This window comes from Myotis yumanensis, unplaced genomic scaffold (genome assembly GCF_028538775.1).
Source record: "Myotis yumanensis isolate MYYU_CA2020_CCGP unplaced genomic scaffold, mMyoYum1.0.hap1 SCAF_7, whole genome shotgun sequence".
NCBI classification, from domain to species: Eukaryota; Metazoa; Chordata; class Mammalia; order Chiroptera; family Vespertilionidae; genus Myotis; species Myotis yumanensis.
This window is the reverse complement of record NW_027223758.1, coordinates 54,020,915-54,163,418: the sequence shown is the minus strand read 5'-3', so window position 1 is coordinate 54,163,418 and position 142,504 is coordinate 54,020,915. Positions and strand designations below refer to the sequence as shown.

Below are 142,504 nucleotides of genomic sequence, written 5' to 3'. Positions count from 1 at the left end.
GTTTTATTCAGCTTTGCTTTTCTTGTACTTTCCCAAGAAGAAACATGGATTTTTTTTTTCAAGTTCCAATGCAAAGGAAGGAACCCACTCAGGTTTTAATCACCGTCTGCAGCTGTGAGTATGCAGCACCCTGTGCCCAGTAACCAAAACGTGACTGCAAGTCACTCGTCGGCAGGGCCTGCCTGTGAGTCAGTGGACAGCAGCGTCCCGGGGGCCTCGTGTCCCAGCACCTGGAGGGTTCCCACCAGAATGCAGAAGGGCAGACTTCCGAGTTTTCTGCGAAAGAGGAAGCTTGGATGGATCATGAGTATCGTCAGTGAGCTGGCTGTTTCTGCTTTCCCCAGAAATAGCTCTGTTGGCGAGACACGGCAGCGCTGCAGGCTGGACACTCACTCGGAAAGCCCCGTCCATCCCGGCCGTCCGCTAGTTCTACATTTGCACCTAAAACTCCTTCACGGGGTCGTTGGCCTCTCCAATTGGAGTTGGAGCCACTGTGTGCTCTCAAAAGCATAGTTTGTTATTATTTTAAACATTCTCTTTTATGGGGAGAGTTAGGCTTTAGAAAGAACTGACTTTCCTGTGCAGGAATTGGGTTCCCCCCAAAATGTATACACACTCTGAGTAATTATAAAGGCGGTGTTTATGAAAATACATTTCATTTCCAAAATTGAGCTATCAATTAAGGTGTTATACATTTTAAAGTGTTAAAGTGTGTATACATTTCTGTGAGCACTGGGGCCGCGAGAGTGAGGGTCTCCCCGGGGGCCCGGTCAGGAGAGGCACTCTGAATGGGCCAGCTTCGCCCTCACCCAGGACCCTGACAGCACTCCTGGGCTCGGGGGCGGGTCAGGCTTCCCCTACCCCCCATCCCAACACTGCTCTGTGTTGCCCATCCCCCCTCCTTCCCTAACACAGTTCGGCTAGGTTTCATCTGCAAAAGTCAGCTTAATATCATTTCCCAGGGTTATGGAAAAATGTTTGACATATCACCAGATGATTCGGGCTCCGGACAAGTCTTGTCAGCTGAGATGTCATCATAAAACCTTGCTGGCAGCCCGAGTGGAGAATGCTGGGTCCCTGTCCTGTTCCCTACTGATCTGAATGAAGATTTTCCACATTACACAGACCCAAAGTGGAGTGCCTTCGAGGCCACTGTGATGTCTCCATTACAAAGGTAACGGGCACGGAGCTAATCGCCGTGCCCTCTGTGCCCTGCTCGGTGACACGGAGCCTTCGTAACCACCATCCCAAGCCAGGCCACCCTTTGAAAGAAGGGCTGCACCCTATTGATGCTCTGGTTTCCCTGTGGCCTTGGTCCCTGTGCTGTGTCATCTTGGTGTCCCTGCGGAAACTTTGCCCCCAGAAGGAGGGGGATGCGCTTGGTGAGCAAGACCTGCTTCTGTTGACAGAGGGAGAAACAGTAAATTGTTTATTTTGACCCATTTGGGAAATTATTCTCCCTCAGACCAAGCAGCCTCCCATGGCGTCTCTTCCACCATCAAAATTTAATGCAAGCCCATCGCTTACTAATCCATCCCTAAACTGTCATTCCAGCCTTGTCTTCGTTACTCTGCAAATGTACCGCCCTTGGGTCAAATCATTCATTCGTGCATTTAGAAACATCGACTTGGTGCTGTGATGGTGGCGTGCTGGGGGCCCCGCGGGCACAAGGAGCTATTCCCCGCTCCTCTGGGGTCTGTTTGCCACCACTGGGTGCTGGTGCCACCTGAGTCGAGGTGTTGTGGGGGACCAGCGGGAAGACGCAGACAAGGAACCTGCTCACCACCCATCAGGCCCAACGCAGGCGTGGGCACATCTTCCTCCTCTTGTCGCTCCGTCTGTCTGGGTCTCATTGAGAAGATTGGTGTGTGTTGTAAAGACTGTTGGCAGGTACAAGGAAGAAGCGGGCGCACAGCTGCGCTTTCCTGTTGTCAGCGCTCATTTCCCAGTGAAGGGCCTGCTGTACCTTCCCTCTGAGAGCACTCGGCACGAGGGGGCATCTGTCAGGCTGCCACTGGCCTCACCTCGGCTCCTGGGCGCTGGGATCTGCCTCCAGATTCGAGGTTGCTCAGCTCTTGGCCAGATGCTACTCCTCAGGTTCTTCACGGCACGCCGCTCGGTGCACGAGGACAACGCGGATGGGCTTGCTTCCCTCTTCCTGTGGCTTCCCATCCTTTCCACCGTGAGAGCACGCAGACAGGCGTAGGGGCACCCTCCTCCCCCGCCCACCGTGGTCGTGTGGGGTTGCCCTGCAGCTGGGTCCCAGATGTTCTTCTTCCCTGGGTGATGATGCAGCAGCCACATCAGCTCCAGGCTCTGAACTGGATTACCGCTTTTGTTCTTTAAAATGTGTTTTGACCTAAATATTAATGGCAAGACATTTCCATTGCCAACAATTTTGGAAATGCAGAAAAAGTATTCTAACTTTCGATGCTTAAAAAGAAGTAAATTCTGAGTGGATATTATGTCAGTTTTAAGCCTTTAACATGAGAAAATAGAGCAGCCCCAAATCATCACAATCCCAGAAAAATCACAAGGTACGCCTGGTGCCACCCGCAGAAGGCACTGCGTGAACCTGAGCGGCCAGCGTGCTCCCAGGTGGGGCGGGACAAGGCACCGCTCAGACTGTAAGCACGTGTTCTTTCTGTCTACACAGTGCCACGTTCTTCACATTGTGTCCCAAACCCAAGGAGGCTGCGAGGTGCCTCCCAGAGAAAACATCTTGGGCAGGTGAGCTGGGTGCAGGTGGGAGTCAGAGCTGCTGGCGGTAAGTTCCGTGTTAACAAATCCAGATACGCATCAGATCGGGCATCTTTAAACATAAACACACGTGCATCAAGGTTGATGAAATCATGAACATGTGAGCAGAGGCTCCCGGCACCTCACCTGTGTTTCCTCTGGAGCCTGAGTTCAGTGTTTGTAACTCGGGGTTCATGGTGACCTCGTAGAGCAGGACCTCCCTGAGTACCGAAGATCGACTGGAGACCTGCCCTGGAAGAAAGCGAACTCACACACGGTGCAATTACTTCCTAATGTATGTGCATAATATATGTCGTTCTAGGTAAGTTATACAGTGGTATAAATACACGTGAATAAAATGTGTTTTCTCTATGAAGATGACTGTAGCTATGGGCGTACATTCACGTAGGCATATTTTAGAGCAGTTCTTTGTTGTTTTTTCATATAACAGATACGTTTTTCTGCTGGCTTGCAGGCAAGAGGCTGGCAAGACTTGTAACGAGATCTAGGGCCCGAATCTCTGCCCTAACCACCCCTGGGAGACCCGTGTGGGCGAGGGAGGTGAGTGTCTGGAGAGCTAGCCGAGGCCAGGTCTGAGTTCTTGAGTGGCCGTGACTTCATTCAGCCCCGACCCTGTTCTAGCCAGTCCGGCAAGCTGAGAGCTCGGGCGCTGGGGCCTTGTAGTCAGCAATATGTTAGCCCAGAAATAAAAGGCCTTTCAAAGTGAGAGGCAACAAGCGTTTCTTTGGGATCAATAGGAACAACTGTTCAGGAAGCACTGATTCAGGCAGAAGCACAGGTGATATTCCAATGAGGAGACACAGGTGATGGGCGTCATGAGAAAGGAGAGGGGACAGTGACATCCATGGCAGGAAGGCATCGCTATTGGTGCAGACAACAGTGACGCTGATTCCAAACAATATTGTAATTTTCAGTCATGTGGTCGTCAGACCAATAGCCACGATATCTGCATTCTTGCCATCTTTACAAACAGCTCTTTGGGGCACAATGTTGCTGTGGGCCCTGGGCCAAGGCTGCTCTGTCCTGTTTTGACATCCAGAGGTTTGAGGACCAGTCGTGCAGGGCAGGCCCTCTGCGACGGCAGCTCCGGCTCCATGTGGAAGGGACTCCAGTCATTAATTATTCATTGTTTTGACACTTGAGCAAATGTTGTGAACTGACCTGGGAGAAGAAACTTCATGTCGTTCTGGAGTCGACACAGGTGCACGGGAACCACAGCCCACACCTCCCAGGGCCCCGTCTCCCACCCCCACGGTATCCCCAGTGGGCCAGGAACATCCTCCAAGCTTAACAACTGTTGGCTCCCTTTGAAAAAAATCAAGCCAACCTGCAAATGCGTCCTCAGAGCTCACTGTGAGTTCATTAATTCGGCTCTTGCTGTCTTATTATTCTCAGATTCAAAGCTAATTTGGAAAGCTCCACGTTCCTTTAAAGTTGCTGGTTAAAGGGTCTGGTAGCCGAGTAAATGAAGGGAGAGCGGCTTCGCGTGCGATCCTGTAGTCAGAGGCAGATATTAGATTATAGTTCCGGCCCTCCACCCACAGCTGCTCCTGGACACCGAGGGGATGTGCATTGACCCCTCGTGAACTTCTCGAGGCTGCCCCGGGCCCCAGGTCCTGACGGATGTCCACCAGGCACCACCTATGGGAGGGCACTGAAGGAGCCCTTGGTCCCAGGAGTCTGGTAATCAAGGTGAAGGTCTGTAGTGATGAGCCGTGATGACAGATTGCTCTGGGTCATCCACACGAGGAGAGTCTGAGGAGCTGCCACAGCCCAGAGGAGCCTGAGGGCACGTGCCACCAAGTGCCACCTGGAGTCCTGGCCCAGGCCCTGGGGCCGAGGAGAACATCAGGGGAGGAAACTGCAGAGCTTAGTTAACGATAAGGACAGCGTCAGCGGTTCTAACACGGCAGTAACGTGAGGAGTTGGCGAGGGGCCGCTACCTGTGGGTGTGAGAACTCTGCATCTCACACTGCTCCGCTAGAAAAGCTCATCAAAGTTCACAAGTGAATCAAAATAATAGCATAAGAGAGAATAAAGTCTCTTCCTTCGGGCAGATTTAAAGAGAAAAATATTCCCCTCCGTGGGCTCCTGGGCGCCGGCCCTGATGGTCCCAATGAGAGGTCTGTGTCCAGTAAAGGGGATGCTTGATGGACTTGTGGGCTTTCCCGCCTCAGGGCCCGCAAAAGGAGTGACTCTCTGGTGGCTGGAGCGGCTGAGGGGCGGCCTGGGGGGCTCCCTGCTGACCCCCTTGGACCATTAGCCCTGCAGAACGGGCCTCATTTGGAAACAGAGTCTTTGTGGATGTGGCAAGAGGAGGTCACCCTGGATGGGGTGGGCCCCAGACCCCTGGCTTTGTCCTCGCAAGGAGAGGGGGGTTGATGTGAAGAAACAGAGGAGCCACGGGACCAAAGCAGAGGTTGGGGTACCACAGCCACAAGCCGGGCTGCCGGCACCCCAAGAGGCTGGAAGCAGCAGGAGGACCCTCCCTAGATTCTCCAGAAGCCCGGCCCTGGGTCCCCTGATCCCAGACTCTGCTCCAGATGGTGGAGAGTGAACGGGAATCGGGCTGAGGGAGGGTGGGCCAGGACCTTGCCTGGGAGGTTGTGGGGCTGGGGCTCCAGTCTGCCTCCCGGAGAGTTAGGGACCGCTCCCCACTCAGGCCCCGGGAGGTGAGATGGCAGCTCCAAAGCTGGGCCTCGGGACCCGACCGAGGATGCTGGGCAAACAGTGGACGGGTGTGCCCAGGACTGGAGCTTTCCAGGCCGTGGACCCTTCGTGCCCAAACCAGCCAAGTCCCGGGGAAACCAGGTGCTTGGTGGCCCTCTGGGGGCTCCAGCGAGGAGGCAGCCTGTGGGACGGGGCCAGCCCCCATTCCTCACTGGTCTCAGGAGGATCTTGGGTTGCTGCCTTCGGTGAAACCTGTGCTGAAACATGGTGGGGCGGGTGTTGGGGGCGGGTGTTGGGGCGGAGGCCCTGCTCACACGCCCAGACCAGGACACCTGGAGGATGCCACCACCTGGTGGGCCTGCGGGGGAGGGGTGGGAAGGGGTTGGGTGGAGCCGGGCCAGGCACTCAGGGTGGCCGCCCGGTGACATGCTGAGACGTCAGGTCTGTGCTTGGAGGCCTCCACCCCTCTCACTGCAGGAGGACATGGCCTGGGCCTTTCGTGACTTTGTGTCTCAGCCCCAAAGCTCCCAAGGGGCCTCTCTGTCCCCCGTGGGGGTGGAGCTGGAGGGGCTGAGGGGCCTGGGGTTTGGGTTAGGGTTGGAGCCTCCTCTATAGGCCCTGGTCGGGCTGCTGGGGGCAGGACAGGAGCATGTGATGCTGGTCAGGGATGGGGTGGGGAGGCCACGGTGCCCCTGATGAGCGTTCCTCCTGCAAGGCCCGTGGGCCCCCACACGGCCGAGAGCAGGGGCTCAGCCACTGGGGTCGGAGATGCGAGAGGAGCCTGGAGTCTCCAGTGCTGTGTGCACGTGCTCCAGCTGTGCAGGTGCCGCATCCTGTTCACCTGGCATCACTATGTCAGGACTGATGTGTGGCTGTGAAAGGACACAGTACCATCGCATGGCTGTGTTTTTATTTTTATTTATTTATTATTTGAATACATTTTTATTGATTTTAGAGAGGAATGGAGAGGGAGAGATAGAAACATCAATGATGAGAGAGAACCATCAATGGACTGCCTTCTGCATGCCCCCTACTGGGGACCGAGCTCACAACCCGGGCATGTGCCCTTGACCAGAATTGAACCCGGGACCCTTCAGTCCGCAGGCCAACACTCTATCCACTGAGCCATACCGGCCAGGGCTCGTGGCTGTGTTTTTAGAGAACTATCTGTGCATCTGTGTCTCAGTGTGTGTGGCTCCGTCACCGTCATCCCACGTGTTGACTCCACACGTTTGCAATCACTTCCCTGAGGAGGACCCGTGGGCACAGAGGTCAGCAGGTCTGCGTGTGGTGGGCACAGGTGCCGTGTGTGTGCGGGGAGAGGCGTCTTCTTGGAGGCTCCAGGGTTCCCTCCCTCCAAATGCGCAGCTATCGCCCATCTGTTTCCAAAAGGAACCTGAGGTTGTTTACAAGAAGGAAGACACAGTCAACGGGAGGGTGACACATGGCAGAGAGAAATGTTACGTTGTTCAGAGAGCGGGTAATTATGCCGTGGACTCTGAGAGTCCCAGCAGACAAGGCAAAAAGGGCCCTCAGCCGTGAAAGGAGACAGATTCCTGGGGGCCAGCTGCTCTCAGCACAGGTGCGTGTTCAGGAGGCTCTTTCTGACGTCAGATAGAGAACGTCCTTCCAGATTGCCTCTAGCTGGGTGCTCCGCGCCTCCCCCCCACCCCCCCACCCCAGCAGGGTCCCTTGCACAGAGGAGGCTCCTCAGGGCAGCGGCTGCTCCATAGGCACCTACTGGCTCTGAGTCCACCCCACCCCAGCCTCGCTCTACCCCTCAGCCCCAGCTTTCAATCTCAAGCCCATTTTAAAACCTTTTTGTATTAAAAAAAAATCTATAAATTCATATATCTTAGAATAATTGTATTGGGGCCAAAGTGTCCCTAACAGTACAAAGTATCAGGTTCCAGTAACACCCGTCGATTGAAACACACCCACACGCAGCAGAAGCCATTCCAGTATTTGTTTCTCTTTTCTTTCTGGAAGTTTGTACTATCTGACTGCCGTCACCATCACCAGCCCACCTGCCGCTGCAGCCTCCAGTCTGCCCTGTGTCTGTGAGTTCGGTTATGTTTTTGTGTTTTTAGATTCCACACATAAATGAGCTCACACAGTATGTACTTCTGTTGAAGAAGATAAAGGGCAGAATAGACGGGATTTAGCCACATTAGATTTGAATTATTCAGTTTTACCTGCATTTGGAAAAGATCTGTTCATACAAAGGGCCTGGGAAGTTTTCCGGAACGTGCTCCACCTGTTCTCCGAGGGGTCCTGGGCTGGCCGTGTGCAGCTGCAGGGTCAGGGTGAGCCCAGGGCTGAGGCCTCTGTGAAGGCAGGCCTGGACAGACCATCCCTGAATACAGAGCATCCTGGACAGACAGAGTGTCCTGGACAGAGTGTCCTGGACAGACAGGTGGACCTGGGCAGGCCCGTGGGCTGGGCCCTGCAGGGCCAGCCTTGCAGGAGCTGTCACTATTGTGACATTGCCCTGGAGGTTGATGAAGATGTAACCCCACAGAGCTGTTGGCTTGGAGCCCGAAGTCACACGCTGACATGCTGCCTCCTGCAGGTGTTTGTTTACTTGAAGCCATTTCACAGCACAGACCTTGAGGTGAGGAATGCGTGCATGTTGCTGGGTGTTTAGGAGAAGATTAATAGATTATTTGTAACTCCTTAATGAAAACATTACGCACGCCTCGCAGCCGGCTCTGTCCTGCTCATTTCCAGGCTGCTAATTGCCGGGGCATATACGCTCTATTGAGAAATGCAGGGCCATCCATACTCTCAGCCACATTCATTAAAATATAATTGCTCTAATGAAATTCTTATGGAATAAGGCATAGTTCAAACAAAGCATTGCCTTCCTAAGGGTTGATTTTCCTGGCCAATTACGGAAATGACTGTGGAATATCTAGCGTTACTTCAATGGGTTTCTCCTGGTAAATCCATCAGAGGGAACATTCCAGAATCTCTCGGGGCTCACTCGGGCTGTTGGGACCTCCCAGTTTCACCTTAGACACTCTCCAATGGTTAAAAACTCCACAAAATAGCCCTGGCAGGCGTGTCTAAGTGGTTAGTGCATTGGTGTACAGACTGAAGGGTCTCAGGTTTGATTCCTTGTCAAGGGTATGTACCTGGGTTGCGGCTCATTCCCTGCTTGTATGGGAGGCAACCAGTCAATGTGTCTCTCTCACATTGATGTTTCTCTCTCTCTCTCTCTCCCCCCTTCCTTCCTCCCTTCTAATAGCTCTCTTAAAAAAATAAAAAAACTGGAAAAAAATATCCTCAGTTGAGGATTAACAAAAATAAACCTCCAAAAAACTCCACAAAATAATGCAAACCCCAGTGGCTCTCTGGCTCCCCCTGGAGGTGAGAGCTGGGGCGGCTCTGCTTGCTGTGAGGGTGTGTCCAGGACAGAGATGGGTACCCTGGAAGGAGTCCCCAGACCTCTGACCAGACTCCCTGGCTTAAGGAGGCCAGAAGCTGGGTCGCCTCAGGTGAGCTGGTTTGCGATGCAGCCAGGAGGCCAGAGAGCAGCTGCCTGCTCTCACCAGTGGACCTATTTAAAAAAAAAATGTTTAAAAAATTGATTTCAGAGGAAGGGAGAAGGAGAGAGAGACAGAAACATCAATGATGAGAAAGAACCATCCATTGGCTGACTCCTGCATGACCCCCCACTGGGGAATTGAGCCAGCAACCCAGGCACCTGCCCTGACCGGGAATCGAACCTTGACCTCCTGGTTCATGGGTTGACGCCCAACCACTAAGCCACACTGACTGGGCTCCCCAGTGGTCTTTTTAAAGCAAATTAATGAGAAAGGAGCTGGACAACTGCATGGTGTTAAAATTAACCTTTCACACCAGGATGGAGCCCTCTTCTCGCCTCAGCAAGGCCCTTAGCTCCTCTCGGACTGTTGCTAGCCTATAAAGAGGGGGACAGCACACACTGTGAACGGGGTCAGCCTCAGGTGCCCCTTCCTTGCTGGGACAGATTTGATCATATTTGCTACGGGATTCCCATTTTTGAAAAAATCTGATTGAAACGATTTGGCAAGTGGGCAGGTCATTCTTTGTCCCTGTTCCTGCTGTACCCCGTGCCCCATGGCCCCAGGCTGTCCCCACAGAGCTAAAGCACAGACCAGCCACCCCAACCGTCCACCCCCGGGGCGCCCTGTGAGCCCACTGGGCAGGTCCCGCTCCCGTGGTGACAGGCGCACCGTCTTCAGCTCTGTCTACGCCAGCGGGGTGACAAGTTAGACTGTGACCATCTCCCGCTGGTCTGAATCTTGTCTGAGGCCAGGCAGCCGGCAAGTGGCAGGAAGAGGGTTGGCCATGCCGTCTGCAGGTGAGGCTGGTGGTCCTGGCTGTGGTCTTGCTGGCTGGGACCCCTGAGGGCAGGCCTCTGGCTTGCTCCTTACGGTGCCCTGTACTCAGCCAACTGATGGTCTGAGGCCAGGACGTGAGAGGTCCCCTGCAAGGGCACCTCTTTACCCAGCTGCCTCGCCCTAGAAGGCTCCCTTGTTGGTCCCCGTGGTCCCCGTGGTCCCCGTGTGCAGCCTGGGCTCCAGGAACTGCAGCGTGGCGGCCTCCTTGGAGGACAAGCTCAGAGACTGTCTGCCTGTGAGCTCACGGCTCGGGCTCCGAGATGACCATGGGTTTAAGCACACAGCACTGGGACGTGCTCCCAACCTGTGAGCCCAGGTTTTGCCTGGGAGGTGCCAGCGGCCGTCCCCACGCCCCATGCCTGCACCCTTTGGAGTCCGACAGCCACACTGAGCACACACGGGGGCCAGGCCCTCAGGTATGGAGGCCTGGCCGCTGTCTCCTGGCAGAATCTGGACGGAGAGCCCAGTACCTGTAGAAGCCCGGATGTGACGGCCCGAGGGGTATCTGTGGCATCTGACCCTGCAGTGGGGCTGGGTGCTCCCACAGGCTCCCGAGGGCTTTCCCCCACAGAAGGCTCCTGGGGCACCTGGACATGAGCTTCTCGGGGGAGTCCTCTCTGAGGAGGGAGGGAGGGTAGGAGGGAGCTGACAGGAGTAGCAGGTGGTCCTAGTCAGGTGACAGGTTGATGGTTTCCTCTGCCCCCCTGACAGGGGCTGGGCTGGTGCCCGCCCGGAGGCCTGCAGCCAGGCTCTGGTCAGTGGGTGGATGGAAGACGGGTGACCCGCAGCCTGTGCCCAGCTCTGCCCGCCAGGGAAGGCTCCCGACCTGCACTCCGCCCCTGGTGACAGCTACGTGCTACGTGCATGGGCTACACCGTCCCACAGAGATTCGAACAAGACTTGGGCAGCAAGATCTACAAAAGTCTGCCCCTCTCCAGCCTGTGGCACTATGTCCTGGGGCAAAGAAGGGGTGTTGAGGGCAGTTCTGGGCTGGAATCCCCACCTCTAGGCTCATGTCGGGGGGCGGGGGGCCATTGATCGGGGGAGCGTCACAACCAGGCTCCCCAGGCCGATTGTGGAATGCGGGGATCCAGCTCCGGTGCAGCTCTGGGGTCCAGTGGGGTGTCAGCAGCCTCCCCAGCCCCCGGGCCAGTGGCTGGTCTGGGGCCACAGTGCACACAGGCTGAGGTCTGTCTGGAGTTTGCTGAGCAAACACGTCACTGTTCTCAGGTTTCTGTTTCTCTGGGTGGTGATGCCCTGCCCTGGGGCCAGCCCCCAGCCCGCCCCACGCCTTGGCTTCTCCCTCCGCCAGTCATCACCTCCCCCGCCCTCCTTTTATGGAAGGAAACTGAGGCCCAGGGACATTGCCAAGGTCACTGCTAATTAGTGGCAGAGCTGCTGTGGTTCCATTACGACACCGCCTCCCACAGCAGAGGCAGGGCTGGGATGCAAGCCGAGGGCCTGTGCCGACGTCTCAGCAGATCCCACACTCCTCACACGTCTGTCTCCCACCTCAGGACCCCCCAGCCAGGCGTGGGTCCCCGGGCCGGCCTGTGCAGGGAGCCCTGCCCACCCCCTGCCCCCTCAGGGGGAAAGGGTTCCCGTGTCCTGGCAGAAGAGCCTGTGGGCTGTGGGGCAGGCGTCAATGCGGGAAGCCCGAGGGTCTTAGGGCTCCCTGGGGAAGGGGTGCATGCCTGCTTGGGGGGTTGTCACACAGGGAACTGAATGGAGGCGAGGGGCCGTGCCTGGCAGCGGTCTCAGCCTCAGCGATGTGCGGCAGGCCCTTCCTGGGGGACCAGAGCTCTGGGGTCTTGGTGGGGGTGAGGCGCTTCAAGGGCACCCGAGGGGCGGGGTGGCTGCTGGGCCGAGTGGGCCAGACCCCTGCAGGGCCAGCGGCCCCCAGAGCGGCCTTCGTGCTGGGTGGGTGGGCAGGAGCCCTGCAGGGCGTGTGCACCCGGTGGGCAGGCCCCAGGTGCTCTGTGTTTCTTGGCTGCATCCACCCCACCCATCTCTTCCCACCCCGTTTCTTCAGGAAATGGTTTGAAGTGAAAACCTGCGTCTTTTCACCAGAGCTGGGAGGGCAGGCTTAGGTGGGACTCCCCACCCTCACCGGCGAGGGGGTCGGGAACCATGGGAAGGAGGTGGCCTCACAGGAGGCAGGGGCTGCCGATTTGAGGCAGTCCATCCCTCTGTCCCTCGGGCAGCCTTCCTGCAGCCGGGCTGCGAGCCTCCCCCTTCTCCTGACTCGGGGGATGTGAGCTAATCCAGGCTGTGAGTGCCCGACGGACACACCGGCAGGGGGCTCACCAGGAGTGGGCTGGGGGCAGGCGGCTCAGCCTCACAGGAGGATCTGTATGTATAGGGACCCGGTCTCTGCCCCTCAAAGGTGGGCGAATTTCGGAGCCAGGTGCTGGGCCTTGACCTCCTGCAGCCACGGAAGAGCAGGAGGTTCCCAGGGCCCTGCTCCGTCAGGCGCTGCCACCGCCTTTGTTATTTATGCCCCACCTTGTTCCGAACAGGGATGGCATGCTCTCAGCAATGCAGGCCAAAGTCAGCCTGACAAGGTGGCTGAGCCCGTTTCCGCTCCTCCCTGCTCAGCTAGGCTCTGGACCCTGGGCCAGAGCGGGAGGCACCAGAGGAATGCGGGAGGGACAAGAGGTCTGTGCCCAGGACTCCGAACACGAGGATGAAATACCAGCTGGGCCCTCATAGCCCACTGGCCACGGGCAGAGCGACCAGCCCTGCCTTCTCCAGCCCAGGTGGGCTCCTCGGCCCTGACTGACCTGCCTGGGGAGAGATGCCTGGAGCCAGGCCAGGAGAGGGACGGGCCGTGGGGCCCCGGCACAGGCTGGGCGAGGGACCCATCACAGGCGGTTACCAATAGGTTCTGATTGGGTGCAGACAGGATGGGGCATGGGGAGCTGAATATGGGGTGCCTTGGAGACACCCCAGAGGAGGAGCCAGGTGAGCAATGGGACGCACGATGGGGGTTAGCTGCATCTAGATGGTGGGCGAGCCCTGGACATGAGTGAGACCTGCTGGGGACCAGACCGGCAGAGGGGTGGAAAGGACAGGCCTGGGCCTGGACGAAGCCAGTGTCGGGACCAGGGGGACGGCCACAGGTGCGGGGCTGGACCCCTCCGCCCGGGCCTGCAGTTCAGCTGCCCCTGCGAAGAGGGAGAGGCCAACCGAGTCAGGACACAGGGAACATCCCTCCGCAGCTGGGAGGCCTGCCTCCTGGTGCTTTCCCCCAAATTAAGGAGAAAACAAAAAAATTTCAAAACCGGCGTTTTTTCTTTGCCATTTTTTCTCCATTTCATTTTCCTTTTTCTTCAAAATCTTCACCCAAGGATATTTTCCATGGATTTTTTTTTTTTTTTTTTTTTTTTTTTGAGAAAGAGAGAGAAACATCGATGCGATAGAGCAGAGGTTCTCAACCTGTGGATCGCGATCCCTTCACAGGGGTCACCTAAGACCATTGGAAAACACATATATAATTATATATTGTTTTCGTGATTAATCACTATGCTTTAATTATGTTCAATTTGTAACAATGAAAATACATCCTGCCTATCAGATATTTACATTACGATTCATAACAGTAGCAAAATTACAGTTATGAAGTAGCAACGAAAATAATTTTATGGTTGGGGGTCACCACAACATGAGGAACTGTATTAAAGGGTCGCGGCATTAGGAAGGTTGAGAACCACTGCAATAGAGAAACATTGATCAGTTGTCTCCCACACGTGCCCCAGCCAGGGCCAGGGATTGAACCTGAAACCTAGGTACCTGCCCTGACTGGGCATTGAACCCATGACCTTTCGGTGTATGGGACAGCACTCCAAGCTGCTGAGCCACACTGGCCAGGGCCTTGTAGTATCTTCACGTGGACCCTTTTAGATTATCGATCATCATTGAACATGGTGAGTTCTCTTTAGACCTTCCATTTGCCAGGAGTTCACGCGGGTGATGGCCAAGGAGTGTTCCAGAACCGAGGGAGGGTTCCTGGGTCAGCAAAGCCTCTCCCATGCACCTCTGAGCACCTGGTGGGACTGCTCACCTGGACTTCTCCCCAGCCACAGAGGTCAGCCGTGCAGGAGTCACAGGGGAGCCCTCCCCGGCCCACCTCACAGGCAGGCCACTGTGGGGGTTTCCGTGTCCCCCAGAGCCCATGTCCCCGACCCTTGCCCGACCCTCCCGCAGCAGCCCTCTCTGGGCAGGGCCCCATCCTGGCGCAGGCTGTGACCTGTGGGCTCTCTTCCTGTGTCTCCAACGATGTTGGTATTTTCACTCCTCTGAGCCTTGTTGTTCCCAGGTGGTTTCAGTGAGGACAAAGGACAGAGGCAGCTGCTCACTATTTTAAGGTCCAAGTCTACATACGATGTTTTTCAACGTTTATCAAATTATATCTAAGTCACCCGTGGCCCGAGATATGTGGTTGTCAAGGGGACGTGTCTGGTCTTTACTGCGCTAGTGAGAGAGGACCTGTTGGTCGTGGCAGCAGACTCAGGGACCCCGACATCACCAGCTCCGGGACCAGGTGAGTCCCAGACCCTCCCGCGAGAGCCCGACACCACCTGAGCTCAGTGCTGCCCCCTAGCGGCTGTGTGGGCGAAGCTCTGCCCCACGTTGGTCACCTACTTGAGAAGCTGTGTTTTGTGAGGTCGTTTCCCACACGGACCTTGATTCAAGGTTCCTTCTGTGGGGTCCAGACTCAGCCAGGCATGTTGTGGTCTCATTCCCGATGTGCGCGGGTCCCTGGTCCAGGCTCGCAGAGAGAGCAGCCCTGGCCTCCTCCTTCCTAGAGAGTGGGGCCCAGCTCAGCCGCCTCCGCTGTCCCAGCGCTGCTGACGCTGTGAGCTCGTTCTCCCGGCTCCATGGCCCAGGTCTGAGCTGACTGCTGGCTCACCCACCCAGGCCGCGCCCCACGGAGGGTCACGGTGCTCCTAAGGTCCGGCACCTTCTTGGTTCCCAATGAGAAGGACTTCATTCTGTATCCCGGCCTGGACATGTCCCGAGAGAGCCCGAGGTGGGCTGCAGCCAGGTGCTTCTGCAGAACGGCTCCGCCGCGCACCAGGCCCAGGTGTGCAGGGAGCCCTGGGTGTGAGGAGAGACAGTAACCAGTAACGGACAGGGCCCAGGTCCCTGAGCCCCCGCCAGCTCCGAGCACGGGGAGTGCAGACGGAGCTCTGCCCCTGTGGTCGGTGCTCCCAGGGGTGGCGCGCAGATCTCTTTCCTAAATGACCCGCACACGTGTCCACAGGGCCCGCTTGCGCGCGGGGGCGGTGGGGCAGGCGACGCCTTCGGAGTTGGCAGGTGGCGAGCCCGGCAGACCTCCTCAGGCGGCCGCAGGAAGGCGTCCCAGCAGGCCGGTTTGGACGGCGTCCGAGTGGGGTGAGGAGAGAAGGGAGTCTGGTAGCAGTAAAAACAATAATAATGAAAATGTCAGAAACGCAGCCAGCCCTTCAGGACCGTTTCACTCGTCAGGTTGTTTTTCTCTTTTATTACTTGGCCTGATTCTCTAGCGCAGGTCGCACCCTGACTCGCCGACATTCGGGCCGGACGGCTCGGCAGTGGGCGTCCCCTGTCCCGGGCCCTGTGGGTGCTGAGCAGCACCCTGACCCCTGCCCACCCGAAGCCAGCAGTTTCCAGACGTGCAGAGCCAGCGGGAAGGCATCTTTAGATTCCGGTAACCCCGGCCCTGTTCCCGGCCCCCACTCCTCTCCACCCTCCCGAGCCCTGCAGTTCCCGACACCTCAGTCACACGTGTGATATCCCCTCCTCAGTTCTCAGAAGGTCTGCTTCGAACCCAGGAGAAATGACTAAGGGACGGGCCATAAACCAGCCTTCCCATTAGGCCCGGAGGAAAAATAAGCCACTTGTCCTTCTGGGCACGCTTCCCGAGGACCTTGGACGAGCTTCGCGAAGGCCTGTCCTCCTCCCACTCCAGCGTCCTTCCCAGGGCTGGGCGTCGCCAGAGCGGCCGCGGGGCCGGCCTCCCGAGGGGTCTCCCGCCACCTCCAGATGGGGCCTCAGCGGCAGGCACCGAGGGTGAACAGGGTCAGTGGGCAGAGCAGCTCCAGAGAACGGCGCTTTTCACACTATTGCTAAAATATGGGTGTTTGTGAGGGTTGCTACAGAAACACCAAGTGTAGAATCCAAAATAGGGCGTCTAGACAAACTCCTACTGTCTGACCTTTGCTGTGTTTCCTCATCCACCCAACCTGGCCCAGCGAGCGGGTGACTAAGCAGTGAGTCACTCGACACCCTGTCACAGGCCCGACGAGGCCCAGGTCACTGCTGTAAATTTCAGCCTGTCTGCGCCGGCGACGCGCAGCTCCCCACCGCCAGCACCGTCTCGTGTGGCTTCCGAGCCGCGATGTCTGGATCGTCAGGAACTAATGTCAAGCCTGTTAAGTCCAGAAGCCGAGGGGCTGCCGCAGAGCAGAGCTCGCGTTTGGCGGGAGCCGTGAGAGGGAAGGCGGCGACAGGCCGCTGGACCTGGACGGAGAGAGGCGCGACCTGCAGGCCTGTACTGCGGGGCCTGGGGCGCTGGTGCTGGCCTGCGGGCGGATCCTCTCGGCCCTGCACCGAGCACCTCCCCACAGCTGGCAGCTGTATCTCACAGTGGCCTGTGGGGCGGCCCTGACGCCAGGAGACACATCTGTGATCTGAATAAACTCAACATGCAAACACTTGACTTTGTAGAACTGGGGACTGGTTTATTTTTCCCAAACCCGGTGCCCTGAGTGTCAGGAACACTGGGCCCACGCAGCCCGGGGCATGGGTGGCTCTGCTGGGTGTGATCACAGCCACGGTGTGCCTGTGGGAAGGCAAGAGCCCTGGCAGAGGCACTGACAGTCCGGGGACCGCCAGTCCGGGGACCGCAGGGAAACACAGCTTTGCCGTGCACGTGGCTGAAGGACCCATGAACATTGGGATTGGGGCTGTGCCGTTGGGACGTACCTGTGGTTTTAAAAACAGAAACAAGTAAGATAGGAGTTGTTTTATTGGACAGGAGGCCCCTTTGCCAGGACAGTGTTGGTGCCATGGAGCAAGGGGACCCTGAGCCTACGAACAGGCACCAATTGGCCAGATGCTGAGAACTGTCCCAAAAGAAGAAGACAGCTCTCACCAGGCAGCATCGCTCTTGGGCCCGAAGGTGTCCCAGAGCCACTCTGCAGCTGTGGTGGGGGCCTGCGGGAGCCATGCGTGGCACTGAATGGTGGGCAAGACCCAGTGGCCACACCTGTTCTGGGACGAGTGGTCTTGACCCCTGACCTCTCTGGCCTTCAGCTCCCAGAAAGAAAGGCTCAAAAATGTACTCACCACCCAATGTTTCTTTTCAAGGTTTTCATTTGCTCCCCTCCCTCCCCCCCGGATTCTGTTGCTCCAGGCTCCTTGAGGGATGTAAAGGGTCGGCCACAAATAGCAGGTGAGACGCGTCGATGAGGTGTCACAGCATTAAGTGCTCCGACCGCGTGTGGCCGGCCGGGGAGCTGGGCAGGCGGGCGATGACTGGCCGCAGGCGCAGAGCGTGGTATGGGCGCCTGCACCACGGCAGCACGGAGGATTTACTCAGTTACTGCTTAGTGCTCTCAACTAACTTTCTTTTAATAAAGAACATTCGCTGAAGAAAAGGATGGAGGCTAAAAACAAACCTGCATCCACGATCGAATCGAAATGACACAGGTCAGTGCTTCCTCAGCTCCCAGGGCTCCACCAAGATGAAGGCTGGAACGAGGGTCCGGAAGGAAGGGCATGGATTAGCGTGGGGCCAGGAGGGCGGGCGGAGCCTGCACCAGCAGTGGACAGTGTGCATGTGCATGCGTGTGCTCACATGTGGGTGTGCTTTGTCAGAGCCTGTGTGTGCACCCACTGCTCGCATTGTGCCTTGGAGAGACGTTCCATGAATTCAGTCCTCCACTACAGATTCTTCGACAGCCATGTCTTGCAGAAGCTATTTTTATTTAATGTTTGGATTTTGAGGGATGCTTTCCAAAAACGAACAGGAAGTTCTCCAACTACAAGCTACTTGTTTCCAAAAAAAAAAAAAGCCACCTTATTTGCTACTCAGAACTCTGGTCTACCTCAGAGAGCATGCTGCACCGGTGGGCTTCCTCTGGTCACCTAGCCGGGTGTGTCCTCTTCAGAGCCCCGTTAGAGCTCAGACCTGCATTTCAGCTGCCATAGTAAAGGCTGGAATAGAAGAAGCAGGGGGCTTATTTATACAGTGGGGCCTTGACTTACGAGTGTCCCGACTAACAAGTTTTTTGAGATATCAGCTGTCTCTCGGCAGATTTTTTGCATTGAGTTGATAGAGTAATTTGAGTTAACGAGCTCCTTAATGAGCTCAGTCTCGGAACGAATTAAACTCGTAAGTCAAGGCCCCACTGTATTAATGTGTGAATGACTGGTGGCTTTTTTTTTTAAATCCTCACCCAAGGATATTTTTCCATTGATTTTTAGAGAGTGGAAGAGAGAGGGAAAGACAGAGAGAAATATCGATATGAGAGAAACATATCAATTGGTTGCCTCCTGCAAAAGCCCCGACCAGGGCCCAAGCTGAGGAGGAGCCTAAGACCAAGGTGTGTGCCCTTGACTGGAATTGAACCTGGGACCCTTTGGTCTGCAGGCCAACACTCTATCCACTGAGCCAAACCGGCCAGGGCTGACTGATGGCTTTTTAATAGTGCATGTACATTTGCAATTTTAGACTAGGATTCTATTTAAACCAAATCTCTAATTGGTTATATTTTCCGGGATTTAAGTGAAAATTCAGGGAGAGATTCTGGGGAGAACGGAGTCAGCCTCCATCAGCCCTTGAGATACTCCCTCCTTCCGAACCCACCACAGGCTGCACACTCGGAGCCACGGTGGCAGGACCCACAGGTGGGCTCCTGAAGGCTGTCGAAGACGTGGGCATGACGAAGCTCAGGGAATGTGTCGGGGAAGATGGTGCCTCAGAGCTGGGCCTCCTTGCCCCTCCTTCCAAATCCCTGCCTGGAACTCCCCCCACAGGGCGGGGGCCTGTCTTATCCCCTCTGCTGCCTCCGGCAGACCCTGCATAGCTGGGGCTCCCAGGACTCCATGCCCAGCCTGGGCTGGCTGCTTCCTTCACAGCACGTCCTCCACCATGCCTGCCTCAGGCCAGAAATGCCACCGGAGGCTCTGGTCAGCCGTGGGGACGCCGTGGAGGGAGTCAGGTGAGATGGGGCCTCGGGGCTGCGCAGTGTTGGGCACCCAGTTCTTTCAGGGTCTGCCCGTGGACAGCAGGAGAGGTGACGGCTCCGGGGCAGGGAGGAGCCGCCTTCTCTCCACATTGTGACCCAGCAGGGCCAGGAGGCCCCCGACCTGGACGGAAACGGTGGGGCCACCTCCTTCTGCCCCTGTGCCCTTTGGGGCACCCCAGCTCATGCTGCTATGATGCATGTGGTCCATACCCCCGTGTGGTCTCCCTCACGCAGCGCAGGTCATGGTGAGATGTATGTGCTGAAGGAATAAATTCATCTCAAAGGAATTAGTGCAGCACCAGCAGTGGGCTCTGCCCTCCGCCATCTCGTCCCCAGCCCCATGGCCCCTGTCACCCCCTCCCTGAGCCAGTGTCTGTGCCCCGTTCTCCCAGGTCCCGTGATGGGGCACCTGGTGCTCTCCCCGCCCGGTGTTGAGGGACAGTGCGGGTTGGTGGATGTGGGGAGCGCGTGGCCGGCTTGTTGGTCTCTGACCAGGACAAAGACGGAGGAAGACGTGCTTTGTTGATCAGCAAGCCCCTCTGGGCCCCTGTGACATCGGGGGTGTAGGCTGTCCCCACAAGAGGAGCTTGGCCATGCGATCCTCTCTGGTCCACAGAAGGGGAGGAGGGAGGGAACAGAGACCTTAACCGCAGTAAACAGGGCGGGCCTGTGCCTGGAGGTGAGAAGCCACCAGGTGGGAGGTCTGTTAGGGGTCAGCCCACCAGCCGACTCCCTGTGCCTGAGGCTGGAAACCAGGGGTCTTCACTGTGTCACCTCCTGGCCTCTCCCTCCATGGCTGACCTCTCTCTGTGCCCCTGGCTGATTTTCGTCACTTCTTCCTCTGACAACTCACTAGCCAGGCCCCGCACACCCTCAGTCTGTGCTCCACTCCGCTGTGTCCCACGTGTGTGCGTACACACACACACACACACACACACACGTCCCGTGGGCCTCTGTTGCCACTCAGAAGGCTGTTGGGCACTCAGCCCTGAATCTGGGTAGAAAAATAATTCTAGGCCATGAGCAACCGCAAAGTCCTTCTCTACTAAATTATTTTTTAATAGGAAAACAAAAGGAAAATAAGAAAACAAAAATCAAACCCATTTCCCCCAAATCCTAATTGTGACAACTATGGGGAGTTCCCTTGGCCACGTGTTCACGTGTGGATTATACATGATTCTAATAAAATCGGCAGGAGGTGGAAAATTTTATAGTGATTTCTAGACATGCACTGTCGGATAGAAATCTAATGGGAAGCACATGTGAGATGTTAGGTCTTCTGATGGCCACATTAAAAGAGTAAAAATATATACTTCCTTATAGTTTTCATATTATACTTAACACCATCCATCAAAATATTATCATTTCAACCTGTAATCAGTGTAAGAAATTAGTAGATGCATCACATTCTCCTTTTCTCATAAACTCTTCAAAACCCAGCGCCCAAGTCAGACTCATCTCCGCTCGTGCAGATGCCCGGAGTGCTGTCTGCAGGGAGGCAGGGCGAGGGGGCCGCTGGGCACCGTGTGGGTCCCCACGGGAGGAGGAGGAGTCGGACAGGCATGTGACACTCCATGTTTCTCCAGGTTTCAGGTAGGAACCCTGTTCACAGCGTCGGCCAAGGGTCGTTCTCGCGAGAAACCTGTTGAGTGGTCTGAATGCTTCTCGGCCGGGCCAGGGAGTGGGTCGGCCTCACTGCGCCTGCCGGAGCCACAGCGGCCCCAGGAGGGGGCTTACCTGGCTGCTGGGCTGGGCCTTTGCCGTCAGGGGCCCTTGGCAGCTCTGTGCCCTCTGGTGGGCGGGGCGGTGAGAAGGAATCATGGCAGTGACAGGGGCCCCCAGGAGGAGGCCAGGAGGCAGGTGCAGAGGCGGGAACCTCAGTCCTACAGCTGGGCCCTCGGAATGGGGACCTTCCCGGAGCCTCCGGCAGGAATGTGGCTCTGCGGAGACCTTGGCTTCAGGCGTATGAGGCCCTGAACAGAGGGTGCAGCCATGTCAGCACGGATGCCTGGCCCTCGGAGAGCGAGGGAACAAACCCCTCATCTCAGGGCTTATTTGTTACACAGCCAGCACAGCTGCAGGCCAGAGCTGTTGAGCTGTGCCGCCTTGGACAAGGTGCTACATCTCTCTGCGCCTTGGTCCCCTGGCCCAGAAAACAGAATGCAATCCTTGGGGTGGCTGGGGACCGAGTGGGACAGTGAGGGCCCAACAGGAGGTGTGCTGTGAGCTCGGGGGCCCTCACGACTCCAGGGCCTTCTTGTGTTTCTATGGAGGATCGGGTGCTGTCCTGGGGGCAGCCTGGAGGCTCACAGCCCCAGCGCCATCGGCCTCTTCGGATTAGTGGCTGCTTGGCCAGCGCCATCCCCAAGCCGGACTGGGAGTGTCCCGCCTCCCCCACGTCCACGGCTTTCTCTCAGTCTCCCCGTTCCAGGCCACCCTGTCCTGGTCCATCCTCAGGCTGCCCCAGAGTAGACACTGTCCCTTTGTCCCCTCCGCCCCTTCCCCAGCAGAGCCACATCAGCAAATGTGCACTGAGCACCTCTTATGTGTCCAGCAGCGCCCTCCACACATATGAGTGACTGGCCCCAGCTTCTCGTCTGGTCCCTTCCCCCACAGAAGAGCCTGGTGCCTGGGACTACGTCTCAAGCAAAATCACTTTAACAATTTTCAGCAGAAAGTGAAAACAGGGAAGTTAGTGCCAACAGAATTCCTGGGAAATCTCCCCGTTGGCTGTGGCTGCCCTGGGAGTTCTGGGTTGTCACTTCACCTGGACATCTTGGCCACCGGAGCTCCCTCCCCTCTCCCAATTCCTGCCTGGCTGCCCCTCCTGTGGGAAGAACCTGCCCTCAGCAGTCATGTGGTGGGGATGCTGTAGCCCCTGTGGGAGTGCCCTGGTGTCGGCCTTGGGGCTGGGCCCTGGCCGCCTGGGTCCGTGGTGCACAGTCAAGCTGGTGCTGGGGGCTGGGCTCCCGTGACCAAGCCCTCTCCCGGCCACACTTCCCTCAGGGGCAGCTGTCCAGCCTCTGGCTGAGCTCGCCCACTAGGACGTAAATCTGGGGACATGGCTGCCAGGAGCGCCTGCCAGCTGGAGGTGTCGCTGGCGCCCTCGTCCTCCTCCCCCGCCGGCCTCCAGCTCACAAAATACCTGGGGCTTACAGTAATCTCTCCCTTCTCCTCTGTCAGCCAGCCAGGCCCAGGGAGGTGCTGTGTTTGGGCGGCTGTGTGAGCACAGCTGGGTCTCCCCCCTTGTCTGTGCTCGGTTTATACACCCAACGCCTTGCAGCTGCTTGGGGGGGGAGGACCCCACCCCCATCGTGGGCACAGCTGGAGCAGATTAACCCACCTAGTCTGCCTGGCGGCTGGAGTGGAGGGTCCCTGCCGTGCACCCAGACGCACACAGAGAGACAGAGACCGCCTTTTCATGGCCCGGCCGCAGGCAAGCAGCCGAATCAGAAGCTGTCCAGTGTTGGCTGGATCCCTGCGAATCTAACCCATAGACAGTGCGTCCCACACAGCACGTCTCCCTTGAGAACAAGGAGCCACATCCGAACCTAGAGCCCCTCCACCCCCCTTCTCATCGCCCGAGGGCACCCTCCAATCTGTCATTTTCTTATGCTTTTCACTCGAGCTCAAGGGGAACATTCCACCCATTGTTCCCTGTGCAGCCGCTTTCCTGCAGGAGCCCCAGGCAGCCTGTGGGGAGAACCCCGAGTGCAGGCAGCTTGGCACAGTCACCTCCAGGGAAGCGGCACGGAGATGCCCGTTCAGCTCAGTGATGAGGGGCCTTGGGGTGATCGGCTGTGAACCACGATGTGTTCTCCTGGATCCAAAAAGGACTTTCCTTTTTTTTTTTTTAACTTTTGCATTTATCATTATCTCTCTACCCTCACAGAGGTAGCCTGGAATGTATAAGAAAGTCTTTTTCCAAACTGAAAATCTGAAATAGAAACACCAATAAAAACAGATCCCAGATTTATGGCCATGTGTTTTCATCTCTCTCTCCCTGTCTCAGATTTTTTTTTTTCTCCTCCCAGCTGGGACTCCTGAAAAAAGCGAGGGAGTGCCCTGCGTGATGTCCCTTTGTCCCCTCCGCCCCTCCCCCAGCAGAGCTGGCCACTGCAGCTTCTCGGTGGGCGGGCGGGGGGGGGGGGGGGGGGGTGCGGGTGGGGGGGGGAGGCCAGGAGAGGGCTCAGGCCCCTAGAGTCCCACCCTCCCTGCTGTGTGAACAGCTGTTTTGGCAACTCTGAGCAAAGATCAATGTGAGCGTGAACTCAGGACCTGGAAACTGGTGGGAGCGGATCGCTGCGTCCTTCACTGTTTTTCTCTTCTAGCTCCTTCCAGGGCGGCCCACGCGGCTGCTCGAGCCCGTGGCCTTGGGTTCTTCCAGAGGCTTTTCCTCCTTGACTGCTGGGCCCAGCAGCCGCTTTCCAGAAGCTCTGCAGCTGGAGTCCTGGTGTCCGCTCTGTGCTCACTGCCCCCAAAGGCACAAAACACCCGCCCGGCTGCCCAGAGGCCTGTGCAGAGAGTGCCTGTGCTGGTGGCGACGGCCCCAGGCTCTGAGCAGGGCCCCGCTGTCGGCACCTGGAACAGGGCCCAGGGACTGGAGGCCCCTCTGAGTCACCATTTCCATCTCTCACACCCCGGGCCTCCAGGCCCCACGGCCCAGTCAGGGCCAGAGCCCTTCAGGGACTCTGACTCCACAGCCCAAGTGGCATTTGACCACTTCGACAAAAGTGCGGGCACCCCCCACTCTTCTCTCCGTCGGCGGGGTTGTCTGCTTTTGGAGCTGAAGGCAGAAATAGGGGTGAACAATTCCCCAAAGTAGGTATTTGCTCCATTTAAAAATGCGCCTTAACTTCCCAGGCACCAAGGACTTCATTTCACAGTATTTTTGCACAAGCGATCTGCAGGGTAGAGCCCTCCCTTGTGAAAAATCAGAACAGAACTGTGTTGCTAAAGGTACTGTTTCTCCAAGTTAAACACAAGATCACATTTGCTTTAATATTATTTTAAGTGAAAGCAATTAGGTCTGCAATTCAGTTTAATCATTTGCCAGATCCCATTTTACAATCGTCAGCATTTAGGGGTTAAAGCTTTCAGCCTCCTTTCCACTCCAGTATCGAATGTCCAGGAGCCCGGTGCTGAGGGGTCCAGGAACGGCTGCCCAGCAGAGCAGCCCCGGCGGCTCCAGAAACCAGGTAGGAGGGGCCGGGCACCGGGCGGGGGGCGGGGGTGGGGCGGGGGGCGGGAGGCCTGGCGGTGCCCGGCGCTCACGTGTCCCGGGTTTCTGTTCAGTTCTCTGCCGTGTGCATATATTAGGACACCCTTACTTTAGCAAGACGTTTTTCCCCCCTATCTCTTTTTTGTTTCCTTAGTTTTTATTTTGATTAAAACAACACTTTTCATAAACTTAGACATATTTTTATACTCAAAACAACGAACACCAAAACAAGACAGCATTCTTTTTTTTTTTTTTTTTGTTAATCCTCACCTGAGGATATTTTCCCCCCCATTAATTTTCAGAGAGAGTGTAAGGAAGAGAGAAAGAGGGAGAGAAACATCGATGTGAGAGACACGTATTGAGTGATTGCCTCCCACACATGCCCCAACCAGGGCCGGGGACTCGAACTCGCCACCAGGTGCATGCCCTTGACTGGGAATCGAATCCGAGACCATTCAGTGTGGGGGTTGGCGCTCTAACCACTGAGCAACAGCCCAGGCACAAAATACCAGAGGCATCTGTCCTCCTCCAGATGGGAGAACAGAATTTTTGACTTTTTAACTTAGTTTTTAACTGCACAGGTAACACATGGTATTTCACCCACAAATACTTCAGCTTGCACCTCTTACGATGAGGGCTCCTTTCTCAACATCACACAATATCATTACCATGCCCTCACCATCCTCTCATCCCCCTTCCTCCAGCTTTTGTAACAGTGGAAGTGCTGGGCACGGGGTTAAATTTCCCAGGCTCCTTTGCACCAGGACCCATGCATGCAAGTGGGCATGAAGCGTGCAACCTCCTGGTGGGACCCGAGAGGGGAGGGCGGGCTTGCTGGCAGGTGTTGAAGCAGCTGTCCTGGGCCTCGAGGTGAGCAGCACATGCTAGGATGGCCGAGCTCCACCCTCTCACCCGCCTCATCGAGGAGTAGAAACCAGGCGTCCGCTGGCTTCCTGTTTGGGGGACAGCCATCTGCAGCCCTCAGCTCTCACATGGGAGTATGGCTGCTGCAAAGCTGTCGCCCAGGACGTCCTTCATCGTGGCTCCCAGGCCACTAGCCTCTGTCCTGTGTTGGGCTCCAGGTCCTTCTGAGGAGCCGGCTGTCGCCCGACACACCTGACTGAGCCCAGCGTTCCCTCACCACCTGCTTCCATCCTATTGACGGCCACTTCCTCCCCTGATTTCTTCATCGTGGCCATTTTAGTGGCGTTTCAGAAGGAAGTAGTAAAGAACATGCACGCCCCACAACAGTTCTTCCAGGCTTGGCCCTCGGAGTTGTTCCTGTTGCTCTGTTGGTGCAGAGACTCCGGCTGAGGAGTCGGAATGAAATCACATCCGTCCGTTTCTGCGGGACTTTCCTCAAGTCTCAGAGCCTTTTCCTGATGCGGCTCCTGGGACTGGGAGCTCAGGGCCAGCTTCCTCCCTCTGTGGGCTCCCTCCTTCTCCACATTTCCCTCCTCTTCTCCTTGGAGGCGACTTTCTCCTTCAGCTCAGATGGGTTGAGATTCACACTGTTCCCGGCTCCCCGATGTCCCTGCACAGGACAGGGCAGGAGCCGGATGGAAGGAAAGGCTGAGTCAACGGTGAATATGCGAGGTGCCAGGGACAGCGCTCTCCGAGGGCCCACACGGGTACCCCGCTGTGCGAGAAGTGCTCCCTCCCGTCAGCGCCTTGAGGTCAGAGGCCCCGGTCCTTGTCAGACCACTGAGGCTGGCGGAAAGGAAACGAGGAAGTCAGTGAGACTGAGATGGCAGACGCAGTGATAAGAGAGCCGAGGACGGGAGGTGGGCAGGCATCCCCAGGGAGTGAGGGGCTGAATCACTCCGAGGGTCCGGGGAGGACTCAGGCAAAGAAAGTCCGTTCGCATGACATTGCATGTTCGTTTTTGCTCAAAGCATTCTAATTCCAACTATGGGAACAAGTCAGAGCCATCAAGGATGGGGCTGGCGGCCAAGTGGTGTTTTTGAAATAAAGTCATTTCTCAAGTGCCACCTTTCCCAGGACTGCCTCCCCCCGGCACCCCCCCCGTCCCCCCCGGCCAAGAGCACATTCAGACGGACGCTGTCACTCCCAGGCCCCCGCCCCTGGAGGACGGGTGCTCTGGTCCTTGTGTTGTCTCCGCATGCCATTCTGCCCTGGACCCTGGACGAGGGGCGGGAGGTCTTCGAGGCCCACCTCTGGGAAGTCATGATGTTCAGCTGGGGCCCCTGGAAGCTGGCTTCCAACAAGGGGAGGAGTCCCCATTCCCTGCCCCCTGGCATCTGGGAAGGAGACAGCACCCAGGCTGATGGAAGTGAGAACCCCTGCTTCCCGAGTGTTCACTATGTGACCCTTTCACGGCTGCTCCACACAAGTAACAACATGCAGACGTTAGGAGGACCCACTGTGGAAGCTGCTGTGGAGCGTGAGTGCGAGCACCCTTTCCAACCACGGCACCTTCGAAGGAGAGCTGAGGACATGTGTGGTCGAGACCTGGGGGCCGTTGTCATCGCCGCCACACGTGCCCAGGTCACTCCTGAGGATCCCGGTCTGACCTTCTGGTCTGGCCGAGTCATGCTTGCTTCGTCTCCATGGTGCCCAGCATCCAGAGTGCTTTGGACGAGAAGCAGAGAGTGGCGGGCAGCTCCTTGGGAGCCGGGAGGATAAAAGCTCCGTGTTGTATGTCGCGTCACACTGTCAAGGAGCCTGACCTGTTAGCGGCGGAGCACAGCTGTGGGCAGTGCCAAGCTGGCAGTAATGTTTATGCACCATCGGCGGCAGCAGCTAAGGCTCCACTTCCCGGGACCTGGTTTTGGATTCATGAAGAAAGCCATGGCTGCATGACGGGGAAGACAGAGCAACTGGGCGGGGATGGTGCCAGACCCTGGCAAATGAGTCTGACCGCCTGGGAGAATGAGTAACCAGTGACTGAAGCCGTGAGCAGTGAGCTGGTCAGGACTCTGAGCCCTTGATAATATATTCTAATCCTCACCTGAGGATATGTTTTTTCATTGATTTTAGAGACAGTGGGAGGGAGAGAAAGAGAGAGAAACATTGATCAGTTGCCTCTTGCAGTGTCCTAGCCAGGGATTGAACCTGAAACCTTTTTGGTGAACGGGACGACGTCCAGCCAACAGAGACACCTGGCCAGGGCCACCGAGCCCTTGATTAGTAGTAACTGACTGAATCTCCACAACAGCATCTGAGATGGGAGCTGCTGTCATCCCACTTCCCCGGGAGAGAAGACCAAAGCACAGAGAGGTCAAGCAGCTCGAATAATGTCACACAGGAACTCAGCAATGGCCGAGCTCACTTCAAACCCAAGTTTGCCTGGCTCCGGGGCTTAAATTGGCACAATGAATGTACCACCAGGTGCACAGACAATGAGTGTGTAGCTTGGAGGATGTTTGCACAAGTGTCTACACCTGCCAGTGACCCCAACCCCCAAAACCCGCTGAGACATCCGTGCCTCTGACCCCCTGGGGCCCAGCCCAAGTTCTCACTGTGCCTGGGAGCCTTGGAACAACCCTGAGGGCACCCCACTCTCACCAGGAGGCTTCCCTCCTGTGGGATGGGGCTGCCCAGCACCAGCCATGCCCTTCGGAGGCCAGGGCAGCAACGGGTTCGACATGGAGGAGGGAGGACGAGGAAGACAGAGGAGTCCTGGCACCATGGTTTGGGAAGAAGGATTGATTACCTAGGAGAATTCTAGGTTCAAAACTGGGCTTTCAGGTGGTTATGAGGCATATTCAGGTGGTAGGAGGAAAGATACTTCATACAATTTGTTTGCTGATTAAACACTTAAATATTTAAGCACAGGGTATACGGGCCCCTCCAATGTTGGGGCATCTTCCTCACCCAGCATCCTGACTGCCCCACAAATGCCCATCGGCACAGCACATCTCCCTGGCCCTGTGCGAACATCTGAGAACAGTAGCCTGGGTCACAGGGACCGTCTTCCTGGGCAGTCACGTGTCCCAGGATTGGCTGTGCTGCTTCGGGCGTGGCTGAGGCGAATGCCACATGAAGGGAATGAAGGCACGAAAAGGCAGATGGAGGCAGAGCAGGACTGAGCGTCCGGGTGAGGCTCTTGCAAAGGGGCAGGGGCGGGGCCGAGGTGACAGGGAGGGATGCCCTGGGAAGAACCAGTTGTCTGTTAGGGTGTGAGGCCAGGAAATGTGGAAAACACGGGAGGACCTGTGCACAGTGGAACAGAGTTCCAGTCACAGGCAGAGTTAGTGACAAGGTGGGCGGGAGCCGGGCAGCAGAGGTTCAGCCAGAGCTGGATGGGGAAGGAAACAGGAGGTGATATAGGCTTACACGGCCGGTCCACAGATGAGAACTGGCATCCTTGCCACGAAGGAGGCGGGGGAAGAAAAGTTGTTGGGAGGAACCGGTTGACCAGAGGGTGTGTGGTGTGCAGAGGTGATGGCCGTGCAGATACAGAAGAAGAGGAGCTCCGGGGAGCCGTGGGTGCCCGCACACCCGCACTGCAGCACCTGCTGAGGACCAGGCTGGGCATGGGGCCTGCAGGGCCCTGGGCTGGACCAGCAGCACTGAGTTTAGGGCGAGGACCCTGAGAGTCCCCAGTGTGGACCAACTCCAGTCCTGATTGCACCTGGGGCTCAGCCCTCTTGCCTGCTGCCTGCCTGGGCCTCTCTGAAACCACAGGAGGGTGTGCCTGGGACACACAGGCCTCTGTACCGTCCTGACCAGCGGCTGGGAGCGATGGGCACATGTCCCTCCTGTATTTGCCGAGTGAGCAGCTCTGACACATGCTGCAGGCGGCTCCTCACCTTGCAGGTGGCCAGCATGTTAACCAGAGCAGCAGCTCTGAGATGGCCCCAGTGGTCCCACCTTCTAATGAATACAACAGAGGGAAAGGGTCAGGATGTCACCTCAGAGCTTAGGTGACAAAAGGTGGCCCACTCTCTCCCTCTTGCTCCACCTCTGCTCTTGCCAGCTGCACCCCCGTGATCTGCCTTCTGGAAAGACCCAGATGGCAAGAAACCGAGGCCTCTGTCCACCGGCCGCAGGGATGGGAGGCCTGCCATGTCATCAGAGCAGCCTGGACACGGTTCTGCCCTGTCGAGCCTGGAGAGGTCGGAAGCAGCCCGTCCACACCTTGCTCACAGCCCATGAGGAACCCACTGAGCCATGTGTATTCCTCTTCTACAGAAACAGTGCAATAAAACAGATTTGCTGTTTGGAGCTGTTGAGTTTTGGGTTGATTTGTTACACAGCCATTGTTACCTAACTGATGCATTAAGGCCTCGTTCAGTGTTTGCAGCCCCAGAACATCCCACCTGCTCTTGGTTCACAGTCCTAACAAACTCCCTTTATCCCAGGCTCTGCTCTGGGGAATCCAGGCTAAGATATCTAGCAATCTAGAAGTAAGCATTTCTGTTCATTTGCTTTCATCTACTTACTAAGAAGGACAAGATATATATAATTTTAGTAAAAATTTAAAACAAGATTGAAAAGAAACAGGGGTTTCTAGTCAATTATGAAGTTAATCAGAAACTTCGATTGGACCAAACACCTGACCCACTCCTTTGAATCAAGGTTATGCTCTATTTCTAATTGCACTTTGATTCTCTAAATAATTTTAGTTAACTTTTTAGGGAGCTCCAAGATGTTTACAGTTTTTCTCATGTGAGATGAAGTCTCTAAGTTTTAAAAAGGCCCTGAGTGATGATATGCCGGAGAGGCCCTGCCCATCGCTGAGTTCAGAAGGAGCTGGGCAATGGCATAGTCTGACCGCTGATTGTACATGTGAGGACAGCCAAGGCCAAGAGAATGGAGTGCCAAGGTCAGTCAAGGTCGAGCCACATCAACCCTATAAGAATGGCAGCAGGGAAGAGCTGTGGCCTCAAGTGCCATCTGTGCCATCTGGCAGAGAAAAGGCATCTAGAAGTCACTTGCCACAGCACCCGGCGGTCACATTAGCCCGCCTCTCGCTTGTACAGTATTGGGAGGAACAGACCCAAGGAACCCACTAACCTCCTCTCCAGTCACAGCTGCCCCTGCTTCTAGGACCAGTGACGTCCTTTTTGTGGTTAGCAGCTTGTCACCACCCATGAGTCCTTAGGTCCCCAAGACTTGTCCTCTGTAGCAGGAAGGCTGCTGTCAGTCGTCTGGCCAACCCGCATCTGTGGCCTCCTGGCCCACATCTCTCTGGACCTGTTTCCACTGGGATGATGTGAAGGGTGTGGGCCGTCCTCCCAGGAGCTGGCCCAGAAGGGCAGGCCTCTGAGCAGCTCCCGGAGGGTCTCTTGGGCCAGGTGCAGAGCCGTCACAGTGGGTGGGGTCACGCCCAGGCTCTGTGAAGCAGCCCTAGCCTGGCAGACCCGAGCCAGGCTCTGCTGGTCTGCATCCTGCACAACCACATCACTATGACCTCCTGAAACCACGCCCCAAACCAGGCGGTGAGACTCACCCTGCAGACCACACTCTGACGACTGGGCTGGGTGACCTCCCTCCACCTCGGACCAAGTGGAAATAATATAGCTGTTTTTTTTTTTTTTTTTTTCAAAAAAGGAGGAGGCGAGGGAGGGACAGGAAGGCACTTGACTCAAGGCTGATGGCCAAGTGCTGGGTGGCAGGGCTTGTGTGGAAGCCCCCATCCTTAGTGTAACCCCATCTCATGGCGACTTCAAAGGGACTGTTGATTCAAACGCTGGGAACAGGTCAGGAAATGTGGCCGAGTCTATATGAGAACCAGGGGCCTGAATTGTGCTTTCCATCTACTACTTAGCATTCGGGAAGATAAACAAGGTGTGGTTTAAATAGCAATTTTTAATACCCCTGGGGATCTTGGAGAACTTCAGAGGGCTGAGTTAGATACCACTGGGCAGGAACTTTTCAGGGAGAGGAGGTCTTGGCAAAGCTCTGTCAGACATCAGGTCTTTACAGGGAGAACTTGGCCAGCCTTCCCAGGCTACCCCAGTCGCCTTTTGAAAGTGCTATAAAGACTTTACCGAATGCCTGGACGGCCATCTGGGCTCAGAATGTAAATATGGCTTCGCTCTGGGACTCACTGGGTGTTTGAAGCCAAACTGTACAGAGTGAAACGGCCTAAGAACCTCTGGAGACGAAATGGCCTCGTGTTCTCTGTTGCCCTCTGACAACAAACGAGCAGCATCTCTCACTCAGCGAGGAGGCCGATGCCGCGCATAGGAATAAGAAGACAGGTTATAATCTGGAGAGCCATGGCCCGAGTCCATGGATTGGAGAGCTGTGGTTTCTTCGGGCTCAGCGGGCAAGTACACTGTGATTCTAATTGATCAGTGATGTCTGCTGTGGGTGCAGGTGTGGGAGCGGGTGGCGTGATTCTGCATGTCTGCAGGCTGTGGAAATCCAATTATTCTCCCTGGTAGTGACACTTGAGGAGCTATGAGTCACATGCACCTTAGTGTGGCCCAGAGGTCTTGGTCGTCCAGAGGGAACAGAATAAGAGCTCACAGGCACCTGAAGGAACAGGGATGAGAAGTGGCCTGGGCATATGGGCCCTGACTCAGGTTTAGGACCAGATCTGATGCAGAGTCAGGATGTCAATTCTTATAATGATGAGATACTGGAATGAAACGTGACTGCCAGGGAACACGGAGACCACGGTCACATGGTCCGCGCCAAGGGCTTAGCAGGGCTGACCTAGCCCCTCAGATGTGAGCTGAGGCCAGGGCTGCTGTTTCCCGTCCTTTCTCAGGCCAGACCCTAATAAGGCTCGTGGTACAGATTCATTCACCTGTTGGTTTATGCATCTATTCATTCATTCACTCGGCGATCAGTAACACCTGATGGCTTGTTTAATTAGACATTGAGTCCTCACCATAGGAGGCAAAACCCACCATGGCCAACTTCTGTGGGCTCTTTGTGTCTCCGTGGGACACTGGTCAGGCTGGATTGGCTTAGGAGAGTGGTTTCCCAGGCTGGGCAGGTGTGGACGCAGATGCAGTGACTCAGTAGGTGGTGCCCTCCATGAGTCACCGCGACAACGCCCAGGTGTGCTGGGCTCCACTGCTGGTGTCTCCCAGGTGTGTGGCCCACAGAAACGAGGCCCCAGCAAACAGGAGGCAGCTTTAGGGCTTCATTCTTCTAACTTCCCGTTTAGTGAATGTACCATGAATGTCCACGTCTTGCTCCCATTTCCCAGGTGCTGCTAAAGCTGTGAAAGCATCTCCTCCACAAGCCCTCGAGGACCAGGTCCCAAGGCCCTGGGCTCACCTGGGGCCCGCCTGCTGTTCTCAACCCCTCGGCGAGGCTCCAGGTCCCTCCTCCCCGCTCACCACCCTCTGCTCAGAGCCAGAGGACAGCAGTAGGGCCTGCCCGGCCACAGCGCACACACGCAGGACGGCTCCCAGACTCGATGCCAGCTTTGCTCTCGGGAGCAAACGCCAAACAACACATTCCTACCCACTGAGTCACGGGCACTGCTCTTCAGGACTCGTGACCTGGGGTGGGCGCTGAGGGGCTCTGTGGGCAGACAGGCAGGGTCATTGGGCCTGTGATCCAGGCATGGTGACACTGCGGGCAATGCCGAGACCTACACGAATAGTTACTGGCCAGCATCGCAGGTGAATCCAGTCTGAGGTGTTGAGGTCTTGGCTGCGGGACTCCGGCAGCCGGGGCAGAAGCTGTATTCTCAGGCTATCGCCTCTACCCGGCCCTGAGCCCCCAGGGGAGCTGAGGGCGGCAGGTCTGTCCAGGGTTGTGGACACATTGGACAGCGCTTTCCAGGGGAAGCACAGGAGAGGGCTTAAAACCACGGAGCAGGGCCTGTGCTTCCGCTGTGCCGCGGGCTATCGAGGAAGGACTGGCTGCCAGGAACAGAGCCGGAGACTCGAGCTGCAGGGTCTCAGCACAGAGCGGCCAGTGCTGGACACGGACAGCCAGTCCCCAAACAGGCTCTGCCTCCACACCCTCTGATCCCATGAGTGGCAGGGGGTACAGGCCCAGCTCAGGTGGCATCCAGGGACCAACAGCAGGCCAGCTTTTGTTTTTGTAATTTCCTACAGTGGTTTCAATCTATCATGTTAACTAAGTCTCGATTGTCACCAAGAAAAGTGTGAATAGATCTGGTCTGGATGATTCAGAGAGAAAGGAAGGAAGGTGAATGGGAGAGGAGGCCGCAGGGAAGCTGGGACTGCCCTGCACAGAGGTCAGCGAGCTCTTAGTGGGAGTTCCCGGCCAGGAGGGGCAGCAGGGCAGCCACGGCCAAATCTCCGGGAGGGGCAGGGGCCAGCCTGGGATCTTGCGTGTGACTGACTGGCATCGGCAAGGGGATCAGGCTCAGCAAGCCAATCGCAGACCACTGTCCAGGGTTGAATTGTGTTCCCTAAAAGCAAACCTTGAAGTCCTCCTACCCCAGGGTCTCAGAGTGCAGGCGGGTTGCTGCAGGTGTGATTCGGGGTCCGGGACCCTCCTCCAATGCAGCGCTGTCCTTACGAAAGGGGGAGGTTTGCAGACAGGCACACAGGGGGCCACTTGGAGGTAGAGGCAGAGCTCAGGGAACCCCGAGATCTGAGGCAGCCACCGGAGTGGGGAGGCCTGGCCCAGAGCCATGAGAGGACCCATTTCTGTTGCTCAAGCCGCCAGGGTGGGGGTCTTCCCTCCGGCACTCCCAGGAACTTGGAGAATGAATCCCTCCATCTTCGCCTCTTTTCTCTGCCACTTTCCTTCTTTTTTTTTCTACTGCCCTTCACAGCCCTACAAGGCACCTGGCTGTGAGGTAAGCCAGGGAAGTGGGGGCCTCGTGTGCCTACAGGGGTTACAATCGTGCTAATTGGAACCAACGTGCCAAAGTTCCTGGGCAGGTCCCAACAGGAGGTGCTGAGGAATAGCAGGAAATTCGGCGACCAACAAAAGGCAGAGCAGAGCCAACACTCAGTGAAATAAACCATGCCGCCTCCTCCAGGTGGGCGTCGGGACTCCGGGCCAGAGGTGGGGAGGACCCAGGGTCAAGGAGGACACCATGACTCGGGAGCCCAGAGCCCAGACCGGGGCTTGGGGTGTGAGGACGAGGTGGGCAGAACTCGAGGTCAGTGCCACGACCCTCGGTGCCGCCGAGGTCTGCTCCTCTCCCCAGCCCCCCAGGAGCCCATCTGACCCTTAGCTGGGTTGTGAGTAAACTGCCCTCCTGAGGGGACCACATCAGGGTGTGCAGCAGGAGGGTGATGATGAGGTCCTGGGCCCCGGGCTGGGTCTCAGGCTGTCTTGTGAGGCCGAGGAGCAGAGCTGGCTGGGCAGGGGTGGGGGGGGCGCACAGTGCTCCCACTGCTCTGTCCTCACACACTGCTCCCACCATGCGGCCCCAAGCGCCCTGACCCCAGCGTCCCCCCTCTCTCCACTGTGGCTTCAGGAAAGTCTGGCTCCCACTCCTGACCACCCCAGGCGGCCACCTCCACAGGCCCAGCGCCTGAGAAATGCTCCCCCGTCTCCATTGGCGGTCCCTCCCCAGCCCCTGCACGGGACAGCCGGTAACACGCCACATCACGGCACAGCTGTCGGTTTGGGACCCACCCACCGACATGGCTTCTGGGCATTGTAGTGTCGCACCTGACAACAAAGAAAACTTAGAAGTAGTTAAAGGGCCACAGCTGGAACTCGGGCTAAAACCCCGGATGTGGGAAAACAGGAGTTTGATTTTCTCAGTTTCCTTCCCTGTCACCCGGACCCCTGCCGTCTCCTCAGCCTGGCACCCGAATCCCCTGCACAAACAGAGCACGTGTCCGTGTCCTGCGTGTGCAGCGTGATGGAGTCGCCCAGAGTGCCACACCCGCGAGCCCCTCCCGCAGGCCCCGGCATCTGGCCGGCTCCTGCCGCACAGAAGTTCCAGGCAGGGGCACCGAGGTCAGAGGGACCCAGAGGTGTTGCCTCCATCATCCGCTTTGCTCTGACTCCAAGAATAATCAGGAAACCCATGCCAAGGGGAATACCGGGCCCTCTGTCATCAACATCCAGGATGGGAGGGATGGCCCGGTGAGGGGCCTGACGAAAGGGACACAGAGACAGAAACGGGTCCAACTGTGGGGTCAGCTGCCCCAGGATGGGATTCTCTTCTGCCAGGAAACGACAACCAACAGATGCAAAGGAGCTTGAATCCAGGCCCCACAGGAGGGGCCCTGACTCCCAGCAACGAGGGTCATGGAGCCTGGGAGGGAGGGAGTGAGGAGGGGTGCAGAGCAAACTCTGGGGGCCCTGCAGCCAGGGCAGCCTGCAGGGACAGGGAGAGGGACGAGGGCTTCCCGAGACAGCCAAATCCTGACTCTCCATCCCGGGCTGTCCGGGCCCCTCCCCTCCGAGGCTCAGGTCCCACCTTCAGCGCTGCCTCCGTTGACTGTGCCTCAGGCAGGATGTGGATAAGTCAGATTAATGGAGCTGTCAGGACAGATTGAGCACTGGGCAGAACTGCTCCCCGGGTCGCCTGCCCAAACCCTGTGCTCCAAGGTCTTGCTGGGCCACACACTACACTGTAAATGTCAATGGCATCGCAGTGTCAGCTGTGTGCTGAGATGCAAGGGACAGAATGTGCGCAAAACATGTCAGCTCACGGGATGGACGGACGGGTGGATGGGTGGGTGGATGTCAGGTTCTCTCTCCTCAAAGCAGTAGCACCATGAGGAAGCCCTGTAACCATACAAGCTAACTCTGAGGCACCTCTCCCCCCAGAGTCTCAGTAGCTTCACCTGTAGATTGGGGGTTTGAGTTGCCTCGTCTCCCTCACAGGTTGCTTGGAGGTAGAGCACCTTTGAAAAATGCTTTGAAAACTGTAGCTGAACTCTGCATTGAGCTCTGTACTGTTATTATTTAAATTGAGTCTCAATTTGTGAAGAGTTTGGATTAGAGGGTATACTTTTTTAAAAATTTGCTTTATTCCTTTCGAGTACATGTAGTTACAGGAACTAATTGCTAATAGTATACTTCCATGTTGAAGTCCCACCGGGCCTACTTCAATGGATATGAAAAATCCCGTAATTAGCAGCCTTATTTGCATGCAAGCCATGAATGTCCCCGCGCCCTCACTGCTGTTTCTGTCAGAGCGGGCCTGCATTCTTGCTTTCCGCTCGGCAGACCCCTTTCTCACTAGAAAGCCTAAAAGTGAACTTGAATCGGGTACCTATCATCAATGTCCAATCATTTCAAATTCCAAGGTAAGGGAGTCTTGGTGAATAGGTGTTCCAGGTACAGTACATGAAAACACAGTAGGCAGACACACCCATGAAACGCAGCCATCTTCACTTTCTGGGTACAAACTAAATGTGTGGCAGTCCACGGTTAGTCTTGGTCCACGTCACCTGCATGCGGTGGCAGCGCCGTCCCTGTGAGGCGGCTTCACCTTTGAGGGGCCGCAGCCTGGAGCCCGGCGCCTCTGAGCCGGGTCCCGATGACAGCAGCTGGGTCGGTGGCGGGGCAGAAGCCAGCGGCCAGCACAGCGAGGAGCTCCGCACAGACTTCCTGTCACAGGGTCCACAGGACCCCAGGGCCCCATTGCTTTCTGAGGCTTTTTTAAAAGCCATGAACACCCGTGTCTCTTCCCCCAGGATTCTTTTGTTCTTCCTCCAGGTAAAAGAGCATATTTGGCAGCGAAAGCTGTTTTTCAGCCTCTGTTTGATGCTTTCCCTTCCGATTAAAATTATATGGGGCCCCAAGGCATATCTGGTGATCACGAGCGCTCTCTTGGCCAGACATGCCGCTTTCCTGTGAATAGCATTATTGTTGTGTGATATGAAATGCAGGGAAAATGGAAGATTGACTGCCTCTCTGACTAAAATTTGGCCTACCAGAGAACCTTTGAAAAATCAAGCATCAGAACGTCTGCTTCCAGCCAAAATGAACTAACAGGGACCAGATTTACCCTCCCACCAAAACAAGTAAAAAATGGAAAAAGTATAAGAAACATGTGTTAGACATTAGACATCAGGCAACAAAGAACAGTGATCGCTGAGAGGGGAAACAAACAAGGTGAGCACTGTGGCTGCCCCAGCTTAGGGCCTGGAGAGGGTTTCCAGCCCCTGCAGAGGGGCGGGTGCCGGGCAGATCCTGGTGCTGGCCCGCAGCCTTGAAGAGGAGCTGGGAGCACAGGGCGGCTGAGGCAGCAGGAAGCGTCAGGGTCATTACTGGATAGAGGGCTGCTCTGAGGAGAGCTCGGAGCTCTGCAGAGGGTTCCTCCCAAGTGATCAGCTGAGTACCAGTAGCAAGTGCACAGTGGAGTCCCTTCAAGGCAGGCAAAGAACCACTGGGAAGGGTTCAAGGGAGCAATACTTGGACCTCACGAGAGGCCCACCCAGAGTGGCATCACGTGGTGTGCTCAAAGGGTTTCCCCTAATAGTGGGAAAAGTTAGTCCAAGACTAAATGCTGTGCTGTTTCCACCTAACAAAGCTTAAAACCAAGAAGACCCAAAGGATCCAACACTTTCCAAGAACAACACCCAAGCACGTATAAGAATACAAAACAAATCCAGCACTGAGTGAGGTAAAATTCACGATGTCCGACATCTGATCAAAATTTAACAGGCATACAAAGGAGCAGGAGAAAACAACCCACCATGAGATGGACAATCTCAATCAAAAAAATAAAGTTAAATGGAAGCTAGAATAGCAAACACGAATATTATTAAAACAGTTATTAACTTGTCTCCCACACATTCAGGAAGTCAGAGGAAAGACTGGGCACAAGATATTTTCAAGCAATACCGAAACCAAGCCTCTAGAGTGGAAACTATGGTGTTGGAGTCAACTAGATTAACACTAGATTAACAGCAGATTTCATGCTGCAGAAAAGAAAAATTACTAAACTTGAATACATAGCACTAGAAGCTATGTAAAATAAAACACAGAGAGAAACAGTCTGAAATAACAGAGCGTTAGTGAGCGGTGGGCCAACTTCACACAGCCTAATATACAGTATGTCTGATTGGAGCCACTGGAGAAGGGCAGAAACAGTGGAAGAGATATTGGCTGAAATTTTCCACATTTGATGAAAACTATAAACCCACTCATCTGTGAGGCTCAACAAACCCCAAGAGACATGAAGGAAATTACACTGAATTCCATAATCAAATTGCTTACAACAAGTGATAAAGAGAAAGCTCGTAAAAGCAGTCGGAAAAAGCACACATTATCTATGCTAAGAACGTGGTAAGGATGATGGCAGGATTCTTATCAAAGGCAATGCGAACTGGAAGATGGTGGAACATCTTCAAAGTACCCGAAGGGGGGGAAAATGAACTGAGAATTCTACAGCCATAAAAATATCTTTCAGAAATGAAAGTGAACATAAACCAGCATATCAATGGGCTGAAGAAGAAAAATCACATCATATCAACTCACGGGAAAAACATGGACAAAATCTCTCACCTGTATATGGTAAAACCTCTCAGCAAAGTAGGAACAGGGGACAGGACTTCCTCAGCGTGGTGAAGAACAGCCACAGAATCCAGTATCACACGGAATGGGGGAAGACTGAGTGCTTTCGCCCTAAGACTGGAACAAGATAAGGACGCCCACTCTCACCGCTCCTATTCAACATAGCGATGAAGTTCTCACCAGTGCAATAAAGCAAGAAAAATAAGTGAAAGGCATATGTAGTGGAAAGGAAGAAATAAAAACATCCCTATTTGCAGATGCCATCATTGTCTACATAGAAAAATCCCAAAGAACCTACCAAAAAACTCTTAGAACTAATAAGTGAAATCAGCAAGGTCATGGCATAAAGGGTCACATTGCAATATACCAACACTGAACACATGGGAAAGCAGATTAAAACATAATATCATTCATAATTGATGCAGAGAGAATTAAGTACAAAGGTGTAAACCTAGTAAAGCTGAAAATAAAAAAAATGCAGATGGAAGAAATAGAAAAGCTTGTAATAAGGATAGAAAAGAATTTAAAAATACCTGAAAGATATACCATATTTGTGGGTTGGAAGATTCAACATAAAAAACATGTTGAAACTCCCCAAATTGATCTATAGGCTCAACAGAATTCCTATCAACAGCCCAGCAAGGCTTCCTATAGACATAGACAAGTTTATTCTAAAATTTACATGGAAAGACAAGGCCCAGAACAGCCACACAATTTTGGAGATGCACACACCGAGAAGAACCAGTAGAGACGATTTCAGGACTTCAGAGCCAGCCATGTGGCAGCGAGGGCTGGCAGAGGGCCTGACACAAAGACCGGCGATTAGAACAGAGACCCAGACGGAGACCCCACCAATATGTTAGAAGCAGAGGCGTGGAGAGGAGCCCTTGGACACACGAGGGGGAAGAGAAGCCAGACCCGAGCTTCACACCTTAGACAATCAATTTGTTCAAAATGGATTGTGGCTTAAACGTAAGACACAAACCTAAAAAATATTTAGGAACACACGTAGCAGGAACTGTTCAGGACGAGGGCTGGGTGAAAAAGGTCTTAGGCCTGACCCCCAGGGCACACCCTACGAAAGGGAAAACTGACAAATGTGGCTTCTTCAAAACTAAAGCTTTCCTTTCCTAAAGATCCTCGTAAGAGGCCGAAAGCGACAGACCGGGAGGAGATGTTTGCAAACCACCCACCTGACAGAGGACTTCAAGAATATACACAGAACTCTTGAAACATGACAGAAAAAAAGACAAAACAATCCATTGGAAATGAGCAAAAACCAGCAAGAGACCTTCACCAAAGAGGATCCCCGAACGCACAAGCACGTGAGAATGCCCAGCACCGTTACCTGTCGGGGCCTTCATTCTGGAAAAATGGAAACTTATGTCCACCAAAACCTAAGATGAAAAGTTATGTGCACAGTGTTCACGGCAGCTTTATTCATAGCAGGCAAGAGACTGGGGGACCCAGTTGCCCTTCCGTGGGTGAAGAGTTAGAGAAACGGAGGTCCGTGCTCACTATGGCGCATGGCTGAGCAATGACCAGGAATAGCCATGGTGCTCTCTACAACCTGGTGACTCTCAGGGGAAGCACGCTGTGTAGATAAAGCCCGTCTGGCCACAGGCTGCGCTGTTCCATTCATGAGATAACAGGATGTAGCTGTGGCGGCCACGTGTGGGGGCGGAGGGGTGCGGTGTGTCCAGAGCGGCGCGATGGAGCATTTCTGTCTCGATTCTGGTGGTGGTGACAGGCATCTACACGTGAGGAAACTGAATAGAACCACACACACATGTGCACACATACATGTGCATGTAAAACTCGTGAAACCTGAGTAACGCCTGTAAATTGTACCCATGTCCATTTTTTGTTTTGGGGGAAATATGAAGGTTAAGTGGAACCTCCATGTGCATATTTTGGTAACTTCTTGTGAATCTGTAATTATTTTTAAATAAAAAGTAAAAAACCCCACAGACAAAACAAAGGCTTTTTCAAACATACAAAAACTGCAATAACTCCCCACCACCAGACCGGCACTGTGCAAGACGTCGAAGGAAGTCCCGACCCGCGCAGGGCTGGCTGGTGCTGGGGAGCAGGACCCAGGGAAATGTGGAATATTTATAATGTGCATCATTTAAACCTCTCACAAGACGATTCACTCCTTAAAGCAGGAACAGGCAGGGGAGGCAGGTGTTTGACAGGAACGGATGGCGGCGGGAGCAGAGGACAGAAGTGTGTGAGCAGCAGGCCCTCAGGACCAAATCTGGAGACAAGTGTGGACAGTGGTGGACACCGGAGGGAAGAGCAGCAGGGGAACAAGCCCTGGGGATAGTCCCCCACCCAGGACAGGCCAGGACGCAGCAGAAACCTCAACGTGACGGAGGACGTGGCTCAGATCGCCCAGTCCCCTCTTCCCAGATGTGACTTACACTTTCACCCCAAATAGAGTCTCATTAGTACTTTTTCTCCTCCTTTTTGGAAAGAAGAGGAGTGGCTACAGGGGCCAGCAGTGCTCAGACGGTTCCACTCTATACAGGAAGCTGCAGCCGCGTTCGGGCTGTGTGGAAGCTGCAACATTTGGTCATAGATACAACGGTCAAGTGGGAAACGACCACTGTCTGAAGATCACATGGCGCGGCTTTTCGGCTTTCTGTGCAGAAATGTCGGGGCCGAGCTGCACCCTGAGCGGAGGCGGTGCGAGCCCTGCCGTGGCTTCGTCACCTAACGTCTCGCTGCGCCCACTTCTCACAGCACGGACGGTCTTTGCCGAGGCTCTTTGCTCCGCTATTTTAATTTGTCTGTGCAAATAAAATAAAACTATGTAACTTAGGCTCCGTTGGCACCAGCTGAATGAGTCAGACGCTGCGAGCCGAGGCCCCACGTCCTGGCAGAGCCCAGGGCAGGCGGGGCCCAGCAGGAGCAGAGCAGGCGTGAGCGAGGGCTGCTTTCTGCTTGGGTGCAAAGGAGCATTTAGTCATTTGATAGCTAAGTTAATTATTTTGGCATAAAGAATTATAAATATGATGTGCTTCACATATGTGATTCCAAATTAGGTTAGCGATCCAGTGTCTGTCTTAGGGATGCATAATTCAGGCACCGAGCAAGGAAAAACAGTTCTTCAAAAAGTAACACACACAATTACCGTATTCCCCAGCAACCCCCGCCCCGGGATGTACCCAAAGAATTGGACACAGGGACTCGAATAAAGATTTGTAACGAATGCTCGCAGCAGCACTGCTCACACCAGCCAAACAGGGGACACCCCCCAATGTCCCTGGACGATGAATAGACAAACTGTGGGTTAACATACAGTGGAAGGGCATTCGGCCACAAGAAGGCATGAAGCTCTGATACATGCTATGATGGGGATGAACCTTGAAACCACGAGGATCAGTGAAAGGAGCCGGTCGCAAAGGCTGCACATTGTACGATTCCACGGATACAAAGCACCTCGAATGTGCAAATCCACAGAAACACAGTTAACAGTGGTTCCCAGGGGCCTGGGGAGTGAGAGGTACAGGGGTTCCTTCTGGGGGATGGAAATATTTTGGAACTAGGTAGAGTTGGTGGTTATACAACATTGTGAATGCACTAAATTCCACTTTTAAATGGTTAATTTCATCTTATGTGAATTTTTACCTTAATCTTTGTTGTTGTTAATCCTCACCTGAGGATATTTTTCCCATTGATTTTCAGAGAGTGGGAGGGGGTGGGGGAGAGACAGAGAGGAACATCAACGTGAGAGAGACACATCAATTGGTTGCCTCCAAGATGTGCCCTGACTGGTGCTGGGGATGGAACCTGCCACCTGGGTCAGCGCCCTTGACTGGAAATCGAACCATGACCCTTTGGTGCACAGGCTGACGCTCTAGCCACTGAGAACACCAGCCAGGGCTTTACCTTAATTAAAACAACAACAACCACTGAGCAAGGACCCCTCCCACACAGAGGCCCCCCATCTCAGCTTCAGCCTCTCCTGTCTTTCTTCCTGCTATGTCTTCTCTCCAAACACACCAACCAAACGGAACACGTTTCCAAAGGAATATTTAATTAGAGTTGCACAGACACTCTCCTTGTGACTTCGCTGGTTGGGACACAGAAGGCAATGTCACAGGATTAGCAGAAGCAGCTGGTTTTGAGAGGGTCCCTCCCTAAAGTAGGGGTGGGCACTGTGGAAAGTTGTCCAACCAGCTGGGGACTTCGACTGCTCAGATGAGGAGACACCCTTGAGGCGGAGAGGGTGCTCAAACTCCCAGATGTTTGCTTAGGCTGCACTTGGTGACAAGAGAAATTTGATGTTGGTCAGGATGTTTTTCATGCCCCATAGTCTCAGACTCGGGAAGAGCTGGAGTTTCGGGGCCGAGGGGTGTGAGGGTGAAGCGGGGTGAGCATCACCAGCGTCCTGGGCACATGGCTCCAGGCTCTGGGGGAGGTGCCTGTGTTCAGGTTCCCGCATGGTCTCCATCACCGAGGACCATGAGAGGCAAGTGACCCAATGCTCCAGAGGGTGGGCCAGCTTCCCAGAAAAACACAGTCTTCGTTTGGTCTGCAAGCATGAGGGCAAAACCTATCAGCTTGCTGCTGGAAATGAGCGCCTAGATGTATCTCCGTATTACTCAAAACCAACCTAGGAGAAACCACCATCATTTCATAGATTTATATTTTTATTTCTGGAATATGAAATTGTTTTGTTGGCAATAAGGGGGAAACCAGTTTATAAAAACTCACTTTGGAACTAAGAGATTCCAGTGTCTTCTTCAGGGACAAGCCTCATTCTCCGACCCAGACAGCCTGCTCTCAGGAGGCGTGTGGGGGCCCCAATTCCCTCTGTAACAGGGGCTCTTGGATACCCTATGGGCCCAGCATTCCAAGTCTGTGCCAGGCCCCGACTTGTGACACTTCTAGGTCTCAAGGGCACTTCCTATTCCAGAAGAGCCGGGTCCTCTTTCTCCCCCTGTGGCCACCAGACCCTCCTCTGGGTCCCCTTCACCCCCATGAGCTCCCTGTGGGTTGTGTGGCTTCCTTCAAGCACAGCGCGGAAACCTGGTGGGATGGGCGCTGTGTTTGGGGATGAGGGTCCCCCAGGGCTGGTCTCCATCTGTAACCCTCTTAGCAAAGGAGACAGGCATACTTGCATTAGACATGTCCTAGAAGCAAATATTGTTTCTGACCATTTAAAATAATAACTACCAGAAGCTCTAGGTTTCACACTTGACTTATGAACGACAGAGGCTGGCTTCCCACCAGAGCTGATGGGGAGATCTGGGTGGGGAGAGGGGTAGCTTCAGGAGCGAGTGGAAGGGGCCGAGTTTACGCACACACCACACACACCGTCTTGCTGGAACAATGGCCAAATGGCACGCGGGTATGTGTGTGGCCACGGCCTCACCCAGGCTTTTTCTCTGAGCACAGATATTTGGCAGGAGCGAACGCTCCCTCCCCCACACGGCCTGGATGCCGTGCTCGCAGCAGCTGGCTCCACGTCCGCCCACGTCCACAGGGCTCCCTTGAAACACAGAAGGAAGAGAGAGGAGCTCTGTTGGCAAGACGCACCTCCAGGCGCAACGATCGTATCGGCGCATCTCCACGACACAAAGCCCTTCTCACAGGTACAAGTCCCTGCAGCAGCGAACATGCTTCCCGACGAGGCAGACTTTCCACTCGGGAATGACTCACCCTCAGCCCGGAGTGTCCAGCGAGAAAGTGTTGCTTTATTGGGTCTATTTCCTAACTACAGAGATAGCGGACGCAAACATCAAACATTCCCTTTCCACATGACATCCATCAGAAGTGTTTCATGCAAGTCTACGATGCCACACACGAGGCGGGTTCGAGGTCACAGGCAGGAGGGGCGCCTGCGGGGACAGGACCGTGTGTATGTACACGTAGCCACACATCTTCGGTTCTTCACCGAGATGTGCAAATGTGACCAATGTGGCTTTCCGATGTTCGTTGAGTTAAAAAAGTAAGACATACTCATACAGAAGAACATTTTAAAAATAACTTTTTCGGTGGGAGAGTCTCCACCGTCACGTTAGGTTCAATGACGACCTACAGCCTGCACTCGCGGCTGCAGTTCAGGCAGGTTCCAGGAGGGGGCATAACTTCCTAAGGCACAAGTATCAGGTTAAACATGTTTTAATTAAACCATGCTTTTTTTTTTTTTTTTTTTTTGGTTATGTGAAACAATAAATTGTGGCTAGGAGTAATGTGTAAGAAGCTGTTAACGGTACAAAATGCAGTAGTAAAGCTTACACTACCCTATCTGTTAACAGTAACTAGTCTGAAACCTACTACAATCGCTGCATATCAAAACGTTTTTGGTAATCGTGTTCTTACATGAAGCAGAGTTATAAGGCTTCTGTGAAATAATAAGCTTATAGCCGAACAAATATATTACACTCCCTTCATAATGTTATTTACAGTAACTTTCCAATTTTGCCATGTGGTAACACAGGGTGTTCTGAGCGCACCTCCCCCGGCTCCTAAAGTGCTCGGTTATCTGCACGAGACGAGAAAAACGCAGGCCTGTCGGGGGTGACGGGCCCAGTGGGAGTAGCTGAAGAGCCAGGTTTGATACTGGTTATTGCTGGCGCAGAAGCCCTTGCTGGGCGAAGACCGAAGACCACCTATTATTTATTATTTATACATAAATATGTGCCTATATATGTACATACATGCAAATGCAAGACCTGTCCTGTGACAGATTTCTTTTCTTGTCCAGTAACCTATCTTCTGCTATTCAACCTACTTGTGCTAATGTCGAAGCCAGATTAAAAACGAAATCCTAGCATGCTACAATGAACCAGCCTATGGTTTTAGTAACACAGGGGAGGGAAGGGTATTATGAAAGAGCTGAGATGAAACTCTGGAAGATCCCTAAAATGCACTGAGTAAGGCAACAAAATCACATAGCACAGCCGCCCAGGAGAAGCTGAAATAAAGTAGGGAACGCACGTTCAGTTTTCCTCACAAATGCCTAGCTTGCCAGTGTTCTCCTGCTTTTTGCAAAGTTTGATAAAGCCTCTTGATGAAATGTTTTTATAGCTTTGCTCCAATAAATACTCTCCTGGTAGCAAGTTTAATGCTTACGTCTAAGATGCCCTGATGCTGTGGTTGGATTAAATAAGGCACTTCCAGTACTGAAATCCAGGGGTGCCCGAGGGTGCACTGGGGTCAGGTGCCACAGGGGTCACTCCCATGGGGGTGCCGTCACACAGTCTGTCTCCTACACTCACCCCACCCCTTTATTTTCTTCTTGAGATGACTTTTCCTTCAGCAGATGGAGTGACCCTTCCTTCCCTCCTTCCCTCCTTCCTTCCTTCCTTCCTTCCTTCCTTCCTTCCTTCCTTCCTTCCTTCCTTCCTTCCTTCCATCCCTCCTTCCTTCCTTCCTTCCTTCCTTCCTTCCTTCCTTCCTTCCTTCCTTCCTTCCTTCCTGTTAAAGAGCTACTTCTTTGTACGTATAACACATCTTCAGTAAGTCGGAAGTTCTGAGTGGTACCAGGTGTGCTCAGTTTATTTAGTCAGAAGTCTGGATGCTGAACCTCCACTGTCACCCATCGGCACCATGTGGCTCCTGAGTGAGTCCCGATGTTGCCAACTACGAATGGGTGCTGGTGCTGGAGAGGTCGTTCCGTATTATTTCATTTACTGCAAGAAAACAGAAATAAGAGAACGCATTAGGAGACCACCACTCTGCATGGAACCGTATGTAAATAACCAGCAATTCCATCAGCCACGCTTTCAGGATGTTAAGTGCAGCCTGTGAGAAAGGAACTGGCTCCCCTCCTGACTCTTGCCACGTCCGCAAGGTGTGCTGAGCCAGCAGTGCGGCTGCCCAGGACCTGGCTGCCGTGACTCAGGCGCCGGTGGCGGTGCAGTTACTGCTCGTGGTGCACCAGGGGCTCCCCAGGTCCCGAGTGCACCTTCTCCCGGCAGGAAAGCACCACCGAGGTGTCCGTGGGTTTGCAAAACCAACCATTGGCACCCACGTGGAAGCACCTCTGGAAGTCCACGCTCGCTGACCACCCCTCGGCCTCATCGCCAAGTCGGAGAGGGGCCGGCACCGGCAGCAGGAGCCCCCTCTCTGGGGTCTCGTCTCTGGTTCCTTGTCCACGGCCGCTATCAGCCTGTGATTTTTGGCAGCCAGAGAGGAAATGAGCAAAGGCCATCGAGAGTGAGCTGCACAACACCCCTCCCTCCACCACCGATGGGCACCCAGATAGGGGAAATGTCACCAGGGAGGTGTCACCACGGTCACTTTCCTGACAGAACTGGGCGGTGGGGAGCTCGCGCTCACGTCATGGAACTGCCAGGTTTCCCTCTGTTGCCCAGATAAACTCCATGTGTTTCTGCAAAGGCCCCGGCCTATCCGAGGGTGGCTTCCTGAGCAATTAGTTGGTGCACATTTCATCTCCCCCACTCCCTTCCCTAAATTCCCTTTCAACATCCACCGCCCCCCCCCCCCCCAACTATTTTAAAGAATAACAATAATAAAACACAGTTGGGGGAACCAGGAATTGTGTCATGGGACCTGATAACAGAACTCACTGGCAGGAACCCGAGCCGCAAACTTCAAACCCTGGCTCTTCCCACAGGTGTGGCCTGGCTGGGACCCAGGGCCATGGTGTCCACCCTCTGCCCGAGCCCACCTGTGGCCTGGATGAGGGGCTCCAGCCGGCTGCCCGCAGAGGACACAGCGGGGCCCAGCCTGAGACAGGGACGTGACATGCCGCAACTCCTCTGAAGATGGCGAACCAGTGACGGGGACACACTGGGAGGGACTCACCCTCTCCTAGGGCTCGTCACAGCTGCCGCTGGGGCAACATGGACCCCAGGGCTCAGAGCAGATATCAGGACAACACTTGCCGAGAGCGTGCACGAGGCGGCTCCTTAGCTGCAGGTGGCTTTTCCGCCACAGTCCTGGGCACAGTGGAGAAGGGAGGGCAGCTCTGCCATGTCCGTCAGGCTCAGGCAGCTTTCTCCTCATCCTCCCAGGCATCTGCCCCCAGTGACCTCTGGGCCGAGATGCTTGCTGAAGCACAGACAGGGGCCCGGGACGTGCAGGCGATGTCCCATTCTTTCCCATTTCACTTGTTACGCTCTTTCTTCTTTAGGACACACGTCCATTTGTTATTTGGTAGGACATTGCCACATCAAAGGACATTTTGACAAAGAAAAATCACCAATGTTGAGTTTCTACAGGGTGTGTCTGGGTAAGTAGAAGGCTTACTGCAGGGAGGCTGTCTCACACCAAGAGAGTGTGTGGAACATACCTAGAAAGACATTGGTCTTGTGGGCAGAAAGCTAGTCCCTGGTGAGGTGAGAGACAAGTTACTACAACACGACACTGCGGCACCATGCCTATTTCTGCAGCACCGGACCGTCCACAAGTTGCTTTCAGTGTCATCATCTCATTTATTCCTAAAACAGACCTGAGGCCACAGGGGCAGCAACAGGTTTGGGGCCAACATGGCAAGGTCTGGGCTCCTAGGTCAGCAGTCTTCCCGCTGGGCAGCAGGAGCACAGGGAAGGTGGAAATGGATGGCAGAGGGTGACTTAATCCAGGGTGCTGACCAGCCATGACCTACCAGGCAGAGAAAAGGATCCCAAGTGAAGAAGTGATGGCCCCTTCAGTTACCCTACAGCAAGAGAAGGGTTTTATTTCCCACCCCATTACCAGGGATAACAAAAGTCCCAGACCACAAATGTGATCTAGTAAGATCGGTGATTCTGTGGTTGAAAAGGTCTGAGGGGAAATAATGATGGAGGAGGAGGGAGGTCCAGGGGAAATAATGATGGAGAAGAGGAGGGAGGTCTGAGGGCAATAATGATGGAGAAGAGGAGGGAGGTCCAGAGGAAATAATGATGGAGAAGAGGAGGGAGGTCTGAGGGACATAATGATGGAGAAGAGGAGGGAGGTCTGAGGGCAATAATGATGGAGAAGAGGAGGGAGGTCCAGAGGAAATAATGATGGAGAAGAGGAGGGAGGTCTAGAGGAAATAATGATGGAGAAGAGGAGGGAGGTCCAGGGGAAATAATGATGGAGAAGAGGAGGGAGGTCTGAGGGCAATAATGATGGAGAAGAGGAGGGAGGTCTGAGGGACATAATGATGGAGAAGAGGAGGGAGGTCTGAGGGCAATAATGATGGAGAAAAGGAGGGAGGTCTGAGGGACATAATGATGGAGAAGAGGAGGGAGGTCTGAGGGAAATAATGATGGAGAAGAAGAGGGAGGTCCAGAGGAAATAATGATGGAGAAGAGGAGGGAGGTCTAGAGGAAATAATGATGGATAAGAGGAGGGAGGTCCAGGGGAAATAATGATGGAGAAGAGGAGGGAGGTCTGAGGGCAATAATGATGGAGAAGAGGAGGGAGGTCCAGAGGAAATAATGATGGAGAAGAGGAGGGAGGTCTAGAGGAAATAATGATGGAGAAGAGGAGGGAGGTCCAGGGGAAATAATGATGGAGAAGAGGAGGGAGGTCCAGGGGAAATAATGATGGAGAAGAGGAGGGAGGTCTGAGGGCAATAATGATGGAGAAGAGGAGGGAGGTCTGAGGGACATAATGATGGAGAAGAGGAGGGAGGTCTGAGGGCAATAATGATGGAGAAAAGGAGGGAGGTCTGAGGGACATAATGATGGAGAAGAGGAGGGAGGTCTGAGGGAAATAATGATGGAGAAGAAGAGGGAGGTCCAGAGGAAATAATGATGGAGAAGAGGAGGGAGGTCTAGAGGAAATAATGATGGATAAGAGGAGGGAGGTCCAGGGGAAATAATGATGGAGAAGAGGAGGGAGGTCTGAGGGCAATAATGATGGAGAAGAGGAGGGAGGTCTGAGGGAAATAATGATGGAGAAGAGGAGGGAGGTCCAGGGAAATAATGATGGAGAAGAGGAGGGAGGTCCAGGGGAAATAATGATGGATAAGAGGAGGGAGGTCCAGGGGAAATAATGATGGAGAAGAGGAGGGAGGTCTGAGGGACATAATGATGGAGAAGAGGAGGGAGGTCTGAGGGCAATAATGATGGAGAAGAGGAGGGAGGTCCAGAGGAAATAATGATGGAGAAGAGGAGGGAGGTCTGAGGGAAATAATGATGGAGAAGAAGAGGGAGGTCCAGAGGAAATAATGATGGAGAAGAGGAGGGAGGTCTAGAGGAAATAATGATGGAGAAGAGGAGGGAGGTCCAGGGGAAATAATGATGGAGAAGAGGAGGGAGGTCTGAGGGCAATAATGATGGAGAAGAGGAGGGAGGTCTGAGGGAAATAATGATGGAGAAGAGGAGGGAGGTCCAGGGGAAATAATGATGGAGAAGAGGAGGGAGGTCCAGGGAAATAATGATGGAGAAGAGGAGGGAGGTCCAGGGAAATAATGATGGAGAAGAGGAGGGAGGTCCAGGGGAAATAATGATGGATAAGAGGAGGGAGGTCCAGGGGAAATAATGATGGAGAAGAGGAGGGAGGTCCAGGGAAATAATGATGGAGAAGAGGAGGGAGGTCCAGGGGAAATAATGATGGAGAAGAGGAGGGAGGTCCAAGGGAAATAATGATGGAGAAGAGGAGGGAGGTCTGAGGGCAATAATGATGGAGAAGAGGAGGGAGGCAATAAGCAAAGCAACTATAATCTTCTGGTTCCTCAAGGTGACACAGACCACAGGAAAATAACATCTGTTTGAAAAGATAAAAGGGGAAGAAACTTCATAAGTGGGCTTCCCCTACTGCCCACGGTCGCACCTGAACCTGGCGGAGCCCCTGAAGTGGGTGTGAGTGTGGAAACCACGTAGCGTGTCCTGAGCCATCCAAGGCCCTGGTTCCCATGTGGCTACTTTGGTGCTGGCCCTGCTCTCTGACCCTACTGGGGACGTCAGGAGAATGAGGAGGCTGGAAGGGCCCACCAGTGAGCAAAGCTCTCGCCTGCCTGTCATCGTGGTCCACTGGTTTCTGATGAGCAACTGGCCCTGCCTCCCTTCCAACAACATGACGCTGGAAGTGCTGGGTCATTAGACCCTGCTTTTCCAAGCCCAGCAATGTCAAGTCGGGATCACAGATCACAATGTTTCAGACATCTTGGGGATTCACCCAAGAACCATCACACATGCGTCAACATCCTCTAGAACAGTGGTTCTCAACCTTCCTAATGCCGCGACCCTTTAATACAGTTCCTCATGTTGTGGTGACCCCCAATTTCATTGTTACAAATTGAACATAATTAAAGCATAGTGATTAATCACAAAAACAATATGTAATTATATATGTGTTTTCCGATGGTCTTAGGCGACCCCTGTGAAAGGGTCGTTTGATCCCAAAGGGGTCTCGACCCACAGGTTGAGAACCGCTGCTCTAGAATCTCCCCTCAGCACTCCATGGACAACAAGCCATGATGGACAACCATATACTGCGGAGTGGATGACGTCCCCCACAATGTTCTACACAGCTGAGGATGGGTAACCATGAAATACAGAGTGGGCAAAGTCCCACACAACCTTCTACACAATTGAGGACCAACAAGCATAAAGCTACCCTCTCTTCCACAGCTACAGCCTGTGTTGTCATTGAGTCAGGAAAGCCACGAGGGTTCCTGTGTCACAGATGGACGGAGAACCCATCGGGAAGGGCTGAGGAAGGTTAAGTATTTCTTTGATGACCGGGCCGAGAATAAAAACCTGGGACCCTCTTGCCCCGCTCCTCTCCTGGCCACAACTTCCTATTTCTCTTCCATGAGGTCATGGTTCCGAGTCCGTATCAGTTCACAGCTACCCTGGGCTCTGCGCGGCTATTTTGGGAGTGGCTTTCTCTCTTTGATATGGTCGTGTCGATGACACCCACGCTTTCCCACAATGTCTTCTTTCTGCTGATAGTTTCCATTTCTTATTCAGCTTTTCCACCTACACCAAGGTTTTTCTTTATAGAAGTATTTTGAACTGCAGGTACCATGTGACCCTCACAGCTCGTCAGAGACCTGAAAGCGGAACCTTTGCGTCAGATGTCCCTCAACAGGATGTGGTGAGCTGTTATACCACAATTTGATTTAATAAGAAGGGTTTTTTCCCTTATATTTAATTTTTTCACTAAAATGCTCCTAAGGTGGAAACTATTGCTTTTTTCTAAAACTTATGTGGCAGTTCGAACTCTTGTTCTAATCTGGGATGTGTATGCAGGATGTGTGTGCGTGTGTCCTACACACCCAAATCCACCTCTACATACATATCTGAAATTGAGTGAAAGGGAAATTAGTATTTTTTTTTAAAAAAATACAAAAGCTAAAGTGTACAGCTTTTTACCTGTACTTACATTATCTGTAAATATTACCCAGATTCTTGCTAAGAAGACAATCGCTCGGTTCTTCACCAGTAGTTGTGCAAATGAAGGTGAAGTGCCCTTTTTAAAGTAAAATGTACTTTCATTAATGCGTTTCTTTTTTTGGATCATGATTTTGAAAAGGTTGACATAAAGCCTCATGTTGCAGTGCAATATCCAAGGTCCATCTCTCAGGGTCACTCATGGGTTTTGTATGACTACTGACAGCTGCGCAAATAGGGAAGGCATTGTCGGAGTTTGAATATTGTTTAATATGGTTGCCCTTCTCAATGCCTAGCTTTTAGGCAAAGTTTCTGAATTCATGGTTTCTGAAAGCAACAAAGGATCTGAAATCTCATTTTAAGGGCTGAGCAAAGCTCTTATTCACCTAGTCCTCTGGCTTCTCAGCACTGGCACAGACACTAATCTGGATATTTGCAGCATCCTACAAGGAAGGACAGATATAGTGGCTGCGAATTTTGTACATGGAGAGACCACGGCACACTCAGCTGAGAGGAAGGATGCTGAGACCAGGACCTGGTGACCAGAGCGTGGCTGCTGCCCCACAGCACCTCAGGCCTTGGTTCTCAGAGCTTCCGACGGCACTCGCGAGCTGCACTGCAAATTGATGGTAGGTGCAAGCTGTATTCTAATACTTCCTAAAAGGTCATGAAGAGATCAGGAGCCGTGGTCCCCAAGAGGGTGCTGGGAGGGTGGGCGGACACAGCCCTGTTGTTGGTGCCTGGGCCTGTCGTCCCTCCCTTCCTAATTCCACCACCATCCACTTCGTCTGGTCCTTTCACCCGTTCAGAGCGCAGACATGGGGTTCCCAAGGGGAGGAAGGAGAGGGCACAGCGATTACCCCCTTTTCTGAGGCAGCTTCTCTCAAGAAAAGTAGAACATCTACACCCACCACCAGCGCCACACACACACACACACTCACACACACACACACCCACACACACACACACCCACACACGTGTGCACAGGGTGGTTCTGCTGGAGCTAACAACAGGTCCCCCCCCAGTCCTGTACCAGCTTTTATGTGCTTTAACATTCTGTTTTGTTAAAAAGGAAAAGGGGGCCATGGCCAAAGGAACCACGCGGGACCTGTCTGGTCACCTACTTTCCACTGCATTATAAGAGCGCACACGATGCTCAGCATTTCCTTTGCTCTAAAACAAACGGAAGGTGAACCGAGAGCCCCGTGAAGATCTCGGTGCCCAGAGATTGCTGACACGCACCAAGCCTTCAGAAACCCCAGCCACTAGGCCCCTAACTCACACTGTTTCACATGAAAAAGGCGGGCAGAGGCCTGACCGGGACAGAGCAGATGTTCTACCACATGGGTGTGCTCTACCTGTTGTGACTCGTTCTTGGGAGTCGGCGAGTGAGTGGCAGCTGCCCACCACCCGCCGTGAAGGCCTCCTCCTGGCGGGGACCCGGGGCTCCAGGCCCGACTGCAGTCTGGACAGGGTTCCACGGCGTCACCTGTCTCCTCAGTCCCAAGCTTTATCACCCACGTCCTGCTCGCTACTCTCAGTGAAGGGGTGACAGTCATGCTTCTGTGGGGAGGGGCTTTGAGTGAAGGGATGACAGTGTCACTTTAACCAGCAGGAGGAAAGAATGGCCGCGGAGAAAACCGCGTCCTGGCAGTTAGTGCGGCCCGCAGATCCCAGGAAACGTAGGACGTTACGGGACCAGAGTCAAGATAGAAATAAACCCTGGAGGAAAAGCGCCCCCTAAGGAGTGACGGAAACTACAGCGCATACCTAGGTGTGTTTGTCTCTAAAGATGGCCTGACGTCCCCTTGTCCAGCGGTGCCTGGGCCATGCGACACTTTCTCGGATGGCCACCAACCAACGCTGACACCCAAACTCCTGAAAACCCTGTGATTTCCTTTCCGACTGTGCTCAGACCCACATTCTCCCTGCACTCAGGGCACAGTATTCCAACCATCGCACAGAGAAGCATGAGGCAGCGGCCAGCACGGTGGGCAGGGGGGAGGCTGTGGCCATCCTTTGGAAGGCCTGCCTGAGGCCTCCGCACGCTGAGCGCTTGCTGTCGGGAGAAGGGGTTGGAAGACCAGCTCCTGTTCTCGTTTCGCCTCTGAAGCTCCGAGTGATGTGGCTCCTGGAGGAGCTGGGGCCTGAGGGTCCCACCTGTGGAAACAGGAGGCTCGGCCAAGGCCCCTTCCTGCTTTATGAATCGGGGATTTTCAGTCATCGAAATGGAGACTAGAGTCCCATGTGCTGGGGAATATACAACGCGTGAACCTCGTGGCCTCCCTCCCAGTTCTCGGGGAGGCGGGGAGTATGCTTATTAGGGAAACGGGACCAGAGAGGGCAGGAGATGAGCCAGTCCTCGCACAGCAGGGAAACAGAATCAGGAGTGGAACCGGCTCCTGTTGGTGGGATGCGGTGCCGTCAGGATTCCACCAACGTCAGCAGAGAGGGTGGGGCTGCCAGCTGGTGGCTTCCTCGGACTCGGGCCAGTTTTTTAAATGGCACAATTGCTAAAACGCTCCATCCAAAGCTCAAATCACCTGCTTGTATAAAGAAAAGACGTGTGCACGCACTAGCACTTTCTGGTAAACTTTCAGTTTACTGATTGTCGGAAAAAGGAGAAAATTATCGGGCATGTGAGTGAAAGTCACAGTAGTCTGGAGTTAATGCAAAGTCTGAGCTCAACCACAAGGCGCACATGTTCTCACAAAGACACACAAGGTGAACAAGACGGGGCTTATCCTGCTATGCGTTTAGTTTCCACGTTTCTTACAATGCGTGTGTATCCCTTTTATTACCAGGACAAATGCCTGTGTCGGCTTTTAGGTTAATGCAAACGTTAGCTGTGTCTTTTCACTTCTCTCATATGGAATCGGCCAGGCAAAACCATGGCCCACACCTGGACCCATGGTGCTGTGGCCCCTCCAGAGTTGTGGGCTCTGGGGAAGGGAGAGCCAGGGAGGTAGGCACTCGGAAATTTTAGATGGATGTCCATACAGATGTTGATTCTAGTTCCCTAAGAACTGGATTTGGGCTTAGAGAATAAGAAATCTGGCTCCTCAATGTTAACCCATTCATCCTTGTTTTTTTACAAAAGGGTAAGAGGGAGAAGGACCACACTTTGCAAGTAGCACTTTTATCAATTAAACCCGTCTTTGTTGACATAGGTACCTATTAGCTTAATTACAAAAAAGCTTTTTAAAGCATTTTCCTCTTCTTCAATAGTTATGTTAGTTCCAGTAAGGAAACCAATTGTACTAGGAATTAAAAAAAAAATTAACAGTATTCATCTACTGCCACTTAGTAAATTAGCCAGCCCAGCAGGGACACTACCATTTTTCCGTGCCTGGTTTGGTAACATGCGAAAATGTTGCTTTTCCATGAAAAGAACAATTTCTTCAAAGCCATTATTGTCGTTTAAACAAAAGCGAAATGGGAAACACAAAGTCTTCATGATTCCACCACGGGGTCCAGACAGGATCACTTCCCACGTCGCATTATGTCCCAGGGACTCTGTCCAATTAAACACTGACCATAAATAAGGACACGGCACAAAAGCAGTTCTCACTTCTTACTCCACGTTCCTCTGAGGGACAGAAAAACGCACAATCCTTTCAGGGGACGAGTCAGAAACGGCTCAAAAAAGCCAAAACAGCCTTCCAAGGAGCAAAACAACACAGGAAGGACATTCTTTCCCATTCCTATAAGTAGGAGATAATTTTAAAAAGCATTTCCTAACTTTCCCAGAAAATACACCTTCAGCTAAAGTTAGTCTTGTAACCTCAGAGCATAACAACTGAGGTGGACACAAGGAAACCAGAAATATCTCAGGCCAAACCTGTCCTTAAAGACGTCCCTTTCGGGAAGTGTCCGAGTCGCTTGTTGTCCTAAACCTTTACCATATCTGCTGATTCTGGGATGGCGAGTCAAGCCCTACGGAGCATGCAGCTGTTCGCATGGCTGTACCTTTTCCCACAGGGGTGCAGAGCGGCACTCCCCATGCCTACGGTTTCGGGGGACTGCTGAATGCCCAGTGCTCACTGTTTCCACTGGTTTTTATTTAAGGGATTAGAGGAGGTGTGAGCTGAGGACGTGAAAACACCAGGATGGCGGCCACAACTCAGAGATGAGAAAGTAGGAAGCGGGGAGCACGCTTTAGTTCCACGGCGACAGTGCATCTGAGCCCCGAGAGCACCTGGGTGGGGGCCCTGTGGAGAGCGCAGTGGTCTCTCTCATGTGGGTTTTGATTTCTTCAGAAGAGGCAACCTCTTAGGACGTCTGCCGTAAATACCTGCCCCGGCCCAGGGGCGCTGGGTCAGCAGGGGCCGATATTCACGGGGAGCCTGCTGTGTCCACCACGGCCTCACCGGGCCCGTTAGGCAGCCGCCCTGGCACCTCCTGAGCCAGGCGCGGCCTGTGACTGTGGGTTGGAAACAGGGCGATTTGGCCGTGAGTGTATCACAACCACTGTAATTCTGAAAATGCAGAGTTGCAACATCACTAAACTCGTTTTTTACTTTCAGCTTTTTTTTTTTTTTTCGAAGATGCTTTGTGAAGCAGTGGAAAATAATACAGTTTCTCAAGTTTCATTAAAAAGTAAGTTCTCGGGTTACTTCGGGTGTCCTGGACCGATTTCAGCCTTCACTTATTTTTATCTTTTTAATCCTAATCAACCACCGCCACGGGGCCTGCTATTTTTGGAAGGAGAGAGAACGGGGCAGCGGTGGGACTGACTGACAACAAGTCACCGTTTTAATAAAACATGACCCTCCCAGCTGGATGTGGGGTTGGCTGATGAACACTGTTGTTACACGGGCCTGCCAGCCATTAAAACAGAATAATTTTCCTACCTTCAGTACTGCTTCCTTATTTAGCCTGAATTCTCCAAATAATGCAATCGCCCCGTGTGGAAACTCCGGCACCCGTGGGGACCGGCAGCCACGTGACCGGGCGTTTCCACAGGCTCGTCCTCCTCGCCTCTCCCCGCCGTACGCAGGGCGTGTGCCGGCCACATCACCTGCCCATTATTTTATCTATGCCAAACCCACTCCGCAATCACTCACTGGGATCATTAAACTGCCAACAAGCATTTTTCCAGGGCTTTCTTTGTGTTACTAGAAATATATTCTCTCAAATGGTGAAATTTCTATTCAAACAGAATTAACAGAATTGAAAAGATAAAACATTTAAAAGCTCCCTTTAATTAAAAAAAAAACCACACAAATGGGCCCGGAGAGAGAGAGACTGCTGCGGGTTAGGGTAGGTTTGCTGTGAGATCAGGGGACTCAGAGTGAAAGGCAAGAACAAAGTGTGGCTTCCGTCTTGGTGGGGCAACGGATGAGCTGGTCAAGGCCAAATGCTGCTGCTCTGAGTCTGGGTGTGAGAGGCCAACGTGGCCAATCAGCCCTCGGCACCCATCAGGCCGTCCGCTGGGCGCCCCGGAACCGCTCACCAGCTGCCGGGTTTGGGTCAGAAGATGCTGCGCAGTAAGGAAGCGACAGTTCCGGGGTTCACGGGAAATGAAACCCACCTTCTTGTCATGAAATGTGACTTTGAACCAAATCCTCACCTTACCAAAGAGCTATGAGTAACTGTGTTAGGTGTGGTCCACGGCATTGTGACCCTGGAAGGAAACGGCCACTTGTGTGTGTGAGGGACGGAGGGGTGGAAAGGTGTGAGGCCCAGGAGCTGATTTTTATGATCTCGGCAGCCACAACTAAAGGACGTGATGGAGTGAGGGTGTCCGATCGTGCCCGCCCTGGTGATGAATCTGGGTGAGGGGTGTGCAGACCCATCATTTATTTCTACTCTTGTGGATGTTTGAAATTTTCATCATTAAAAGCCAACACTATCTTCAGAGAGAAACCGGAACCCAAGGGAAGATGGTGATTGGCTGGTCAGCCTCCCACGTCTGACCCGCTCTCTGGGCACCCAGGTGAGGCGGAGGACACCAGGGGCATCCTGGCCCCGGCCCCACACCACACCACAGGCGCACCGGGCCTGCCCCTGCTCCTCGTGACACTGGGGACCGGCCGAGTCACCTGGAGCTGGAACGGATGCAGATTCTCAGGTCCCACATGACCCACTGAACCAAAACACTTGAAGAAGAGCCCAAGATTTGGTCCTCCCCCACACGGATGTCTGAGACACAGGGGTTAGTTGGGGGTGACCAGGAAGTGCTCAGAGGCCTTTTGGGTGCCTTGGGAGAACTCTACCCTTCATTTGCTTCCCTAGTGCTGCTCACCTTCAAATACCCTAACCTCATTCAAATCTTTAAGAGGAAATTCTGTGCTAGTTTTTTTACAAAGTGAAAACATAACACTATGAGTGACATTTTGCTTGAGGTTTGAGCACAGCCTAAACATTCCGAGGAATGCAGTGTCGAGTAACACGGAGGCTGGGGAGTGACTGACGACGCCATGTGGCCATGGTGCTGAATGGAAAGGCGGGGAGGGATGCAGAGAATAGCTTGGAAAAGCTGGATCCTCACTGGGGTCAGGAGGTCACCCAGCCCGGATCTCAGGGCCAACATGCAGCTCTGATTCATTCCTCAGGACTCAGGCTTGGGGACCAGCACCCCAACCCCAGGGCCACCTGGAGATAGTCACCTGGAGCCCATCCTCACCTGCAGCCTGTGGCACAGGACAGCCGAGATGGGTGACAGCTCCGCTTAGCTGCTCTGAGCCAACGGGCCTCTGCACAGCAGCCCGGGGCTTTGAGTGTTGAGAAAGGAATTAAGATGACATGCAGATGTTTTCATTTTCATTGTTAGAATTTGCAAAGAGTTTTTAAAGTGCTATTTAAAGTAACTGATGCCCCTCCATACTTCTTAGACTGAATTCCTGCAAGGCCACCTCCATTTCACAGGCACAGAAACTAAGCTGAAGCAGAAAGACAGCATGTGAGAACTGAGATCTGCGATGGGGGTGGCCCCTCCACAAGCCGGAACCCACACAGGTGTGTGATGTCAGTGCGGGTCAGCAGCTGCATCCTGGTGGGTCCTTGCAGCACACGGGCCTCAGCCACAGCCACTGCTGTCTCTCCTTGGTGGAGAAGCTGGTGAGAAGTGAGGAATACAGCTCCTATAGTCTGCCTGCCATCGCCAACATTCGCCCTCCACTGCCCTGTCATTGGCTGCCATCTCCCGCCATCACCAGCCATCTCCAAGCCATTGCCCCACCATTACCCATCATTGCCCGCCATCACCCCACCATTGCCCACCATCACCTGCTGCCTCCCGCCATCGCCCACTATCCTGTAGCTCCAGGAATGGCTGCAGCCACAGCCCAGAGGGAGAAAACAGCAGCCTCCCCTGAGTCACAGCAGAGGACACAGGGCAGGATTCTAGTCCTGCAAGCTGTCCCTCCTGCCACTGGTGGACCAGCCGAGGCCACGCAAGGCCCCTGTGATCGAGTGGGCTGTAGCCGCTGCTCTTGGCCACCAGTGCCCAGCCGATAAAGCAGTTTTGGGCAGGCGTGAGAAGATGCCCCAAAGTCCAGGGTGTGGGTGTGGTGCCTGCAGAGCAGAGTTGTGCTTTGGTTCTTTGTCTGGTTTGCTGCTGGTGGGAGAAGCCCGGGGGCAGAGAGCACTGGGTTAGCAGCATCAAGTCTTTATTTATTTTATTTTGTTGTTAATCCTCACCCAAGGATATTTTTCCATTGAGTTTTAGAGAGTAGAAGGGATGGGGAGAGACAGAGAAATATCAATGTGAAAGAGACACATCGATTGGTTGCCTCCTGCACACACCCCGACCAAAGTACATGGCCTTGACCAGAATCAAACCTGGGATCCTTCAGTCCGAGAGCTGACGCTCTATCCACTGAGCCAAATGGGCTAGGGCAAGTCTTTATTTCTTTCTACCTCACAGCACTGCCTTTAGTTCAATTTCAACACAAAGTCCCACCTAGCACCTCAGAATCTTGGGCGGTCCTGTGTGCTGGCATCTTAGGTGTCCTAAGCTCCACGTCCTCTCCGAGCCATTTCCCAGCTGGCAGCCCCATCCCTCAGGCTGGCCAGAGAGGAAGTAGCAGAGGCCCTGAGTGTCTGTCCTCTGCATACCCCACGGTGCGCCTTCCTCCCAGGGACTCAGGCTCAGCCACGGCATCTCCAGCAAAGGTCCCACCCAGACCTCTGCGGAGCTCCACGCACAGCTCCCCATTGTCGCTCCCCACTGCCCGAGGCTGCCTTTGCCTCCCACCACCCACACCCGGCCCGCATCCTGCCTGTCCCCACTCAGGTCTGGAATACGAACACGTCCACCCACTTGTCCTCAGGCCCACCACTTCCACAGCCCACTCGGCCACCAGCTCTCAACGGGGTTCCCTCGGCACTTCCCACCCACAGCCAGAGCGATCACTGCCGAGACTGAAATCTGTCCTTACGGGCCCGTGTGCCCCCTGGGGAGACCCATCTCCTCGTGCCCCTCTGCCCACCCCACCAAAGTGGCATCCAGGTGCACCCTGACACCTCTTCCCGAGCCCGGCTGTGATGTCTGTGCCCCAGGATGCCCGCAACCCGCTCTCGGCCTCTCCCAGCCACCTGAGGAAGGCCACCTGGTGCCCCGTCCTCGCCAGAGGTGCCTGCTGAGTCCGCTCTCATTGCACGATTCTTTAACGTCTTGTCCACACCCCCCACAGGCTGAGCCCACTCTAAAGGTAAAAGCTGTCCCTGTGAATGTAGACAAAATTGACCAGCATGGGCCTGTGTTTCCACTCTGTAAAGGTCTGAACAGAAAGATCACAGAAGGCACGAAGAACAGTGCGCAGTGACCCCGCTGGTCAGCTACCCTTAAACATTCCCAATCTGGAAAACAAAAGGTAGGAGAGAGAGGCCACGTCAGAAAAACACATGCAAATGAGACAGGTCCCATAATCTTTAGGACATATCGACCCTGGCGTGGGAACAAACACCCAAGATTGAATTTTGGTATTGATTATCCAATTATTAATCTTTACAGAAGCTATTCCAACACTGCATGTAATGAGCAATTCATCAAAGCATATTAGGTGCCATGGACGTTGCAGCCAGTACAAAGGGCCATTAAGACCTTGTAATTGCACATTACTAGGCTTTCGTTCTCCTAAATCGAATCAGCGGGACCTCACGCACGCGCTCTGACCCTCTGGAATGACTCTCTGAGGATGTGCCCCCGCTAACCACCAAGACCAGCAGCCTGACAGACCCCCTAAGACCACCTCAGCCAGGTAGTGGGACAGCATTACTAAGGACACTGGCAAGAATGGGTGAGGAAATCACCTGCGTTTCCTTCCTGAACACAGATAGGAGGCAGGGAGCCGTGAACTGGGGGCCATGGTGCAGCGGGGACACCTTCCCACTTCTTGGGGGAAATTCTTCCCACCAACCACTCCCAAACCTGATACCAGTGGGACCTTCCGTGGAGTCACACTAAGTGCAGTTCCCGTGTGAGCAGAGACACCCGAGCAGATGACCCGTCTGCCTTGGCCCTGGACTGGATTCCTCTCAAAGTCCCTCCTGATGCCACCCTGAGCCCTCAGGTTCACCGTAACCATCGCCTCTGCGAGTCCCTGGGCTCCTCACTGGCAGCGTCTGGTGGCACTGCGCTGTCCTCCCGCTGGGGTTTCCCGGGTTCAGGCACGTGCCCTGCCCTTGTCCTCATGGCCTTGTCCTCATGGCCCTGCTGTGCCAGGACTTCGTGCAGAGCCTGCAGACACCGGCTGCCCACGTCCGCAGTAGAAAGCTGAGTGCATCCCTCCGTGCGTCTCTGAGCAGCACCCGGGAAGCCTGCTCAGGGTGCAGTCACTGCCGTGGAAATCTGTGTGCTGTTTGCTGCAGTTTTTCCTTTTCTTTTCTACAAGCTGTCTGTTTGGAAAATTTAATTCTTTCTCTCTTGGTCTAAATTTGGTTTCTGAAGAAGCCTTAAAATATGTCCTCAGATAAAACACTGACTAGGTAGCTACTTGGAGAGACCCGTTCACCATAGACGCTCAGCAGACCAGTGAGACCATCGCTGCCCCTGGACTGAAGCTGCTGTGGCTGGCCGTGGTGCCTCACTGAGCCTCAGGACATGTCTGCAGCCTGTTTCCATAACAACAAGACATAAAGACCCAGATGACGTGGAGGGGACCCCAAGCACAGCCCAGAAGCTGGGGGGGGCGGGTGGAGGAGAGGGGTTCTATGTTCTGCACCTGCACTCTCCACAAGCTGTGGGACATTTAAAATCCACTCCCTCGTTCAATAGCAAAAGTACACATTTTACCAAACACCCTGGAATTCAGCTGGACAAGTGGAGATCACTGAGCTAATCAATGTGATCAATACTTTAGAAATCCCGTGAGCGTCAAGACCCTGGTGAGCGGGCCAGTGAGTGACTGTGTGCACCCACAGTTCCTCTAACCAGCAAGTGGCGCTGAGGGGCCTGAAGGAATTACGATTAAGTCCTCTTCTGCTCACCTTCCTGCCATTTAGGAAGTGCATGGGGCATGGCGAGGGAGCGGGCACCATCTGCTCACACCCGGCTCCTCTACAGGCCGCCTCCCCCTGCCCCGCCACCCACGTCTCAGCCACTCTCGCCCCCCTCAGATGGCCGGGGGCTTTGAAGACTTAGCCAGGGGGACAATGAAGGGGAGCTCTGGTCAACAAGGGTGCACGTGGACATCAGTATTTTTATGAGCCAGAGGCCATGAAACCTGTTGCCAACCTGGCCCTGAAATCAGAGAGAAACAGGAAGCCGCCCAGAGGAGGAAGCCGAGGGCGAGGGCCTGGTGATGCTGGGGAAAGGCTCCCTCGGAAGCCCAGGTCAGAACTCAGCTCCCAGGAGCCTGCCGCCTCCGGAGAGCGCTCTCCAACCCATCAATCACCCACTTTCCATCTGCCGGCTTCTCCGCAATGCTTTATTCTACATTATCACGGCAGGAAACGGCACGCAGGGTGGAAAGCTGGCATTGGATCCAGTGGAAACCACCGTTTCCCTCCTAGGGAGTGAGAGAGATTGTGAATAGAGCATCAAACATCGTGGTTCACGGTTCGTGTGGTGATGAAGATAAGGGGTGGGGAGGGGTGCTCGGATGAGTTTGAAGGACAGTCAGACCTATGCTTGAAATGCTCTGTAATCCAGTACAAACACCTCATTAACACACAGACATTGACTAACAGTTTTGAGCCTCTTTCTCTTTTCCTCTCTTTCTTTCTTTCTTCCTTTCTTCCTTTCTTCCTTTCTTTCTTCTTTCTTTCTCTCTCTCTCTCTCTTAAAAAAATATACTTTTATTGACCTCAGAGAGAGGAAGGGAGAGGGAGAGAAATAGAAACATCAACGATGAGAGAGAACCATTGATTGGCTGCCTCCTGCTCATCCCCCTTCTGGGGATCAAGCCCACAACCTGGGCATGTGCCCTTGACCGGAATGGAACCCGGGACCCTTCAGTCCACAGGCCGGCGCTCTATCCACTGAGCCAAACCAGCCAGGGCTGAGCTCCTTTCTTAAATTAAAATGCATAAAAATACCGACATATGGCTCCTGCCCCCCAATACGCGTAGCTGTCCCGTAGCTGCCTTTTTAAGTGTGCCGCAGACGCTCCTGCTGAGGCCAGAGCAACTGCTCAGGTGACGGAGGGACGGCCCCCTCCGGCTGGCCAGCGGCTGCCACCTCACTCCATCCATCCATCCATCCATCACCTCTTCTCTCCAGCCATCTGCCAGGAGGAAATAACTCTGCTGTGCTGGGAGCCTGGGGACCCCAGAAAACAATCTTAAATCTACAGAAATAATTGAAGTTCACTTCTGCTGAGCTGCTCGGTTCCATTCTGATTTTTATTACAATGTCAACAAGAGTTTAATTTGTTTTAAAGTTTAGGTTCTTAACTCTGAGTGATAGACGGTAGTTTACAGCGTGCTGGCAACAGCTACTGTGGAAGAAAAGGAAAATGCACATAAAGGCGACTGAGTTTGACGCTGTGAAAGCAGGAGCTGCGCCAAAAGCAGCAAACAGCACGGCTCCCCCTCCCGGGACCACGGCAGCCCCGGCACGTGACCTCAGTACATTTCCACCCTGACCAATCTCGCCTGGGCCGTAATTAAGAGGAAATGTCCTAAAATGTAATTTCTCGCACTAAACACTCGCAGATGCTAGCGAGATCGCTGACGGAGCCACTGTCGCATCTGGGCCCCTCGCTCAGCACCGGTCCCAGAGCAAACGCTCAGGAGCAGGGAGATGTGGCAGACGCTCACTCGCCCATGGACAGGGCCACGCAGAGCGTGTGTCTTTCAGGCACTCTGAGCCGCCTGGACCGAGCTGAGTAGGAGAGGACCCGTCTGCACAGAACTGCTCTGCCCTCAAACACGACCTCACAAACGTCAGCCCTGGGTTTTCCAACCTGGTTTCCGCTGGGGCAAAACTCAACCCTGTTAAAGTCATCTGCAGGAACCCACAGGACAAAACTGCAGACCTGCCCCTTTTACGGGCAGAGAGGGTGGAGGAGACGGTCCAAGAAGGAGGCTCAGGGTGCTGCCCGTGTGTGGGTCCCACCCCCCAGGGCAGAGGGAGCTGCCGGCCTCACCACCTGGAGCCCTTGGCCGGCCAGGGCCCCAAGGCAATGGCAAAGTTCCCCGCTTGTCTGCGAAGCCAGACAGCGTCTCTGCTGCGCTTTTCCCTCTTCCCTCCTGTGACGGCTGGACTGCAGCCAGGGCCCCGGTAAATCACAGACGTTTCTAGATGTTCCTGAGGGCTCTGAGCTCCCACTGTCTTCCAGGGCCCACTTCCTGCCATATCTGAAATAACAGCAGCTGTGAGGGCCTGATAGAGCCTGGCCGGGCATGCCTTCACCCCAGGGCGGGAGGGAGGACGGGCTGGGGGCCGATAACGCCCGCCCAGGCCCACGGAGGTGACCGCATCCTGCACTGTCTGCCCCCGTTTTGGGACAAAAGAAAACCAGCGTCTGGGCCCTGGGAGCCATCACTGTGCTCGGAGGGAGGGGCCTGGCTGACTGGCCTATTGTCCCAAGTATCAGGCCGTGATTAAGCTGAGGTCCCTGGGCGTGATAAGGGCGGAAGTTTCAAAGGCTTTCTTTGTTCCTTATATTATAATCTGGAAGGAAGGAAGAACCCAGTTTCAAAATTCAAACTGAAAAGGTAAAGGGACTCGAACTTCCGCGTGCCCAACCTACATTAACGGCACAGAGACCCTCCATCGCCCGCGTCAGAGGATGGGACGGCGTCCATCCTGCTGGGGCAACAGGTGGAGTTGTTCCCATCACCTCGGTCCAGGCTTTGAAGATAGCCCTTCATTTAACTGAACAGTATGTAACAGAGAGGCACACGTATTTATTCCCTAAGAGAAATTCTACCATCAGCATGGCGTACAGGGCTGAGAGGACCCGTCTAACACAGAGCTAGAATTTTCTCCCAACACTTCTTAAAGAACGAGTCCTGGGACCACATGTGCTCCCCACACAAACTGAAAACTACGTGACACACACTGGCCCGAGCTTTGCACGCACCGAGTCTCCTTTGGCGCAGAGCATGTTACAGGCTCATTAAGCACATTACCAAACGATGCTTAACCTTAAACACTCCTAGCGAGAGAAGTGCCTTGAGCTGTACGGGAGAAGCAGACCCGGACTCATCCTTGGAAATGATTTTCTGCCTCTGCTTTTCTGGACATTTTTATACAAATGGAACCATATACTGTGGGGTCTCTTGTGTTTGGCCCTTTTGACTCAGCATCGCCATTTCAGGATTCACCCATGTCCTAGCATGAATTAGTCCTTTACTCCTTCTTGTGGCTGAATAATACTCCACAGTATGAATACTAGTGTATCTCCCTTTTCCTAACTATTCACCAGTTGCTGGATGTTTAGGTTTTTCAAAGGTTGGGCTACTGTGAATACTACCTCTGAGAACATTTGTGTGCAAGTCTTCAGGCTCGTGCGTGCTCCTTTCTCGTGGGTAGACACCTAACAGTAGAAGTGATGGGTCCTATGGTAAATTTTTGTTTGACTCTTTTTTAAAGACATTGCCAAAGTGACAAGTAATGCGTGAGAGTTCCAATTTCTCCACATCCTCTCCCAAATCGGCTGTTGTCTCCCTGATTATTACAGCCACTACAGTGGGTGAGCAATGTTATCTCATTTGCACTGGCATTTCTTTTGCATCCCTGTGACTAACGATGTCAAGTATCTCTTCATGCACTTAGGAGGCATTCATGTATCATCTCTGGAGAAAAACCTGTTTACGTCTTGTGCCCAGGTTTTGACTAAGCTGTTTGTCTTAACTGTTGAGATATAATGTTCTTTGTATATTGTGGATACAGACCCTTTATCAGACATGTGTTTTGCAAATATATTCTTCTGGTCTGTTGCTTGTATTTTCATTTTATTTTTTTAAAATATATTTTTATTGATTTCAAAGAGGAAGGGAGAGGGAGAGAGAGATAGAAACATCAGTGATGAGAGAGAATCATTGACCAGCTGCCTCCTGCACGCCCCCTACTGGGGATCGAGCCCGCAACCTGGGCATATACGCCCTTGGCTGGAATCGAACCTGGGACCCCTCAGTCCACAGGCTGACGCTCTATCCACTGAGCCAAACCAGCTAGGGTATATTTTCATTTTCTTGATGGTATCTTTTGAAGCACAACATTTTTAATTTTGATGATGCTGAACTTCTCAATTTTTTTTTCTTTTATGGATTGTGTTTCTGGTATTATATCTAAAAAAAAATCTTTGCCTAATTTATGGATTTTCTCATATATTATCTCCTAAGCTTTATTGTTTTAGTTCTTATATTTAATTCCATGATCAATTTCTAGTTAATTGTTTAAGTTCATTTTTTTGGCATGTATTTATCCATTTGTACCAGCACTATTTGTTTAAAAGGCTATCCTTTGCCCCAATTCAATGGCTTGGCACTTTTGTTAAAAATCAATTTACCAAAAATATAAGGGTTTATTCCTGGACTCTCTATTGTTGCATTGATTTGCATGTCTTGTATCATATCAATACCACACTGTCTCGATTATTGCAGCTTTGTAGTGAGGTTTGAAATATAGAAGTGTGAGCCTTCCAACTTTGTTCTTTGTTTTAGAAATTGCTTTGGCTACTCTGGATCTTTGAAATTTCATATAAATTTTAGGATTATTTCATCAGTTTCTGAGAAAAAAATTTGCTAGAATTTTGGCAGGGACTGTGTTGATTCTATAGATTAATTCCCATGTGATCAAAATTAATCTTGAAAATTTATCCACGCTTGGCTTACGGCCAAGCAGGAAGTCTGTCCTGGAGAACGGTCCTCACGCATGCACTCTGTGGAGTGCTCTGCAGACGTTACTTAAGTCAAGCTGGTGACAGGACTGTTCAATTGTTTTATTTCCTTGCTGATTTTCTGTCTAGTTGTTCTATCCATTATCGAGGTAGAATATTAAAATCTCCAGCTATTATTTTTCAATTGTCTTTCCATTTATCCCTTCAATTCTGCCAGTTTTTGTTTCATGTATTATGGGGTCTCTGTTGTTAGGTGTAAATATATTCATAATTGTTATATCTTTCTACTCAATTTATGTTTTACTCATTATAAATGCCCTGTCTCCAGTAACATTTTTTTTTTGGTCCTTACTATTTTGTCTGATGTTAGAATAGCTACTCCAGATCTCTTTTGGTCATTATTTGCATGACATACCTTATCTACCCTTTTACTTTCACCTACTTGTGCTTTCAATCTAAAACAGGTCTTTTGTAGACAGCATATAGTTGGGTTCTGTGGGGTTTTTCCCAATCTAGTCTCACAAGCTCCACCTTTTTATTGGAGTAGTTTTTTTACATTTTATGTGATTGGACCGTAGGATTTACATTTACCATTTTACGGCTTGTTTTCCACATCTTGTGGTTTTTCTTTTTTTTGTTTGTAGTGGCTTTGTTCCTATGATCTTTCATTACCACCTTCGTTCATGTTAAATATATTTTTCCTGGCATATCATTTAAATGCCTTTTTTGATCTTGTTTTGTTTACTATATATTTTAAAGTTATTTTCTTCGTGGTTCCTCTAGGAATTACAATATGCAGTTTAACGTAAAACAATTTCAGATTAATACTTACTTATTTCTAATAATATATAGAAACTTTGTTCTGATATAGCTTCCTTCCCCATGCCCTCCTTTGTGCTGTTATTGTCACACAAACAATGTATTTATATATTATAAGCCATCGGAACATTTTGTGGTGATTGTCTTATGTATTTTTAAAAAATTAGGAGAAGAAAAAAGTTTTTTTTTTTTAATATATTTTATTGATTTTTTACAGAGAGGAAGGGAGAAAGATAGAAAGTTAGAAACATCGATGAGAGAGAAACATCGATCAGCTGCCTCCTGCACATCTCCCACTGGGGATGTGCCCGCAACCCAGGTACATGCCCTTGACCGGAATCGAACCCGGGACCCCTCAGTCCGCAGGCCGACGCTCTATCCACTGAGCCAAACCGGTTTCGGCAGGAGAAGAAAAAAGTTTAAAAATATGCCTATGCTGTCTTTTTTATTTACCTATGCAATTCTTTTCAGCAGTGCTTTTTATTTCTCTGTGTTGATCTGAGTTACCATCTGCCTGACGGACACCCTTTAGTTCTTCTTGTAGGTCAGATCTGCTGGCAACAAATTCTCTGTGTCTTTGCTTTTCTGGGAATAGCTTCATGTCTCCTTTCCTAAAGCCACTTTTGCTAGATACAGACTTATTGGCCAATAGCCTTTTTCTTTCAGTCCTTTGAATACGACATCCCACTGCATTATGGCCTCCATGACTGCTCAAGAGGAGTCAGCTGTTAATCTTATTGAGGCATCTATGTACCTGGTGTCTTGTTTTTCTCTTGCTGCTTTCAGGACTATTTCATTTTCTTTGATGTTTGACAGTTTGGTTATGATGTGTCTAGGTGTGAATTTCTGACTTTATCCTACTTAAAATTTGTTAACCTTTTTGGATGTATAGAATAATGTTTTTCATCTAATTGAGAAGATTTTGGCCATTATTTCTTCAATTTTTTTTACCCCATTCTTTCTCCTCTCTTTCTGGATTCCCATTAAGCATATGCTTGTATGCTTTATGATGTACCCATGTTCGCTTTCCTTTCATTTTTTCTTTCTAGTCCTTAGACTGCATAATCCATTGACCTTCCTTCAAGTTTGTTGGTTCTTTTACTCTGTGAGCTCCAATCTAATGAATTTTTAATTTCAGTTATTGTATTTTTACACACTAGTATTTTTACTTAGCTCTTTTCTAAATAAAATTTCTATATCATTACTGAAATTCTCTCTTTAGTGAGAGTTGTCATACTCACTTTCAAACTCTTTAAACACTGATTCCTTTGGTTCTTTGAACATATACTATATAGTAGCTGATCTGAAGCCTTGGCTACTAAGTTCAACACTAGAGCCCCCTCAGGACACTTTCTGTCGCCTGTGGGTTGCCAGCCACCCCGCCGCCCCCACATATAAGACGTATTTTTGTGTTTCTCATAATTTTTGGTTGAAACTGGACATTATAGATAATATATTGTAGCAGAAACAGCCCTCCCCCCATGATGTGTTGTTACTGTGGACTCTTTTTTTCTCCCTGTTGCTGTTCACTTGATTAGTGACTTTTCTGAACTAATTGTGTGGCCACTAAGTTCTCTGTCCTCCTTTAAAAAAAAAATCTTGCTTTTATGTTTAAACTAGGCTTCTAGGGGTCACCCTCAGGTTAGTGTAGTTTAATGGTCAGTCAGTTAAATGCCATTAGGCCATTTGTCAAGGAGATCTGTGTGTTGCAGGGAATTCACAAGTCAGCCTTAGCTTTCACTCGTGCTTGTGCAGGGTCTCAAGGTCAGCCAGAGGTGAATGACTGGAGCCCTCTCTTTCCCCAGGTTTTCCCTGAGCGTGTGCACATCTGTGTGCACACGTGCAGTCTTCTAGGTCCCCAGGAATATGTCAGCGTTTTTCACTCCCCCCCCCCGCCCCGCACCGTGGTCATCTAGTTAGGTTTAGTCCCTGTTTGTTCCAATTGAGACCACAGTGTTGGGCAGCTCCAATGAGCATAATTCCAGCATCCATAATTTTTTTTTATCCTCACACAAGAACACATTCATTGATTTTAGAGATAGGAATGGGGGGGGGGGGGGGAGAGGGAGAGGGAGAGAGAGAGAGAGAGAGAGAGAGAGACATTGATGTGACAGAGAAACATGGATCAGTTGCCTCCTGGACATGCCCTGACTGGGGATGGAACTTGCAACCTAGGTATGTGCCCTGACCAGGAATTGAACCTATAACCCTTTGGTGCACAGGATGATGCTCCAACCGACTGAGACACCCAGCCAGGGCCAGTATCCATTGTTTCTGATGATACCCAAGGAATGCAGCTTTTCCAGGGAGCTCATGACGAGTCAAAATACTGACTGCATTGTGGGGGATGGGGTTCTTAATGGGACCCCCAAAGAGGCCAATCTCCGGCACTGTCTGTGAAGTGCTCGCTTTTCATGGAGCTGAGGGGGGCGGGGGGGGGGGGGCGGTGGCAATAGCCCAGGTTAAAACATCACAGGCCGTGCGCTTCTCACCAAGGCCCAGCTCTGCATGAATAAATGTTTCTCACTTGTCCTGCCTGTTTGGTAATTTCCAGACTCTGAAATTGCTGACTTGAGAGTTTTGTCAGTATTTTTATTGCTTTTGGGGGGAGGGATTCACCAAGGTCCTCTCTCCATCATGTTGGAAGTCCCATCTGTCCTCCAGGCCTTCTTGAGTTACCAAATGTGCCTCAGTTAATCACCAGAAGTTCTCTGATGAAGAAAAATAGACACCACACTCCTCTTCAGCTCCCAAGGCCCACTCGCACTTGGAAGCTAGACTTTTGACCAGGAATCTTTGCTAACCACACCTCTAGTGGGGTGGGGGTGGGGGGGGGAGATATTCAGCAATATAGCTAAACCTTGGCAGAGCAGACAGACTGTTCAAATCAGAGCTGGCAGATTGAGGGAGTGTCCCTGGGTCTGTCACTCATTACCTGTGCTTCTTCGGAGCAAGTCTAATGGCATTTCTGCCTAAACCTCAGTTTCCTTCTCTGCCTGGTGGGCTTACCATGAGCAGCTTTGCCCCAGAGGATTGTTGTAAGGTCGGGTATGAAAACGGGGAGAATATATGTAAAAGTCACTTGGGGAAGTACCGAAGGCCACGCATCCAGTACTGACTACTACTAACTGCCGTTTGGTTTTCTGTGAGTTGGCAACGCTGTGTCACCGAGGATTGGGGACAACTCCCTCAGCTCTGACAGGAAGGCAATTAGTACAATTGCAAATGTCTGTGCTCTTCTCTGGACTTGATGGACATCTGTGAGCCGGTGAATACGGTTCCTCGGGAATCCGTACGTGAGGCCACACTTTTGTATCAGGAAGATCACTTGGAAGTGCCCGTGTTTAGCTGGCTCTCCGCCTGGAGCTGCAGGGCACGGAGCCAAGTGCCTGGCTCACGTTACAGGGCCTTGGCCCCACTTGCGAAAACACAGTTGTCCGACAGATGTAGACAGAGCCCGGCACTGCCCTGGTCACCGCTCTCCCCGAAGAGACGCCAAGCCCTGACGGTCCATCAACAGCTGGGCTTTGTGAATGTGGCTATTGTGCTTCTAAATGCCCAGCTTTGTGGCTTCACACTCCGGTGACACAGCGCAGTGGTATGCTACTGGCCGGCTCACAGATCTGAGAGCGCCTGTGCAGAGCGCTCGTTCCTAAGTACGAGCATCAGAGAAGGAGCACGCAGAGCCCGGGCCACCGCCGCACACTGGTCCGAAACGAAGACAAAGCTACCTGAGTGCTTCTGGGACGGCGCCCACCTCTCTGCAGGAGGAAACGGTGTATCTCACGAAAAACCCCGACAACACAACCGTGCAGCGCTCACGTGCTCACGCACAGACACCTTGTTACTGCTCAGAGCTCGCCTGTGACAAAGGGCAACCAGGCACGAGCGGGCCCACCTTGCCCGCACGCAGTCCTACCTGACCAGCAGCTCCCGCTCCCTCTTGCTTCTTGGGGACGAGTGTTTTCGGCACCAAACAGCTCTGAATGGTGCTGCCGGTCCAGGCTGCACGAGACCCCTGGCTCCTCCTTTTTGTTTCCTTCTGCCCCGCCCCATTTCTTGTCCTCAAATTAATAACCTCAAACAACTCTCCATTTAAAGAAGGGGATGAGCTAAGACCTCTCATTAAAAGAGAAAGAAGAGGGTTGATTCGTTGAAAGCAAACCCACCAAATTCCCTTCCAAGCACAGAAAATCACCGGGCTGCAGAACGAGGCTTGGGGGAAAGGCGTGTCTCTCAAAGCATCCTGAGCTTATCGTTAACGTGTGCGCCAGGCGGCTGAGCCAAGTGCCCAGGACCTCGCAGACGCCGCAGCCCCTCACCCCCACCCAGGAAGGAACAGAAGACACGCTGCCGTCACAGCCCTATTTATGGACAACCTGCCTCAGCGGACACGCAGAGCCGTGCCTGCCTTTCCATTCCTTCCTCACCAAGGGGCAGGTCCCCACCTGCTGCTGCCCGCGAGTCCACGGCAACGGGTTTCCAACACGAACACACACACCTTCCAAGATACAGCAGAGACCATGCTTGTCTCAGCCTCCACAGGTTAGCAGGACGGTCCTCACACCAACCGCCAGCCGCTGGTGGTTTGCAGGTGATGGTCGGGTTTATCTAGACCAGTGGTTCTCAACCTTCTGGCCCTTTAAATACAGTTCCTCATGTTGTGACCCAACCATAAAATGATTTTCGTTGCTATTTCATAACTGTAATGTTGCTACTGTTATGAATCGTAATGTAAATATCTGATATGCAGGATGGTCTTAGGCGACCCCTGTGAAAGGGTCGTTCGACCGCCAAAGGGGTCGCGACCCACAGGTTGAGCACCGCTGATCTAGACAAACACTAAGATATTTAAGCCAATGTCTGAGCCCCTCGAAGGCAAAGAGTCCCTGGGAGGTCGGCTCCACATCTCTGTGTAGAGACTCTGACGTTCCAGAGAGGCACACACCGAGCACCGAGAGGCCACCATGGCACCCGGGAAGGGAGCAGCTCGAGGTCCCGCTCCACAGCCTGCAGCTCCGGGCTGGGAACCGGATGAGCTTCCCTTGCAGGGTCTCAAGAGAGGGACTTGTAGAGCTGCAGGGCTCCCATGGCGACCGGCCAGAGTCCCCATCTCTGTGTGGCACGCGGTGCCGTTTTTACGCCTGGTGACCGCCATGCAGACATCCACGTCATTCAGGCTGGACCCTAATGAACTAGGTGCACAGCTGAGCTCAGCCTCCTCTGCGTCGTGTGGCAGGACGTCCACAATATTAACGTGCACAATATTAACGACGCCGCGTGCCTGCTCACCGTAATACAGACTCTTTCAATCATCGTCGGGAACGGGAAGGCCTCAGACGCGGGCACCGGGCCAGGTTAGTAAAACTTTCCATGAGGAAAGCCTTTTGTTGTCTCCCAGAGCAGCTTAAGCTCAGGAAAGGAGGGGCGGAGGGGCTCAAGGCCCAGACTCGGGGCAGACACGATCCTGGCCGCCTGGTCCACCTGCTTGCTGCTTTAATGACATCGAGACTTCTGGAAACCCTAGAGCTCCTGGAGGAGCTGAAAGGGCCGATTGTGGATTGTGGTGGAGGCGGCAGGGAGGTCGAGGTGACAACAGGGGGCTTTGGCGGCAGACAAGCCAACGCCTTGGGAGCCATCGTTCCAGTTGTAAATAGCTCTAAGAAGGGGCTCCGTTTCAGCTAAGCTGGGGTGCAGGTCCCCTTCACACAAATGCTGGACTACACCGTGTGCTTCAGAAATGTTTGGGATATGCTTTCAGCGAATGTATGAAAGTGGGGCACATAAACAATGATGCAGGTGCGGGTGCGTGGGGGTGAACTGCACGCTCCACGTGAGTAAACTGAGGACATTCTCTTCCCAGAAGGGGGTGGTCTCCTTGTGCTGCTCTCGACAACGGCAATCCACAGAAATCCTGTCGGAGACATGGCTCACGTGCAGCTTTTATGTCACATTTTTAAAATCTACATTTCAAATAACATGAGGTCCATAAAACCAATCTTTAAAAAACGTACTCTTGTGGTTCTACCATGATCGGGAAGTCTAAACTGAGAGCCAAAGTCTTAGGAATATTGTTAAAAGAATAAACTGTAATTGAAATATATTTATGGGCCGAGTACCTTTGAAACAAAACCTGAGAGTAGAAACAACCCCAAACAAAGACATCCTAAAATAAGCTGGGATTCCCTTTGAGGCGCGTTTTCTGGGAAGAATGACGGAACATAACTGGGTGAAGAGGTCATACCACAATAAGGTGTTGCAACTCCAAAAGGTTGAGCAATCTGTTCTAGAGATACCGTGAAGTCTGTGGGGCAGGTGACACGCTGGCCTGAAGATGTGGTACAGGTACCCTCCCGGCAAAGGCACACCTGCTGCCCACCCTTCCCCTCCCTGCCCAGGATCAGCCCTGGCCACCCTCGCAGGCCGAGGCAGTGCTCCCAACATACGGAGCACACACTCTGGCACCCTCCGGAACCCTCCTCCACCCACAATAAGCAGGAATGTTGACAGTGTCCTCGTTGGACAAATTAATTTTAAAAAACCTCAGTTACACAGAATCTCACATGGGGGCCAGCAAAGCATCAGATCACGGAGCTGACGCACCACGCAAGCCTTATGAAAGCAACGTAGTTCTGCCCACACCCACGATCACTTTCTCCAACCACCACATCAAGGAACCACAGTGCAAACCCACCCCAAACGCCCTCAGAATGTGGGGTGGGAGGCTGGAGGCTCAGGTTCCTGTGCTCATGGCGTGGCCTCGATTTGATGTCATACCGTCCGGGTCTGACCTGCATGGACATCGCTGCTCTAACCAGAGGGCGGGTTCCAGGTTCTGAGGGGTCAACCTTGGCACAAAAACCTGGCCTCAAGGTCCTCCCATGATGCCCTGCCAGTTTGGCTCAGTGGATAGAGTGTTGGCTTGCAGATTGAAGGGTCCTGGGTTTGATTCTGGTCAAGGGCACATACCTTGGTTGCACGCTTGATCCTTGGCCCTGGTTGGGCTGCATGCCGGTGGCAACCAATTGATTTTTCTCTCTCACATCGACATTTCTCTCTCTCTCTCTTCCCTTCCACTCTCTAAAAATCGATGGAAAAATATCCTAGGGAGAGGATCAATAATAATAATAAAAATAAATAAATAAAGATCTTCCCAGGAGCCCTGACTTCTCGGCAGGCGGTTTGCCCACCCTCTGGTGAGACAGGTGCTTTCTCCTCATGGCGGCTGCACAGCGTTAGGTACCCCAAGATCTCCGGGGAGAGCCGGGCCCAGCTATATTCCAAATGCCTACGAGCTCGGGAGTCTTCAGCTGCTCAGACAGCAAGAGGCATCGGCTCTGCTTTCTGACAGGGATGGACAAGGTGTGGCTCCCGCTGCCAGGACCAGGCAGGGTCATCAGGCCTGCGTGCTCAGACCAATTCCAGCCCCTCGGGCCGGGGAGCCCCATCGAGGGAAGCCTAACACATGGGAGGCTGCAGCCCAGAACCCTCAGCCTCCGGGAACGGCTGTTCCATGGCAGAGGCTGGTCAGCCGTGGGCACCCACCACCAGCTCTAATGGGCCAAGGGGAATTTGCTCTCCCGTGGGGGCGGATCAGAGTCTCTGTAAGGGGCCCAAGGCCAGCAGGTACTCTGCAGGGGCTCGAGGCTTTCCCCGCGTGTTTCTGACTGAGAATCAGCAATGAAATGTCACACATGGGGGGGGGGGTGTGCATGAAAGAGGCGCATATTTATAGACATCATTTACTGCTTTCTAGGGAGGCCTCTGGCACAGCTGTCTTAACCACGGTCCCAATCCTGACCCCAAAACGAACATTGCTTTGCCGTCCTGGGCTACACTGAAAAGCTTTGTTTATAACTGTCCTGGGACGACGGAGACTTAGGGGAATAAGGCCCCCAAATGCGGCCTCAAACGGAGCAGACAGAACCTATGTGCGTGAAGCTGCACTGGGCTGGGCCGCGGGACCTCTCAAGGGGCCCAGGACCACGTGTGTGACCTGGAGACAAGTGGGCAGACCAGGGGCGGTTTGTGCATGGCGGAGGGGCAGTGTGTGTGCGGCCGGGGCAGGAGGCTGAGGACAGGGAGCGACTCCTACACTGTTCTACAGATGACCATGATCACAGGGAAAGCAGGAGGAGTATTTGGGGAAAATGAAGAGCGGACGACCTGATAGAATATGACCACATAGGCGAGCAGCGTGGGGACTCTGATGCAGAGACACAGGCGTCTGAAAGATGTTTGGAGGCAGGACCTCCAGGACTGGAGCCTGGTGTCAGCTGGGAGAGTGACAGGGGGAGCAGGAGCCCATCGGAGGCACCGGGTGGGCATCAGAGCCCAGAGGAGCAGGAGGGTGTAGTCTTTGGGCACCCGGAGCTCCAGGCCCGCACCCCATCAGGCTGACAGGGGCAGGGCAATCAGCAGAGGCTGCACCTGTGTGACAACAGCCGTCCCCTGAACTGAGGGATTCAGGGTGACTGTCTTACTCAGCTTTGACCTCTCAACCAAGTCTGGCTCCTGCCATCAGGCGAACCAAGTCCAGAGGGGCCCAGAGACTGGCCCAGGGCCGTGGCCCTGGCACCCCTCACACGCCAGCACCTCCCATGCTGGCACCTTCTCGAAGGGCAGAACCAGCACCTGTGAGTCCACTGAATGTGAAACACTGCCCAGTCATGAGCACACCTCCTGGGAAAGGCTGCGGCTGCCCCTGAGGTGCCAGGGTCACGGGACACAGGCTGGAGGGGCTTGCCAGGCATCTGCCCTCACCCAGGAGGGATGGAGGCCAGGGCAGCACCCCGAGAGGAGAGGTATGCGCCCCTGACCGCTCCCCACTCGCCTTCAGCTGGACCGTCCGTGCCCAGGTCCGGGAAACAACTTACACTTATGTGGATCGTTTGTGCTCGCAGCCCAGGAAAGTGCTAGCGACCGGCGATTAGCGAGCAGACCATGGTGATCAAGGTGCAAGTCAGGACTGCCTGCTGCCCTCAGCCGCAGCCCAGCTTGTGTCCAAGGAAACCGCGGCCCTTTACATAAATACACTGCGAACCACCACAGGCACCTTGTTACTATTTACAGGAAGGCCACGGCACCGAGATTTCCACACCATCGTCCTGCCTGCCACGCTCCGTGACACATCTGCAGGGAGAGCCGCCTGCTGTGCTGGGGCTCAGGAGCCGGGGTGCACTCCTCCGCCAAGCAGCGAGTTCGCACACCCCTCCTTCGCGCACTCACACGGTGCAAAGCCAGGCGCCCACCTGCGGCCACGGGCACTTACCGTCATCCAGGTACAGCTGGTCCAACTCCTGAGGCTCTCGCTTGACCGATACGGGAGTGGGGGCCAGACCCTGATTACTGTCCTCACGCACCTCGGGCAGCGGCAGAGGCCGGGCGGCTGCAGGCTCTTTTTCCGGAACCTTCGGCAGTTGGTGCGGCTGGTGGCCCATCCCGGGTGGGCGGGTTGGGCTGCAGGACTGCAAACAGGTCGGCTCTTGGGTACCGGATGGCAGTGCAGTCGAGGGGCTGTGGGGACAGAGTGCTGGCTGGCCACCCGGGGGACGGCTGCTGCTCAGCTGTGGACTCACCTGTGGCTGCAGCAGGGCGGGGGGGCGGCGGCTGGGGGGAGCCGGGGTGCACACCCACGGGCCTGGGCATCTCAGGGCCGGCGAGGACCCCCGAGGCTGGCCGCTGAAGTCCGAGGGGGCCGTGGCCCGGGCTGGCCATGCCCTTGCTGTAGGGGGCGGAGGACAGGTCGTGCAGCTTCGGGCTGGTGCTGGGCGGCGGAGACATCATGGTGCTCCTCTGGAGGCAGGGCGGGAAGCCGGCCACGAGGCAGGACCCCGGGTCGGGCGGCAGGGCCAGCTGTTGGCTGTAGCAGGGCTTCGGGAGCGGGCTCAGGCCCTGGCTCATTGGTCCGCAGGTCAGGGCCGGCTCGTAGTCATCGGTGGGCTCTGTTTTTATGGTTGGAACTGTGAGAAGAAAAAAAGTTACATAAACACGGCTGCAGATGGGTGCGACGGGGCGGGCTGCGACCAGGACACCCTCTGAAGACAAACAGCGTCGTGACTGAGCCCTGTGTCTCCCTCCCGGTTCTCCCACCCAATTAAAAAGGAGGGCGTGAGTCATCGGCTCCGAAAGCCACAGCTGCTTCTAATACCGAGAAAACTATTTTCCTTGGAATCTCCCACGGCACTAATGTGCTATAAAAATCCATTTGCAAACGGCAGTAGAAGCCCTGGACCCGAGGGCCCACGGATTTGTAGCAATCAAAGTGAGAATGTGAACTTGGACGCACGGCTGCATCTGTGCGCTACCGCCGCCATCTGATAAGTGTCTGCGCAGGCGGTGAGCGTGAGGACAAGCGTGCAGCGCACACACCCGACGGCGGCGTCAGGAGAGGAGCCGTCAGCGCCAGGAACGGAAAGGCCGTCTCTCCTTCCCGCCCCTCGGCTTCCACTCCTGAAGAACAAGCCGTGATTCGCCGCCCTGGCCCGCGGGCGAGGCTCTGAGCTGCTTCGAGTGCATCCGTCTCCTCACTAGGAAGCGGACGAGGCTGAGAACAGGCTGGGATGCAGCTGAAGGCAGACGGAAGAGGAGAGGGTGCCGCAGGCCCAGGTCCCACAGGGGGTGTCGGGGGAAGGCGCACGGTGCCCGTGTGCTGCCTCGGCTCGGCTCCGTCTCTACCCCGGGCCACTGCCCCCGTGCTCGCCTCCCGTGTCCTGTTTTCTCGTCGTCTTCATTTATGCCCATTTCCAGAGACATCTCGGTGGTCGGGTTGTTCTGAGTGACAGCGATCGCACACATTCCCAGCAGGTGCCCGTGCAGCTTCAAAGACTGCAGTGTGACAAGGAGCTGTCATTTGAGGGACACCCCTCAGTCACAGCCTGGGGCCTACGCAGACAGCCTCCTCCTTAAGCAACTAAAAGCGTATTTACATCTTGAGACAAAATGTTTGAGGAAGGTCTTGACCCAGCAAGTGTGCTGTCTGCTCTGCCCTGTGGCTGGGTGCCCGTGGGTCCCCCAGCAGCTGGGTGAGGACATTGGGTGGGAGCTGCCTGGCGTGCCCTGGGACAGGTGTGCCCTGGGACAGGTGTGCCCTGTGGCAGGTGTCCGCTTGTTGGGCTCCTTGTCTCTCATGTGAAGGCGGCACTCAGACTAAACGGTGAGGACGGTTCCCGGCGAGTGATCCCCTGTGAAGGACCACGCCTGAGCTTTCAGCTCCGGGGTTTCACCACGGGACAGCGTGTCCCAGCTGGACTCACATCACACATCCGTCGTTAAGATGTCCCTCTGCACACAGACCAGGGTGCGTGGATTACAGTCTGTGGACCCGGGCGGTGTGGATAGTGAGTGGAAGGCAGGGAGGACACACAGGGTCACAGCAGTTACGAGGCCTCTACCCAGCATCGCCACAACCGCGGTCGGTGACTCCCAGGTGCTGCTCAGTGAAGCCGCGTGTGGCTGAGAGCTGCGAGGCCTTCAGGCTACGTACGAGGAGGCCACACTGCCTCCACCCGGGGGCCTGGGCGCCCCGGCAGCCTGGGGCACATTGGGTCCAGTTCGGCTGACCTGGCAAGTGCTGGGGGGGCAGGCGAGCCCAGCGGATGAACGGAGCGTGGGCAGACTTTGCGCGGGTGCCTGAGGGGGCACTGGCGGGCTGTGAGCAGACACAGGTATTGAGCACAGTGCCTGGCCCGCCCCGTATCGCTCCACAGCTCCGCTCGTGGTGGGGGAGGGCTTTCCTTTGTTTCAGGAGAGCACTGCTGGTCAGGGCCCAGGACGAAGGGTTCCTCTCCTCCTGTTGTCCCGAGGAGCCTGTCAGTGGCTGCAGAAGGGACAAGAAGAGCTGGCTGTCCTCCGGGGTAAATATTAATTCCTTGTCGATCACATCGGTGACACACCCGCAGGCCCTGGGCCGGCCAGCAGTTGGGAGTCCTGGGAGGCAGGTGGCTCCTGAGGGCGGGTGTGTGTATCCAGAAGAACCGCCACCCTGTGACGAGGCCGTGCGTGTCTGTGGCCTGTGGCCCTGAGCGTGTGCGGAACAGGACGTGTGGCTTGGTCAGGTGGCACCCAGGGTCTCCCTTAACTTCCTAATCGGCCCCCAGTGACGGGGTCCTGCTGGCGAGCACCCCAGCTGGGGCCTCCTGCCTCTGCTCCCTCTGGCCGCTTGACGCAGGCAGGCTCCCCGCCACGTGCCCGTGTCCACAGACAGGCAGGGGACGAGCTAGACCCGGGCTGCTGGGACCGCGATGACGTCCTCACAGTTAATAGAGAACAGCTGCAGCCCCAGGCTTCACACTGGAGAGCTGAGCGTGCGAAGACGGCCTCTGCTCCTCCACCTTGAGGGGCTGAGCTCCAGGCAGATGGACGGGCTGCCCAAACGGCTGGTCCCTGCAGCCCCACGCTGGCCAGCATTACCCTCGGACAGTCCCTGGGGCCGGCTCTGTGGTCCAGGTGCAGGTCCAGGCACTGGCCCAACCAGGAACCTCCCTCCTGTTCCCAGAATGTTGTGAACCCAGAAGTGGGCAAGGAGGCAGGTCGATGGCTGCTAAACACGCCCCATGAGCAAATGGGCCCCCGGGGGGACCAGCGTCTCCCGTTCCAAAGGCACCTGCGTGAAATCAGGCGTCCAGAGCAGCAAAGGTAACAGTCCGCACAGGTTTGGTAACTTTCAGAGTTCACGGATGCCTGGCACTTAAATTAAGGGCCTTATGGGACTGTCCAGCCCCGGAGTCAGCCAGGCACGAAGGCCTGTGTGTCTCTCATGATGCATCCCCTGAGCTCGTTAAACCTCTTACCCGTCTGCTCCGCACCACATTGAAGAGCTGCCCGGGAAACGCCAGCAGCGTGACCTACTCACCGTGCTGCCAAGCCAGCGATTGCGGGGGCTAGTCTGTGGCCGAGCGGGCACCTGCAATTGGCAGGAGCAGGCTGCTGTGCCCGCTCGGCGGCCACAGTGTCACTGACCACCTGTTAAAGCCCCCGTGGCACCAGCACTGACTCCCACATCAGCCTGCTCCCAGGGCTCCTTCCGGGAAAATCCCACAGAGTACCTGTTGGGGGCCTCTGGGAGTCCCCAGCTGAGCCGGGGGTGGGGTGGGGGACAACACGACACAGGGAACTGGGCACCCCCATGGCTTCAGAAGGGTGGAGCGTGGATGCAGGGCTGAATTCATCAGGTTGGACCCACCCACCCAGCTTCCGGGGACTCCAGGCGACCAGGCCCTCTCCCTTCAGACACCCCTCCCTGTGTCTGCAGCCGCTGCCACTCTACACCCACGAGGTGGTCTGCTCCCCGCTGGCACCATGCTCCCCGTTCACCCCAAGGCCCGCTCCAGAGGCCCAGCACGAGGCCACGAGACAGACCCCCTTGGGGAGTGAACTGGAGTGCAGGTAACGAAGGTGATCCCTGCCCTGCCTGCTCTGGGGACAACCCCAGGACAGAGACACCTAATGAGTCAGCACCAGGAAGGGGCTCCAGGACACACTGCCTGGCCGCAGGCTGAGACAGACAGGCGCGGTGCCCCTGCCCGCCGTGGGCGTGTGGTAACTCGGGAAGGCACACACGACCCTCCAGGGATGGAGCCGCAGCCCACGCTCCTGTGGTGTCCACGGAAGTGACCCTGCTTGTGCCTGTTTCTCGTGTGGTTTTCAAAGGAAACGAACACCTCCCTGCCCATCAGCCACCGAGGAGATGCCTCCTGTTTCCCGTCAGTGAGGGAGGAGGACGGTTCGCGCAGAGGCCTCAGCAGTGCGCCTGTCTCGCTGCTGGCGGGCGGGTCTCGTCCACCGGGAGCAGTTTCCTCCCAGTTCGGAGGCTCCCTGCGTCCACCCCTTGCTGGTCCGGCGGGAGGGCTGGTAGAGGGAGGCCAGGCCAGGGACACCGAGGTGAGCGGAGGGGCACCTATAATCCACGCTTGCTACAGACAGCCTACGGGGAGTGGTCAGCGCTGGTCTTCAGGCTGCTGGGCCCCCCTCAGCGCGGCCCAGCAACTGCCCCCTGCAGAGACGGGTCTGACCCGAAGGCCCCACCTCCCCCGGAGCTGCACTCTGCTCCGTGCGGGGCGCTGAGGCCCCCTGTGCCTGACACCAGCGCCTCACTGACAGGGCTCCAAGCTCCGTCCCAGGAGTGGTGGCATCAGGCCCACCTCCACCCCCACCCCGGGGGCATCCCTCACAGCCTTGAGACGCTGTCTCCAGGAGCCAGGCTGCAGGGTCTTCTCCCTCTGCCACACGCACACGACAACTTTGGAGACAATGAGAGTGGGCGAGGCTCTGTCCTAGGATGCCCCGCCCCACGCAGCTCCCCTGCAAAGGCGGTCTGTGGGCCAAACAGCATTCCAGAACATTCCTGGCATCGCTCAGAGAAATCCAAGTCGGGCCACTGGGCTCCTTTTCCCCACAGGGCAATGGTGGTGGGAGGTGCCTTCTGAGGAGGTGGCTCCGCCCCAGTTTCTGTCCTGTGGCCAGAGCGGGGGGAGGGGGAGGTATGCTTCCTGCAGGCCCACCTGCCACCTAGGCCCCCACCTTCCCAGGGTAGGTGCCACGTGCACAGGCTCTGGGCCCGGTCCTCATGGCCCCCAGATGGGCCCCACCGCCATACCTCTCACACAGACCATCAGAAGTCAATGTGCCCCTGCCCCTTCGAGGCTCAGCCACCGTCACCCCATCCACACACCCATCTGACACCTCTCAGAATTCGCCCCAGAGAGCAAGCCAACAGGCCTGGGCCCAGGATGTTGGGTGAACAGCTAATCTCTACCCTGCCTGTCACCCCGGGGTGCATCTGTAAATGGCCACCACTGGCTGATTTTTGTTTTTGTTTGTTTTTCATTTTCTTTTAAAATATGTTTTTATTGATTTTTAGAGAGAGAGGAAGGGAGAGGAATAGAGAGATAGAAACATCATCCACGAGAGAGAAACATCCTCGATCAGCTGCCCCCTGCATGACCCCTCCTGGGGATCAAGCCTGCAGCCGGGGCATGTGCTCTGACTGAGAATTGAACCAACAACCTCTTGGTTTCCGGGCTGATGCCCAACCACTGAGCAATGCCGGCCTGGCCTGGGTGTTTTAATTGGTGAACAGAACGAAGGCGGCCAGTGGGCTGAGCTGACAGTGACTCAGCCCTGGGCAGCGACAAGATGCTGGTGCAAAATCAAATTTGGTCTCCGCTTGGCCTCCACCCCCAGGCTTCCTCTTGGATAAAAAGACAGTTGTCGGGGCCACTCCCTGGGGTGTGGGGGGCAACATGATGTTCCTGCCTGGCAGGGAGTCCAGAAGGTCAGGGCCTGTGGGTCCTCACCCAGAGCACATTTTCTCACTTTCGCTGTCAAACGCTGAGCGCACTGACCGCCTTCCCTCGCCTACAGGTGGACACGTGGAGCAGTGTGGGGATGCCGCCACGGCCGTCACACTTGCCCGTCTGGGCTCAGCCCAGAACCAAGCACCGGAAGCCGGTGTCCTGCCTGTTCTCTGAGCAGCCCCATCCCTCCTCAAGGGCAACCCCAGTAATTCCATCCTGAGTCTGGGTTTGGGCCCATCCTCTCTAACCAGTGGTGGCCCTGAGGGGCCTAAAGACAGGTGTTCTCTCCCTTTGTAATGGAAACGTTTGGGGACCCAGCCCCCTGAGTACAGTGCCTCCCAAATCCAACTGTGTTATTTAGAAACTATGACGGAACTTTAAATAGATACAAATGCAACCCACTGTGTGAATTCCTGGAGTTCAAATTATACTGTCACGTGCAGCCCCTTCCCCAGTGCAGCCTCTGACCCCAGTGCAGCCTCTGACCCCAGTGCAGCCCCTTCCCCAGGGCAGCCTCCTGTCCCAGTGCTGCCTCTGACCTCAGTGCAGCCTCTGACCCCAGTGCAGCCTCTGACCCCAGTGCAGCCCCTTCCCCAGGGCAGCCTCCAGCCCCAGGGCAGCCTCCTGTCCCAGTGCAGCCTCTGACCCCAGTGCAGCCTCTGACCCCAGTGCAGCCCCTGACCCCGGTGCAGCCTCTGACCTCGGTGCAGCCTCTGACCTCGGTGCAGCCTCTGACCCCAGTGCAGCCTCTGACCTCAGTGCAGCCTCTGACCCCAGTGCAGCCTCTGACCTCAGTGCAGCCCTACCCCTGGTGAAAGGGGAAGCAAATGAAGGCAGGAGGAGCTTCCTGAGAAAGGGCAGACACTTTTATCTGATACACTCCTTCCTAATGAGCAGCCTCACGTGCTTCTCCTGCACACGGACCTGGAAGGACACACAGTGTCCATGCCTCACTCGGCGGGGGGACCATGGTCACAGCCCTGCCCGGTTCCTTGCCCTGAGCTTCCCTCGGGGTGAGCCTGGGTTGGAGTGAGTCCTGCCGTCACCCACTAGGCTATCGGCCGAGGGGATAATCACGAGACTCCCTTGGGACTCAGTTTCCCGCTGCGACAAAGATAGTGTCTATCTACAAGCTGGTGAGGGACACAGGGCACCTCAGGAACAAAGCCACTGGCACAGACTCCACACCTGGGTTACTGCTGGGTCCCCTCCTGCTTCCGACAGCTGCCTCTGGCTGTGGGGCCAGCAGTTGGGGGGGAGCACAGCCCAGTTCTGGGGTTCAGACTGAACTGTGTCCCCAAATCCATGGGTTGAGGCCCTAACACCCAGTGTCACTGTATTTGGAGATGGGCCTTTGGGAGGTAATTTAGGTTAAATGGGTCCTAAGCGGGGGGTGGTGGCCCTGGTCCGAGGGGGCTGTGGTCTTAACAGGAAGAGAGATCTCACTCTGCCCACAGTTGTGTGACCACACAGGGAAGAGGTGGCGTCCGCAGCCTGGAAGGCGGTGCTCACTGGTCCCCATCCTGCCGGCACCTGACCTCTGACCCCGGCCTCCAGGACTGTGGGCAGTGGTGTGTGCACGCAGCCTGTGGCGTGGTGTGATGGCGGCCTGATTCCAATAGACTCCCTTATTCATCTGCAGTAACATCTGCTCACCAGGCAGTAACGGGACCGAGGGACTGGATGCACGCTAACCACCGGACTGTGGAAGGGGCTGGATGCAGGCGGGGTTCACCCTCTAACCGTGTCCCTCCTCACTGTGTGGGCACGTCTCCGTGACCTCAACCGTCGCAGCTTGAAAGACTCTACCGGGGAGGCCCCTTCTACACCTGGGCAAACAGGTTCTGTTCTAAACCCCAGAAAACAAAGAGCAGACTATCTCCTGTTTGTTGCAAACATTCGAGCCGAGTTTTACCATCAACGCACACACCAGAGTGATAACTTCAGGGCATGACTTATTTCAGAGAAGGAGAGAGGAAGCAGGTGGGAACCACGTGAACTGCCAGCTCCTGGGGCCAGGAGGGCCACTCTCCAGGTCCAGAGCCTGAGTGACCGCTGGACGTCAGGGATGGACCCCCAGGTGGTCAGCGCATCATTGGCTGGGTGCCGGCCGCTTCATGGCCACAGGTGGGCACCAGCCAATCATTTCCAGGTTTGCTGATGTGGGGACCTGTCATTCGGTTAGGGTGATGACAGATTACAGTCAAAATAGACCACACATAAAAAAATACATTGATCGAATTTCCAGATCAATAATTGCCAGAACTGAGTGGGAAGGAACAGGATTCACAATATGCGGTTGCCTCCAAGCAGCTGTTCGCCAAGGGCCTTGGCTCTGGTCTGAGGCCCAGGGAGCCTCACTGGGGCCCCCCAGGGTGAGTGGGAGGGAAGTGTCCTACAGCCGTGACGAGACCCCCTTGTGGAGATGTCATGGGACAGGCTTCCTGGGAACGGGCCTCCCTCTGGTTTAGATCCCAATGCCTGTCCCACGGCCTGTCCCATGGCCATCCCCGCCCGGATCTCTCCAGGGCTCTCTAGTCCCACTTCCAACGCGCGGCCTGTGATCTGGAACGCCGGGTCAGAGGGCTCAGGGTGTGAGCTGGGGTCCTGGCGCAGACCGTCCGGGCCAGGGTAGCCCCTCCAGCACGTGCCCCAATTCTCTGTCTTCTAACATGTGGGGCCCTCCCAGCTCCAACTTGATCCCCTGACGGGAGGTCAGCAACATGTGGACCAGACACATGCTTCAGAAGCTGGGTCCACGCAGGCCAGGAGAGGTGAGGAGGGAACCTGCGTGGAAAGACAGGCTTCCTGAGCCTCGCGAGGGTGGACGGCTTCCCCTCCCCGCTCTCCCCCCAATTCCAGATCCCCATCACACGCTGAGCAACACAGTCACCCCCAGACCTGGCCTTGTCCTCACTCCTTTTTATCCTGTGAGCTCCCGCCCCTGTCCTGCCGGTCCCAGCTGGGGAAACAGCAGGTGTGGACATTCACCCCCAGGACAGGCCCTGTGGACCCGCATCTGACGTTGTGGAACAACTCTCAGAACCATGGGGCCTCCTGGCAGCATGTCTGTCCTGTGGCGGTGCCAGGCCCTCAGCCACAGGGGACACACCCCTCCCAGGGCATCACCTGGGCACCTCTATTCCATCAGGTTTAAAATGTGGAGAGAGATTAGGACACTGGTCCCTCCTTTTCTGGCTGGAATAGCACGAGAGCCAGTAAAAACAGGAATTTAATAAGAACAGTCACTTGGTTCAATGAGCCTTTAATGAGATGTGACATCAAAGCCGGTGCACAAAGCTGGGGGCTGGCCCCGCTCCCAATACCAACTTACTCCCATGGGAGGAAGGTTCTAGAATGCTATGGGACCAGCTATGCTGCAGACCACAGCGGCCTGCCTGCTGAGTGTCCTGGGTCTCGGGGCCCTGCAGGGAGCAGCTACTGGGACGGCGTCTTCTCCTTGCCATCCCCTCCGGCCACCCACCTGTCCCCCCTCAGCTTCATCTGCCTTTAGGAGGAAGTTCCCAGGATGCACAGCGTGGGTCAGAAATATCGGCACGATCTGCTTTATCTGAAAGCCCGCAGGTGTTCTGCGATGAGGCACCAGCCTGGGAGCAGCGTGGACCCTGGCTGAGCCCCGCCTTGCACCTCCTGCTCCTGTCAGACAGAGATGAGAACAGTCCCCGGCAGAAGGGGCATGGGCAGCCTTTCTGAAGGTTAATGCAGGGCCCTTCAGGCCTGGAGAGGACCGGCCATGGGGTCAGATATGCACGCCCCATAGAGGGCCAGCTGCTTAAGTGAGGAGGGGGTGTGTCCCCTGTGTGTCTGGGGCCAACGGCTCAAGCTCCCAGGGGCTCATTTCTTTGTTATAAAATGAGGGACATTTATGAGTTGCGGCCCAGGCAGGGCCCCGGGGTGAGGGGCAGGGGCTCTGGGCAGGAGACGGGAGGTCCAGGGCTCAGGTCCAGCCAGCACACCTCACAGAAGCCAGTGGCCACCTGAAGTCACTGTTAGGATGTATACCACGTACACAACGCTAAGTACTTTGGGGTTAAACTTTAATGCAATGAACTTGGGGGGAAATGAGCCAAAACGTTTGGTGGACTTGGAGCTCACTGTGCGCTTGAGGCTGCCGGGCGGAGGGAAGGCTGCGTGTCCAGGTCCATCTACACGCTCCAGCTGCCCTGAGAGCTGGGGCGGGCCGGCGGGCATCAGACCAAGGGGGCTGGAGGTGGGCCCTCGCATGGTCAGCCACAACTCTGGGATCTGCAGAGACCTGTCTGCCACTCAGGCCCTGCTCTGGCCGCTGTGGGGCAATCCGTGTGGCACCTGGCTCGGTTCCCGTGGCCACTCCCCTCTTCTCACTCTACTCCGACGTCTGAACTGAGTAATGCAAACAAGAAATCTACTCCCCTCTCTCCCTCTGGAGGTGGAGATGTGTTTTCAATCAGGGCATCCTCGGAGCAGGATGACCGACTTAACCGGGGTCCCTCTAGCGACGAGAGGACGGCTGAGGGCCCCCCTCTTGGTGGAGGTCCTTCTCCAGCTCCAAACCCCCTCCCGCAGGCAGGGCCATCCTGGGCACCTCTGTCCCTGGTCGGCGGTCGCTCCCAGGGGTTCAGTCCCGAGAGGTCCTGTTGGGGACAAACAGCTGCATCGTCATCACCACGTGGCCTCCGTCCAGGACTGTGTCTGTGAAGGACAAGTGGGTCCCAGCCGGGGAGTCCTGGCCACTGGGACCCGACAAAGGGAAGCTCCAGGCCCCTCACCCGCAGGGCCCCGACCTATCACCAACTCCCCAAGACCCCAAAAATGTGTCATGATTTATTTTTCTCATTTTATGAAATTCTGAGGTCCCAACTTGGAATTCTTTTTATCCTGTGAGCTCCCGCCCCTGTCCTGCCGGTCCCAACCGGGGAAACAGCGGTGTGGACCTCCACCCCCAGGCAGGCCCTGGGACCCCATCTGATGTTGTGGAACAACTCTCAGAACCGAGGGGCCACTGGGCAGCATCTCTGTCCTGTGGCGGTGCCAGGGCCTCAGCCACAGGGCACGACTAGGCGGACGGGGCAGGTTCCGTTCAATAAAAGCAGCGACAAGCAAGCACCCTGAGGAAGCTCCCGCTGTGTGTGAGCGCGGGCAGCTTTTCTAGAATCCCACCAAGTGTTCTGCTCTGCCCTGCGTGCTGCCCCCTGGGCGGCTGGGGTGAGTGCAGGGCTCTCCTAGGAGCTGTGCCTCTGTTCACGGCCCTGCCTTTATCTGGAAGCTTTTCCCCACTAAACACTCAGCCCCCAGAGAGGGTCAGGGAGCCGACCACCCTGAGCCCACGCAGACCAGCAGCCAGACGACCCACCCGACCGTGGCCTCTGCACTCGGCCGTGACAGGGTAGGGGTGGGAGTGGGCGTCACCCCTGGGAGCTGATGGCTGGAGGTTTATCTGCTGTCATCGAAGGTAACATCAGAGCTGAGACATGAGGTGGGGAAGGCAACAAGAGGGTGAACAGGTGTGGGTCCTTCCCAGACCTCTGCCTCTGCCAGCCACCAACACTGTCACCCTCCACGTCTAACACCGGAGAGGCCTGGCGGCCTGCACGGAGGAGGCGAGGCCGGCCCTGGGGGCTCTGTGAGGGCAGTGCCTTCCCCAGGTCCCTGTCCCAGAGCCAACAGCAGGAAAGCCCCACCATCCCCTTACTTCCACCCAATTTCAAAGGAAAACCTAAGATGAGGATTGACCTTACACATTTGCACATGAAAATGAATTTCAGGGGTGGGATTTAAATGGGTTTGTGTCCATCGTCTTGTATGTTTCAACAGCACATTTCATGAGCTTGAAGGGAATCTGCCTGTCTCCATTAGCAAACAGCAACCTGAGGCCGTTTCTGCCGTGGTCAGGTGGACAAGGCCCCCAAACCTGGAGGAGGACGTTACAGCCTCACCACTGAGGTCTGAGAGAGGGGGACACAAACCAAAGTACCTTAGCATCAGGCGAACCTCTCCTGATGAATGCCACGCCCTCCCCCCCCCTCCCCCACCACCACCAGAGCCCAACGGGGCAGTGTGTCTTTGGAACTCAGGGTGGCAATCGGTCTCAGTGATGGGGGTACTGGGTGGAGACGCTCTAACTGACCTCCGGGGGGGGGGGCGGGGCAAGGCACAAGGGCAGGCACCTGGTCCCGTGCCCACTCCCACCCACTAGTGGGGTGAGTACACTCAATTCCAAAGCTAAGGAGGCGGCAATGCACAGCGAGGAAAACACCAGAACAAAACTGCTGCTGGAGCTCTAGTGTATCATTTGTTCATTTATTTATCTTAAACACCACACAAGGACAGCCCCACAGTCAGGCCCGGAGTCAGATGCAGGTGGAGGTCCCTGCTCTCGGGGAGCTCACAGGCTAGGGACGTGTTGAGCGGTCACAACCCCACAGGGCTTGGTGGACCCAGCCCAGGAAGGCAGGGAAGGCTGGGTCGCTCCCAGGGCAGCATGGGCACCTGCAGTTTCGTAGATAAGGAGTAAATTTCAGAGACAAGTGGTGAAAGGAGATGAGGGCCTGAGGAAAATAGGGCTCCCACCACCAGAAAGGCTTGGGAAGCCCAGGCCTTAGGGAGCCTCATGGACCCTGCTGATGGGATGGACCAGGGCTCTGTAGGTGAAGCAGGGGCACCAGCCAGAGGGAGAGGGGTCCAGGTGAGATGTCATTGAAAGCATGGTGATGAAGGTGCTGGAGGACCCGGGGCAGACATAGAGTGTGGTGATGGAGGACCCGGGGCAGACGTAGAGCGTGGTGATGGAGGACCTGGGGCAGATATGGAGCATGGTGATGGAGGACCTGGGGCAGATATGGAGCGTGGTGATGGAGGATCTGGGGCAGATGTAGAGCGTGGTGATGGAGGATCTGGGGCAGATGTAGAGTGTGGTGATGGAGGACCCGGGGCAGACCTAGAGCGTGGTGATGGAGGACCTGGGGCAGACCTAGAGCGTGGTGATGGAGGATCTGGGGCAGATGTAGAGCGTGGTGATGGAGGATCTGGGGCAGATGTAGAGCGTGGTGATGGAGGACCCGGGGCAGACCTAGAGCGTGGTGATGGAGGACCCGGGGCAGACCTAGAGCGTGGTGATGGAGGACCTGGGGCAGACCTAGAGCGTGGTAATGGAGGACCCGGGGCAGACCTAGAGCGTGGTGATGGAGGACCCGGGGCAGATGTAGAGCATGGTGATGGAGGACCTGGGGCAGATGTAGAGCGTGGTGATGGAGGACCCGGGGCAGACCTAGAGCGTGGTGATGGAGGACCTGGGGCAGACCTAGAGCGTGGTGATGGAGGACCCGGGGCAGATGTAGAGTGTGGTGATGGAGGACCCGGGGCAGACGTAGAGCATGGTGATGGAGGACCTGGGGCAGATGTAGAGCGTGGTGATGGAGGACCCGGGGCAGACCTAGAGCATGGTGATGGAGGACCTGGGGCAGATGTAGAGCGTGGTGATGGAGGACCCGGGGCAGACCTAGAGCGTGGTGATGGAGGACCCGGGGCAGAGGTAGAGTGTGGTGATGGAGGACCCGGGGCAGACCTAGAGCATGGTGATGGAGGACCCGGGGCAGACGTAGAGCGTGGTGATGGAGGACCCGGGGCAGACGTAGAGCGTGGTGATGGAGGACCCGGGGCAGACCTAGAGCGTGGTGATGGAGGACCCGGGGCAGACGTAGAGCGTGGTGATGGAGGACCCGGGGCAGACGTAGAGCGTGGTGATGGAGGACCCGGGGCAGACGTAGAGCGTGGTGATGGAGGACCTGGGGCAGACCTAGAGCGTGGTGATGGAGGACCTGGGGCAGACCTAGAGCGTGGTAATGGAGGACCCGGGGCAGACCTAGAGCGTGGTGATGGAGGACCCGGGGCAGACCTAGAGCGTGGTGATGGAGGACCTGGGGCAGACCTAGAGCGTGGTGATGGAGGACCCGGGGCAGACCTAGAGGGTGGGGTCGTGGTTATTGGGGCAGAGGGCAGCTTTGAGCTCTGTGGGAGTGAGACTGCAGCACTGAATGGCTGTGCAGGTGGGTGACCCTGGATGGCACACGGACAGCCCAGCATCACCCTGGGATCCCAGTTATGTGTCCTTGGAGACCTCAGTCCCCCACCTGGAAGAGGGTGTGCATGTCACACCCAGGCTCCTTCCCCTCTGACATGGGTCGTGTGTAACCCTCGGCACTTGTGAACTTGGAGCAGGGACTGCAGAGCTATTTTCTGAACTGCTTTACAAAGAAAATTTTCTTTATAAGGCCTAGGTTTTCTTTAAAACATTCAATATCTGGTCAATCATGCTTGAAGTTTAATTAGAACATAATCATTACATTTTCAAAAAAAAAAAAAAAGACTAAATGTTTTTTTTTAAGCGCTATTGAACCTTATTCCAGAGGTTCATGACCCACGTGCGATACAGATCACAAAGCCCCGCAGCCACGCGATCGGGAACAACCCTCTCCTGGAACCCGCTCCACGAGCTGCTGACAGCCACACCCCTGCTCCGTGCACGCACTCACGATATGGCAATTTTCCAACAAAATCTTACTTTTCACACCTTCAAAAGCATGGCTAGTATTTGCCTCAAGGACAGTTCATTCCAACTGTTTGGTATCAACACAGATGTGCAAGAGCTTTCCATGATCTGTCTATGTGAATGGCATTTTACATTTAGAGAGAACAGAAACCTTCAAAAAAGTCTCCCTTTCACTGAGATAACAACATGGCTGCTCTTGCCATTAGTTTTCAGAGTACAATTTCCCTCTTCACTCGTGTGTTTTCAGAACAAAGGCTACAGTATTAAAAGACTGTTTGCATAGCTGGGCTTCCACGAAACACACACCCAGGACAACACGCGCCATCCTGTGCACACAGGCCCCGGCTGCCGGGGTGACGGGCCACCTCACGCTGGGCGTGGGCTCTACACACACACCCTCACTTTCTACGAGTGCAGGGGGTGGAAACGCAAATGATGCTATTTTCTTTAATAACGGACCCTGAAAAATGGACAAGTGAACTGATTTTTCAAAAAGCGGTAAGAAGCCATCCTCAACATGTGCGGATGGACCAGCTGAACGAGAGCATACTCTGTGGCCGAGGAACAGGTAAAAAGCCTCATGGTCACAGGACGTTGCAATTATTCAAGGAACAAAGTCGTGTGGGTTTTAGCACGAGTACAAAAACATCAATGTTACTTAATGACCACATCAGGCAGCAGCCTTTAGGCTTAATAGCAAGGGTTTATTTCTAAAGGCACCTGCAAAATAATTACAGCTGTTTGCTCCCCACCTTGCACAGCTATAGAATTTAAACGCACACGAGCCCACTCAGCTCTGAGTGCAGGAGGGACGCACCTTCTCTTCCCCCCTCCCCCGTCCACCCCCCCCCCCCCCCCCCGCCCCGGCTGTTACATACTTGCAAACAGCCCACAAAATGATCAGCAATTACCCCAATATGCGCCCCCCCCCACCCCCGCAACAGTAATAAAGGAAAATACACTGGAAGGTTCACTATTTTTTTTTTTTTTTAAGAATTGGCAACATGGTCTTGCTAACAGGATAGTAACACAGCTTAAAGGTACAATGCGACCGTGTTGTTTTGCAGCGACAGCAGCTCATCGTTTCTGCGTCTTTTAGAAAAAGCACCCCACCGGTTCGTTCGCAGCATGTAAGGTTAGAAAGATAGCGTTACCATTGGCAGGCAGGTAGGTGAAGGGCTGGTACTGGCTTCGCTTCCTCTTCCCGTTGCAGACGTAGAAGCTGACTTGGACGGGGCTGGTGATTCTCTGATTGCGAAACGGCGGTATCTCGACCACCAGTGCGTTCTAGTGCGAGAGGGCAGACAGGAGGGGCGGTTAGCACTCTCCCACGCAGAGGCTCTGCCCGGAGAGGGTTCGTCCGCGTGGAGAACAGCTCCCACTAAGGGGCTGCCAGAAGAAGCCACCCGCAGAAAGCCTGCACGTGAGCGGGCACACGCGTGTGCGGGCCGGCCTGCCGGTCCCATGTGGGCTAGCAGGGAAGAGGGTCCTCGATGGCCTGCACACCCAGAGCTGAGAGGTGGTCTGAGGTGGCGTGTGCAGGGGACGCAGACTGGGGGCTTCAGCTAAGATGCCACCGACTTGGCGCAGGAGAGAGGCCAGTGCAGATGCTGAGAGGGGACCAGCCACACGGCCGCTGACCCCAAACGCTTCCGTCTGCCCTACAGCAAAGGGTCAGTGATCTTTGAAAATGAGAACGAGCCTCCCTGGCACGGACCCCTGGATGGAGCCAGGAGCACCTGTCCAGGCAACTGGCAATGACGACCCAGGGCAGGTGCGTCCTGGAGATGTGTCTCTGGGGACAGGGCCTGTTAGGACAAGGCCCAAAGCCCCTCACCAACACCCAGGCTCCCTCAAACTGAAGAAGATGGAGACTGGGCGCCTGGCAGAGTCAGGAGGTGGAGCCCGAGATGGAACAGGGCGGGTTCATGTGGCTGCTGTTACCTCCCTGTGTATTAAAATAAAAATCAGCAACCGTCTAGCATCATGCTCTTTCGAGTACAGCTATAAAAGCACGTTGCAGTGAGGCAGCGGGGCACTGGGGAGAGAGAGACGGCGGGGTCGGTACACCCGCACCCTGGCCACCTGTGTGCTCCCTCGGCCGTCCCTGTGTGGCTGTCAGCAGGTCAGCAGCACGTGCTCTGCAGGAGGAGGGGGAGCTGCACTGGATTTCGGGGGGTGGGGTAGGGGAACGTTTCACATCCCAAAAGTTCCACCATTTTTTTGGTCATATGATTTCAGTTAACAAGCAGGAAAAATGAACAAGACAAATCCATTGTATAATTTATTTTTGTTAAACTAGTTGTAGCTTGTTCCCCAGATTAATAGCCAACATTGACTGAATTATGTTAGTAATGAAATCTTGAGAATGTTAACACAGAAAACTGAAGAGAACTTCAGGCCAAGCCTTCTCCTTTTACAGGCAGAGAAACTGAGGCACCGAAGCCAGCTGCTGAGGGCACATGGATGGCAGGGCCGGGGAGGGGGTCCCCTGGGACCACGCTGGCTCTGGGCCACATGCTTTTCTTGTTTTAATAACTTCGTGTCATTCAGAAGAAGCAACAAGCACACCGTCTCCTTCTGCCTCAGCCTGCCGTCCCTTACCCAAAAGTGGCCGCAGAGCCAGAGGGGCAAAGGGGGTGATGTTGGGAACGAATTGTGCACCTGCAGGCCGGGGGGCGGGGGGGAGCAGCCTGGCTCCGGGTCACCCAGGTCTGGGTTCAGCCACAGCTCTGGCACGCCTGAGTCTCAGTTTCCCATGTGTACCCGCAAGATAAGGATAAAGTCGCTACCTCTCGGGTCGCCTCCCGAGGACTCGGCTGGAAGGAGACACCGTGGTAATGGTGGGCCTGGCACGTGGCTGGCATCACGGAGTCGACAGTAAACCAGTCTCATCTCCACAGAGGAGAGTCAGAGAAGAGACAGGAAAGAAAGCTCTTCCTTGGGCTGAGGTTGGAACTAAGGTGTGAGGAGGCAGGGGCGGCTGTGGCCAAGGGAGCCCGTGACGTGCCAGGCGGGGCAACGCGCCCTCGGAGCACATTGGATTCCGTGGGGCCGGGATTTGTAATTCTGAGTGACAGGAGGGCCAGGCTCTGATGTGGGCACAGGCTGATAGGCTTCCCACTCTCTGAACAGACAAATTCTGTGACAAACGCTCCCCCGCCCCCGCCCCCCCCCCCCCCCCCCCCCCCCCCCAGAACACGGGGCTGAAATACCCAGCAGGGGAGAGGTAAGGAAGAAAGAGCAGGGGCAGAAATAAGGCTAACAAATGACACTCAGTAGATTGGGGGCTCGCTCTAAGAATATCCACTGTCTAAGCTGCTCACGATAGCATATAAGCTCTATACACAGAACACTCCCGCTTTGTTTAAAAACACACACACTGTGATGTATGTGCATGTGTGTGTGAAGGTGTAGACAATACACACGCATGCATACCCACACCAATGACCACCATGAATGTGACGGTCTTTTTATAATTAGGGAAAACATAAAGGTGAACTTCATTTAAGCGATAAGGATGGAATTGTGAGAAAGTGTACCAGTATCCACATGTACGTTCCTTTTAAAACACACAACTAACAGTCAAGCTTCCTTTAAAAATGCAACTATTCAACATAAAAAAGAAAACTCGGTGACAGAAAATCTGAATATGCAAACTTAGCAGGAATTATCTTGATAGGACAAGATGGCTTGGGGGTGGCACCACAGCCGGCGGGAAGCAGGGGGAGACCGGCCTGGGGGGTGGGAGCAGGAGTGAGGCCGCCCTGTGGTGTGACAGGGTTGGAGGAGACTCAGGGAGGCAGGGAGGTGCGCCCTGGAAGGTAGATGGGGCCGTGTCTCCAGCCACCAGGTCTCCGTTCACCATAAGCCCTGCGCTGACTCGGGAGCCCACAGGCCTGCCGGGCTGGGACCCCGTCTGGAAGCTGAACTGCCCGGGGCTGCAGCATGTCCTCGGGCTCCTCAGGAGAGGGAGCCAGCAGGAGCCCGTGAGGCCAGGGTGAGTCCCCCCACCTCCATCAGCACACTTCTAAACACAGGTCCGCCCTGGGCCAGGGAGGGATCTCCTTCTGACACCACCTGCGAGGCCCGGAAAGTGGTGTGGAGCGTGGACAAGGAAGCCACACCCCAGGTGGAAGATGCTTTGTCCTGGCAGAGCCACTGTGAGCAGCCACCCAGCACCACCCGGAGCCACCCGTGGGGCAGCCATGAGGCCCCGCCCGCTTCAGAGCAGGGAGCAGTTACCCAGATCGCTTCAGCCGACCCCATGACCCAGGTGCCCTGCTCACCCGGCTCAACCGTGCAGGACCCACAAGGAGTCCCCCGAATTAAGCACTTGACCTGAACAGTACTTCCCATCCCCTGCACCAGTGGAATGTGCTATGGAGATGGAAGAACTATGAATATCCTCCACAAATCCCTCGCTAGCCCCAGCATCTCATGTCAGCCTACTTCTTGCAGCTTTTCCAGGACTCGGGAAACACACACTCATGGTAGCTACTAATCACCATCGCTTTCAGCACCACAGTCCAAACACACCGCGCCATGAGACACCACCCGGGAGGAAGGCCCAGCTCCTGCGTCTTCAGGAAGCCCCTTCAACGCAAAGGCTCAGGTCAGGGAGAGAGACCCAGAAGACACACCGGGCTAACGGTAACCGAGAGAGCTAACGGACAGCACCGTAACTTCAGACAAAAGGCATTCTCCGGGAACAACCAATCAAAGAAACAATAACTATTTCTTAGGTACCCAAAAAGCCGTGAAAGGCTGAGTGTGGGCACATGTATGTGGCCACCTGCAGGCCCCAGACCCAGCTCAGTGGCCCCACCACCACCGGGCAGGTGTTCCCAGGCCTCCAGGCCACTGGCTAATCGGCAAAGGGAACCGGCCAGCCCAAGAGGCACAGCTCCACCCGTTTCAGGTTCAAAACAAGAGTCTGGTGAGCGGTGAGTGTTCTCTGACGGGGACGGGTAAGAAGTCACTGCCAAGGAAGCTGGTGGAACCGTGCCACCTGCGTGCCACACAGGTCCCACACCCTCAGAGGCTCGGGGCAGCGGTCTTCCTGGGGGGCAGTCGTCTGTGTGGGGCCCTGGTGGCAATGACAGCAGAGGCCACAGAAAAGCCCCGTGTTGGGGCATGACGCTCCTCCTGTCCTGGCCGTGTGCAGGAGCTGGCACACAAGCGCCGTGAGGCCTCCAGCCCCGTGGGTCCGTCTCTGCGGCCGCCCTGCGCCTTGTCTCGCTGCCTCCCAGGAGCCCTGGCCCAGGGAGTGCTGTACACCCACTTCTCTCTTGCACTGTCCTTCTGTGGTTTCTCTTAGTCCTTCCACTTTAACAAACAAGAGGCCACGTGCCTCCGGCAGGAACCCGCCCCCGAGTGGGGAGCCCCCTGACACGCCTGGCACCGCATGTGCACGTCTGAGAGATACTTACTGGCTTGCACAGGTCTCGGTCGGTTTTCGCCTCCATTTCCCAGATGTGGTGGCCGTCTAGAAGAAAGGGCACGGGAAGTCCGTTACTCGGTGCCTGACTGAGCGCATCCCCCGAAAACACACACCTCGGTCCAGGCAGATGGCCTGGGGACAGCAGCGGCCGAGTAGGGGACCCACCCGCCGGGCTCGGCCTTGTCGTGCTGGCTGCTACTCGGCAAGAACAGAGTCACGTCTGTGGGACAGTGGATGGACGCCAGGCCCAGGGGGGAGACGCTGGGAGACTCACACTCAAACTCAGGCGCAGGAAACCTGGCGGAGCCCAAAGACCTGTCTCTGCAGGTCTGGGCTGTGGGGTGGGGGACTCCCCCAGAAACTGCCCTCTGCCCAGTGTCACCCCACATCAGTCAGGGAAGGGTTTCCACACGCCCACATCCAAGGGAGCTCGAGCCCAGGAAAGCCGCGGTGACCCCAGGGAATGCCCTGTCCCCTCTCCCGCCAGCTCGGCCGGCCCCCGGTGCAGTGACCGAGCCTGCAGAGCCCCATGCCTTCGGGGAGCCAGCTCCACAGGGTAAATGAGAGAGTCCTTTCTTTGACTACTGCTTGCCAGGTCAGGACACAGACATGCAAAGCCCACGGGACTTTTATCCTCACCCCGTGGCTGTTTGCATGTTTAGGAAACATAAAAAGTCTCACAAAGGGGCCTGTGGAAGGGATCTGTTCCTGGGCCGGGGCCCCAGGGGGGCAGGTCGGGCCCCAAATAACCAGGACCTTCCACAAACCACACTCTGGTGCTTGCAAGCCCCTGTCAACCCCGCCCCCCGCCCCGCCTGGTCCAAAGGCCTCTTTCCTTGTTATTGTTTATACAGTCAGTTCTCCTATAAGCATTAGTTTCTACACACGCGCTGTTTTCAAAGAAGAAATGTGTGTCACAAATCCTAAGTTATAAGTAAATTAGACAAGCTCCTTTTCCTCCCTCACAGTGACTGCCGGGCGGGTGGAGTGGAGACAGGGAGGAAGCGTGAGTCACGACCCGCTGGGCCACACCAGCCTCTGGGGACGCCGGGCCCACCCACGGGCCAGATGCCGACCTCGGCCCCAGGGGTCAGCGCCCACCCCCTCCAGTAAGAAATGGCGGAACCTGAACGAAGGCTCAGGCACTTGAAGTATCAGGAGCCTGACAAAGCAGCTCTCAGCCCGGGCCCTGCGCCTACGCCCGCTAGCCGGCTGGGCCCGCCCCACCACAGCTTCTGAAAAGTCACAGACTGGCACCAGCACAACACACACATCCGATGTCCAACTTGGTCTTGGAACCCCCAAAGTGCATGCACCTTTCAAAGCCGGGGCCCCCTGTGCCCGCCCGCCCGTCCAGGGCGTGCCAAAGTGCTGGGCTCTGGCCCTGCTTCCCCAGGTCTTCCTGCCTGTGGTTGATCCACAGCCCCAGGGCGGGCACTGGCACTCCTGGTCCACTCAGAGACCCTAAGGGCGCTGATGCCTTTTAAACAGCATCTGCTCACACATGGCCATTGTTCAGGGGAGGCGGGACCGAGGCGTGAAAGACGCCGATGGAGAACTCTTAGGAAACAGTCAGCACCGCGGCTCCCACTTCCACAGCCCGGCCCAGGCCAGGCCGCCTCCTGCAGAGCCTGCCAGGCCTGGGTGTTGTGCTCAACGTCAGCTTTACTGGGAAGGGAAATCGGCCTGAATGGGCCTTTGTGTTCAGCTTATCAGGAGCTCGCTGCGTTCTCAGTAGGAAACTGTGCACAAGCCCAGAAGTAAAAATATTCCCAGTCATTAGGGAATTCCCTGCAGCGTGAGTCATCTGAAAGGCTTCCCCGCCACACCCGCCAGGAGGCTCCCGTGGCGGCCTGTGGCTGCTGCGCCTCCGCCCGGCTGGTCCTCACTGGGGCCCGAGCCTCCATAGCTGTCCTGGGACACTCTCTGGCCTTCTTTGGGGGCCGGGAGGGTTCTGAGAGTCTAGGATTGGCCCAGGATCTGGGAGCCTCGGGCAGCCGGTGGGCAGCAGCAGCACGGGAATAACGAAGGGCCTGGTTCAGAGTCTTTGGTTCAAGGGCGATGACGCCCACTTCCGGGGACCCAGGCTACTCAGGCCCTCGGCCACACACACGTCATCTCCTCCTGGTCATCAGTCGGCCGCAGGAGCGGGCTGCACCCTTACTCACGGTACCTGTGTGACACCGTGTCCGGCCTGCACACGGGACACCTGGGGAGGCACCCTGTGCTGGCATCGGGCTGCTGGCTATCAGGGAAGGTGTGTGACGTGTACACCGCCGGTCACCTCCCCACAGAAAGATGCCGAGAGGCGTGTGCAGGACCTGACCGAGGGGAGGGCCAGTGGGACGCTGGTCCCAGGGACTCAGGCCAGGTCGGCTGAGGGTGTGCGTCCAGGTCCGTCCCATCGCCACCTCCGTCCTCGGGACCCTCCCAGGCCTCACTTGACAGCGTCCACAGAGCCACTGGGACCAGCCTGCTCGGCACAGAGATGGGAATAGAGAGGAAATGACCCACATGCTGTGGGACCCAGCCTGGCGGTTCCTAGAGGGTCCCACGTGGAATTTCCAGGTGGCCGACAGCTGCCGTCGCGGGACTGTGCCCAGCGAAGGAACACCCTCATCCATGCGGAAACCCGGGCACCGGTGCTCATGCAGCACTGGGCTCAAGAGACAAAATGTGGACGCACCGCGATGCCCCACGACACGGAGAACCGCGTGCAGCTGGCCATACATGGGCGCCGTCCACCTCCACGAGCGCAGTCCTCACACAGGCTCCCGCAGGGACGAGGCTGGAGCATGCCGCGCGATGAAAACGTTCTGGGGTGTGTGATGGTGGAATGGCTCTGATTTACCAAGACCAGTGGGCGTAGGCAGGTGAGCTGTGCGGTCTGTGAGATAGTTACACCTCAAAGCTGACATAAAAGTACGTCTCCCACACAGCCACGGCGGCGCTGCTGTGTCATGGAAGCCGAGGGAGAAGAGGGCGTCAAGGCCGGGCACCCAGCCGTGCCCTCTCCCACACCCTCCCCACCAGGAGCCAGGGCCGGCCGGGTGCACAGAAGCAGCACCTGGAATGATGACTCTCCACCTTGTGGAAGATGCCTTGGGCAGACCCTGGAGGAAGAGGCCTGTGGTTTGGGGCAAGTTCGAGGGAAGGCCCAGCCATCCGCCCTGAGGTTTCGGTGACAACTCACGTGAGGAGGGATGCGAGGCCTGTGCCTGGCTCTCGGAGCCCCAAGGGGGCCCGTGGAGAGGCCCTCCTGCCCACACCCTGCCCCTCCACCATCAGTCACTGTGCCCGGGGGACAGGCTTGTCCCGGGGCCATGAAGGGTCCAGAGGGCACAGAGGCCAAGCTGAGTCCCGCCTCCTGGACCAGCAGGTGCACCGCCCACTCGCCTCCCAGGTCCCTCAAATGCTGACCTCAGAGGTCAGCCTGGGACCCACAGGACAGCCCTGAAGGGAGTGAGGTCCCCTGGGTTGGGCTGAAGCCACAGCCCTTGCTTTGGGGTGAGGGCACTTCCTGGGACCTCCCTGAACCTGAGCTCGGGGGGCTGGGGAGTAGGAGTCTGGGACCGGCAGACACGGCCCACCGACACTGCTACCCATCCACCACGCCTCCCAGCGCAGGGCTCCTGGCCCCTCATTTCCTCCCACGACTGTTCAGAACGTTGTACGATTTAGACTGTCGGGTCATCTTTCCATTCTGAGGCCAAAGGCATAGGAAAAGGCCTCCTTAGGACACAGGGTGGCCGGGCTCACAGCTGCTCTTCCACTCACTGGACACCAGTGTGACTCCCAGCACAGTCCAGGAAGTTTCTGCTGCCCACCCATCGGCCGGCCTGGGCCCCGTGCGCCCACCCGGGTTGCAGGACGGGCATGGTGGAGGTCAGCGCCTGGAGGGCTGACGTGGGTGAGCACGGTGACGACAGCTGTCGGGTGCACGGACGTCGCCCGTCCTCTTTCCCATGTCAGCGCCAGGAAAGTCTGGAAGGAGAGGTCTCTTCCTCCCGCCAAGTCATGACTTCCGGCGTGTGCGCCGCACCACACGCCTGCGGTGTCCCATCTGGGGGACTTCCAGGCGTCCTTTGGAGACCTCACGCGGAGGGCTCGGGCCTCCGGCCCTGCGGCCGGGACACACACCGGGCTCCACACGGCCACGACCCTGGGACCAGACCAGGGGAGGAGGTGCGGGCTGCTGGCTGGGGCTGTGCTGCATCGTCACGGAGCGCCAGCTGGATGACCAGGGCTAGCGAAACACGACCCGCGTGGGCTCTGGCCCAGCTGCGAAGGCGCCACGGAGAGAGCTCCGGGCACCCAGGCCGCCAGGTGTCACTCACCGCCCACACAGCACAGCCAGGCCGTGGGCTGCAGCCCCTAGGACCACACTCACACTCAACACCCTGACACACCGGCTCACATTCACATCCCCTGAAACAAATACCTGCTCATACTCAAACACCCTGACACACACCAGCTCACACACCCTCACACACATCCACTCACTCACACCCCCGCTCCCAGTCACCAAATACGCTCACTCTTACGCACCCTGACACAAATACCTTCTCACACGCACACACACCCTGTACACGCTGTCGTGCACACCCACACCCTCACTCACTCACACCCTGCACACACTGCTCCTGAACTGGCCCTTCAGGCCCAGGCGTCCTGATGACAGGGCCTCACTTGTCTCTCACAGCTGTTCCCCATGGTGAGGTGCGGATGCCCTCTCCATGCCTGAGCCGTGAGACAAAACTGCAAAAGCGTCTCATTCACCCCTGGGTTCGGTGAGCACCATGCTGATTTAAGATCACTTCGGTTCCACGCCCAGGCCAGTTTGGTCCAGTGGTTAGAGCGTCAGCCTGAGGACTGAGGGGCCTCAGGTTCAATTCCTGATCAAGGGCACGTACCTGGGTTGCAGGTTCGATGCCCAGGCCTGCTTGTGTGAGTGCAACCAATCTTTCTCTCTCTCTCTCCCCACCTGCCTTCCCTCCACTTTCCCTAAAATCAACGGGGAAAATATCCTCTGGTGAGAACTAACAAAACAAAGTCATTTTAGTTCCTTATATTCCAAGGGCTGTAAATGTGCCACCAGCGCCAGTCACTTCATGGGCTGCTGGCAGGGCCTGCCGAGACCCCCTGGTAAAGGCCAAACCCCAAAGGTCCCAGACGCTGGCGCACTGCCCCTTGGGCCTTTGTGTGACTCAGTGCAAGGCCAGCAGCCGTGTGGATGCCATCCACCCCTTTGTGACGCTTCTCTCTAGGCCCGTGGCCCCTCGCTGACCCAGGGCCTGGCCGACTCCACGAGAGGGGCCTTGCTCCCAATGCGGATGACCATCGTGGTCCTCTGTCGGGGTCCCTGGAGAGGCACCCCTTCCTCGGAGCAACATGGGCTCGGCCAGCCCTGGAGGGCAGAAGGAACCCCTCCCTGAAACACATAAAAATTGAGTAATGTGCGCCTAGTGATTCCTGTGGATTCTGAAAGGCCGTGCCCAAGGCGGGGGGGGGGGGGGGGGGGGGGGGGGCAGCCCTGGACAGGGTGACGCCCACAAGAGCCACGCCTGCTGCAGCTGCAGGAGCCTTTCTGTGAGGTTTCAACGCAATGACAGGGACGTCCACAGCCACGCTCTCCCGCTCACACTCGGCCTGGGTGCCACCGGCAGCGTTTAAAGACAACTAAAATGGGTCAGGTGACCTCCCTGGAAAACCAGAGGCCAACTGTGTTCTTATCTAACTTGATTCAGTGGTTTCTCTTCGTGGGGAATGCAGGAGGAGGGGGCGAGCGCCCTCTGCCAGGAGAAAACATGTGGAATGCACTCCCTTCTGCAAACACGCAACGTGCACATGCCTGTGTGAACACGCAAACAGCCTTACTTAAATCCAAACGTGAAATTACCAGCGTGTCAGAGGTGTGGGGGCCATGTTTGCATTTCGCTGTCACAGGTGCAGGATGTTTATGTCACACCTAGTCACCGCCCTCTTGTTTGTGTCTCGCCTTCTGCACCAGGCGCCCAGCTGCTGCGGGAGATGGAGGGGTGAGGACGCCCCCACCACCCCAACCTGAGCCGGCAAGGGACAGCCTGGCACCCAGCCAGGGAAGCCCCGGGGGGCCCCGGTGAGGATGCCTGGGCATTCCTGAACTAAGCTCCCCACACCTGTGAGGCCATGAAGTGAAGATGCCATGACCGAGCCCTCAGTGTGGCCTGGGGAGCTGCCCGCAGCAGGGGTCCTGGGTACCCATGGCAGGCTGAGCGCCTCCAGGAGTTGCGCCCATTCCCACCCTGGAGGCAAGGGACTCGGTCAAGGGAACAGGGAGAGAAAAGTGCTCCAACCCCCGCTTTGTGCAAGTTCTGATCACAGTCTCCGCGCGACGACAGAGCCCCGGCCGGTGTTCCTGCCTCAGCACTCACACACACACTTTTAAAGCTCAAAAGGTTAAATTATTTCAAGATTAACGTCCTCCAAAGAAGGGTGTTCCAGAAATTCAAATTCCTCTCCTTGTCATCACACTTAGTTGGTTTTTCTCCATAATTCAAGACATGTTTTCCAATTATGTGCATGATTACATAGGCAGACTACGCTAAATGGGGAAGACTTTTAAGCCCATTCTGATTGAAGCACTTAATTTTCTTGCAAACTGTACAAAATCAAGACCCATTATGGAGGCTGAATGTTGGCGGTTTTCAGTGGTTTGCATGAGTCCGGCCCTGGCACTCTCAGGAAAATTCCAAATGGGAAATTTGAAAAAGATGAAACAGGCCACCAGCCTGGCCACCTGCAGGCTCCCCTCCCCCACAGCAGGGTGGAGGCTGCTCTGCGGACAGGCTGGCTCCAACCACAAACTCCGGGAACCCTCACTCTCGTACCTTAACCACGTGAGCGCCAGTGGCTTCTCCACAGACTCAGGTAGGGCATCCAAGGGGCAGGAGTGGTGCCACCCCCACATCTATCCAGAGGAAAGGGACTCTTACCCTCGCCCCACAGCAGCCTCTGTCCACAGCTCCCTCTTCAAACACCACCACAGAGGTCTACACTCGCCCACACGGAGATCTACACTTGCCCACACGGAGGTCTACACTCGCCCACATGGAGATCTACACTCGCCCACACGGAGGTCTCCACTCACCCACACGAAGGTCTACACTCATCCACATAGAGGTCTACACTCACCCACACAGAGGTCTACACTCGCCCACACGGAGATCTACACTCGCCCATAGAGGTCTACGCTCATCCACACAGAGGTCTACACTCGCCCACACGGAGATCTACACTCGCCCACACAGGTCTACACTCGCCCACAGAGGTCTACACTCGCCCACAGCATCTACATTCGCCAGCACAGGTGGAGTCTACACTTGCCCACACAGACGACATCTATAGATCTCCTGACGATGAGGTCTGCATGGCTCACAGAGAACAGCTGGGGCCTGGAGGCCACCAGTCACGAAGAGAACAGCAGCTCTGTGTTGGCATCTTGGGGGTCACCAGCACGGATGGGGAAGCTGGAAGGTGATGGGAAGGTTTGTGGGCCGCAGTGTGGGTCCCCCTGGTGATTGCGGCTGCTCTGTGCCAGGTCACCTGCCTCTGAGAGTCTGTGATTCTGAGAAAGACCTGGCCCACGTGGAGCACCTGCCCAGTCCAGGCAGCGGGCCACCATGCGGCCCAGGGGAGAGCATGCCACCCATGCGGCGGCCCCACAGCTGCCCCTCAGACACCAACTGCGTGAGGATGGGCCCTCGGCGACTCCAGAAGTAAACCTTCTGCTGGCACAAACGCTCATGGCTGGACGCAGCCCCAGCGGTTACAGCCCACGCCTGTACACATGGACCCACACGCAGAGGCCTCCGCCTCCAGAACCCCATGCCCCCAGCGCCCACCCGGAAACACTTGATGGTCTGATTCTAAGGGAGATACCTGGTGCTTTCTCCACGAAGATGACTTTGGAGTCCTGCAGGAAGTTGTGGCCGGACAGGACCATCCTCTTCCCTCCCAGGACGGGGCAGCTGGCCACGCTCTGCTTCTCCACCAGAGGCAGCTCCTGGGCCGACCGCTGGGCTGCGGGGTCAGGAGACAGTGAGGCGCCGCCGGCCTGCCCGCCCCAGCATCCCCCAAATGCCCCCCCCGAGACGCCCAGGCCTTTGGGAACCGCTGCCTTCAGAGAGCTCCTCTGGGGACTGTGCGGACAGCGTGAGCCATCACGGGACAATGTGCAGCCATTCCTCCCCCCACCGGTGCTGGGAGGCCACACACTGTCCCCAGAGGCCGGCGGGCAGAGTGTTTAAGGGTGCGCCACGTACCCGGGTTCTCACACAGCCCAGGGGTCCCCCCATCTCAGAGGCAGCCACACGGCAGAAAGGCCAGGGCGTGAGGCAGGCGTCTGTGAGACGTGCGGGGGCCAGCAGGAGCAGGGCGGCAGGGGACAGCTGGGCAGGGCCACCGTCACAGGGCAGGGGCCGGGGCGAGAGAGGAACCCCATCCCCGAGTCAGCCTGACGTTAGCGTGGGCAACAAAGGAACCAAACCAAGGCCCTCAGCTGAAACAGGGGGCAGGTGAGCGTGAGGACAGGTGCGTTTCCCGAGAGCCCACACCTGGGGCCGGGTCGGGCCATTCCGAGATGAGGGAAGCAGGAGTGATTCTGACATGGTTGGTGGGTGGGCCAGGCCCCCCCGGGTTTCCTGGGGAGCAGCTCAATAGACCAGCCTGGGGTCCCCCTCCTGGGCAGAGAGAAGGCTGTGGGGATGCAGGGCACCCAATCTGCTAACAAAAGCTAGCAAAACGATCACAAGAGGAAGGACCCCAGACCACATGGAAGCAGGACCACCAGGGGATGCTGGGTGACACTCAGCTTCCCAATGTCCCGTGGGAGGGTTAACGCAAATGCGACCACAGCAGGGATCTGTGTTTCAAGACAAACTTCCTTTCACTTTTCCCTGCCCCCCTGTCGGTGCTGGGACCAGCCCGGGCCCTGCGCTGACGCTAACCCATGTCTGCCGTCACCACACGGGGTAGGACTGTGAGACGAGGGGCGTGCGCCGAGACGGCCCAGGAAAGCATGTTAGCAGATGGGACCCACCGCTCGGGCCGTACAAAAGGCGAGGACGCGCTGTCGGCGTGACGGGGTACTCACAGCACTCGATGGGGTTGGAGGCCACCTGCAGCGACAGCGTGCGGCCGCTGGGCTGCGGGATGTGCACCCGGAACACCAGCCTCACGCGAGTGTTCTTCCTGCCAATGTCCGTCTCCCCCTTGCGCAGCTCGATGTCTGAGTTCCGGAGCTTCAGGATCCCGGCACAGTCAATGCTGCCCAAAACAAGAGTCCACTGCCTGCCGGTCCCACTGCACGGGCAAGGCGCCCGTCCTCGCCGCTCCACCCGCCCGAGCCCCCAGGGCAGGACAGCCACCCACCGGGGACAGGACACACCCTGCCGTCTACCCCAGCGAGGGAGGGGGGCCGTGCAGACAGCCCAGTCCCTCTCGCCGTGGTCCCCCGTCGTCACCCGCAGACACGGGCAGGCCCACAGCGTCGGCCGGTGCGTGGCCTGGAGGGACCCGAGCAGGACACGCCCCGGGAGCCCAGAGCCAGGACCTGCCCCTCCGTCTCGGAGCTAAGTTCATTTATTTAAGGTTCTGGCAGCAGCCCTGTTGCTCAGCTCAAGATCTCGACTTTCCTACAGCTTCACAGGATTTTGTTTAGCTTCACTGAGCACTAGACTCCAGCACAACAGTCTGGGTACAGAATGCCGGGTGGAAACTGATACTTTTCCTCTCAGGAAGCGGAGGAGGCAGACATTCAGACACTCAGCCGGCCCATTGGTGGCCCGGCCCATTGGTGCGGACTGGGGACCGCGGTGGCTCCAGCAGTGCCCCTGCACCTGGACGGCTCTCACCGAAGTCACAGCTGCTGCTGCTGAGGACCCATGGGCTCTCCGACCACCCGACTGCCTGGTCTGGAGGAAACTGATTCCAGCTCTTGAACTAAACCCAAGGGCTGAGAATGAACTCAAGAGGTGTGGGCAAATCTGGGAAAAGTCCACACGAAGAGAAAACTTTCCCTCTGTTTTCAACTCGAACAGTTTCATGACAAAACTTACCAAAATTCCACTCAAAGTCCAACACACTGTGGCCTGCCCTACCTCCCACACTGTCCCCATGAACACCGCAAACTCTGCAGCCCCAGGGCCTTTGCACATGCTGTCTCCCTGCATACCCAGCTTTCTGCCTCAGGGACATGATCCTGAGCTCCAGGGGCCACCAAGCTCTGATACACCACCCCGGGGCCCCAGCAGGATGTAAATCCCATGGGATGACTGTGGTCTCTTTCTCTGTGGCGTCCACAGCTCAGGAGTGATGTGCACAGCCCCTGACAGTCACTCAATTAGAGCATTCGTGAAGCCGTGAGTACAGGCCCCATTCAGAGATGAGGTGTGTAAGCCTCAGCTTATAAGGAATCCAACTCTAAACTAGTGAGTCAGAGCTGACTACACGTCAAGGACTCCGAGAGACTAGGAACCACGGACTGCGGCCCAGACACGGTGTTCTCTGTAACTGTTCAATGTTTGCAGGTTAACCGTCCCTCCAATTTGGGTCCTGTGTGGGAGTGGAATGCAGGCACTGGGGGAGAGGGGGTGACTTGCAGGTGCAGGACTGTTTAACTGGCTGAAACCCCAGAAAGACAGAAATCGTCATTAACCTTTGTGAGGTTTACTTACGGACTGGGCTACTGAGCTGTGGGATGTGGGGGCTACGAATGCCGAGGACACGCCTGCCGTGCCCCGGGGCGCCTGGACCGTGTGGCGGGCAGTGCTTACATGGCTCTCATGTTGTTTTCTGGCAGAAGCGGGATCTCCAGGACTTTGGTGTTGGAGAGGACGGCCTCGTGGCTGGTGGTGGACACGGTCTTCCCCGTGATGCGGTGGACCTGGTAGAAGGCGTGTGGCCGCAGCAGACGGTCGTCCGCCGTCCCGATGAACAGCTGCAGCGTGAGGGGCTCGCTCTCCAGGTAGCCGTGGAGCTGGCGAGAGAACAAACCCCCGCTCAGCGCTCGCGCACAGGCCGCTCAGAAGCAATTAAACTTTCATCAGCAGAGGCGAATTCAAAGGAAACGGTGACAGGTGCTCGGGGTTAGTCTCTCCCACTTGGCCCCTTGCTTCTCTGTGACAATGAAACCGGGAGCCTGGAAAGGCCCCCTTTCCCCCAGGTCCGGGGACAGTTGGTGATAGGCAGGCTTTCAACGCTGCTGCCCCTGCTCAAGCACACACAGGCGCACGCGTACCCACTCACACACGTGCACACACACACGCACATGTGCAGCCACAGCCACCGCTGTGACCAGCAGGCGGGATGACGACAGTGACGATGCTCACAGCCGTGCCGTCTCCTCTGCAGGACAGGCAGGTGGGAAGGAGCCCCAGTCCCTCCCAGCACATGGGTCCCTCTGGGCATGGCGGGTCCCTCCAGGTGGCAGCTGCCTGTTCCTCAGACCCATCTGCCTTCCATGTGTGTCACAGCCTGCGAGGACACCCTGTGTCTGCTTGGCCAATGACAGCTGTGAGGATCCCATGCAGCTGGGCGGCCCCATCAGAAAGTTGGGCGATGCTAAGACTAAGCTGTTTGCTGGGTAGAATCAAGTGCCCAATGGGACACGATCCTTTTCTCCCTGTCTCAGGCGGCCCCCTTCAGAGGGACCAGTGGAAAGAGCAGTAGCTCTTTCAGTATTGCCCCAGTGACACCATCCACAGGCTGTCACACACAGACCAATTTGCAGCTCCTGAGATGCATGAATTTGCAGCTTCCAGTAACTCCCCAGCGGCCCTGAGACACCCAGCACAGGCTTGCTCAGGGCCTGGTGTCTATGCTGTCCTGGCGAACACTCTGCAGCCGCTCGTCGATGCTGACAGACCACACCTATCACCTGCTGTGGCCAATGGAGCAGGAGGCTCTGAACGCCCTGGGGAGAGGTGACGGAGCCAGAGGAGGATGGTGCACAGAGGGTGAGTGCAGACATGTCCCCAGTCCGAACCACAGGGGACAGTCCACTCATGCACACTCATCTTGCAGACACTTACATGCATTCACATTCAGACACAAATGTGCACACACAGGCTCTACACACACACACACACACACACACACACACACACCACGCACACTCACGTTTACATGCACACTCAGCAGCCCCCAGCCCCTCGGGAGCCCTATGTTTGGTGGGGAGACTGCACTCCCGGTTGCAGTGTGTGCGTGTCCTTGTCTTATCTCCGTCTGCCTGCCTGTGCCTCAGTCCTGAGCATTGCCAACGTGATCGACCTCAAAGTGGTCCTTCCGTGTTGAAATAACTGAGTGTCATCCTGATCCTCAGGTCTCTGACACGTTTGGACTACTGACAGTGTGCAAGGCCTGTGCACACATAGGGGGCGCGTCTCCTGCCTGCAGCTGACACACCTGAGTTTCCACAGTGGCACGGGAGAAGCTGGCAGGAACAGAGAGCTGTGCTCAGCATGGGGCGTGGGGTGGTCTCTCCCTCGCTGGCTCTGTCCACATGCTCTCCTCCTGGCCTCATGCAAGTGAACACCAAGGCAGACCTTCCCGGTCTCCACAGGGAACCCGCCAGCACCTGGCACTCACCTCAGGTGGCTCTTAACCTGCAGGAGCGACGTGTGTCCCCTGTGGACTGAAGACTTTTCTCCAGGTGCAGACAGGAGTGTCTGCGCGGGAACTGTGGGCAGTCAGTACGGGAGACCGAGGCCCACTGTCTGGGCCACGCCTTCCCGCCTCCTTCTGGGAGTGCAACTCCAGTCTTTGCCAGGTTAGCGAACTTACTAAGAAACCTAACTCCACGCTGGACCCAAACCTAAATTTTATGATCAGAAAATATTAAATTTAAATCAGAGATTGATTAAGAAACAAATTCTGTCATTTTGTGTTCTATGTGGTAAACTTAATGCAAGAAAATGAGTCTTTGGCCTAAACCTCGTCTCCTGTGGCTCCGGCGAGCTCCTCGGAGTCAGGAGGCAGTCCCGTTGGCCTGACACGGCCGGGCTAGGGTCAGATGTTTTGAAAATGACAATTTAAAATCCCCCTGGGACTCCCACTGTGGAGATTATCAGATGGCATGTGGAATGCAATGGATTGTGGGTATAACTAGCCTTTTAAAAACATGCTATTTCAGTGAAAATGGGAATATATGGGGTTTAACCTGGAAGGTAAACATCTATTATTTAAAACATGAAGTTCATTTTAAGAAAAGTAATTTAAATACTTCACATGTTGCACTGCATGGTTTTCAGCCTCTGGCACATTATAGTATCTGTCAGGATAATATTTATAAAATTATCTGTCATAACAATGACCTCTCTATGCTAAACAAAATGCATTATTCCATTTCAAGGTGTAAGAGCTCCTGAGTTTTCTACACATAAAAATGTTTGTTTTTAGCTCCTATGCTTAGCTCAGCACTTACGAGTGAGATGACAGGTGAGGGGAGAGATTGAGGTCAAGTTTATTCAATGTTGAAATTCAAGCAGTGCTCCCAAGCCCATGCCCCCAACACAGGCAACACATGCACACATACACAAACACACACACAGGACACACACGTGCACATACACACACACACAGGGGAAGGCAGTGTCGTGTGAACAAAGAAGTCAGTACGGGAGACCGAGGCCCTGGTTCATGATGACCTGCAGTTGAGGGAAATTAGTTCCTTTTCAACTAGCCATTCTTAGTTGGTTTACTCACAAGCTAAGCAAGGAAATCTTAGCTTGTCTGTTCAAAGGGAAATTATGGCCTGGCCGGTGTGGCTCAGTGATTGAGCGTCAACCCAGGAGCAAAGGGAAATTATGCATTTAACCCAGATGTAAAATCTGTGTCTTTACTCGATGCCAAAAGGAACTATGCGGGGAGGGAAAATCCAGTTTAGAAAAGGGTTTCACTTCTTTTTACCCAAATGTTCCTGCTATGGATTAACTCAGAGGCTGTTTGTTGTATGAGCATCATCACATTAATTACACTTTCAGTCCCAGATTCTCGCTGCCAACTGCACAGGAGGCCGGGCCTCGTGGTGAAGGCAGTGGCGAGGGACAGGTCATGGGGAGTGAGGCTCCGAGGGGGTCCCCCTCCGTGAGCAGTGTTCCTACATCCCGCCACGTCTCTGCCAGATAATGAAGAGGGAAGTCACAGTCTCTAGCACCGGTTCTGGGACAGTGAGCGACAGGGGTGGCCATGAGCTTGTCTGGGGCCGGTGTCCGTGGGGGAGGCGCCTGCTGTTGTGACACGTGGTCATCAAAGCACAGCTGACAGTTGTAAAGACACCGATTTCTTGCCTCCTTATTAAGGAAAGAGGAAAACTAAAAATAAGAAATGAAACTGGCAACAAAATGGAGCCAAAAGTCCACAGGAAAAGCCCCCAAACTGTGTGAGAACACGCGTGAGCCCAGGCACCTTACCCCACCCTCTGGGCCACGCCTCCCTGGGACCTGCTAACGTGGTGCAGGCAGAACCTTAACTGCAGGACGTGAGCTCTGCATTTGTAAAGTGAGTTTCAGGGGCCGCAGCCTCCTGGTTCATGATGACCTGCAGGTTAAAGCTGCCAGATGAAGGGCCCTCAATACTCCCTTCCTCACAAGACTGGCTGGTGTGTGTGCAGGTGTGATGTGTGTACATGTGTGTGTGCATGTGCCTGGGTGCCAGGGTGTGCAGATGTGCAGGTATGAGGATGCAGGAACTGGCTCCGGGCCCAGTCAGCTCAGGGGAACCATCCTACAGTGACAGCGAGTGACGGGAGGACGCGGAACTCCCATGGGACGGGCGGGGACAGAGCTGGCTGTGCACCTGCCACGTCCAGCCAGGACTCACCTGCAGCGCTGGTCTCAGTGACTCATGTCTCGGTGGGCCACTCTGCCCAGCTCCCACGGTGTTGTGCGTGTGCATGTGTATAGGTGTGCACCGTGGACGTGTGTACGTGTGTACAAACATGTGTTGCATATGTGTGTACGTGTGCACGTGTGTGCAATGACCCAATGTCCACACCGAGTTTACACCACGAAGTGTCACCTTACTTCTGAGAGCCCTCCCTGTGGATGACATTGCTTTAGTACCGAGTCAGACCACGCGTGTTCTCCCACAAAACCAGGTTTATGCCGTAAAACGAGATGGTGTAAATCGCCAGGACACCAAAGCCTTCCAGCCACAGTTTTTAAACTGCACACAAGTCACAGACTCAGTTCCAGCAACAAAGAGGCTCCAAGAGGCCGCACGATGTTCCTTGCAGGAAAAAGAGTTTGTTCCTAGAGTTTCCTGGGTTTGTGTGTGACATTTTTCTACCTTTCTGAAAAGGCAGAAAATAAGTGAGGACCATATTCAGGGAGTTTATCTGCATAAATATTTGAAAAGCTGAAATGCCAGAGACGGTGGCACGCGGGCCTCTGTCCACAGGCTTGGCCACCCCTGGCTGTCTTCCTAAGCACACGCCTGCCTGGCTCCAACTCCTCCCCCCGCACGCGGCTCCGTTCCACAGTGAGTGAAGCTTCCCAGCCCTCTCCTCGCCAACCTGCACTCAAAACTGTCTGTCCTCCTTCTCATTCCACAGTGGGCACGGGCTGTGCAGTGTGCGGACACCCAGACGCGCAGCCACCCCTCGATGCAGGGAGGCACCGTCCCCCTCCGCCCCTCCACCCCGTGGAGGCCTCTCTTCTGCCTGCTGGGATGGGCGTCCCGGCTCACTCCAGCCCCCTCCGCCTCTGCCCCGGTGTCCCAGGATGGGACGTGGCTTCCACATGGAAAGCCGTGACGGGATTTTGAGAGGAAATGTCCGCCTGGCTCTGTGGCTTGGGCCCCGGCCACGCTGTCGCCACTAGGGCCCAGGCCATCCAATTCCTGTTCCCGGGCTGTCAGCGGGCAGCGAGGATTCGTTCCGATGCCTGGTGTTTACTCAGACCCCACTTTCCAGAGCTTTCCCTGAGGCACGTGGAAATTTCTAGACACAAAATAAAAGAACGAGAAGCCGTAGGTCTCCAGCAGGTGGGATGGCCCTGGGGCAACTGAACCAGACCAGATGCTCGGGACACACAGGGGCCTCTGTGGCAGGGTGAGGCCAGGTGGTGCCTCCTCACAAGGCCACTCCCCTCGATGCCACAGCTGCCCGGCTCACACGTGGGCCTGAAGACAACGGCCACATAGGGCGGGAGGGTCAGACCTGGCGGGGCAGAGGCCCAGGAGCCCTGAGAGGCAAAGCTGGTGCGGTCAGAAGTCATGACAGCTGTGCCCCCGGAGTCGTCGGAGGGCGAGACTGTAATTAACTGCCCAGGATGAGGGCTGGCGGGCCACTCCTGTGTGCAGGGTGGACAGAGGGGAGCCTTCTGGGAGCCATGCCTGGCCTGGTGCTTGCCATCCCTGAGTCAGGGCAGGGCCGGCACAACGGCCGGCGCCGGTGCTGGGCCCCGGAGACCTCACAGGGGCTCCCGCACTGGTCCGTAGGCAATGCCGGCCAGATGCCCATCGCCCACAGGCCGGACACCAGTCTGCCATCAGCTGCCCCTCCCCTGGCACCGAGTGCTGTGAGGGACGGCCACCGAGTGGCTGGTCAAGGGGCGATTGTGTGCCCGTCTTTGTGCCGACACAGAGCAAAGTGCTGTATCCGGACAAGGGCCCCGTGTTCCCGACGAGAGGTGAGGCCGTGGCCAGCCACTGGTATAGCGTGCCCAGCGACCCAGACCCGGGCCCAGGCCGACGGCACTCGGGGCGCCGCAGCCCACAGAGGCTCAGGGACAGTTATGTAACAGCAACTCAGGAGGGGACATCCCCCCACCCGGGGGCCCTCCCTCACACACAGAACAGCCTCTGAACGCAGCAGACAAAGGTGAAAGCCGGGGCTCTGGGTGAAGGTCATGGCCCACCGGCCCTCGCCCCACTCCTCATTATCGTCACCGGCCTCCTCCTCGCCACTCACAGCCACTCGGCTTTGCAGGAGGGAGGAGAGAACACGCCAAGTCCTCACGAGCGCCTGACGGCAACAACAAGGCCCCGCACGAGGGCGCAATCCTCGGGCCCGCGGGCGAGGTAGCCCGGGAAGGAGCCGGCCACCTGCCTGGACGCTGTGAAAGAGTAGAGAGCAGATGCCCAGCGGCCGAGGCCGACCCATGAAAAATTAATCCGCGCCCCAGGCAGGTCAGCAGCATGCGGCTGCAGACCGGGGGCGGGGCGGGTGTCTGGTTGGGTTCAGACCTGCATTTTAAAGCCACTGCCCGGCCTTCCGCCCCCATGCAGGGCCCTGAGCAGAACTGAAGCTGCTCTGGGTCTCGGACGCCTGGCTCCAAGGTGGACCTCGGGTTTGCCATGAAATAGTGATTTACTTCAGTAATAGCGACCTCCCTGGCTTTTGTGAAACCCTGGCTTTCCAGGTTAATAGTGCTGCCTTGGCTGCAGACTGGATGAAAAGTGGAACGAAGCTGTGGGGAACACACACATGCTGCGGACAGTGGATAACCGGAGTCACAGTTTGTCCCAGGAGTCGAGCCCCCCAGGGCCTGAGTCTCACAGTGTTGGGCACTCAGCCACCCCTACGAGCCCGGGGGGGGGGGGGGGGGGGACTTCATAAAACGAAAACTGTAAGAGCCTGACTCTGGATGCTGATTCTAACCATCGGACAAGAAGCAACTGCGGTCATTCTGTGGTTTCAGCTCTCACATGTCTAGTACGACAGAAAGGTATCTGCCATGGTCTATGGGGGCAACACTGAGCCTAATCGCCAAGCGCCCTAATTAAAGGGAGTCCCTTGGAACCACGCAGAGCACAAGCCACCCTGTCCGAGCCCAAGCCTGAGGGTGAGTCCAGCGAGGCTCACCCGGCTCCCAGCTCTGGACCCGGTTCCTTCCTCGGCCGGACAGGGGTTACGTGGTCACTCATAACTGACCAGCGAACCTAAAATGCTGTTCAGGAATCGACAAAGCCTTCGCTGTGTTTCATGTTTCCATGACTGATTAATTATTCATACACCGGCCTCCTGCGTGATGGGCTAGATGCTATCGAGAAAGTTATTTTGGTGGCTTGGTAAACAGAGCTTCACCCTTTGACCCCTCGGTCAGAGAGCAGCGGCCTCCCTGGGTGGCTCCTCGAGCCCCGACGGGAGCAGGGACACAGGACACCCCAGACGGGCTCTCTGGATGCTCACCCACCACGGGCTCACGTGAGCAGCGCTCTGGGGTCGGGGACACAGGCGGACGACAGAGAAGAAGGACAAAGGAGGCCTGGACAGAGGCTGGAGGATGGCAGGAGGCGGAGCTCCAGGCAAACAGGACAGAGAAGGGATGAACGGTGGGGGCTTGGGAGCGTCTGTGTTCTTGTCTGAAGAAGGTGGTGGCACCAGATCCAGGCTCCTCAGGGATGTAACTCTGGCTTATTAGTAAAAATACCGGGAGAGGCCCAGCCCGCCTCCCTGGAAAGGCATCTTCCTGCCGTCCACTCAGGCGACAACCCCTCTGCTTTCCTGTCCCCGAGAAGGTGGCAGAACTGCCCCTTCCCAGAGCCACTGCCGGGCCCAGACCCAGCCTGCTAAACCCACAGAGCCCCACAGAGCCGTGCCGCGTGCTGTGGTCGTGGGGGTGGAGGGGGGGGGGGGCGGAGTGAGCAGCCCCCGACTCCCCAGGACGCCTCCTAGGCTGTCGGTGACTGGAGAGTCTAGGAAGCGTCCTGAGTGTGGAAAGTGCCCTGCACACTCCTCGACCCCACCCCACTGGCCGACGCTGGGTGAACCCGGTGGCACTGTGTCCCCTCATCCGTCCGGAAAGGAGGTCATCACTGTCTCGGATGCAGAGCAGGGGGGCTGTGGGGACAGCTCCCCCGATCACTGACGCTGGAGAAACAGTTGTGTCCTCGCTCGGGCACCTGGGCGTCCCCTCCTGCAGAAGATCGCGGGCTCACTTCCCGGACAAGCTCTCGGCGATGTGGAAGGTCTGACCGCTGGAGGTTCCGGGACTTCGTGTTTATCCAGCGAGAGCTTCCGGGTTCGCTGGGTGGCTCTCCCGCGATCCGTGGTGACACAGTTCTGATCAGAACAGTGACCGGTCACGTCGGGCTAAGGCCCTGCGATCGTGGCCATTTCTGGAGGAGGCGAGGGTGCGGGTGTGGGTCCTGGTGTCAGAGGACATGCAACATGGTGCCGTGCAGGGCAGGGCTGGGGGCACCGAGCCATCACAGCCAAGCAGCGAGCTTTTCTTCGTCTGCTTTATAACTGTGTGCTAACTCAGTTTTTATCTGACTTGTGGTCCACCAACCGAAAAAGGACCCCACCCCGCCCCCCATCCCTTCTTTTTCACGCTTGCCTCACACTTGCACAGACGCAAACTCACGCTGGCACCGAGGGGTCAGAAATCCTCAATGACCAGCTCCTCATGAGGAGACGCTGGCAGACATCCTGACCCTGGTGTTCGGGCACCGATGGGGCTGGGGCTGTCCCTTCTGTTTAAACACAGAGCCAGCCCCTCCCACTTTGCTGTCCTGTAATTTGAACTAAGTTCCGAGGCCATTTTAAATGTTTATAATTCCTCCAAAGGGTGTCAGTGCTCCGAGCTGTCACACTGATGGTGACACCCCGACCGCCCAGGACACTTAAGGGGTGAAGGTGGACACCCACTTTCTGCGCACCCTCCACTGGACAGTCCTCAGCCGCCGGTGAGGGAGGCTCCACGGCCGCACCGCATCCCCCGCGTCTCTCGCCGGCATGCACAGGCAGCGGGAGGGCTTTTAGTTCTCGCTGCTTTATCCTCATGCCCCTCGTTTCTCTCGGCTGGAACGTCTCTCCTGTTCAGCCACAACCACGTTCGTCCATGAAAACTGTGGCCAGAAAGGGAGCTAAATGCCTGCAGCCCTGGAGCTCGGCTGGACGTAGGCGTGTCTGACCTTTCTCCCGCCGGAGGCGGCAACTTAAAATGTCACCGGCTGCGCGGAGTCGGCTAACCAGGCAGGTATTAACCGGTGCCAAGTGCACGGCCACAAGTGCCACCTACCGTCCCCGCGGGGCTGAGTGCCCCCCCCAGCACCTGCCCGATGGTGCTGATTGTCGTGCTGGCCGACGAGTTGGCCTGCGTGCCCTCCTCCCTCCCAAGCTCTTATTTACTTCAGTGAATAAAGCCTAACACGGGCGCCCGCTGGCATCATCCCGATAGCGGGCCGGGCGCAGCCGTGGTGGGCACAGACTCGGGGGAATGTTCTTGTCATTGCCGCAAGGCCTGGAGCTCTGGGGCGAGGCCCGCCCACCCCCAACGTGATGGTCACACCAGGAGCCTGGCGGGGGAGGGGAGGGGACTTACAGCTTCTTAGGTGACCTGTGACCCAGGGAAACGCCGATGCCTGCCCACAGCCTCCCGGGCCTTCAGACCCACTCCCCGGGGGGAGCAGGGGGACAAGGTTAGGGCGGCAGGTGACCCCCGTCCCTGTCACGGTGACCAAGGTGCTCCCCGGACACCAGCTCTAACCCTAAATCCTATTTCCTCCAAAGGGCTGTGAGGGGGGGTGGCACCGGCCCTGCCAGCAGAGCCCCCTGCCCCACCACGACTGCAGCTGACCCACCAGCGGCAGCAAAAAGAGCTGCACGGTGTCCCTCAGCCTCTAAGCGTACAGGGAGAAACCAGGCCTTCACCGGGCACACAAAGCATTTCGCCGGACCAGTTGGGAGATGATAGCTTATTTTTAAAGAGAGAAAAGGAAGAGATGCTAGCGGTTGCCACAAAGTTGCCTATGGACCCGAGAAGCCCAGGTGAGCACACTGGTACCTGCACGCTGGGGTGTCCCCCCGCCGACGCCTTCACGGCCCCCCGGCTGCCCTCCGTCTCGTAGTGGGCTCTGTGGTGGGACTTGGGCTGCACCTCGATCCTCAGCTCGTAGGGCCCCGAGTGCGACGGCAGCTGCCAGTCGAGGGCAGGGAGAGACGGGCTGGAAGAGAACAGCAGAGCGTTAGACCCGCGCACACCGCGCCCCACGGCGCCCCCTCGCCCCGTCGGTGAGGTCACGTCCTGACACAGGCAGCTCACTTGGGGGCACGTGGCCAGGGCCTGGCGGGTCTTCGCAATGAGGCTCCTGAACAAGATGGAAACATTTCCCACGGAGGACCTCGCAACACCTTCCTCTCTCGCGACAGGCCTGTGTGGACGACCGAACCTCCCTAGTAGCTCGGCTCCAGGTCTAACGGGGCATCTTTCCCAGCCACAGAGGGACGCCTGCTCAGACCCCGTTTCTCCCTCATCACCACCCCAGTCACCTCTGCAGACATTCATCCTGTAAGTTGACCAAGAGAAGCGGGATAAATACGCGTGAGCGCGAGAATGAGAGAAATGCCAGTCACAGGGCCGGGCACGGGCGCCACCACCATCGAAATGCAGGCTCGCCTCCGAGTGACACTAAACAGCAACCGCGGGAGAGCTCGCCGGTGGGCACTTCCCGGGTGACCTCCCGAGTCACCTGCTCTGTGTCCCGCACCACGGCCAGACGCAAGGAGCCACCAGAGCACTGGGCTTCCACATGAGGAACGAAGGGGCCCGGGGAGGGGACGCAGTCTGACTGCTTACAGTGAGGGCCTCCCCCCAGCTCCCAGACAGACTCTGGGCAGAGGTCAGTGCCCCGAGACCCCAAGACAGCACCTCCGTCTAGAGTACCAATGTGCTGTTTCTATGTTGTATTACTGTGTATAAACTACTGACCTAGGTAACAAGACTACTATCACTTACTATAAATAGAAAAAAAAGAAATAAAAAGTTAGCTCCATCTGATTCCCAGAAACTTAAAAAAAAAAAAAAGAGCGTGAGAGACGGTGAGGGGGCGGGAGGAACGGAGGAAAGTTAACTCCTCACTCGTGGGGTAAGGGCAACATATCTTCTAGACCAGCGGTTCTCAACCTGTGGGTCGCGACCCCTTTGGGGGTCGAACGACCCTTTCACAGGAGTCGCCTAAGACCATCGGAAAACACATATACAATTACATATTGTTTTTGTGATTAATCACATATTTACATTACGATTCATAACAGTAGCAACCTTACAGTTATGAAGTAGCAACGAAAATAATTTTATGGCTGGGGGTCACCACAACATGAGGAACTGCATTAAAGGGTTGCGGCATTAGGAAGGTTGAGAACCACTGTTCTAGACGCTTTGCACTTGAATGTTACCGAATGAATCTGTGTGAATAATTTGCTCTTGTCTCGCTGAGAGTTAGCCACACACCGTGTGCACAATTTAAAGTTAGGATGGTTCACAAAATAAATACTGTATCACAGATGAGTAAAATTACTGTTTTTGCCTGGAAATGTTCAGCATGAATCTGGGTCTCTGATTCGGGCGAAAAGTGCCAGCCAGTGGCTGGGCGAAGCGGTGACTCGCGGCCGCCCCTCTTCCCTCCTCGCAGCCCCGCACCAGCTCTGCCGTCAGGAACGTCAGCCCCAGCCTCGGGCTTTGCTGGCTCAATACAACAGACATGTCCGAGCTTCCAAGTCACCTTCAGCTTAATTCAATTTTTTAGAAGTCACACATGCCGTGGCTGGTGTGCCTCAGTGGTTGGAGCACTGGTCTGCCCGTCAAAAAGTCTTGGGCTTAAGGGCACGTACCTGGGTTGCAAGTTCAATCCCCGGCTCTCACATCCATGTTTCTCTCCCTCCTCCCCCCTCCCCCCTTTCTTCCACACGCTCTAAAAATCAAAAGAAAAAATATCCTGGGGTGAGGATTAAAAAAATAAACAAATAAATGAAAACAACGAAGGTAAATACTTTCATGCCACGAGCAGGAAATGCTGAAAATCTCTAGATTCTACACGTCCTGATTTCTCTCCCTGCATTTTATTAAAGGCAGCGTGGCCCCAGGCCCTAGCTCCAGGCCCGGCCCATCCCAACAGCCTGCCCTCTGGGGTCTGCGAAGACACTCCGGAGGGACGGTGACTGTCCGACGTAGAGTCATCTGCGGCAAACAGTGCTCACCACTCCGGGGCCTGCTGCGGTCATCTGTCAGGTAAAACCTAATGATTTCATAAACAGTGGGACGTGGTGTTGTGAGCATCATGTGAGGAGCAAATTCAAAAACACAACAGGAGTCATGCACGTGGAGGACATGACTGGGAACGGTCATGGGCGCGGGGCTGGCTAAAGCTGCCTTTAACTTGGAAAGTCTCAAACACATTCCTCCCCAAAGGCGCCAGCTGGGCCGGGCCTGGCCTGGCTCAGGGTCCAGGGGAAGGTCCGAGGCCACAAAGGCTGACCCTGCAGAGCCATCGAGGCTGCTCTTGTAGAGAAAGCCTGCTCAGGACCAGGACCGGGCGGCTTGCGGAGAATGACATCTCTCTCCTGACTTCTTGCTCAGTTTTCTCCCTTGTAAAATGGGGGTGACAAGTCACACCACCTCGCTCAGCTGCTGGGAGATCGGTTAGGTTCTAAGAAAAGCTGGGACACAGCCCGTCTTCCGTACCCTGGTCTCCTCCGAGGCACCATACACACACACACACACACACACACACACACACGGTGCCCACACAGGCCCTGCTGTCGGCAGTGTCGTTACAGGGATGCTGGCTAAAGGGGACACGGTTCTCTGCCACTTTGTGTGAATCTGGGATTCTTGCAAAACAAAACGTTTTTAAATGCTGACCGTTGGGCCTGTGCATGAGAATCAGAGCATGTTCTACTAACATCATCCCCACCGCCCGGAGGGCTGGCCAGCTGCCTGGTCCAGGTCCACCCGTCAGTGCAGAGTGCCTGCTGTGGCCATCACGTGGCTGCTATCACTGACACCCTTGGGGGCAGGAGCCAGGTGAAGGGTGGCCCCACGGGCTCGGGCTCGGGCTCGGGCTGGCCTGTCTGCCAGTGAGGAGCCAGCCCTGCCCCCTGGCTGGGGACGCCTCCTGCGATAACACAGGGAAGCGAGTCATAGCTCCCCGTGTCTGCTGTGCGTGGGCGAGGCCTCCCCAGGTGGAAAAGATGCGGGCGCTCCCGGTTTGAATCACCCTGTGCTCGGGGCTGCTGTGACCACCGTTTCCCATGAGAAAAGCCTTTCGTTTTTCATTGAACTTTTTGCGTTTCCTTCACATAGAAAAAGTGTGAAGGGTTCTTTTAAACGCTGTTCACAGAGCAAAGCCACCTACACACTGTGATCCAAAATGGGAGAGTCACTCAGGGTTTTCCTCCGTCTGCATCTACTACCGGGGCCACGCTTTCCCCCGCTGCCCGGCTGCCCACCCCCTCGGCTGCATCTGAGAAGTCGGCCGTGGGGACCCACAGGGAGGGCTTCTTCCCGCCCGGGCCCTGCCGCCCGCCCGCCCAGGGAGCTGGCCTGTCTGCAGTGCGAGGGTTTCATGAGCAGCCAGGTGCGCAGCAGCACCCGCGGGAGGCCCTGCTCATGGAGCCCCCGGGGCGCACAGGACACCCTTCTCTGTGCAGACCCGTCGCTGACTCCCTCAGTCTCCGCAGATGCAGCTCAGCATCCCCGCTCCCTGCGACGGTCCTGCGTCTCCACCCGCACCGGGGACCTGGAAGCTCAGCGCCCCCGACCCGCGGGAACAAATACTGAGACCTGCAGGTGTACCCCAGAACTCAGAACCCAGGTGGCCTGGGGGCAATGCACTGCTGACGATGGTGCTTCAGGCTCACGAGCCGTCCCACCTCCTCTCAGGCCCCTGGAGGAGCCCCACCCCCCACCCCCTTGAGATCCCAGGATTGAGGGGGCAGCGCGGACACAAGCCAGACCTTCAAACCAAGGCTCTCGATTTAAAATGGAAAACCACCTTCAGGCCGTTTCGTCAGTGACCAGGGAGAGAGACACAGGCCTGCCGCCCGAGGGCACGCACGCGTGGCCAAACATGAAGCCAGAATCCCAGCAATTCCCCAGACTCAGCACCAATTTGAGAAAAACACAGGGAACACGGGACAGACGAGGAGCCAGGTGGCACGTGGCAACCCGAAGGGTCTGGGGAAGCGTCAGGCTTCATCCCAGCTGAACTCGGGGAGCAAAGCGTAAAGGTACCGTGTGAGTCGGGGCGGTGAAGGGGGGGGCCGGGCAGGAGCCCACAGCTCGCTCGACGACCCCAAGGGGTTACTTTTAAGTTACTTGTTGGTTTCTAATATGATAGCTACGGGACCATAATTCTAAAAACGAGTCCCGTCTTTTATCTCACACTGAATATTTAGAGAAAAGGCCAAATGACGTCAGGGCACACGAGCCGGTGGGAGCTGAGACTGGCCGACCCTGAGTTAGTTGCCACGCGTCTGTAACAACCACAAGCTCAACATCCTTCGTAAAACAGAGTGAACGGCCCTAAGCCCGGGAGAACGACGCGCGCTGAGTGATCCCTGTGCGACTCAGTCCTCCGTCTCCACCACCTCCGGGCAGAGGACGTCAGGACCTGGTTGTCTCTTCGCTAATCCACGTTCCGAAGAACTCTGCAGTGGAGGATATTCCTTGGGTAACGCCAATAACAAACTGTTTCAAGACCCAGCCTCCCCTGGCCCTCACCAGCGTGCGGGTCTGAGCGAGGGGCACCCACCTGGACACACCTGCACCCCCGGGTCTGACACTCATGTTCACGTCGGTCGCCCCACCCGCTGAGCTAAGTGAGCGTCTCAGATCGCCCCTGTGGGTGAGAGGGTTTCCTTCCGTGGTAGGAACCCAGAGGGGAGGCAGTTTCAACCGTTTGGGTAAAACCCTCTCCGTTCTCAGTTTTCTAAGAGTTAAAGCCCACACGTCCCACCACGGAGGAAACCGGAGAGCCTTTTCATGAGGCCGACACGGCCCAACGTAGCTGAAGCCACACACTCGACGTGGCAGGACGCAAACCCACCCCAGGGGAGAGCCAGCGCGTGAGGGAGACGTGTCAAACCTTCGACGTGTCCTCAGGCCGGCAGCCGGGGGCTGCTTGCTGTCTCGTTTCGTCTTTTCTCTCTCTCGTTTAAAAACAGTGATCAGTATAGTTCGGGGGCCATTGAGGCAGGGTCTCTGGGTCCCCAAAGGCACCCGTGGGCAGAGCTGCACCGAACCACCCAGCTCAGCCGCCCCCTCTGACCCACAAAGCCAGGCTCTTCCCACTGAATCACCTGGGACATTCCCTACAACTGGGGGTGGGGTGGCTCCCAGAGGCAGAATCTGAGGACACTAACTGCTCGCCTGCTGGGCTCCTGCCCTGCGACAGGAGAGCTCTGACTCACGCTGGCTCCTCCTCGCTGGTGTCCTCTGACCTCGGACCATATGTTCCGCATGCAGAGCCCTGAGCTCCGGGAAAACGGCATTGGCACAGGTGCCCACCCCACACCTCATACTCACCTGTGAAACGTGACTTTCGGGGGGAAGTGGGCATCTCTACGCTGCGCAGGGCCTCCCAGGGTACGACCACCCCACGTGTCACCCAGTGCCTGAGAAGCAACCTCAGATTCTGGAGAGCCGTGGGGTCTGCAGGTGCCTGGGCAGCCAGGAGAGGACTGAGCTGTCCACCCCACAGGCCTTCAACCATGCATCCGGAAAGATCAAGGAACTACACACACTGACCCCCGGGATACTGCTGGCCACTGCCTGACCCCGAGTGTGCGACCGTCTCCCAATGCACAGACCAGAGCCTGCTCCTCACCGGCAGGCGGGGCCGGGTTCACAGGGGCAAGCTTGCAGGTGTCACGGCTTAGAGACGCCCGACACCTGCATCCTCGTAGTGCTCAGCGACCCAGCCGTGTCAGCCCTTCCCCGTTCTCTGCATGGTGCCCTCACCACGGACGTGGGTCTGCCCCACCCCCCACCCCCACACGGAGGTCATATCAGAGCACAGAGCACCCTGGACTCACAGGAAATCTCATCGCTTGCACCTGGGGCAGCCCAGCTTCCAGAAAGGCATTTTAGAGGCACTGATAAAACAGCAAACCGCACTGTGACGTAGAAAAACACTTCAGCCCTGGCTGGCATGGTTCAGTGGTTAGAGCGTTGGCCTGCACAACGAGGGTCGCAGGTTCTATTCCCAGTCACAGGCACGTCTCTGGGGTGCAGGTTTGATCCCGGCCCCTGTCAGGGTGGGTGTGGGAGGCAACCAATCGAAGTGACATATCAATGTTTCTCTCTCTCCCCACCCCCCCGCCCCCGACTCCCTCTCAAAATCAGCAGAAAAAATATCCTATGGTGAGGAATAGCAAACAACAACAACAACAACAAAACCACTTTGGCTCAGGAACCCAAGAACACCGGCAAACAAGTCCCATCAATTACACGGAAGGTCTAGTTTTAACGGGAGACAACCGCCGTCTCCCGATTAAATTTTAATCTCCCAGGCAGGGCGCTATCTGGTTTCCCCAGGCCGCTGGCACACGTTGGCCGCAGGGCTTGCTGCAGGCTCGACGGTGAAGGGCCCTCCCCACTACTCTGCTCGGAGGAAAAGGTCGGCGCAGAACCCGCTCCGCTTTGCCTGTGGTCAGTGACACACGTCCTCACTGGACACCTCCTTCCCACCTCTGGGCAGGGTGGGAAATGTCAAAACTGGACACCGGAGGCGCCCAGGTCGGGGACGTGAGGCCCAAGAGCAGCCTCCGCCCGGCACGCACTCGGGAACACGAGCAGGGCAGACCAGGTACTGGCCAGTCGCACGGCTGGAACTCGTCTGGCATTTGGATTATTCTCTGATATTAGGCAACATTTCAGATCTCAACAGCTCGACTTAAAAATCTGAGTGTAAAGCCACAAAGATCCGAATTATTTTATCCCGTCCAGGACGCAGAAGTACTGCAGTTCCTCTTTCTCCTCATAATTGACACTCACAGAATCCCCTCAGCAGGGAAACCAGGGCCCACATCCCGCAGGCACACCTGGGGAGGGCTGTGCTGGTGAAGCAAGCCCCCCCCCCCCCCCCCGCCCCGGCCCTCCCTCGGCCACTCGCTCACAATCCCAGGTGTGACCGTCAGGTAAGCTCTCCAATTGGCAGTCGGGACGGCAACACCTGGTGTTGGGCCTGTTCAGAGCTGCCAGGTAGAAAGCTGTGAGCTGCCTAAATGCTACAGAGCAGGCGCAGAGAGACGTGGCTTAGCTCCCCGCCCCCCCCCCCCCCCAACCTGACACGTGCCTGTGCACAAGTGGACACCATCATCTCCCATGTCCCCAACAACAGCACACAGTCCCCCAGTTCCTGCTCGTCCAACACCAAGTTCATCCTCTAACAGCGGTTCTCAACCTGTGGGTCGAGACCCCTTTGGCGGTCGAACGACCCTTTCACAGGGGTCGCCTAAGACCATCCTGCATATCAGATATTTACATTACGATTCATAACAGTAGCAACAGTACAGTTATGAAGTAGCAACGAAAATAATTTTATGGTTGCGTCACAACATGAGGAACTGTATTTAAAAGGCCAGAAGGTTGAGAACCACCACTCTAGAAAGGGCTGTGGCCGGGGTGTCTGGGCCTCGTGGAGCCATCCGTCTCTGGGGTCCCACCCGCCCCAGAGGATGCCCCTGGGAGATGGAAACCCAGCTGGGTCTCTGGATGCAGGGACCCAGTGAGGGGCAGCTCTGAGCCAGGTGACCACAGGCTTCAGTGCGGGCGAACCGGGGGCCTGAGCAAGCAGCCCCGACTCAGCTCCGGCCGGCCGGCACTCGGAGCTGCGCCGACTCCAACTGTGTCCCCGCAGCACCTCCCCAAAGACCGCCAGGGAGCTTCCCCTCACGGTGTGCAGGTGCCGTGCTGCTTCCGCCGGGTCAGGAAAAGAAAAAAACCCGAAGTGACGTCCACTGTCCGGGGTGGGTTGGCCTGACACTGACCACGAGCACACGGCCCGGTCAGAGCGGTGACCCCTGTGGAAGGACCTGCCGGCTGGACTGGTGACTCACCTACGGGTTTATTTCATCTCTCTCGGACTCTAGCACATGTGCTTCTGACCGGAGCACTTATCTTACTCCAAAGTAGGATAATCTGAAGACAGTCAGGTAACTTATAAACGCAACAGGCTTCAGCAGTTTCATCAGAGTTTGGAAGCGAGCACTTCTGCCTCGCACAAAAGTTATGAACATTTCTGAAGCCATCACTATCACAGTCAAAGACCTAAACGGCGCCACGTTGAAAATACATGGATTTGGACGTAGTCCCCAGGCCACCGAACCCTTCGGCTCCGAGTCAACACTGTGCATCGAGCTAATCGCGGCCCTTGGTGTTCTGTGAGCATGCAAATTAAAACGCCAGCTGCTCGTCCAGCTGCTTGAACCTAATCAGATAAGACGCACGGAACACGCTCCGCCTCCCACAACCAGCGTAAGTCTACGTCCTCACGGGCTCTGCCTCTCTCCAGGCAGAGTCAGAGGTGGTCCCGGCGCTAAAGACATTAAACCCCCGAAGCCGGAACTTTTCATGACCTGGATCTGAAAGAAACTAAACGTTCTCACGCACAGAGACAACCCCTGGACACAGACACTCAGCCCCTTTAGGTTAATATGAAACCGGCTAAAGGCACATCTGTAAACGACCATCTAGAAAATACCAAATGCAGACCCAGGCACCAGACGCCCCCGCCGCCCTGGCCCCTGCACCCTTGGGGCCCCTGCACCCTCAGGGCCCCTGCACCGGGCAGCCTCTCGAGCCCACGGGCAGGTGGCCGCGTCCTGTAACAAGGTGGGCCTGGGGACGCCGCCGCAGCAGCACCATCACCGCAGAAAGAAGTGGGGGGCGGGGGAAGAATCCCCTCGCGTTCCCAAGAGGCTTAGGGCTGACCTGGACACTAAAACTCGGATTTTTTATGGGGAACTCGGAGTCAGCCGTAATTCCAGTGCATTTCCTGAGCTCGAACAACAGAAGCGTCATTCCACTGAGCTCTAAACAAGTCTGAACTCTAGAACTATGAAATTCTATCAAATTCGACTCAAGCAAGAAGTCAGCCTCGTCTTAACCCCACGGGCCTGCCAGACGCTCTGCCTGAGGGGTAAGCCACAAACGCCGCTGCACAGAGGAGACACGCCCAGCAGGGAAATGACGCCACAGCGCGCCCCGGGGCTCACCCCACACCGATGCTCCTTTTCCTGGGGGGACACGAGTAACCGGGTACAGAGGCCCTGAACGGAGGGCGGGGGCTGGTGGTGGCAGGTTCCCCGCCCAGACTGCACCATCATGGCAGCAGCGTCCGCTGCGTGGCTGACCTGCTGACGTCTGACGCTGGCTGCACTTGCTCAGGAAGGAAGTCTGGCCGCCCTCCCCTCTGGCTTCCACGGGGCCCTGCTGCCCCCGAGCACCAGCTGACGGGTCACAGGGAAACAGGCGGCCAGGACCAGGAAACATATTGGCTGTGAGGCCCCAACGGTGGGAAAGGTTAGCCTCACACCCGTGGGGGGGCTCGTGCCTTCCTCGGGCTCTGTCTGCGTGAACGCACAGGAATGTCAGGGGCGGCACACCGCACTGGGCTCTGCAACCGAGAGATAAAGGGCAGTCGGTGGCCAGGGAATGACAGGGACGAAGGGCACCTGCTTTCTGACCACGAGTTAAATAAACCCAGGCTGGTCGTGCAGACGGCCACCCGCCAGGAACACTCGAGTGCACCTCGAAGGGAGAGACCTAGTCCTCGCTCCGGGACCTCGGTATGTGACTGCGGGTGGACTCGGGGTCTTTACAGGGGATCGAGTTATAAAGTGAGGCCCTTGGGTGGGCCCTGATCCAAGCTGTCTGTGCCCTCCTCGGTGGGAGAAATTCGGACACAGTGACAGACACAGAGGGAAGACAAAGGAGAGACAGGTTGACGACAAGTGTCCACAGGCCCCGGAGGGAGGGCTCCAGGGCGCCAGTCTGGTATTTTGTCCCAGCCCCCCGGACAAACTGAATTCCTACAACTTCTTAAAAACCCCCTCGCTACGGTCATCTTCCTGCTCACAGGTACAGTGATGTGTTGCCGACGCACTCTGCCTTTGACGTCCAGATTGGAGTGAGCCCCATGGCACTGCCTACGACCTTCATGGTCCAGGGACACACAGAAGGTCACACACTGTGACACGTGGGCGGCTCTGGACTGGAGGTGGTTAGCTTCTGAATATTCTCATTCTTCTTTACATGAAAGTTGTAAAGTAGCGCATCAGGCATACCCAGCCTTAAATTTATAAAAATGCCCCCAAATGGGTTTTCAGTTCCCAGGTTTATTAATGAATCCCAGGTTCTGAGATACGTTTGTTCGATGATACCTTTGAAAATACCAGCCTTTTAAACTTCACATGTTGAAAGCAGACATTGGGATAAAAACGTGCCCTAATGCACATCAAGAAAAGCCATGCTTGCTTTCTCTCTGAGTCCTGACTCCTAACCATCAGCACTGACTGCTTGACAAACTGTCAGGTCTCCTCTGGAGGGTCCCGCAGCGCCCAGCCCTCCTGCTCACCCTTCGTGCCCGAGGGTGTGTGTGTGGGGGGGGGGGGGGCGCTCTGCAGGAAGCCGGGGCCCTGTGCCCATCTTGCTTCCAGAATCCCTCCAGCTAAACACTGAGCTCACCCCCCAAAACCACACGCAGGTCACACGGGCCTCTTCCTGGAGGTCACAGGGGCTTCTTCCTGAGGCGGCCACAGCCCGTGTCAAACGGTGCTTCACGCCCCGTCACAATGCTGCTGCAGGGGCTGCATGCGCCAGGGGTCGTTAGAGGCCCACCTGTTGGGAAAGCTGTTCAGTTAAAAATAAAGACGCGGGGCTGAGTGAGCAGCCCCAGCTGAGCCCCAGCGGCCCCACACGCCGTTAAAGAGAAAAATCAACAACCCAAGACGTGAGGCTGGGAACATGCTTGAGCTCCCTGTCACCAGCCTGCAGGGACTGGTGTGTCTCTGGGGAGGAGGCGGATGTGTTGTTCTCCAAACAGCGTGGGCACGTGGGCACGGCAGGGAGCGGCTGCCGCTCGCTCTAGCTCGCTCGGGAGTGCTGCGCTGAGGCCCATCTGCACCCAGCGCTGACAGCAATTAGGTGGAGACGGGAAGTGGGTGAGTAGGAGGCGAAAACAAACAGGGCAGGGATCGTTTGGTTTCGCAAAACAAACGCCAAGCGCATGTATTTGTAAATTCTGTGCGCCCCAGACTCTGTATGCAGGAGCCCTAACCCCACTCCCTAGAATGTGAATTTACTTGCAGGTGGGCCTGTCAGGAGGTGAGCAATGTCTGGAGGCCGGGCTGCAGCCACTATGACCGTGTCCTTATAAAGATGCCGACTTGGACACCGAGACACCAGGGAGAGAGCCACGTGACATGGAGGGCTGGGAGGGGTGAAGCTGCTAAAGACGAGACTCCCCCGAGTGGCAGCAAACCCCGGTGCTGGGGAGGTGGTTCTGGTTCGGAGCTGCAGGGGTTTGAGCCCTGCGGCACCTGCACGCAGAACTCCAGCCTTGGACCCACCCCGCCCGCTCACCTGGCGTAGGACGTGGGGGACCTGGGCCGGGCCCATGGGTACGGGTGCTGTGGCACCGACAGGTACTGGTCGCAGAAGGTGCCCTTCCGGATGTGCTGGAAGGGGGGGAACTCCTCCGGCGGGAAGTCAGACGAGGGTGGCGTGGTGCCCAGGTCCTCGCCCCGCCGGCTCCACCTTGAGCGCCACCGAGGGAGAATGGTCCAGGGCGGTCTTGCGGGCCTTGATGGGGACGCCGTCGCCCAGGTCCAGGCTGCTGTCGGTGCTCAGGGCGTTGATGGCGGCGACGATGGCCGAGCTGGTGTACTGCGTGGTGTTGCCCAGCCACGTGTCGTCCGTGACGCTGACCCGTGGCGAGCTGTGCGGGGACGGCGTGGGTGAGTGGTGCGGGGAGCAGGACAGCTGCCGGCCATTGAGGCCGTACTTCCTCTTGTTGCTCGGGGACGAGGGCCTGGAGGTGCGCGCCCCCAGCCAGCTCTCCTCTGTGATGCTCGTGCGGGGCGAGGTGGAAGGGGAGTGTCTCGGGGAGCCCAGCAGGCTGCAGGCCCCCAGGCCTCGGGGAAAGCCCTCCTCAGGGTCTGTGGTCTTGGGGGACACGCAGGGGGATTGCCAAGGGGACGTCTGCGGGGACGCGTACGGGTATGAGTAGTTGGACTCGTAGGACGAGGCCTCGGAGTTGCAGCTGCGCGAGGACAGGCTGCTGGCCGGGCTCAGGCAGGAGGGGTCCCGGTAGGACTCCAGGTTGGGCAGGTTCAGGGTGGCGGTGGAAGGGGGGCGTTTGGAGTTGGGAAGGACATCCTCCACCTCCACGTCGTGGAAAAACTGGTTGTTGTTGTGGTGCAGCCCCAGGTAGGACGTTATCTCAATGCGGGGGCTTTCCAGGGCCGGGGCTCCGTTGGGCCTGACGTGGCCGGAAGACAGAAAGTAGCCCGAGGGCCCGCCGTCCACAGCGGCTCCGTACCCCGAGGGGTGGCTCGCGGCCGCCACGGCGGAGAGGCCGGGGGCTGACGTCTGCATGTCGTGGCACTGCACTGGCAGCGAGGGGTGCGCCGTGGGCAGGGGCAGGCCCGGACTGATATTGGAGGACACATAGCTGTAATGCTCTGGAAGGAAAAGTGAAAAGGAAAAGATGGCATCAGGGGGCCAGTCATCAAACATGCAAACCCACAGCCCAGTGAGCCTCAGAATCAGGTCCCACATCTCCACACAGCTCCAAGCCTCACCCCCGGCGTGGGCGGTGCTCACGCTGCTCCGATGGCCTCCCCGGGGGAACCTGTCCAGGCAATGAGGTTCCTGGGACCCTTTCCGGCCTCCCCCATCTCCACTCCAGCACACAGCCCCTCACTCGGCTGCCCTCGGCCCAACATCCTTCCTCCCAGAGCAGCACCAACGGCCTCCCTGCTTTTTTCTGCTCTTTGCTCAAAAGTTGCCTCTCCAACAGCTGTCAGAATTCTGAATGAGACCTTCCCCAGTTCATTTCCTCTCTTTAGTACTCATCATCATCTTGTGCCTCATCTCTTTCACCAGCAGAAAACTAAGTTCCCTGAAGGCAGGAGCCTTTGCCTGCCTCAATCTACTGTGGTTCACTGTCTTCAGAGCCTAGGACTGTGCCTGGCACATAAAAGGTGCTCAATTTGTTTGAAAGATGGATGGGTGGATGGATAGTTAAATAACAGATGGGTAGGTAGGTGAATGGGTGGATGGATAGATGAATTGATGAATGGATGTAATGAACAGGGGGGTGGATAAGTAAGTGGGTGGGTGGATGGATGGATGAAGGGATAGATGGGGGGTGAATGGATGGATGAATAGATGTATGAATGCATGTATAGATGGAAGGATAGGTAGATGAATGGGTGGGTGGGTGGGTGGGTGGGTGGATGGATGGATGATGGATGGATGATAGATGGATGGGTGGATAAATGGATGGCTAGATGATGAATGGGTGGGTAGATGAATGGATGGATAATGGGTAGGTGGGTGAATGGATGGGTGGGTGGTGGATGGATGGATGGATAAATGAATGGATAGATGATGAATGGGTGGGTAGATGAATGGATGAATAGATAATGGGTAGGTGGGTGGGTGGATGGGTTGAGTAGGTGGGTTTAGATAGAGGGACCTGTGCATATAAAGAGGTTTTAATAGACTAGTCACTGTTGAGCTGCTCTAATCACCAGCTACAAAGAAAACACCCCAAGAGCTGGATGGAAGCAGATTCTGGGGTTTCTCTCATATAAGCTGTGATGGTGGCTCATGACCTAGAAAATCCCTCCTTTAATAAAAACAAAGCAGATGATATTGGCACACAGCTGGATTTAAGAATCATTATATGCTAATTATAACCTCAACAAGATATTTTTAAAAATCATTACTAGTGTAATTAGTAATTTTTATCAGAAAAGCCACTCAGGATTCCAGTTTGAAAACATCTTTGTTCTGTATTATTGTGTGCGGTGGAGCGGATATCCAGGTCGCTAAATAATGGAAACACCCACAAGGAAATTCTATCCTGGCTCCCGCCGCAGTGACCCACCAAAGACGTCTTATTTGATGGCTGTGCTGTGTCAGACACCACTTGGGTGCACCCATAGCAGGCCGGGTCTCAGGGTGCTGGTCCGCACCCCATGGCCCTTGCTAACAGGCATGGGTGAAGACACCAAACAGGCTGGACCCACTTGTTTCCAAAAGCAGCCATCCACCACCCTCGATAATCCAGTCTTGTAATCCTTGCAATCAAGAGGCTCTTGCTTTGATGGCGCTAAATCCCCCTGGTAAAAACACTGGCTGTTCCCAAGACGGCAGGCCCGGCCCCTCCAGGCAGCCTGGGGAGAACCCACAGCCGCTTCAACCCTGTGTTGCGAGCGGCCCTTTGGAGAGAGAGCAACCGTGTTCCAGATGCTCAAAACTGGTGCCAGGTTCCAAAGAGCCCCCGGGGGACACAGAGGCGTGACAAGGAAGAGAAAACAAAGCTACGGTTGAGAAAGTTAGAGGCTGGAGCAGGAGGGATGCCTCATGCTCGGGGCGTGCCTGTCAGGCCCTGCAGCTACACGTCCACAATGCAACGTCCTGAACACGCTGGCCCTCGCCATCCCGTGCCCCCAGGGTGTTCCCCAGGCACCAGCGGGACAGTCACATGAAAAAAGGATGAGCCTCATGTCCACAGGGTAAGAGGACCAGGGGAGGCCTGACCCCAATGCCAGTGCCCAGCTCTGCTGCCAGTCCTGGACGACCACGCCCATGCCACCAACATGCACAGTGACCCCGGCACACACCAACACCCTCACATGCTCACTACCACTTTTTGTTTGTTTGTTAATCCTCAGTGGAGGATATTTTTTTTCATTGGTTTTTAGAGAGAGTAGGAGGGAAGGAGAGGGAGAGAGGGAAACACCAATGTGAGATACACATCGATTGGTTGCCTCCAGCACATTCCCCCGTTGGGCCAAGGATCAAATCTGCAACTTAGGTACATGCCCTTGACTGGGAATCGAACCCTTAACCCTTCTGTGCACGGGTCAATGCTCTAACCTACTGAGTCACACCAGCCAGGGCTGGTCACTGATACTTTTAACACAAAAACCAAAATCAGATGTTAAAATTTGGTTATGATATTTATAAAACTTCAAGAAGCTAATAACCCTGGAAAGGCACTTCCTGGCAGAGGTCAGGTTCCTCAGGAGGAGGTGGCAGAGGCTGCAGCTGCTGAGGCCCCAGGCTCCGGGGTCATGGTGACCTCTCAGTGGGGACGTCCCTGCATCCTGCGTGCAGGCGCCAGGCAGGGACCCAGAGGCCGTCCCCACCGCCCGGGGCCATGACAAACAGCACAGAAAGAGCCTGAGCTGGACACGAAGAGGCCAGGCCTGGGCGCTGTCCAGAGGGACCAGGCCAGGGCAGGCAAGCCCCACAGAAGGAAATCTTACTCCTTCAGTCACCGGGAGACGACATGCTACTCTGTATTCCTTCCAAAGGGAGTCTAAAGATGGCCTTGGTAAATAATGCTTCTCTACAGCCACGTGCACCTTAGCGCACACTCTCCCACGTGTTCAGACACGGCCACACGTCCCCATCCTGCGTCCTCTCCATGGCGGCCCCACACCCCCCAGTGTCCCACCAGATCTCCTAGTTCAATTAAAGGGACATCAGTGGCCGGCAGGTGTCAACAAGTCCTTCCAACTGGAGGTAAAGTCCGACATCAGCCAGTCCGACCAAGAGCGAAGCCCCATCCTGTCACTGTGTGATTATGGTTATTACTGTCAAATGATCCGTAAGTAGGATGTTAGCAAAGCAAGTGTGAAACCGAATTGTATACCTATGGGGCAGGACTTTAGTAATTAGACTTCAACAAACAGCTCTATCATGTTTGACTTGTCCCAACATTAAGTGTAGGTCAGAGACAGGCTTGCCTGCCTCCACTCTGGCCGTCTTCACTACGGACCAGATGACTGCGTCTTGGTGTGTTTCCTCTACAGCCGCAGGTGCTGGCAGCACACCCCTTCCTGGCTGCCCAGGCTCCTCCTTAAGGAGTGGGGGTCCCCCGGTGTCCCACCAGCTCCCCTGCAGACCCCTCTGCAGCCCAGCACCCCTGCACTAGCTGGTCACCCACAGGGAACTTGCTGGCCTTTTCCTAGTCTGGACACGCACTTTCCTGGCACAATGAGACAGAGCCGATGGTCACTTCCTGTGGTCTCTGCACCCCTCCTGCTTTGGTGGCAGATAAATGTCCCTGGGAGCCCCCCACGATCCCCCAGGCTGCAGGAACCAGGCAGTGGCTACAGTCCGCACGGCCCGCCTGTACCGGTCAAACTTTGCTCCCTGGGAACCAGAGCTTTCCTAACGTTTGGTCCTTGAGGTGGCAACGTCCCCATGACAGAAACAAGCACACACACCCCCCCCCCCCCCCCCCCCCCCCCGCACACACACACACACAGAAGGAAGCAGCCCGTCCAGCCAGGGCTGCCCGTGAGCACGGGCCCCACACTCACACCCACGCTGGGTCCACTGTTCGGTTACAGCCTTTGTGTCTGCGAAGCAGCAGATGATCTAACGTCCATAGAAAACGAACGTTCACGTCAAAGAGAAATCGCCATCTCCAGGGACGCAGCACGAGGCACGTGGAAATATAACGTGTGGTTATAGACATGAAGTTGCCTCCCAGCACTGCTGGGTCCTGCCCTAAGGAGCCCTGGGTGTCTTTATCAGGGGGCCTGGCACCAGCCCTGCCTGGGCCTTGGAGGTGGTTTTGGACAGATCCCTACACTTCCCAGCTAAAAAATATGATGCATATCTGTAACATATTTTAAGAGATAGAGCCGGCCCAGCCCGTGTGGCTCAGTGGGTGAGCATTGGCCTATGAGCCAGGAGGTCTTAGTTCGATTCCCAGTCAGGGCAGGGCACATGCCCAGGTTATGGGTTTGATCCCCAGTGTAGGGCGTGCAGCTGATCAATGATTTCTCTCATCATTGATGTTCCTCTATCTCTCTCTCCCTTTCCCTCTCTGAAATCAATAGAAATATATTTTAAAAAATTAGAACAAAGAGATACTAGTATAGCCAATCCCACAGTTGAACCATTTGTTAGCAGGAAGGTAATTCTGAGAATTAAAAAAAAAAATGTCTAGCCATTAGCAGAGCAAGTCTGGGGGCTCCCCAACAACTGCCCACAGGGCTTAGCCCCTTGGAAGGTTGGGGATAAACTGTCAGGTAGGAGGGGGTGGGCAGAGTGAGGGGCAGTTCTGTGTGAGCATGGGGTCCACTGACAACCAGAATATTCCAGGAAGTGGCCTTCACTTAAATGAACCTAAGTCTGCCGATGAGGAGAAAAAACACAAAGCCTTTATTTGAAAATAAGAAAAGACTCACCTAAGCATGAGTTCTCCGTAATTAGACAAATTTTGAAATGAAGGCCCTGAAAGGGTGAACCTCGCCATGAACACTCCACGGAGCTGATGACGAAGTTCTCCCTTTAGAACAAAACCACAAGGAGGTAGAGTCCCAGCCGGCCGGGCCAAGCACTCTCCCTTCCCGCTTCACTTCATTTGGTTTTATTACCAAAGAAACTGCGTTCAAGTCTGAATTATTTAATTATTCAAAGGGACCCCATTTACATGGAATGACAATATTTCCAGTAACTTTCCTAACAATCCTGCGATGTCAGGGCGATTCATGGCGTGTCAGGAGCCCCCAGGGAGCTCAGCACCCATTGGAGTCATTTTCTGCTGGTGCTCTGGGCCCTGGCCACCTGCCGAGGAGGGCTCATTAAATTACAGTGCAGGTGAGTACAAAGCCGCAGCAGGAGCTAAGCAAACACGGGGAGCTTATTCAAAGTAGTTTACTATCATAAAAGTCATAAAACCGGGGCTCATCCTGGGAAGACAGGAACTGCCCGCCCCTTACTCTCCTCGTTCTCCTCGGGGCGCCAACACCCTCCTGGCAGAGCACCATACCAGGCGCTCTGGGGCTGGATGATGGACAGGGTGTGAGAGCAGGTGGGGCCTGGCGGCTGGCAGGGGTTTGTTCGGCTCCTAGGCTGGTCCAGCGCCCACTGCAAATTCAATGCTCAGCAAATTTTCTCATTCTGAGAAGTAATTTATTTCAGAACCCTACTATTTTATTCTTTCTAAATCACCACCCCCAAGTTTTACCCACGTGCGTTCTGTTAAGGCCAATAGTACCTGGTGTCATGCGGGCACCCGTGACCACCCTGTGGGGGCTGCCCTTCCGCAGCTGTGACAGCGGGACCGGGGGGCGGACCCAGCTGATGTTCGGCACACGCAGGGCCCCGTGTCCACTGAGCAGACGTTTCCAACAGGAATCTCCGCTCTGGCCCCTGTGCATCCTGCGGTCTTTTGCAAACTCTGAGAGACACACTGACTTTTACTTTTCTTTCATGTTTGCTGGGGTTGAGCCACAGGACATGAGGCTAGAAATAGAACTGACATGAGTGACTGCCAGGCCCCGTCCTCCCAAACGCCTGGCCGGACCCCCATCCACTGGGCAATGGGGCTGGTACCTACGCGGCAAGATTATAATTTTGCAGGTAATGGAAACAAAACAAAATAAAACCAAAACATGCTCAGTGCCCAGACCAGCGTTGAAACCTGTTTACTGAGCAGCAGCGGAAAGCGCTACCTCAGGGCGCGGGGACTGGGCAGGCCCACAGATGACAGACAGAGACAGCTTCCAAGGGCACCACTGGCCCAACAAGTTGCCCGGAGAAGGCTCTGCAAAGGCCAACAGAACAGCCTCCGCATGGCGGCAAACAGCCCCCAGAACGTCCCGTAAGTGAGCCCCGCTGGCCCTTTGGAGGGCCCTCGGCCTGGGGCGCCTTACCTCTCATTCTGCATTTAAGGAACTAAAACCAGCAAGTTGTTCCTGACTAGCTGTGGTCTGCCTTTGACGAACATAACACAGAATTAAAGTGCCCTCCATACAAACAACTGTCTCTGAGGGCGGCGGGGCCGCTCCTGTGAAAGATACAGGGGCTTGTCCTGAAACAGTGACGGTCCGCCCCACCTCGCATGCCCCCTGCTTCCAGAGCCTCCCTGTGGGGGGTCGGCGTTCCCAGGGCGGGATCCCACCCTGTGTCTGCGGCCGGGCTGCCCTGCATGTGAGTAGGGCTCTGGCTCTTCACGGCACCCTCACCACTGCTGAGAACGGACTTGAGAATAAAAATGCCTCCGAAGACATCCCTTCTGCACGGGAGCGACAAAATGCCGCCCACCAAGCACGCGGAGGGGCGCAGACCGGCTGCACTGAGCTAGAGGTGGCCCGACTGCTGGGGAGACTCCAGCCAGACCCAGAGGCCTGGCCAAGTTCCTCCGGAGTTGCCAGGGTGACAGTATTGGCAGGGGTGGGCCGGCCAAAATAACGAAGCAAACAGGAGCCCTGGCGGCAAGCTGGGCCACGCCCGCCTCCCAACTGACAGCAAGCAGCTCTTTCCAAAGACCCAGAGGTGAGCAGGAGACCCACTGCCCAGCCTTCTGCCCCCAGGAGGGGGTTGGGGCCAATGGACCGGAAGATAGATGGGTGCAAACAGCTCACCTACCCAGCCCAGAGCACATTATTTTTAAAATCTCTTTTCTTTCTCCCAAGAAATGGTTGCTGACTGTCTATTTGCACCTGCTAGGCCCTCTGGGAATAAAGAACCCCCAGACCCAGTCAATCCTTTGAAGGAACAGGTAAGACAGAAGCCCATCAGTGCCACACAGCCAATAAGAGCATGAGGTGGCCTAAGTGACGGGGGGATGAGGGCTAAGCCCTGGAGAACAGGACACCGAGGGTTCTGCTCTCAAGTCAGAGGAACCGTGACCCAGACGAGCGGCCGGGCTGCCTGTGGTCAGGGCTGACCTGTCCTTCTGATGAAGGGCCTGTTTTTGTGCTCAGCATGTGTTAATAAAGCTGTGTCACCAAGCTTACAATTGATCTCGCTATCAGTCACTCATTCATTTATTTATATCCAGGCCCAACCCGGCGATCACGTGAAGCCATTGCTATCACCCATTCAGAGCTGGAGAATTGAATGTAACAATTTAATATAATAGCGTAATAATTTAATGATTAATAAATATAATGTGCAACTAATAAGAACAAGAAGAAAAGACTTTATTCATAATTGTCAAAACTTGGAAGGAACCAAAACATCCTTCAGAGAGTGATGGGTGAAGAGCTGGGGCCCACCCGGACAGTGGAATATTACTCACCACTAAAGAGAAATGAGCTGTCGAGCCATGAAAAGACCCGGAGGAACCTCCCATGCATATTGCTAAGTGCAAGGAACTGCTCTAAAAAGCTACTTATTGTGTGATCCCAACTATGTGACATTCTGGCCTTTCACACCATAAAGAGGCCGGGAGTGCGGTCCATACTTGCACCTGTCATTTGCCATCTTTGCTAAATGAACTGAAAAGTGGTTGAACACTCAGGGAGAGAGCTGCACCCAGAGCCACAGGCAGCCAGACCCAGGGGGGAGTCAAGGCCTCAGATCTCTCCCACCGGGTCTGCCTGGGCGCCCATGTCTCCGAGGCCTGGAAACCCACAGCCAAGGAAGACACGGGAGGCGGTCAGAGAGGAGCACTGGTAAGAAAGATTGGCAGCCTCAGCCTGGTCAGAACATTTACTTTTTTAAAACGACCAGGGTGTTACAGTCTTTAAAAGAAAAGTGTGGACGGTATGGAAAATATTATACAATTGTTGCAGAAATGGCAACAGTGCCAAGAGTACTGTGTGCAGCCTCATCGTCTCACCGCCACGTGGGCACCGCACTGACAGAGAGCGGACCCTGAAGTCGCCACAGAAAAAGAGGGTTGAGAAAGGGCTCCTGGCTTTCCCCAAGCCACGGCCTGGCAGACAGGCCGGGATTTCTCCGCAGCTCTTACTCAAGAGCTCCCATTCTGGGGGCAGCAGGGTCCCTTTATTCAGACAGAGGAGAGAAAATGAAAGAAAAAAAAGGACCCCCCCCCCCCCAGGGTTGGGCTACTTCCACTCTAGCTTCGTTCTGGGAGGGGCTCGGAACCCAACAGATGGGGGGCTCCATGGCCCCCCTGCCCTCTGGCAGTGACCACTCACCACCTGTCCCCAGGCACTGTCCAAGTTGGGCCTTGGACGCTCCTGTGCCCTGGCCTGAGTGGTGCAGCGGCTGCCTGGAGCCAGCGGCCCCTCCACAGGAAGGCTCCAGAGACCAGCACAAGTGACCCACAGGCAGGGGACCCGATGCTCCCTGACGCCGGACACCTGAGCTGTGGCACCAAGCGGCTTCACAGGGTTTCCCTCGGCCCCACCCGCCACTCTCCATTAAACTTGACCTGTTTTCCTCCTGCTCCACAGGGGCCCGGGCACCGGACCGGGAGTGGGGACACTATGGTGCTGCCCTGACCTGGGCAGGGGTTGGGGACCAAGGGACACAGGAGCAGAGAGACTGGGAGGGGCTGCTCTGGCCCCAGACTGTGCCCCAGCCTGGCTCTTCCAGACCTCACCCCGCCTGCTGACTCCTGTACCCCTAGAGCCTCCACCCACGACCCCTGCATCACAAGGACCTGCACCCCTGGACCCTCTACATCCAACCCTTGCACCCCCCGGTCTGCACCCCATCCCTGCACCCCAGCACCCTGGACAATACACCCCAGACCCACAACCCCTGCCCTGTACAACCAGACCCTGCAGCCCGTGTCCCCTGCACCTTGGGCTCTGCACCTCCAACCCGCGCGGACCCACCTGGGGCGACCCCGGCGCCCTCGTCGCTCTGGTTAAATTCGAAAAGGAAATCAAAGTCGAACTCCTGGTCCTCCTCCAGACCCGTCATGTCGGGAAGGCCCGTCCGGAGTGGGAGTCAGAGTCCGGGGTCTGGGGTTCAGGGTCAGGGCCGGGGTCCAGGATCGGAGTCAGGGTCCGGGATCAGGGGTCACTGCCAGGGTCCGAGGTCCAGGGTCGGGGCTGGGGTCCAGGGCCCAGGGCTCGGGGCCGGGACCCAGGGAAGTCGGGGTCGGGTTTGCGGCCAGAATCGGGTTTGGGGCCGGGGTGCGGGCCGGGTCGGGTGGGTCCCCGGCCGGCCGCGGGCACCTGTGGTCGCCGCCCCGCTCGGCTGCGCCCTGCGCCCTGCGCCCAGCCGGTCCCGGTAACGTGACTCCGGCCGCCCCTCCCCCGCCCGCGCTCCGGCCCCTCCCCCGCGTTTCCGGGTTCACACAAACAGCTCCGCGGCGGCGGCGTCCCGAGTTTTAAATAAACTCAGGGAGCCGCGCGCACGCCCGCTGCTCCTGTCCCGCCCTAGCGCCCCACCCGCGGGCGAGACCCCAGCGTGTCCCGCGGCCTCGAGGGTCCACGTGCGCGGGGCGAGCGCCCTGTCCGGACCCCACGCGTCCCGCCGGCTCCTCCGGGACACCAAGTGGCGCAAAGAGCGGTGCCCGCGCCCAGAGCGGCGGCGGCACCGGCCAGGCCCACGGACTCGGTCTACAACTTTGTTTCTTTTCAAGCTTGCGCGCTGCCGTGCTCTCGGGGAGGAAGGGGGTGGTGCTTCCCGCCGAGGCCCGAACCTCCGGGCCGGACCCCCAGTGCCCCGCCAGCCCGCGGCGCAGGGAGGACCGGGGCTCTCCGGCTCGGCCGCCTTCACACCGCGTTCATGCCCTAGCTCCCGGGCCTTTCTGCCTCCGGGGTCTGACTCGAAGGCCCGGGCCCCTAAGGCACCCCTTCTTTTCCGTCACACCTCCTCCTCCAGTCCCCAACCTCCTAAACGCCCCGCACACTCCTGTGCGTGAGGAATGGCCCCCCAGCCAGGCCTGGCAGTTCCGAGCCCCGCAGGGCTGAACCCCAGGGGGGCGCAGAGCGGCGCACCCACCGCCCTTAGTCTTTCTCCCCGCTGTGAGCGCTAACTGTCCCCAGGGTCCGGGCACCACCCCAAGCCGGCATCTGCAACAGGAAGGGGGGTCGTGAAGGCCACCGCGCCAGCCAGAGAAGCACACGGGGGCATTCCAGTCCCAAGGGGGAGAGGGCAGTGGAACCAGATCCGCAGTGGCGATCCTGCTGCTAACCCGCCCTCCTTTCTGCCCCACAGGCCCTTTGCCCTGGGGGCATTGCTTTTTCCAGAAGCAGGGACCCCCGCTTAGTCACCAGTCACGTGACCCCGCCTGCCCCCCAGAGCTTCTCTCCCGTGACCCTTTGCAAAGGGCTGGTTTTCTCCAGTGATAAACTATAGTTCACTTTGGCCTGATTTAGTTTCTAATAATAGTTCTCACTTTGAGATGTATGTTGGAGGGTTGTTTTGTTTTAGTTTGCTTTTTTTGCTGACCTTCAGGCAAATGGAAGTTCTGTTTTCTGTTGAGAAGCCACAACATCTCATTTTCTCTCCGTGTTTTTTTTTTTTTAACTTCAGCCACCTTCTCACCTCTGCGAAAAATTGACACACAAATAAGAGCCTTCATCATCTGCTTCGATGAGAACCTTTCACGCCACTGTCCTGGAGAGGTGGGTGGACACTCCGAGGCTGTGCCCACCTGGGCCCTGGGCCCTGCGGGACTCAGGGCTGCTCTTCCCAAGGTTGAGCTGGTCCCCACTTAGTTTCAGATCCCCAACCAAGGTGACTAGCTGGGGTGGCCCTTTTGAAAACATGCTCCTCTTACAAGCACCCCAGGACTCTCATCTTAAAAGTGGTCGGAGCTATTTGCCAACTCAGCAGACACTCCTGTCTTGATGGAAATGTTTAGCTTGGCGCTTCCTCGGAGGCTGCGGGTGTTCCCTGGTGCACGTTCCAGCCCCGAGTGTGATGCAGTGGGGCGCCAGGCCCTTCTAATCTGGATTAGGAAACATGGCCGGGAAGTTAAATGGCGGGACCGGAGAACAGGGGTGCTTTGTTCTGTTCTGGGAGCCTGGGGGCAGTCAGTGTGAAGCAACCTGGGATGGGTAGGCGGGTGGCTACCTACAGGCCTGCATTTCTCCGCCTTCTGCACAGGGAAGACAAGCTGGGGACATCAGAAACAACAGTGCCTAACGAGCTGCAGCCCCATGCTCATGACTGGGGGAGGCTGGCAGCCTCAGACTCTGAGATGGCACCTAATGCCTCCGAGGGCCTGTGTGGGGCAGGTCGTCCCCCCAGCCCTGCAGGGCGACCTGCCTCAGATGGAGGGCCTGTATTTATGGATTAGATCATACGTTCTGGTGAGCCTAATTTTGTCCTTATAAAATACACCAGTATTTGTTTAGTCAAAGGCCAGGCTGCACCTGGCACTGCGCACTCAGCAGAGGCATTCTGAAATACATCTTGTTCAGTAGGAAACAGGAAAGCTCGGCACCGCCCCCAGAGATGGTTTTTCCTCTTGTCAGAGTAAAAAGATTCTTTGCTGCAGGATGGACCCCTGACTATTCAAGTAAAAAAACAAAAAACCTGAACTTTTTAAGCAGTGATAGTGGGGAAA

The 142,504-nt window shown here is 55.7% G+C and overlaps 1 protein-coding gene across 1 annotated transcript; it reads right to left on the bottom strand.

Moving 5' to 3' along the window:
* Positions 1–44,309: 44,309 nt before the first annotated feature.
* NFATC1 (nuclear factor of activated T cells 1) lies at positions 44,310–140,209 on the bottom strand. The gene is given in 12 exon segments (XM_070420489.1): positions 44,310–46,270; positions 77,331–77,435; positions 77,547–77,930; positions 92,967–93,099; positions 97,245–97,300; positions 105,176–105,316; positions 106,389–106,561; positions 108,070–108,272; positions 118,027–118,186; positions 129,607–129,767; positions 129,769–130,706; positions 139,815–140,209. Coding segments are annotated over 12 exon segments (2,592 nt in total). The 5' UTR covers positions 139,903–140,209; the 3' UTR covers positions 44,310–46,220.
* Between the last annotated feature and the right edge of the window lie 2,295 nt (positions 140,210–142,504).